The 144,179-nt window shown below is 44.4% G+C and overlaps 1 protein-coding gene across 1 annotated transcript; it reads left to right on the forward strand.

The window, feature by feature from the left end:
• Nucleotides 1-2,646: 2,646 nt before the first annotated feature.
• LOC149306226 (lipase maturation factor 1-like) lies at nucleotides 2,647-95,347 on the forward strand. The gene is made up of 9 exons (XM_089539995.1): nucleotides 2,647-2,731; nucleotides 31,521-31,669; nucleotides 39,666-39,731; nucleotides 64,508-64,675; nucleotides 78,539-78,722; nucleotides 82,655-82,808; nucleotides 85,642-85,825; nucleotides 89,717-89,829; nucleotides 95,048-95,347. The coding sequence occupies exons 1-9, from the start codon at nucleotides 2,716-2,718 to the stop codon at nucleotides 95,220-95,222; spliced, it is 1,209 nt and encodes a 402-aa protein (XP_089396121.1). The 5' UTR covers nucleotides 2,647-2,715; the 3' UTR covers nucleotides 95,223-95,347.
• Nucleotides 95,348-144,179: the final 48,832 nt, after the last annotated feature.

Here is a 144,179-nt window from a genome sequence, read left to right on the forward strand (position 1 = left end):
GCAAACTTGGATTCCTGATCCTGGGCAAGGAAGGGGTAATTTCCTGCACCCGTCACAAAAAACCTTGCAAATCCACCCTCCATTTTGCTAACTTGAGTTTCTAATCCTTGTTAAGGAAAGGGTAATTTCCTGCACCCATCCACACTCACACAAAACCCTTGCAAATGCAGGCCTCCTTTTGCTAACCTGGCCCAGGAATGGTCCATTTCCTTGCAAACATTATTTTGCAAAGGTGGCTGGTAGTGGGTGCATTGCCTTGCCAGCCTTGCCTGGTGGGCGTCACTGCCCTGCAAAGAGGAGGCAGAGGAGCCAATGCCTTTGCGCTCCGTGGCTTCTCCAAATCTTGCCATTCTGGGATGCGCGCAGGCGCAGTGCTCCAGCCAGCCCCTTCCTTGCTTCCTCCTCCCAAAGGCCAGGCAGGCATGGCTGCAAGCAGAGCAGGGCTGAGACGGAGACTGGAGGCTGCCAAGGAGGTTGCAAAGGAGGCTGGAGGAGATGGAGATGCCCCTGATCCTGGTGCGCAAAGCAGCCCTGCAAAGCCTCCTTCCTTCCGCCAAGGCAGCTTCTGGCTCACGCGCCTGGTCCTCCTGCGCACCACTGCTGGCCTCTACTGTGAGTCCCATGATAAGGATGGAAGGGGCGGAGCCTAGGGACCAGGCCCCGCCCCCATTGACACCCCCTTCCTCTTCCTCACCCCCCCCCCAACTCTCATCCCTCCCTTTGCATCAGAAGGGAAAGTTTTGGAAGAGGAGGAAAGAGGAGAGACACAATGTTTCCATTCTGCAAGGGGTTTTGTTTCTTTTTCCAGGGGAGGGGGGATGTGGGGTGGTTTTTGGACTGCACTTCCCACCATCCCCCAACTTGCATATCCCTTTTTGGACTCCACTTCCTACAACCCCCCAGCTTGCATGGCCCTTTTGGATTGCACCTCCCACCATCCCCCAGCCTGCATGGTCTTTTTGGACTGCAACTTCCATAATTCCCTCCACCCTGCATGGCCCCCTTTGGATTGCCACTCCCTCCATCCTTCAGACAGCAGAGATGAAAGTTTGGAGGAAGAAAGAGGAGAGACACAGTGTGTCCATTCTGCAATGGTTTTGCTATTTATTTTTCAGGGGAGGGGGTGGTTTTTGGACTGCACTTCTCACCAACCCCCCCCCCCCGCCCGCCACCAGCCTCCATGGCCCTTTTGGACTCCGTCTCTCATCACCATCCCACCCCAGCTTGCATCTTTATCTCTTTTGGCCTAAGTTCCTACAATCCTCCATATTGCATGGCCCTTTTGGATTGCAGCTCCCACCATCCCCCAGCCTTCATGGCCCTTTTGGACTCCAACTTCCATAACCCCCCTGGCCTGCATGGCATTTAAAATATAACTCGCCCAGGCCCCCAGACTGCATGGCCCTTTTGGATCATGACTCCCACAGTCTCCCAGTTTACTTGGCCCTTTTGGATTACAGTTCCCACAATCCCACAGCCTGCGTGGCTCTTTTGGACTACAACTTCCATAATTCCCCCACCTTGCATGACCCTTTCAACTGCAACTCCCACAATCCCCCAGTTGATTTGGCCCTTTGGCCTACAGCTCCCAGACCCTTCAGTCTCCTTCTCCACATTGCCTACAGTATCCAAACCATGCACCAGAAACAACTTGAAGGCACACAAGAACAACAAAATAAGACTTTCAGACTATCCTCTAGCCAGCATGGCTCTTTGGACTACAGCTCTCAGTGTTGTACATCTCAGGGATTCTGGGCATTGCAGTCCAAAAAACAGCTGCATGTTCCAAATCCCACGTCACATCATTTTCTCTCTCCTGCCTTTTTTCTGTGTTTTATAAATATAGAAGAGTCCTTTCATTTTCATTTCTCCTCCTTCCCCTTTTTACTTTTAAAGTCTTTTTCTTTTTAGACTTTCAACACTCAGACTTGGCTTATTAATTTTTAAAAAAGAAAAGAAAACATGTTTCAGTGTTACTACCAAATAGGTTTTAGGCTGCCTCCGCACTGTAGGAATAATTCAGTTTGACACCCCATTAATTGCCCAATGCTATGGAATTCTGGGCATTGTAGTTTTGTGAGAGATTTAGTCTACTGAGAGAGACTGGTGCCACAATAAACTACAATTCTTGCGATTCCATAGTATTCAGCCATGGGAGTTAAAATGTCAATCAAAATCCGTTTGGCAAAAGGGACGCTTTTACCACCGTCTCCTACACTTTCCCAACTGGAAGAGAATGAAAGTGCTTTGATGGCATGCGGAAAAAGAAAGACAAATGTGCTTTTTTCCATTACCCTACTAGGTTTGTTTTTAATGCAACAAGGCTCCAAATCTGCTTTCTCATCTTTTTCATGCTTTCTCCTTGGGTGGATCTACCAGAAATAATAGTTCTTCCTCACCTTTGTGTTGTTTCCCTTGCAGTTGTCGCTTTCTTGGTTGCCTATCATCAAAACAAGGCTCTCATCGGGGACCGGGGCCTTCTGCCTTGCAAGCTGTACTTGGAGAGCATTAAACGCTACTTCAAGGGCAAGATTGGTTTGGACGCCTTGAGTTATGCTCCGACTCTCATCTGGTTCTTGGACTGGTCAAGCATGGACACTGTCCTGGACGGCTTGGCTCTGACCGGTTTGGCCATTGCGGCCTTCGTGCTGCTCACTGGTTGTGCCAACATGATCCTCATGGCTGCTCTCTGGATGCTCTACCTCTCGCTGATTAATGTGGGGCAGATCTGGTAAGTTGTTGATTTTCTCTACTTTGGGGGAAACATCTGATTTAGCATTGTTCCTTGTGGAGATGGGAGAAAAGTGAGGGAAATTAATAGGTTCTGTGTTTTCTTCCTGCTCATTTTTCATGTCTGTTTGCAAAAACACAGGGCTGAATCCTTCTCTTACTATTACCTAGAGTAGACTCATTGTTTTACCATATATACTGAAGTGTAAGTTGAGTATAAGTTGATATAGCATGGTGTAATGGTTTGAGTGTTGGACTTCGATTTTGGAGACCAGGGTTCGATTCCCAGCTTGGCCATGAAACCCACATGCTCTCAGCCTCAGGGGAAGGCAATGGCAAACCTCCTCTGAACAAGTCTTGCTAAGAAAGCCCCATGATAGGGCTGCCATAAGTTGGAAATGACTTGAAGGCACATAGCAACAAACAAAATATCTTCACCACACATGGAGACTGTTGGTAGGGGATGCTGGGAGTTATAGTACAGAAAAGGGATGTGTTTGGCCCTACAGAAGATTCAGGGCTTGGTGCCCATATGGAGATCTGGCCTATGCTCCATTCAGCTGCCTTTTGCAGGAGAACTTGTGTCTTTCTCCTGTGACACCAATGGAAAGCTAAAGGAAACATCTACATGGAAGGACCTATGGAGGTTTTCCTTGGCACCCAATTGGCTGCACCTGGGCACCCTCTGGGTCTCTTGCCTTCTGGCATCTGGGGCCAGTTGTTGTCGGAGGCAAAATCTTGGGTTACACGAGGGAAATGGTGTGGGGTTACTGATGAGAAGCCAGTTCAAAGGTAGATAAGCATGAGAGATTCATTTTCCCCCCTGCTGAAGAGCAACGTCGCTTTCCTTCTCTTCTGCTTCTGCCAGCGAGCGCCAATTTATTCTTTTTAAGTCCCTTCTTATTTTAATTTTTGAAGCATTTTATCTATTTGTTTTGGGCCGGAGACTCTAGATACCAGACGCTGTTGACTGGAGAGGGACTCTTTTCAACTCGGGTCCAGCTGGCTGGAAGTCGGCGTGAGAAGGAAGTTTTAGCAAAGGGACTGTCCCTCCCTCAAGTTGGCTTTTGTAAAAATATTGTTTTTGTATGCCAGAGCAAGGGAAGGCTTTTGGGGAGGTTGCTTTCTTTGCATTTATGGACCACAAGGATCTGCCGTTCACTGATTCACTGGAGAGCGAGGAATTCGTGACAACGGTGTTGAGATTAGTCTACCTTCAGGGAACCATTGGCATATTGGTTTCTCTTGCTGGAGTGAAGAACTTTTGGAGGTGGGGGTCGTATTCCATTTTGGGTCTTGCAGGGACACAATCTAGCATTAGATATGGCCCAAGGTGCAAGCAGCCTGGAGATTCAAGAATAATAATCTAGGATCAGGCTAGATACCGTAAAGGTATCCCATTTGATCTTGGAAACTAAGCAGAGTCAGTCTTGGTTGGCTGGAATGTGTTTGCACATAGCTGCTTAGAATTCTTTGCTTGAAAATTTCAATTCGGAGGATGCTAGAACAGTGATGGCTAGGTGACTTCCATGTCAGTTGGGTGATGGTTCCACTCCAGATTTTAGAGGAGCTCTCCAAGGTGACAATCCACTTTCCTAAGTAAGTGTGCCATGTTGGATAGCTCTTGGATAGCCAAACAAAACCTGGAAAAGACTCACTGCCCCAGTGACCTGGGAGTAATCCGTTGTGACTGCACTAGAGGCTGGCCGCTGGGGTGAGAATCCCTCCATAGACAGTGCATGACCCCAGCGTAGGAAGTCTGTATCAAGCAAATGCAAAGGCGCATAACAACAAAACAACCAACCGTTTAGGGACAGTGGTTCACAAATGTTGATGCTTCAGATGTTTTGGACTTCCAGCTCCCAGGAGCCTCAGGCACTTTAACTAACAGTCAGGGGTTATGTGAGCTAAAGTCCAGAACGTCTGGAGGACCTAACTTTGGAAACTACTGTTTTAGGAGAGCAGAACATTTTGATCTCTCTTCTTTGGGGATTCTAACTGCCTTTAAGATTTTGGTCTTTGGATGTTCTGGTGCACTGGGCCATCTCACTTTGGAATGATGCTCTTCTTCCTCAAGATGGCCATTTATGTGGGAGAAATGCTATTTTTCCCCTTCTGAAAAACAACCCGTAATTGGATTAGGCTAGCTTTAATGAAGCTTGAGGGATTTAAAATCCCAGGGAGGGCATCAATTAAACAATTATCATCCAGAGAAGAGAACGATGTTGCTTATTGTATTGGTCACACAAACAGGGGGTTAAACCATGAGCAGATGTGTTTTTTAATTTTTTCCCCTAGCTGTTGTGAAGGTACTGTGTCTTGCAACTCCTAACAGACTGGAATGGGATGGTGTTACTTGGAGAACTTGCTCTGTATTCTGCCCCATTCTCGAATCATTGAGGATATTTCAGTGTTTTAAGAGTGAGCAAGGAAAACGTTCCTTTAACTTTTGTGTTTAGTCTATTTTTTTTAGTTGCGTCTCTTAAACTGTTGTAAGCCACCTTGAGTGAGAAAAAGTCATGGGAATAATAATACAGGTTGAATCCCCCTTACCCAAAATGCTTGAGACCAGAAGTGTTTTGAATTTTAGATTATTATTATTATTATTATTATTATTATTATTATTGTGGCTATGGAAATATTTACATATACATCACAAGATATCTTGGAGATGGGACCCAAGTCTAAACACAAAATTAATTTACGTTTCATATACGCCTGACATAAATAGCTTGAAGGTAATTTTGTACATCATAGGTATAACAATTATGAGCAGGAAACAAAAAGTCTGTGTCCACTGAACCATTAGAAAGCAAAGGAAGAGGACACCAGTAGAACTAGTGGCTTCCAGAAAATGCACATTACTGATCATGAATGACTGCATAATGCTCCTTCCTTAAAATTATATACTGTATACATTTAATTTGGCACTAAATGACATTGCATGCCCCTGTTTATCGTGTGCCGCTGTGTTGCATCCTTTGCAGTTCTGCCGTTGTGTTGCAGATGTGTTTCTTCTTCCACCTCTTTTCTTCTGAGCCGCCACCTCCTAATGGAAAAAGAATTATTTCTAGAAACTTGAACCAGAAATGAAGGGATCTCAGGGGGGTCATCCTTCCTGCAGAGGAAGCAACTTTTGGCACCTCTTTCTGATATTGTGATGGGGGTCTTGGGTTGGGAGGCAGGGAAGGACAGCAGGGTGGATTGCTTTCAAAGAAGGTTGTGTGCGGCTGATACGACATATTAATGAAGCAAAGATTAATACCATGTGACACTGTTGCAGCTTTGCCATGCAAGCTGGGCTGGCAACGCTAATTGGAAACATACCTTTGGGTTCCTGAAATTAGAACTTAGTGATGGCTTGTGTCAGAAAGGAATCATTTTCATCATCTCTTGGGCTGCCTTTGCAAAGATCCTCTGCCTTGGCCCAGATCCAGTATGGATCAAAGGCACGTCTTCGCCTGGAGAGATTGAATCAAATCTCTTTAAGTATTGGAGTAGCAAAGATGTCCGGCGGAATGAGAGAGAAAGGAGTCAATTGAAATGGAGAATAGGATTTCAGCACTTCTGTGATTTGCAATGTTTGAGTGAATCATAATGTGTTAGATTTCTCAGGGTTCAAAAGCATTTCAGCCAGGATGTCTTGCAACTGTGTTCGGAAATATTATTGAATTTATTGGTTGCATATCAGACTGTAAGGAGGAGAGAATGCAATCTTGGAGGGAATTGGAGGAATGTATGAAGCGATTTGAATAAGGTTGGTGAATGACAGCCGGGGTTCAGTTAGACAAGGGTTAGAGTAGGGTTGGAGGAAGAGGAGAGTGATTTGGTATGGTTAGTTTCCTCTTCCTCCAGCCCTACTCTAACCCTTGTCTAACTGAACTTAGGGCGGAAAAATTAAATGCACAGATATAAGATGGGGGACACCTGGCTGAATGAGAGACTTCTACGTGTGAAAGGGATCTGGGAGTCCAAGTAGACCAGAAGTTGAACATGAGTCAATAGTGCGATGTGGCAACTAACAAGGGCAATGCGATTTTAGGCTGCATCAATAGAAGTATAGTATCTAGATCAAGGGAAGTGATAATGCCACTCTATTCTGCTCTGGTCAGGCCCCACCTGGAATACTGTGTCCAGTTCTGGGCAAAACAATTCAAAAAGGTTGTGGAGAAACTGGAGCCATGTATCCAAAGGAGGGCGACTAAAATGGTGAAGGGTCTGGAAACCATGTCCTATGAGGAACGACTTAGGGAGCTGAGGATGTTTATCCTGGATAAGAGAAGGTTAAGAAGTGATATGATGGCCCTGTTTAAATATTTGAAGGGATGTCATATTGAGGAGGGAGTAAGCTTGTTTTCTGCTGCTCCAGAGAACAGGACCTGGAGCAATGGATGCAAGCTCCAGGAAAAGAGATTCCAGCTGAACATTAGGAGGAACTTCCTGAGAGTAAGGGCTGTTCGACAGAGGAACACACTCCCTCAGAGTGTAGTGGAGTCTCCTTCTTTGGAGGTCTTTAAACAGAGGCTGGATGGCTATCTGTCGGGGATGCTTTGATTGAGATTTCCTGCATGGCAGAATGGGGTTGTACTGGATGGCCCTTGCAGTCCCTTCCAACTCAGTGATTCTATGAACTCCTGGTTGTCGTTGGCCAATAAATAATTGTTGTTTTTATACACTTTGGGCCTCCTGTAAATCTTGGATTCAGACAAGGTGTCTGTGGTGGCAGCCTAGAATACAGAGGGATGGTCTCCATTTCAGACAGAGGTTGCCCAGACTCCTCATAGGTATGTTGGAGTGCGTTTAGAGGATCTACATAGTTGGGGTCATTCAAGCAGGACATGATAAAGTCCTTACGTTGTGGCAGAGGTGCGGGTCAGGGAAAGCCCTCATTTTTGGTTGTTGCGGTGGGCACCATGGATGTCTCCACATTTGGTGAGTTAAAAGGTAGAAACCCCACTTTTGACCACAATGGTCCTGTAGTCGGTTGATTTGCACTGAAAACAACCGTCTCTGTGCAGCAAACAGCTTTCTCTGCACAGAAGATAGTATTTCTTAGAACCCTAGATTTGGAAGAGATCCCCAAGGGCCATCCAGTCTAAACTCTTCTGTGCAAGAAGACACAATCCAAGCCCTCTTGAGAAGTGGACATCCAGCTTTCTGCTTAAAAACCTCCAAAGAAGGCGACCATCCTTTCAGGCGGGAGCATCTTCCGCTGTTGAACATCTCTTACCATCAGAAAGTTCTTCCTAACATTTAGGTGGACTCTCTTTTCCTGTCATTTGAATTCACAAATTGAAAATGAATCCAGAAATTGAAATTGAATCCAGAAACTGAATCCAGAAGTAGTTTGAATACAGAAATATTATTTCCTGCACTGAAAATGCCCTTCCCTGAGCAGAAAGGGCTGTTCTCTCTGTAAAGCAACCCAGTGTGAATTTTTCACACCTTAACTCCCAAATTGCAAATAAACCTTGAAACCTGCGTGGTTTTTGACGTCTTTCTCATAGCGGGAAGAAAATTGCTGAGGTTGTGAGGTTGGGGAGAAACTGATGTAAATAGCCCATGTAGACATGCCCCAAGATGACTCTGGTAGCGGACTGAAACTAAGACCCTGGCCCAAAACACACTGCACAAATAATCCAGTCTGAGACCACTTTAACTGCCCTGGCTCAATGCTAGAGAATTCTGGAAACTGTAGTTTTGTGAGACGTTTAGCCTTCTCTGTTGGAGAGCTCTGGTGCCACAATACACTACAATCCCCAGGATTCCCTAGCGCTGCCATGTGTTTTGGGCTGTTCTGCAGTCTTACCATAAGTGCTTAAGAAATGTCAACAACCTCTCTTAAAAATGTGTAAGTGCCCATAAATATCATTTAAAATAAAAATAAAACAAAACATGCATATTAACTTCTGCTCCCTCCCATTTCTTTTGCAGGTATTCCTTTGGTAAGTGAGCGTAGCGCAGAAAATTCACCACTATTTGTTTTGTTTCGGGGCATTTGTTGGGTAGGTAGGTAATATATATATATATATTTCACATTTCTGTCTTCCCGTTCTTTCTTCCCATCCATGGAACCAAACCAAGGGCCCACTGTAATATCCAGCAACCTATCTATATTATTAACTGGGGTTAATTCCAAAATCTGAAATATTCCAAAATTGTCCACTTGGATGGCTGAGATAAAGAGGAAGGGAGCGCATGTATGCAGCGTCATGCATGGATATATGTGCGTCTATGTGCATATACCAATTATCTTTCTATTATGAAGCCTCTGAGATCCTATTTGCAATAACGTTTATGGCTCGCAGTAAGAGCTGATCCTAGGATTTGTATGTGTGTGCATGGTTTAATAAAAGCAGAAGCCGTACTTCCTGCAAAGGGACAGGAAGCACCCAGCGTGCAGAAGGGGGAAAAAATCCCATTCTTTGAAGTTGGCGCTACCGAGCGCTAAAATGAGAGTTTTTTTCCAAAACTCAGCAATATTTAAATGCCTTTTGACCGACAACAACAAACAGCAGACAACAAAATGCCACTGTTCCCCAGTTATAATAGAACAAAAATATTGTGGGTTTCCTGCATTCCTCGCAAAAGAAGAAGAAGAAGGAGAAATTTTGAAAAGGAGAAGAAGGTAACTCTCTGGCATTTTCATTTTATTAATCCCAGTTCAGAATAAAGCATCTCATCGACAATCCAGAGGAAGAGAAAAGGAAGTTCGACTGTGTACAAAGGGGCTGCGGAGACTTGATCCCATCCTGGAAGTGGCCTAGATCCATCTGTTTGTCTAGATGGGAAGAGGTCTTCTGATGCTATAAAAATTATAACATTTACTTAAAACTACTTAAAGTGCCCATGATGAAATATAACCAATTAATTAGCAGTTTGGCTTATTGACCAATCTCCTTCCTTAGAGGTCTTTGAACAGAGGCCATCTGTCAGTGGGGATGCTTTGATTGAGAGTTCCTGCATGGCAGAATGGGGTTGGACTGGATGGCCCTTGGGATCCTTTCCAACTCTATGATTCTATGACCCTGCATATTCTCTGTACGTTTCTTATGGACTGTTCAGAGAACTAAATTGGTACCGGTATATTCTACACTTATTAATAAATTGATAAGTATATATATATATAGCTGGGAGGTTGTTGGGGGGGCTGTTGTGGAGGTTGTTGGGGGCTGCATGCGCCCCATTAGGCAGCGCTTAAGACATTTGGCATCCCCTCAAGTTCAAAACTCAAATTCAGCACTTAAACAACTTCACTATATAGTCTCTAAATATTGCTACTATTAAGACTACTTAATAGTCTTGGAGAGCCAACTGTACTTATGGGATTGAGCATTTCCTATTGAGTTGAACCTGCTGGTATGCTTTCTTTGGGCCCCATCAAGAGTGTGTTTCCATATTTGTGCATACCTTTATTTCTTACTGGCATAAAGCACTTCCGAATTCTTCGATCTAGGGCAGGGGTTCCCAACCTGGGGGTCGCGACCCCTTTGGGGGTCTCGCGACCCTTTCGCGGGGGTCGCCAGGTTGGGAATCCCCCTGCTTCCCCCTCACCTTTTCTCTGCGGGTGCCGGTGCTAGCGCAGGCACCGCACAGGGAAAAGGGGATGGGGCAGGGCCGCCTCCTCCTCCTTGCCTCCCTTCCCGCGGCTGCCAGACAGCCGCGGGGAGGAAGGGAAGGGGGTGGGGTCCTCCTCCTTTTTGCCTCCCTTCCCGCGGCTGCCAGACAGCCATGGGGAGGAAGGGATGGTCAGGGCTGCCTCCTCCTGTTCTCCCCGCGGCTGCCAGGCAATCACGGGGAGAAGGGGACGGGACTGCAAGCCCCAGAGGCCTTTGCGGCCCAAGTCCCGCCCCTTCTCCCGTGATGTCTTCCCTAATTGGTTGGGAGGCTGAGAAGGGGCAGACCTCTGGCCGCAAAGCCTGCTAGGGCTTGTAGGCAGCTGGAAGTCTCACCCCTTCCTGGCCTCCCAACCTATCAGGGGGGCCATGGGTGGGACTTTCCTCCCCAATGGGGGTCGTGGCTCAACAAAGGTTGGGAACCGCTGATCTAGGGGATATATATAGGTATTTGTACATAAACAATAGAGAATAAATAAGAATAAACAATAAATTTGGAAACACACTATTGATTCCAAATTGGGGCCCAATGAAAGCATACCAAGTTCGACTCAATAGGAAAGGCTCCATCAAGCAAGTACACTTGGCTCTCCACTTTTGTGGCTTTGGTTTTTTGATTATTCATGGATTTGATTCTCTCTAGGAATCTCTAGGTCCTCCAGCACTACTCTATGCCCAACATTTGCCAGAAGTTGCTCTGGAGGACCAGAAGATTCTTTGAGAGAATACTTCTCCAGGTATTTGAAGGTGATCTAGCACAGTTCTGTAGTCAACATCTATACAACGTGTAATGTGGCATGTCTCTTTTCCTGGCTGTTGTTGTGTGCCTTTAAGTTGTTCCTGATTTATGATCACCCTAGAGCACCACCATGGAGTAGTAGTTTCAGCGTTGGATAACGATGACTCTGGAGACTAGGGTTCAATTCCATGCTCAGCCATGGAAACTCATTGGGAGACATTGGGTGAATCACATGCTCTCAGCCCTTGAAAACCTTATGATAGGTCCACTTTAGGGTCGCCATATGTTGGAAACAACCTGAAGGCACTTAACAACAAGAAGAAAAGGAAGGGATTTAGAATACAACAACAACAACAACGGCAAACCTATCATGGGCTTTTCTTGGCACGATTTGTGCAGGAGAATTTCAAGGGGCACATACCTGTTTTCTGCAAGATACCTGTCAGCTCCCTTACATTTTGGACCAAAACTTAGAAAGGCTCCTCTACCTTACTGACATGGAAGCTGCCAATTGATGCTGGTTGACCAAATGCCCCTTTTTTAAAGCAGAAGTCCTTTTCTCTGCCTGGTCTGCTTTCTTCTGGGCTTAATTCTCAATAGCCTTCTGGGGCATCTTCAGACCAGAGGCCATGGCTTCAAAACGGCGTTGAGGATGGAGCATTGTTACCCAAGGATGAGTGATCTCTGGTTGCTGTGGGCCTGGAATTTCTTGGAAGCGGTGTCAACACCACCAAGCCAAAGGCACCCCTTACGCTTCCTCCGCTTGACCCTCTCCCGTGGCCCAGCTTCCGCTTTCCTTGGAGACGGAGACCGAGAAAGTGAGACCTTCTTCTAGCCCAGAGGTGGAATGTAATAAGGAGCACCTGTTTTGGAAGGCCTCTTTGGCAGCTGTTTGCAACCTTCAGCTATTTCCTGCCTGGTTTTTTGTGTATGTATGTGTCATGAGAATGTTTTTGCCCCCTAAGGAACCATTGCTTGGTGGATTTCTCTTCTCTTTCCACTTTTCCCGCCACGCCTCGACCTGTGGGTTTATCTTCCCAAATAAGATGTCCCTACAAGTTGCCTCAATTGCAGATGGAGACTGGGCTGGGGAGATCTTTCTTTTGTGGAAATGCGATTTCATTTTATTTATTAAAACACTTATCTCCTATCCTGCAACGTAAGTGTTGTAATAAATTAAAATTAGCCACTTTTCCACAGCAGAAAGAACACTGCCCCATTTAACCTGATCTTAGGGAAGCACTCAGTATGCAAGTTGAGTCTCTCTTACCTGAAATGCTTGGGACCAGAAGTATTTTGGATTTTTTAATGAATTTTGGAATATTTGCATAGACATCATGAGATATCTTGGAGATGGACCCAAGTCTAAAGATGAATTTGTACCCAAGGATTCTGTATCCAGATTCAACCTCCCATGGCTTGAAAAATTCCAAAAAGCAAACCTTGATCATGCCATTTTATATTCTTGTATGGCAGGCCGTTGGACTGGATGGCCCTTGTGGTCTCATCCAATTCTATGATTATATGAGTCTCTATTTAAGAGACACCATTTAGTTTTGTTGTTGTGTGCCTCCAAGTCATTTTTTGACTTATGGCAACTAAGGCAAACCTATCATGGAGACCTTTTGGCAGGTTTCTTCAGTGGGGTTTTGCCGTTGATATCCTCTGAGATTAAGTGAGTGTGACTTGCCCAAGGTTACCCAGTGGGTTTTTTTTATTACTCCATTGTGTATAATGGGACTTGAGCATCCACGGATTTTGGTATCCATGGTGGGTCCTGGAACAGTGGGTCCTGTCGGAAAGTGCCAGGTACACTAATAGTGCTATATAAATAAATGATGATGATAACAACCACAACAACAGCCAACTACCAGTGGATACCAAGGGTCCACTATATACATACCCTGAAGAAAATTTTGTACACAATACAGTCGCCACTCCTTCCTTGCGGACTTGAAATCCATGCTCTTGAATATTCACAGAGGGTCGACCTCCGTTATTTTCAATGGGGTGTGCCTCCGTGGAGCACACCTTGTGCGTGCTCACACACATGTGCCCCATTCAAGCCTATGGGGCTTGAATATGTGTGAGTCTCTGTTTTTGCGGGGGAGTCTGGAACAGATCCCCTGCAAAAGTGGAGGGCCAACTGTATTTTTAATCGTTTAATGCATGGAGCAAAGTTTTTGCATGCTGAAATATCAGAAAGCAAAGGTGTCACTCTCTCAGTCACCCATGTGGATAATTTTGGATCTATGTATCCTTGGATAATCCTTGGGGACCACATGTGGCCCATGGCCCATACAATCCCCACCCCTGTCTTTTACTTTGTGCATTTGCCATCCTTTTCTATGTCTCTCTATGTGCGTTTGATATTTTGTTTGTCATCCGCAGGACAAATGGGCTGTGGATGATTCCCTTGCATGCGCTTGTGGCTGGGAAACATTTTCATTCCCCCTGCCCCCTGCCTTATTAAATCTATTTTTCAAGCTGTCACTTAGCCCCGGCCCTTAGTGACGGAGTTGGATGTCTGCATGGCCCTCAGGATGGACAGAGGGACGGATGCTGGGATGCGTGTTCCCAACGGCCAGCGATCACCTCGGGCCAGCCGTTGTGAATTAACTACTCCTCACGACCCTTTGCCCTCTTGGCTCTTAAATTCATGCTTTAAAAACAGCTTAATGAGGGGTTTACTGGCCCAATTGAAAGTTTTTATTAAAACCTATTAGTGTTGCAGGAGGAGCCCGCATGAAGGAAACAATTAGCCTGGAGTGACTCCGCTCCTTTTGCTGGTTTTCAGCCATGCCAGGCTCCCACTAAACCGTTTCCAGATCTGCTTAAAACCCCCAGAACCGTTTGCATGGGATTCATATCCTCTGGCTTAATTTATAGCGCTGTCTCATTCGCTCTTCCCAAGCTTAGCTCCCCAAAGACCTTTGGGGTTTTAATTGAATTTGGAGGGGCGGCAAGAGGCTGGCCCTCATTATCTCAGGCTTACTGGCGGCTCTTGCATTGTCGCTCAGTTCCATTTATTTGTTGGTTGTTGTCGCTGAAAGCATTTTTTCCCTTTCTCAGCTAAAAAATGTGTCCAAGAATGCAGGCTTAGAATGCATTTGTTGGCGTTGGGTGCCTTTGAGCCATTTCTTGTTTATGGCGGCCCTAAGGCCAACCTTTTGCAAGATTTGTTTTGCAAGATTTGTTCAGAGGGGGGTTTCTCTTTGCTTTCCTCCGAGGCCGAGAAGATAATTCGCCTGGTGCCAGTGTGGCATAGTGGTTTGTATGTGGGGTTTATGACTCTAAGAGACCAGGGTTCGAATCCCCGCTGAGCATTGGAAACCCATTGGGTATCTTTGAGGAAGTCACGCTCTCTCAGCCTTAGAGGAAAAGAAATCCTCTTAACAAATCTTGCAAAACAAATAGGTTTGCCTTAGGGATGCCATAAGATGAAAAGATATGAAGGCACACAACAACAAATGACAACTTCTCCTAAATTCTGAAGCTCTTTTAAACTTTTGCAAGCTGGGTAGCTGTATATAATTGTGCGCTTTTTAAAAAAGCAGCATGAAGATTAACTTTAATGGTGCAACCAAGGAACTCACAAAACCAAAATGAAAATTTAACAATTGTTCAGTAGAAGCAAATCTCGCTTTCTTCTACCTCTTCTTCTATCTCAGGGCATATCAGTGAAACTGCAAGGAATTATTTAGTGGGGAAGTGTGGAAAGGGTTTTGGATAGGTTTGTTTGCACTCTCTTGGAAGCTATGGATATGCTTAGCCATCTGTGAGAACTGGCCTGGAGTGGATGATGGTTGTTGTTGTGTGCCTTCAAGTCATTTTCAATGCAGGGCAACCTTGAGTTTGGTTTTTTGTCTATCATTGGGTTTTCTGGGAAGATTTGTTCAGAGGAGGTTTGCCATTGCCTTCCTCTGAGGCTGAGAAAGTCTGGGTTTCATGGCTGAGCAGGAATTTGAACCTTGGACTCCAGAGTTATAGTCCAACACTCAAACCATGAAGCCATTTACAAAAGAGAGAGGAGACAGCAGAATTGTCTTCAAAGCCGATCTCAAATATGAAGTGAACTGGATCTTTTCATTCAAATCCTTGGAAAGATATTTGGAGCGTTCCTGATTATTCTGCAGACAGACTTAGAGTTTGCACCCTCCAGGGCTGAGCGCTAAGGGGAATGCATAGTTTAACATCCTCGAATTGCATATTCGGTTGCCATGGGTCATTTGTCTTGGGTCATATACTTGGTGGGAGCAAATGAGAGCAAGGCTAAAATATTTTCTCCCAGTTTAACCATTGCCTTCTCCTGCTCCCGTCTCCCTTTGCAATTCCTCTCCCAACCCATGCTGTGCTTTGCCCTCTTTCGATTATTAGCATAATTGCGGCAATCAGATCCTCTACTTTTGCAGTAATTGTTTTAATGGTAGGTTTCACTTCTAATATATGTGGGTTTTTTTTAACGAAAAAGTCTTTTAAACACATACTTGGCACCTCTCTTGCAAAATTAAGTGGCATTGCTGAATCTCACAAGCGGGGAGAATATTCTTGCCAACGTTGTATGGAGATCGGTGCGATCGATTTTGGCTGCATCTGCACTGCAGTCTTAATGCAGTCTAGCACCACTTTAACTGCCACGGCTCAGTGCTATGGAATTCTGGGATTTGTAGTTTTGTGAGACATTTAGTCTTCCCTACCAGAGAGCTCTGGTGTCACGATAATCTACAGTCCCCAGATTTCCATAGCAGTGAGCCATGACAGATAAAGCAGTGTCAACCTGGATTAATTCTCCAGTGCGGATGCAGTTTTTTACTCCACTGCACTGCAGAATTAATGCACTTTGACACCACATTAACTGTCATGGCTCAGTTCTATGGAATTCTGGGAACTGTGCTAGCTATTTTACCTTCTAGCATTACTGTTGGCCCTCAGCATCCACAGATTCTTTACGCATGGATTCAACCATCCACTGCTTGAAAATACTTTTAAAAATAGAGAAATTCCAAAAAGTAAACCTTGATTTTGCCATTTTATATAAGGGACACCATTTTGCTTTGCCATTGTATTTAATGGGACTTGAGCATCCATGGATTTTGGTTTCTATGGGGGGCCCTGGAACCAAACCCCAGTAGATACCAAGGGCTCACTGTATATTTTGATGCATCAATGATTAAAGGAATCAATATATAATATTAAGCTTTATTGCACTGCCCTTTTCTTATAGTCCAGGAAAGAGTTGCCTTATGTGTTGGTGTGACTTGTTGTTGTTGTGTGCCTCCAAGTCATTTCTGACTTATGGCAAACCTATCACAGGGGCTTCTTGGCAAGTTTCTTGGCAAGTTTGCCATGTCCATCTTCTGAAGCTGAGAGAGTGTGACCAGCATAAAACCACCCAGTGGGTTTCCATGGCATGGATGAAAACTGGGTGGGTGGGGGAAAAGACATACCCATCAAGTTTTTTTTAAATTCAATTTTTTAATGCTAAAAAAGGAAAGCAGCCTCCAAGTCCCAGCAAGGTGTGACTGTTTTTATATAACCTGTTACGCACGTGAACACGAAATGCATGATAATTTATTGTCCTCTTCACTCCTCCATATGTTAAATATTTGGGGTTTTATATATGGATGCTCGGGAGCTTCGGTTGCAAGGGCTAATTTCCGCCAAAGGGAAACCCGGCCGTATTTATTTTAAACCAGTAAAGCCATTCGAGGTCATTCTTGGGGGCTGTTTTTCCTCCGGATGGACCGCCAACACCTGTATGGTTTTAAGCAATGGGAGCCATCTGTGGGGAGGAAGCGGGGGTTGCTGTGGCGACCGAGGCCTAACAGGCACCGTGACAAAAGCCCATGAACCTGGGGGTCAACGGAGTGGGTGCGGGGGTCAGACCTCCCCCTTCCATCCATCTGTCCATCTGTCCGTCTTGCAAGGAGAAGTTTCCTTTTTTTTTTCTTGCAGAAAAATGTAGAAACTGTCTGCATATGGGTTTTGCTTTCTCCTCTTTGCAGCCCGTCCCCCAGACTTCCTCCATTTTCTTGAGCCCAAAAACCTACCATAAACATCCTCGATTGGGCGGGATGCAAATTTCTGCGCTTTTTATTCTGGAATGTAAGAATGCATGTGCAGGTTGGGTCATCCCCTTTATCTGGAAAGCTTTGGACCAGAATCATAGAATTATAGAGTTGGAAGAGATCCCAAGGGCCATCCAGTCCAACCCCATTCTGCCATGCAGGAACTCTCAATCAATGCATCCTGACAAATGGGCATCCAGCCTCTGCTTAAAAACCTCCAAAGAAGGAGACTCTACCACAATCCAAGGGAATGTGTTCCATCATCGTACAGCCCTTACTATCAGGAAGTTCCTCCTAATGTTGAGCTGGGATCTCGTTGCCTGGAGCTTGCATCCATTGCTGTGGGTCCTATTCTCTGGAGCATCAGAAAACAAGCTTGCTCCATCCTCAATGTGACACCCCTTTAAATACGTAAATAATTTTTTGGGGATATTTTTGATATTGGTTTTTGGAATATCTTGGATTTTGACATTTCTAATAAGGGAAGCTCAACTGATAAAAGGAAGGGGAAAAGAAAGGATGGAAGTGTCGTGTTTGGCACATAATTTTACTTCTTGGTCCTGTTTCCTTCACCCTGCAGTGGCTTCTCTAGGAAGCAATTGATTTTGGGTGCCATGGAAGTGGCGTATCATTGCCGGTTATTTCATTATATCCTATTTAACTTTGTCCAGACGTGATTTGGGGTTTCTGCCACAAGTGCTTGCAGAGTCTTGGGTTTGTCTAACCTAGCTCCCAAGTTTGGGGGGACTTCCATACAATCCCTCGATTGTGTGCCTCTTATCCCATCCGTGTTAGTGTTCTGTGCAATTGGGGTGCCCTTCCCGATAGATGAAATTTACCAGAAAACGGTATTATCTGGGACTGGGTTACATAATTGACTTCAAAGAGATCGGCGTGGGCAAGATAATTGGAAAGCAGAGCTCTTTCATGGTGTAATTGTTCATCCCCCCCCCCCCCAATAACCCTGCATGGCTTTCAGATTTGCTAATAATGAGTCTTCACTTCCTGCATCCCTTCCCGCCTCTGGGGATTTGTGGTTTCTTTCCCTAGCCAACTCTGTGCTGAGTTCCTTTTTTCCTCCTCCAACTCCTTCGCGTCTTCTGTGTGTACTACGCATGTGTCCGGAGTCCTTTCTTTAGTAGGGTAAAAATGGAGATTTGGAGGCGGCGGCAGAGGAGATCGGTCTGTTTTCTCCGACAGCTTTTGTTCGGAAAGTGGATTTGCAATGCAGCAGCTGTAGAAGAAACGATTAGAGATCCATGCAAATTACGTCCATTGGAGAGATCGGGCGCCATAATGTGCTGAAAGTCAATGTACTGTCACCCCTCCAGGTCCGCGGACTTGAGATCTGTGCACTTCAAAATCCGCAGAGGAGCAACCACCATTAACGTCAGTGGGGTGCTCCACATGCACACGCCCCATTCAAAGCCTGTAAAGCTTGAATATGCGCAAGTTTTGGAACTCGCAGGTGGGGTCCGGAATGGATCTCCCGCGAGTTCCAAGGGCCAACTGTATTTCCATCAAGGATGTATGTGTAGGAACCTGAGGTTGCATTGGTGGGTGACAATGAGGTCTTTCTTGCTTAGCAGCCACCTATTTCCATCTTAATAAAGTCAAACTGATCTGTCTGCCTCAAAGGGTTGTTGTGAGGATGGAGGGAAAGCAGAGATGGCCAAGAAGCTTTTGAACACTGAGTGACAGAAGTCAGATTTGCAATAAAATATAGCATTTTGTATTGTTCTTCTACAAGGGCCAGTGTGGTATAATTGTTTGAATGCTGGACTAGAGCATTGGGTTCAAATACCGGCTCAGCCATGGAAACCCACGGGGTGATTTTGGGTAACTACAGTTTCAAGAATCCTCCTGCCAGTATGGCCAGAGCTGGCTGGTGGATGTTGGGCAATGTAGACAAAAACTAACTTTTTCAAGCTCTGCTAATTTTATGTCCAGAAATATTCTCTGTCCATTTGTTTTGAACCCTCCTGCTGGTAAGTTTCACTCACTGGCCTGAATTCTAGTAGTATAAAAGGGGGAGAAAAGTTACTCGGTATCCTCCCCCTCTCTCTGTGCTGCTTGTAATTTATGGCATTTTAATTGTGAGTGATGCAGCTGTTCAAGCAAACTTGCACCGACTTGGAAACTTTTTGCAGCTGTGCCTGTGTGGGTTTGGACGGTCTCAGGAGGCAAGCATATGCTTTCTGCTTGCGCTCAGAGGCTTCTTGCGCGTTTTCAAGCTGACGTAGGTCTGGAGCCGAAAGCCTTCGTTTTCCGTCCCATTGCTGTACTCCTTGAACCAACGTTGGTTCCAAAAAAACGTGCAGTTTGTTGTGACAATAGATAATGGCTTAAATCTAAGTGAACCTGCAACCGACTTATTGGGAACTTGGTGGCTCAATATCAAAATTTCTTTCATTCAATATAAATTTTTTTAAATGGGGGTGCTGTGCTATGTTTTAAATGTTTTTCAATCGGTTTACAGTGAATTTTTCAATAGGATGGCATCTTTATTTTCTTAAAAAGCTATGTTTTGCCTTAATCTGTGATATGAACTGCCTTGGGTCCCCCATTGGAAGAAAGGCAGGATATGAATGAATGAATGAATGATTGAAATATATAGCTATTCTTCTTCTTGTTACATGAGTTCAAGTCAACTCTGACTTATGGTGACCCTGTCTTTGGGTTTTCTTGGCAAGGTTTGAACAGAGGGAGGTTGCCATTGCTTTCCTCTATGGCTGAGAGAGTATGACTTGCTAAACTTTACCCAGTGGGTTTCTAGGGCTGAGCAGAGACTTGAATCCAAGTCCCCATACGCCTTTGTCCCATACTCTCACCACTCTGGCCCTTATCTCTCTTTGTGAGTAATAGTTGGATTGAGGTCAGTTTTAGATAGAGGCCAAGTTCGAGGGTAACATTTCCGGTATGAGAAATGATATTTCTCAGCTGTGTTAGGAAACAGATGGGATAAAAATAAAGTGATTGAGTGAGCGATGTTTTGCAAGAAGATAAAATAATAAAGCCTTTTCCCTGTTGGTGTCTCTGATACTTCAGCTTCTCAGAACATTCCCTGGATAGTCCAAACACAGTTTCCAGTGATGTTTCAACTTTGGTTTAATTGCTCATCATAAACCAGGATTGTTAACCACAGTTTGGCCCTGGTTTGTAGCGAGCACTCAAGCCACAATTTCCCAATTACAGTTGGCTCTCTGTATCCACGGATTCAACCATAGAGTCATAGAGTTGGAAGGGACCACAAGGACTATCTCATCCATCCTAGGTGAGGCCAATGGAAGGTGGGTTCCCAAGGGTTCGATGGTGCAGATGCCAACAAGGGCTGCATCTGAACTGCAGAAATAATGCAGTTTGACGCCGCTTTAACTGCCATGGCTCCATCCTATGGAATCCAGGGGTTTGTAGTTTGTTTGGTCACCAGAGCTCTCTGACAGAGAAGTCTAAATATCCTCCAAAACTTCAAATCCTAGAATCCCATAGCACTGTGCCGTGGCCATTAAATTAGCATCAAGCCACATTATTGCTGTAGTGCAGATGCAGCCATTGTTGGTGCCTGCACTATAACCCTTGGAAGCCCACCTTCTGTCGGCCTCATCTTGGAGGAAGTTACCCCCCCATTCCCAGGGCTCTCTATATATCCAGTGTTGGGGATCTGAATTTGATCACCAGCCGAGGGATAAGCCTGGATAGGATTTGTTTCGCAGCCCAAAATCTGCAATGACTGCAAGGGGATGCTGGACTCCATCAAGGGAAGGACTAGGATACTTTTTTGGTGCGTAACAGCTACTGCATCTTCTACATTACAGGAAAAGAGATGCCACCTAAAAGTTAGGAAGAACTTTCTGGTGGTGAGAGCTGTTCAACAGTGGAAGACGCTGCTGCCTTGGAGGTTGGCGGAGTCTCCTTCTTTGGAGGTTTTTCAAAGAGAGGCTGGATGGCCATCCATCGGGAGTGCTATGATGGTGTCTTCCTGCATGGCAAAGGGTTGGACTGGATGACCCTTGGGATCCTTTCCAACTCTATGATTTTCCACCCATAAAACTCATGCTGTTGCAGTATGCACACATCCAGCGCTGCAAGAGCCCTTGGAGGAACTTGCAACCGCATCCATGAATGAACCAAGGGCCTGAGCATGGGATGCAGATAACTTGTTGAGCCCCAGGGATTTAACTAGAGCTTTGCCGCTCTCCTTCCTTGCCCCAAACTGTCAGAGCATGGATTGCTCTCCACCGTATAGATCAAAACCACTCCAGCGCCTTGAGATGGAAGTAATTAAACATAATATACAGTGATCTCTGAGAATGACAGCCACCTACAGAACGGGAAACAGGACATCCATTAACTTTAAACATTCCCAAAAAGAAATCTATTACACTCTTCCCAACTGATTTCTCTGTCACTTGCTGCTTTGCTCCAAAAAATCAGAGGAGGGAAAAAGGCGGGGAGGACGGATCGGGGAGGGTTTGGGGAGAAAGAGAGCTAATTTATTGCTGCATTAACTTAGATATCGCTTTCCTGTCACCTAAGTAGTTTCTAATGACTACCCTGGAGAGTAATTGGGAGCTTTTAAAAGTTTTGTGCTAAATTCTTTCTCTTTCCCCTTGTGCCATGTATACTTTTTAAGACCCTGAAGTTACTGAATATTTTTTTTAAATGCCGGATGCTTCTGAGAAAGAGAGTTGGTGCTTATTCTTCTCTTTGGGTACCAGAGACTGCTTTTGGATGAGGCCTTCTATAGTATATTCTTACCAACTCGACATCTCTCCATCCTCAAAGTGATGGGCAGTCTATCATCTTTTTCTTGTCTCAGAGACATTTTCTAATTCTGGGCTCAAACTGGTTTGAAATCTTGGTGCTTTTAGTAGGCCTGGACAAGGGAGAGCTGCTGTTTCCATCTCACATCTACACTTGTATAAATGTGATACTCACTCCTCCATAGTCTAGTGATGGCATTGGCTAAGTTGATGGCAGATGGGGGTATTGATGGCTATGTATCACCTCCATTATCGGAGTCAATATGTCTCTCTTTTTATTTGCAGTACGGTTGGCCCTCCTTATCCATGGATTTTTTTATCCACGGTTTCAAGCATCCACAGCTTGAAAATATTGCAGAAAAGTATGAATTCCAAACAGCAAACCTTGATTTTGCCATTGTATAGAAGGGACACTATTTTGCTATGCCATTGCATTTAATGGGACTTGAGCATCCACAGATTTTGTTATCCACAGGGGATCCTGGAAACAAACCCCAGTGGATACCAAGGTCCCACTGTATTTATGAGATTTTTCAGCTGGAACTTGTCGGAGCTGTATGTTAGAAGGAACTAGACATGATCCTCAAGTGTCAAATATATTGTTGAATACCAAAGTCAGGATTGTCCATGCCATCATGTTTCTGATTTCTGTGTATGGTTGTGAAAGCTGGACAGTGTAGGAACCTGATAGGAAAAGAAATATGATGCTGCAGGAGAACTTCATTTGTCAAAGTTCCCAAGAGGCCATCCAAGCCAAGCCCATTCTGCCATGTAGGAACACAGAATCAAGTCCTCCCTGGACAGATGGCCATCTGGACAGATGACCATCCATCCTCTGTTTGAAAACCTCTGAAGAAGGAGACTCCACCAATCTCCAAGGGAGCATCTTCCATTGTCAAGCGGCTCTTACTGCCAGGAAGTTCTTCCTAAAGACCCTCCCTAAACTACAGATCCTAGTATTCTGCAGAATGAAGATATCCTATAGATCCCTAGGATTTGTAGTCGGAGTTGGGATAGACTTAGCTAAGGTATCTCTGCTGCAGTTGGGAGGAATAGACCAGCATTCTCTAACTCCCTCCTTGAACTACAGATCCTAGGAATCCACAGGATGTCTCCATTCCTCTCAACTTATAACTTTCTGGTGGTATGCCCTAGTCTGCTTTCCTGAACTATCGTCCCCAAATTTACTTTAATTTGGTGAACACATCATTTCAAACTAGAAGGACAAAACTTGAGTAAAAGTCTTCCCCAACCAGAGCTTGGAAAAGTTGTTTTCCATAGCGGTTAAAGTGGAATCAAACTGCTCTACGTGTGGATACATGTACGGACGCCGGAACTGTGGATGATGGAGATACTTCCTCCAGAGTATTTGGTTAGAATAAGCAGAGCTTTTTTAAAAAATATTTTATCTTTGCATGTAAAAAATAGGCTAGATCTTCCCCTCTTGTTACACATCAACGGATCTTAGATTTTGGGGGTATAGCTCCAGAATATTCCCATCACGGCTGAAACCCAGCCATCGGGAACCCTAGAAACCCAGACGCAGAGCTGACACTATAACCTGAAAGTGTTAACCTTTTTTTCTTTCTTAAGCCTCTGGGCATGTGAGAAAATATATTTGGTGGTGGTTGACCGGCGTCTGAACAAAGTGATGAGTGATTGGACTTTTCAAAATCCTTCCCCTGTGAAGCTGGCAATATGGAAGAGGGGAGTGTGGCCTTTTTTTGGGGTGGAGGGGGACCCTATTCCTCAAACAATTGGAAGTGGGCAGGGGGAGTTGACATGCTTTGAGGGTGGCAAGAAGACCTTTGGAAAGCCCTGGCGCCAATTATTTGGGGGGACGACAATGAATTTGGAGCTCTTAACCACGTTCTCCGTTGGGAAATCTCTCTTTAGGTGTTACGCTTAAATGTTTCCCCGGCCACCTTCAACTCTTCAGCTATTTCCTTGTCAAGGGTCCGTGATGGATGGGCCTTTGATTCTCAAGTTTTCGGCTTTCATAAACGGAGTCGCGCCGTAAAAAATGAATGACCCTAGGTCCTGTTACAATTTGCAGCTCCCATCAGAATTGTGTCTTTTCCCCTTCTTCTCTGTTTTATGATGCATTTTCTTTCCTGTCCCTTTTACTACCCCATTCTTATTCTTTTTTCCTTTCTGGTTTCTGGGTGGAGTCCTCTTGGAGCAGAAATGGCCCTGAAATCAAACCAAAGTCAAACCGAATCCACCAAAGTTGCAAGACACAAGCGACGCATTGGTTTAAGTCTGGCCAAAAATGCAGACGTACCCAAGAAAACATTAAGGTGCCATAAAGATGCCTCATGGTGAGACCTCTGCTAAAGAAATACAAGTGTGAAGAAGGAGAAGGAGGTCATTTAGGTGCTTTAGAAAGAAATAGTTTTGTAAAATTACAAACAATGAACTCTTTTGTATTGTACATCCGCAGGAAGATGATTTTACCAAGGGTTGTAAATGCTGATCTGTAGATTGGGCATTTGATAAATTGATTTATGTCTGTATCTGAGAATTTTAATATTTTCCCCCTTAGTTTTGTTTCTTAAACTATGTCCTTGCCTTTAAAATAATGCCCCCACTGACTAATTTCTTGAAACCTACATCAGCTCCTTCGCTCTTGCTAATATTTAATGTATTTATGACACTTGCAAAAATTGCTTCTACACAGAAGACCTGGAAAGCACCTGGGATTTGTTAGCTGTCTCCCATCCAAGAACTAACCATGGCTGACCCTGCTCAGCTTCCACGATCGGTTTGAATCTGGTGCCTTTAGCATCTTTAGGCCCCGTATTTGAGATGGTATGGACAGATGACATTCAACACCTGCAAATGTGACCAAAACCAGAATGCGTTGAATAGCATTTTGTAACGCCTTGCAGGATTTCCCGAGAAAAATGTTCTTTGAGAAGGAAAAGAAGAAGGAGAGAAAATGAAGGAGAAAAGATAGTGGGGGGGGGGAGGCCAATTGGCTTATTTTCCTGCACCCAGCTAGACGCACGTCCCGAACATTCGGAGCACGTGTAGGGCGAGCGCAGCCGTTGAAATCTGTGCCATTTTTAATTTTATTCCCTCTTAAATGGCATCCATGCGCTCCCTCCCGCCCGGGTCCCCGAGATAACAGTAGCGCTCATTGTCCTTGCAGCTGCTGAAATTTGACGAAATGCAACCGAAGAGAAGGAGAGCAGGTGGGTCAACGGGTGACCCTTTCCTTCCCAGAAGTATCACTATGCAGCAGTGAGGAAGAAGAGCCGGAGGAGGAGGAGGAGGAGGAGGAGGAGGAGGAGGAGGAGGAGGAGGAGGAAGGACCATTGGCATGGAGTAGCGGGGACTGGTTCCAATGGAGGCAATTGGTAGCTGCTTGGAACAGGGCCCTTCAGCAGCTGGGATCCTTAGCAAGCCTACTTTTTGCATGCATTGTGCTTTTTCTTCTCCCAAAAAGGTGTCCCATGTTCACCTCTTCCCAGTTTCGTGGACTCTTAAGTGCTTCTCCCTCCTCTTTCCCTCCCTTATTGAAATGGCACAGTGTTGATTTTCATTTGCTGACAACCAGCTTCTCTGTCCTCTGTTGCTCCGCTTAGAATCATAGAGTTGGAAGAGACTGCAAAGGCCTCCAGTCCAACCCCATTCTGCCATGCAGGAAATCTCAATCAAAGCATCCCCAACTGCAAACCCATAAAATCCATAGTGACCTCCTTAATCGGTCTTCTTCTCTTTCTACTCCCCGCCACCTTTCCTAGCATTGTTGTCTTTTCCCAATGATTCATGTCTTCTCATGATGTGGCCAAAGTATGACAGACTCAGTTTATCATCTTGTCTTTTAGGGAGATTTCTGGCTTGATCTATTCAAGGACTCATTTGTTTGTCTTCGTGACTATCCATAAGATCCTCAGCACTCTTCTCCAGAACCACATCTCAAATGCATGGATTTTCTTCCTATCTTCTTTCTTAACTGTCCAGCTCATCCATCCATGGTAACAGGGAATACGATGGCTTGTATGATTCTAACTTTTGTGCTCAGTTTGTATATCTTTGCATTTTAGGATCTTTTCTACTTCTGTCATTACCACCCTCCCCATTCTTAATCTTCCAAGGTACGACTTAGGGTCCCCATATATTGGAAAGGACTTGGAGAACACAGCAACAAAAGCCATAGCTGGCGCAGGGGGTTGGACTGGATGGCCCTTGCAGTGTCTTCCAACTCTATGATTCTATGAGAAGAAACGCAACATCTGGACCAACATCTAGTCTTTTCCATTTCTTTCTGTTTTGACTACAAATCCCAGGATTCCATTGGAGGGAGCCATAGAATTAAAAGTGTTGGATTGAACAATTCCAGTGGTTCCATTCCTTCCTCTCGGGCAGATCCCAAAGAGTGGTGCTTGGGGACAATTGCTCAGCAAGGAAGGAGCTTAATTGCGGCGTCCCACAAGGCGCCATCATGTCCCCGATGCTTTTCAACATCTACATGAAGCTGCTGGGAGAGATCATCCGGAGGCATGGGGCGGGGTGTTATCAGTACGCTGATGACACCCAGATATACTTCTCCATGTCTCGGTCTTCAGCTTTGACTTCAGATGGCGTCTCGCCTCTCAATGACTGTCTTAAGGCAGTAATGCATTGGATGAGGGAAAACAAATTGAAACTGAATCCAACGGAGGTACTTACGATATCGGCTCCGAACCCAGGTATTGGGATACAACCTCCAGTCCTAGAAGGGGTCACACTCTCCTCAAAGGACTGTGTTCGCAGTCTGGGGGTGCTCCTAGATTCATCGCTTCACATGGCAAATCAGGTGAATGCGACGGTCAGGAGTGCCTGTTATCAGCTCCAGCTGATACGGCAGCTGCGCCCTTTCCTGGAAGTCAGGGACCTTGAGACCGTAGTTCATGCGCTGGTAACCTCACACCTTGATTTCTGTAATGCACTCTACATGGGGCTACCCTCATGCTTGGTCCGGAAACTTCAATTAGTTCAGAACATGGCAGCCAGATTGATCTCTGGTACATCCAGAAGAGACCATATAACACCGATCTTAAGATCACTCCACTGGCTGCCCATCAGTTTCTGGGCCCAGTAGAAGGTTTTGGTTATCCCCTTTAAAGCCCTAAATGGCTTGGGTCCAAATTATCTTCGGGACTGCCTCCTTCCCTATAATCCTTCCCGCACACTTGGATCCACAGGGAAAAATCTGTTGCAGCCTTGTAAAACAAGGCTGTCTCCGACCTCCCAGAGGACCTTCTCAGCTGTTGCTCCCAGATTGTGGAATGGCTGCCGGACGAGATCCGTCATATTACCACTCTGAACTGCTTTTTAAAAGCTATAAAGACGGAGCTCTTCCGGCAGGCCTTTCCGGAATAGTTCTCTGGCCATCAGAAGGAAAATCTAATTGCTGACCTCTGACTTCACCACAGTTATTGTATTGTTTTTAAGTATGTTTTATGTTTTAAATTCTACATTGTTTAATTGTATTTTAACGGGGGTGGGTGGGTTGAGGGTTAGGATTGTATATTTTTAATCTTGTAAGCTGCCCCGATTGCTTTTTGTAGAGAGGTGGGATATAAATAATAATAATAATAATAATAATAATAATAATTATTATTATTATTATTATTAACCCGCTAGGCTAGATACACTCTCAGCTGTTGCTGGCATCAATGGGTAATTCAATAGGCGCACAATGCGTATATTCACACTTCTTAAAAAACAGCTGGCAGACCTCTGTTTACTTCTCCCTGGCACATCAGGAGCATTTTTCTCTCCTCGAACCCAGTCTCTCTTTCCAGCTGCATGAAGGGATCATCTCTGTCCCCTGCCCCAACGTTTTAAAATAAATCCTGGCCTGGATTGAAATGAGACTGGGCTGTTGGAGGCAGCCCCCAAATTTGTTGGTGCCAGGAATTCAGGCAGGCAGGTGCGGTGGGGACCAGCCTGGAAAATGGCCTGGCCCCAAACAACAGAGAAATAGAGGCATTGTCAAGCCTGTTCCATGCCAACACAACATCCTGGCATGCTGGGTGAACTGGTAAAAAAATCCCCTCCATACTGGGTACCGCCATTGGTGTGTCTGTGTTGTGTGCCTTTCAGTCATTCCCAACTTATGGCAACCGTAAGGTGAAGCTATCCTGGGGTTTTCTTGGCAAGTTTCTTCAGAGGAGGTTTGCCATTGCCTTTCTCTGAGGCTGAGAGTGTGTGACTTGCCCAGGGTCATGGCCAAGCTGGGAATCAAATTGTGAATTCTACTCTAAGACTCAAACCACTGTGCCACGCTTTAACTGGCCACCACTATCACTGCCATATCCTTTGACTAATGGCAACCCTATCACAGGGGTTTCATGGCAAGATTGGTTCAGAGGGGGTTTGTGGTTGCTTTCTTCTGAGGCTGAGAGAGTGCCGCATGCTCAAAGATATGAAGTAGGCCTCCATGGCCGAGCGGGGATTTGAACCCTGGTCTCCAGAGTCATAGTCTGATGTGGAAACCGCTTCACCATCTGGCTGTCAAGGAGAATAATCCCAAGGAGGATCTGCTGTTTCATGTTTGTTGCATTAGGATTAAGGAAATGTGGGAGCTTCCAACATCTAACAAGGCTACAGGGACAGATGCATGAGCTGCAGCACCTTGTGTGGTCTTGTGGTTTTGGAAGCATTGGTGGGGTCATCCCATTCCTGAATTGGTTTCCAGAGCCAAACAATGCAAGATTACTCTTTTGGGAAGGATAGGAAACCCTTTCCAGTTAAAAAACAGGTTTTGTTTTATAATGATTGGACTACTGGACTATGACACTGGAGGCCAGGGTTCAGATATCCTCCTTGGCCATGAAAACCCACCAGTTGGCCTTGGCCAAGTCACACTGTCTCATCCTCAGAGGATAGCAAAGGCAAACCACCTCTGAAGAAATTGTGCCAAAAAGACCCCATGATAAGGCTCACCTTGGGGTTGCCATGACTTGGGAACGACTTGAAGGCACACAACAACGTTAGAGCCAGCAAGTTGTATTGCTTTGGACTAGGACTCTAAGAGACCAGGGTTGTACTCCTTGCTCAGCTTGGAAATTCATTGGGTGACCTTAAGCAAGTCACACTCTCTCAGCTTCAGGAGAGAGCAAAAGCAAACCGCCTCTGAAGAAATCTTGGCAAGAAAACCCTTGGGCTCACCATAAGTCAGAAACGACTTGAAGGCACGCAGCCACAACGGAGTGGTGGGTTCCTTCAGCTCAGTGGGCTGGAGAAAATGGCCTTTGCAGATATTTCCAACTCTTGGATTCTGTTTGAAGGTGGCTCAGGGACGTTATGATGTAAAAACGGATATCAATATGGGATATCAATGTTTTAGTCAATCACTGAATCAAATATTGATTGGTGGGAGAGGGGGGCCTAGAAGATAGTTTCAGATGTGGAGCTGATGGGACACCGGTTGAGGGATGATGGATAAAACCCTTGTGGCATCTGATCCGGCGTATAGGGTTGTGTTGCTGGAAGAGGGCTGTCTTCATTAGCATGTGAAAGGCCCTGTAACACTGGGATTTTTGTCGAGGCTGAATGGCGTGAGATATACTGCCTTTTGGGTGCCAGTTCAGGGCCCGCGACTGCTATTTCTTGGTAACAATTAACCTTTCAAAGTCTGCCATCTCCTTTGCTTTTTCATATATATATATTTTCCTGATGCAGCTGCGGATGGCGCGCGTCCCCCCTTTCCACCCCCAAAAATGTGCTGGCTTTTGGCAGTGAGTGCTATCTCCTAGAAACCACAGGATGTGTGCAGATAAAAAGGAGGATCCTTTCTCTTATTCTCTCTTTTTATAATCACAGCTCAATCATGAAGGGGAAAACAGTAATTATGTTTTAATTGAAGGGAATTGTTGGGTCTCCCATTATTAGAAGAAACGAAAGAACGGGAGGGGAGTTCCTCATTGATTTCCCCCCCTTTTCCTCGAATGCTTCGCTGGAAAATTCTTCTTGCTCACGAGTCTGAAATGTGTACCATCTTAGTTGTGCAGCTGCCATTTAATTTCATAAGTCCCCATTTGCATCCCAGCAGAAAGATGGCGCAAGGGACCTCCTGGCACTTTCAAAACTGCCCAGAAAGCAAAATTCAAAGATCCTGGAATCAAAAAAGTCAAACCAAATCAACCAAAGTTGCAAGACGCAAGCAATGTGTTGGTTTAAGTCTGGCCAAAAATGCAGAAAACATTGTGCACCAAGATGCAACATGGCAAGACCCCTGCTAAAGAAATGAAAGAGTGTGAAGAGGCAGAAGGAGGTGGTTTAGGTGCTTTAGAAATAAATAATGTTATAAAATTACAAAAAGTAAACCAGTTTGTATTGTACATCTGCAAGAAGATGATTTTACCTAGGATTGTAAATGCTGACCTGTAGATTGGGCAGCCAGAGTCGATCAATTGATTTATGTCTGCACCCCTCTTTTTCTGACTACTCATTTGGCTATTTTATGTTCTGTTATGTTTTGACCAACCTGGAAGGGAAATGGCATGGAAATTTTGCAATTTGCATGGAGTTGGAATGGATTCTGCCTCTCGTGTTTCAAGACGACTGGAACGTAGTTGGGATGATCCGTTGGATGGGTCAATTTAGAGATTGTGTTTTTCTCTGTGTGTACATGCTTCTACATTTATTAAAAAGTTTTCATATGTGTCTTTGCACCACTGTATGCATTGGAAGGACAGCAGTGAAGGAACTAGATAAGATTGCAAACCATTCACTGGATATCAAGTCAAGATTATCCATTTCCAATTTCTATGTACAGTTGAGAAAACTGGACAGTGAGGATGTCTGATAGGAAGAGCATCACGTTATTTGAAGTATGGTTCTGGAAAATAGTTCTACAGGTACCATGGACCACCATATATATATATATATATATATATATATATATATATATGGTGGTCCATGGTACCTGTAGTCAGGAGGTTCTCCCAAAGTTTGCTTGAAGTGAGAACTCAGGCTTATATATATGGGTTTTAGAGCAAATCAAGCCTGAGTTCTCATTACAAGCAAACTTCTGGAGAACCTCCTGACTACCTGACTTTTTGTATGAATAAAGAAGATTGCCTTTGGTTGCTCAAGCTTAATGGTCCAATTCCTTTGAAGGAGTCTTATACAACTCCATTCATTTCTATTTAAAGGAATGTATCTGCACTTTGATATGCAGAACCATCAAAGATACAACCATCAATGAAGAACCATCAGAGTATAGATGCATTCCTTTCTTCAGAAATTTCTGGCATTGCATGAGAAACTCTCCAAAGAATTGGAGCAAGGCGAACTAGAGTCTATCTTCATTAATTTTATATGTCTTTAACGCATCTAATTAATTTTGTGCTGTCCTTGATAATACAGTTAATGGAATTGTTTGTGTTTTTCAGTGTATCCCTGAAGAAGGCCAACTTTGATAGAGGCCGAAATGCACCGGGCTTTTTAAAACAATGATAAGAAATAAAACAATTGACCACCTATCAATATGGAGCTCTGTCTCCTGCTTTGCTTCCACTCCTGAAAAATTCAAAATGCACAAGACTGTTGAAGGTCTCCCTGGTTTGTAGCCAGCTAATCCATCCTCCGTTCTTTTCCCCTCTAGGATGGGAATCTCAGCTTCTGGAAACGGGTTTTTTAGGGATCTTCCTCTGCCCTTTATGGACGCTTTCCCCATTCCCGAAAAGCACCCCTCCATCCCGCATAGTCATCTGGGCTTATCGGTGGCTTATTTTCAGAATCATGCTTGGAGCGGTAAGTTGCATTTTGTATGTTATTGGTTAAATTTGGTACTTGTCAGCTGTAGATGTAAATCAGATTTTCAAGAAGCCCCTTTCCTGGTTGCTGGAGGTGAGTAAGAATTGCCTTGGGGTGACTTCTTGTTGTGTGCCCTCAAATGGTTTCCAACTTATGGCCCCATTATGGAGTTTCCTTGGCAGGATTTGTTTAGAGGTGGTTTGCCTTTGCTTTACTCTGAGGCTGAGAGTGTGCGACTTAGCCAAGTTCAACTAATGGGTTTTCCATTAATGGTGAGTCAACACATAAATAAATCTAGTGGATACAGTGGCTCTCATTTAGTTGCATTGAGGCCCCTGTGAAATGATTACATTGAACACATCCATTGCAAAACAACAACAACAAAAGTGCAGTTGCATGTGTAACGCTGCATCTGCATTGCAGAAATAATGCAGTTCGACATCGCTATGGAATTCTGGGATTTGTAGTTTGTTGTGGCACCAGAGCGCTCTGACAGAAATAGGTGATGAAACGAGAAATGCCAGGATGCCACAGCATAGAGCCATGGCAGACAAAGCAATGTCAAACTGGATTATTTCTGCAGTGCAGATGGAGCCTGAAGGAGCTTACACAGGTGTAGGATCCTTTCAGGATTCTGGCCACTGCCTTCCTTTTCTTGTCTGGAGGAAGCAACTTGCAAGAATATGAAGAGGAGGAATCCATTAGGCACGATTCACTGCTGTAACGTTAAAATTAGCGTCTCTTGATGGGGAAGAAGCTCTGGGACTCTTTCAAAGCTGACTCGCTTTGGCATCTTTGCTCTTCGTGGATCACGCAGCCCTTGCACCCAAGGGAAGCCTGCTCAAAGCATGTTCGCTGCGAGAGTGTGGCGGTGGTGTGGGAGGTGTAGAATTAAAAGCAAACGGCGATGTGGATTTGCATCTGGACATGGCAGTCGACTGCAGTTTATGTTGACCGCTTGACCATGAAGCCAAATGCAGTAGAGAGCTTCTTCTTTCTTCCTTCTGCTGCTAAATCAAACCCCCGTGAGTTTGTCTGAAGCCTGTTTTGCATCCTGTCAAGTTTGACAGCACTTCAACAACCATGGCTCAAAGCTATGAAATACTGGGATTTGTAGTTTGGTGAGCTGGTCAGCCTTTTTTGTCACAGAGCTCTGGTGCCACAACAAACTGCAAATCCCTGGTTCCATTGCATGGAGCCAAGACAGTTAAAGCCATGTCAAACTGCATTTATACATCGGGAATATACAGTACATGTGTGAACTGTTTTCAGTGTCCCACTCTGCAATGATGGAAATCTGGGGACTGAAGGAAACTTTTTGGAGAGGCAGACTTCTCACTTGTGGGGCAATATCTTCATTTAACAGACACACACCGAGAGCTACAGCCTTGGGTCTCCCTGAGATTATTCTGAATGAAGTTGGCTGCTCCGATCTAATCCTGTTAAGAGCTCATTTTGTAATAAACCACAAGGGAGTTGCACTCCTCTTTTTTAAAGAAAAGAAACCCAGTGGCTTGGAGCCAGCAACTTTAATGGGCAGCCACATCTTCCTCCTTTCTCCATTACGCCTTTGAAAGGGAGAGTAATGATCCCAATTGGTTTTATTGCATTAACATGGGCTGGGTTGGAACATAAAGGCCGCTTTCTTCTTCTTCCTCTTCTTCTTCTTCTCCTTTTTCTCCTTCTTTCCTTTCCTTCACCCCATCCGCCCCCCATGCATTAGAAGTCAGAAGGGACCGACTTCTGGAGCACAACTTCCTGGGAATTTTTGGGAAGCCGATGTTTGCAACCTCTGCACCTCTGACCTCCCAGCTGCAGGCTGCCTCTGCTCCGCATGGATCCCAGACTTGACTTCTGAGCAAACTCCTTTGTGCTTTCTTTCTCATCTCCCTTCATTGGTCCAAGGGAGAGCCCTTTGGCGAGAGGGTTTCTGTGGCTTTCCTTTCTCCCTCTCTCTTCCCCCGCATCCCTGAAAGCAATAGGGTAAAAGGCCACATTGCTAACACACTGAACTTCTTTGAGATGCCTCACGGACTTATTCCTACGCTTCAAAGTCAATCATGCTATGATCCTGTCTTGTTACTTTTCTCTCTGTCTTCTGGAGAAGGACGTTTTCTTGAAAGTATAGATTGGGGTGAGAGAGGGGGAAAGGAAGGGGTGGGAAGGATAACCGAGACACAGTTTTATATGCCTTGGTAACTTCCTGACTAGACTACTGTAAAGCACTGTACTTGGGGCTGCTCTTGAAGATGACTTGGAAACTACAGCTAGTGCAAAAAGTTACTATATACTGGGCCCTTGGTATCTTGCGGGTTTGGTTCCAGGACCCTACTATGGCTACCAAAATCTACGAATGCTCAAGTCCTGTTGTATACAATAGAGCCAGCGGGCATAATGGTTTGAGCATTGGGATACAACTCTGGAGATCAGGGTTCAATCCCCCATTTGGACACAGAAACCCACTGGGTGACTTTAGGTGAGTCACATACTCTCAACCCCAGAAAACCCTATGACAGGGTCGCCTTCGGGTGCTTACCAAGTCGGAAATGGCATGAAGGCACCCAACAACAACAAAGTAAAATGGTGTCCCTTCTATAAAATGGGAAAATCAAGGTTGGCTTTTTTGGAGTTTTTATTTGAATATTTTCAAGGCGTGGATGGTCAGATCTGTGGATGCAGAATCTGTGCATACAGAGGGACCATATCCTGGACACATAACACTGGGCTTAAGGAACTGTACTGGCTCCTGTTTCACTTCTAGGCGGAAATCAAGGTGTTGGCTATGGCATTCAAAGCTCTAAATGGCTTTGGACCTCGGTTCTTGAAGATGTGCCTCTCCCTATATGGACCTGTCCATAGATCTGTTGGAGGATATTCCTCCATGTCCCACCAGAAGGGGCAATATGATGGAGAAAGGACACACAAGAGGGTCATCTTGGCTATGGCATCCCACTTGGGACTCTATCTGCCATTGGTCTTGTCCTGTGGGCAGTGGCATCCCAGATTGGAGACCCTGTTAGCCAGTCACGAGAAGCTGCCATGTTGGCCACAGGATAGTCTGGAGTGGCGATGGTTAAATATTACAGAGGGCCCTTGGTATCTGCTGGGATTTGGTTCCAGGACCCCCCTCCCCGGTAGATACCAAAATCCATGGATGCTCAAGTCCTACTGTATGTAGTGGCCCTTCCACATTTGCTGGGGTTGGGGTGAAGGACCCCCGTGAACATGCAAATAAAAAAGACTACAGTTGGTCCTCTCTTTTCATGGGGATACTCACCACGAAACGGAGACTCTCATATATTCAAGTCTCATAGGCTTGAAAGGGACGCTTGCTCGAGGGCGCGCCCCATTAAAAATAATGGTGGTCACCCCATTATCTAGACCATGGCCCTAGAAATTTGGGAAATGTCGCTTCAAAGCCACTAGTTCTCCATTTTCTTTTCCTTTTCCTTTTAAGCCATTCCTGTTGTCGGTCTGTATCGTTTCTCCTCCCTTTCCGGCACCAACATTTTCGGAATTCCTATTGACCTGAAGGAGAAAAACAAATCTCAAAGATGGCTTTGTTCTTTTGGACACTTGGTGTTGGAGTGGACTCCAAAGCCTTTTCATCGGCATGGTTTAAAAAAGAGAGGGATATTCAACAGATAGAAATAAAGCTATTTATCCTCATGCCCTGTCTCCCCCACCCGACACACACACCTGCAACAATTTTTGTCGGGTACTTCCAAAAGAAAAGCAGCAGAAGGAAGGTATGAATGCGGATCACACCGGCTTAGAGTGTGAATGGCATTTTAATGATTTGGGATTTACCATTGCGAAGGGAGGCTGTTGAGGTGTGTGTGTGTGTGTTTTTGTAGGGGAAACAGGTCGTATAAGATAAAAAAGAAATGGGTTTTGCTTGACAGGAGGATATGAATTAAAATTTTATTTTGATGCTTGCTTGCCTGTTTTAGAAATGGCACCAAAGTATAGTGCGTCCACATCATATGCGGGTACATTATACGCTGTTTTCAGCATACACTGAAAGCAGCGCCGCTTCTTCCGGCACCGCGTGCTGGAAGAAACAATGGCGCCAGCGGAGTGCGTGCGCCGCCACCACCGTGTGCCACTGCGAGCATGAGCCCCATTTTTGTTTTATGTGGGGGGTCTGGAATGAATCCCCCAATAAAACAAGGGCGCACTGTATAACCGAGAAATGTTTTTTTTTTAATGGACTTGAAAGCAAGGGAGAAGGAATCCTACTGGTGTCACATCCTTTCCTTCCTCCTCTTTACTATTTTATTCATTTAAATCCCACTTTCCTCCTAATAACAGGACTCAAGGCAGCTATCAATGTATTGGAAACAATACAAATTTAAAAACGATACACAAAGCAATAGCAACAACAGCAACAATTAATTTGATTTCTTACCTGCCTCTCTCCAAGATTCAAGGCGGGGTGTGACATAGATTAAAATACCTAAAACCAGTTAAACACATTGGCATAGGACACATTAAAACCGCCCGGCACAAAATTAAAAATTAATACAAGTATAAGATTTAAAAAACAAGCAATTTATAAAGTTAAAACATTTATAAGTTCCTTTATGGATGTCCATTTTTGGCCATTGGATAGCAAATATATTCTGTTCATTATCATGTGTTTGGAGTCTTCCAAGGGTAACCTTTCATTCTTTTAAAATTTTCTTGGAAAACGTCACATCTTATGAAATTTTCACTTTAACCGTATGAAAGTGTGCATATGTGAACATATGTGCGTATGTAATTTAAAGGTCTAATTTTAATTTTGCTAGTTGCTTATGTCATGACCATTGCCTTCACATTCAGTGCTATACAGGAATTAGGATTTATGAATAACGTTAGTACAAAAAATATCCCTAAGGTTTCCTGTATCATTTGGTATGGGAGGAGATCAATGCAGAGGGGTGGCACCATGCGTTACCACATTGCGTGATGCCATCCCTAATGATGCCATTGAATACAAGTTTAATATATGCTAGGTATCTATTGTAGGTTTTATAACCTTCATTTCAATCTGTGTTGTCCAATATTTGCCAGTGCTTAGAGCCACTCGCAATAAATGTGGGACTTGCGCATTGTGCTCACCGCCCCTGAGAAAGCAGAAGGCCAGTCTTGAGTTTCCCATTGTGTAGTCTTTTCTCATGGTTTTTAAATGGCAGGTGTGTATGGACAGCTGGGTCTTTGAAAAATAACTTGGGAAGGTGATGCTGGCTGCAAAGTCGGTGCAGAAGGCCAGGATCCCAGGATCCCTTTGACCTTTGAGCCTTCATTCCCTTCTTTACTTCCTTTAAAAGAGCATGAAAAGAGCATGGCCCAAATCTTCCAGCTGGCCTTGGTCAGGTGTTTTGGGGAGGCGAAGGGTGAGCAAAATTTAAATCTAAATATTTTTGAGTACCCATAGCAGAAGATATACCAAGCTTGGAATTTACACGTCAACAAGAAATGTTGTTAGTGACATTCCACTGCTTTCATATATCTAAATGTGGTATTAATATTTCCAAATAAATAATGGTTTTTGTTTGGGTTGGGTCTCCATTCCCCGGATTTCCAAAATCTGAAATATTCCAAAAGCTGGCACTTTTTTCACGGGTGGCTGAGATAGTGACACTTTTGCTTCCTGGTGGTCTGGCATATACGAAATGGGTTTCATGCACAAGATTATGAAAAATGTTGTATAAAATTACCCCCAGGCTATTTGTATGAAGTGTATATGAACGTAAATGAATTTTGTGTTCAGACTTGGGTCACATCTCCAAGTCTGCAAATGCAAATACATTCGGCCCTCCATATCCACAGATTCCTTGTCCATGGATTCAAGCATCAACAGTTTAAAAATATTCAATATCTCTCTCTCTCTCTCTCTCTCTCTCTCTCTATATATATATATATATATATATATATATATATATAAAAATCAAACCTTGATTTTGCCATTTTATATAAGGGACACCATGCTACCACACCATTCTATCTAATAGTTCTTGACCATCCAACTGTACAAGTATTCTGAAATCCCAAAAATTAAAATCCAAATCCAACATTTGTGGTTCCAAGTATTTCAGATAAGGGAGATTCAACCTTTTGTTGAATGAGGGTTTCAACCTGGAGGAGCAGGGCTACCATGTCCCCCATCTCCAGGTGACATGTGAATGCTTGCATTTGACTACTACTTGTAGTAGTCCCTCTGCATTAGGATGGATTTAGGTTGGTTTAGGATTCTCCTTTGCATGGAGACATTCTCTGAATGGGGTGGGGATCATGCAATCCTCCAGATGCTGTTGGATTGCAGGTCCCAGCAGCTCCATGGCCACCATAGCCAGTAGTGATTGATGCTAGAAGTTATAGTCCATCAGTATCCAAGAAAATGCCCAGAAAACCCTGTGATAGGTTTGCCTTAGGGTCGCCATAAGTTGGAAACAACTTGAAGGTACACAACAACAACAACAACAACAACATGCATTTAAGGGGTATAAATGCTCTATGCATGTGTGTATATGTATGTGTATATGTTTAGCCTGGAGAAGATAGATAAATGTTTCTGATTGCTATTTTGAGATATCTGAAAAGCTGTAATCACATGGAAGATGGAAGAAGTCTCCTGGACCAGGAACCTTGGCTTCAGATTGCCAAACTGTAGATTGTGATTTTCGTCCTGATGGTGAAAGGTGTTTGATGGTGGAAGAATCTAGATTGTGGACTCTCAGTCTTTGGAGTTTTGAAAAGAGATTTTGGAGAGCTACCTTTGTAAGACGCTTTTACTGTGAATTTGTGCACTGACAAAGGGTTGGACTAGATGACCCTTGGGTTCCTTCCAACTCCATGATCCACTGCAAACAACACAATGACGCAGAACCACCAGTTTTTCACAGAGGAGCCCATTTCTTCCTTCTAAGGGACTTTGCCAGCAAGTTGCACACAACCTAACTGTCAAGTTGAACGGGGAACAGGATAATTTGCAAAATGTGTTTGCTTATCCAGAATCTATTTGAATCTGAGGCAAAGTAGCTCCCTGGTTTACAGTAAAGGAACTCTGTTGTTCCAATTTTTTTTTGCATACAGTCCTTGAACGAAGCTAAATGGTGCAGAGGAACAGAAAAGGCTTGGCCTTACAGTATTTTAAGAGACTCAACCATAACCAAGATATTGGAATATCAAAGTATATTAGCCTCTAGTTTTACAATGTGGAAGAGTGCACAGCTTTGTGCGTTTGTGGCTGCATCTGCACTGCAGAAATGATGCAGTTTCACACCACTTTAACCGCCATGGCTCAATGCTATGGAATCCTGGGATTTGTAGTTTGCTGTGGCACCAGAGCTGTCTGAGAGAGAAGGCTGATAACATTGCAGTATAGTAAATAAGAAGTATTGACTCTTATAGAGACACTGCAATAGACAGGCAGGGAATAAAGTATTGTGCGTTGTTTTGGGGTTTTCAAAGTATTCTGTCAGACTGGGCATTTGTGCAGTTGGAAAATCTGTTTTTTATATATATAGAAAAGCCTTCTTGCATAAAAGCAAATATATGATAACCATTAGGCAAAATGACCAAAGCAACCAAATGGAGACATATATTTTGCTGGAAGATGGAAAGGTCTCCTTTGCTGGAGGTATTTTAAGTCAGCTCTGAGCAGTTCTCTTGCAAAACTTCACTGAGCAGGAGTGGGGCTGTGGATGATGGGGATTGCAGTCGAACATATCTGGAAGGCACCAGGTTGCAGGGGGGGATCACTGGATTAACTTGCTTTGAATTTACAAGGCTTTTTATGGGGCAAATAGTGCAGTCAGGAGCCACAGGGAACACACCAAGGTTAGCAAACGGTGATGTGCCTCATACCCACAGAAGCAAGCCGAAAGGGTTGCAAATAGAAACAGTGAAGAGCTGAGAATGAAACAAAGGCCAGAAATGCATATTTGGCTGTGTGTAAAATTCTTGTCAGAGCTGTGATGGAAATTTTCATCTCATTCCTTGACAGGGCTTGATTAAAATCCGAGGCGATCGCTGCTGGAGAGATCTGACGTGCATGAACTACCATTATGAGGTGAGCCACCCAGGGAAGCCGTCTTCTGCTTTGTCTCTGCCTCGGTTTGTGATTGACGGGCTCATTACTGGCACTTGCTGAACCCCAGATCGATGCAGTGGGCACAGCCACCTGGCAAATGCCATTTACGTTTCCCCCTTGCGTTCTCTTCCGCGTGCGCAAGCCGTCTCTTCTTTCTTTCATTTCCACTGGGAGGTGACCCAGTGCATGCATTGACATTGCACAGTTAAAGCAGGCTGCATCCTACAGAAGCCTGGGATATGTCACCATCATCATCATTATCATTATTATGAAATCTGCTTCCCCCCCAAAAAAAATTGGGACCCCAAGCTGCTTACAGATTGTACACAATGCAATTAAAAGCATACAACAGTGGGCATTAAAATGGAATTAAACTAGTGCAGTGGGCCCTTCCCTTATGCGGGGGCATCTGTTCCGGACCCCTCCCCGCAGAAGGGAAACACCACATATGGTGGAGCCCCATTAAAAACAATGTGCCACGGCACACGCACCATTGCTATTTCCTGCGTGGCTTTCAGCGTATGCTGAAAGCTGCGTATGGTGTGCCCGCGTATAGTATGGACACATTGTATAGTATTTATAAATTAAATAATTATAGTATTTAAGATGCATCGCTCCTTCAAAGAAAAAAAATGCAATTTAAAAGATTTTTTTTTTTAAAAATAGATGGTTTGGTGAGGATCTTAGCAGTTACCTGTTCAATTGCTCAAATCCTACAGCATCCCGGGGATACGCAGTTTGGCGTGGGACTTGGAGTTGCATACTTGATTGCTTTAATCCAACAGCATCCTGGGTTGTGTAGTTTGCTATGGGACTTTTGAGTTACACACTCCAACTGATATAATCCTACAGAGTCTTGCAGTGTGTGGTTTGGTGAGGGAGTTGGAGTTACTTGCTGGATTGCTCTGATCCTGCACTGTCCTTGGACATCAGTATGCAGAGGGATCTTGTTGCACCTTTGAGACTCACCTGAGCAAAAGGGGTTGTAGCATAAGCTTTTGTAGATTTTGTCTGTTTCCTTAGATACTGTATACCAAGTCTACGAAAACTTGTGCTATAACATCATTTACACAAAGGGGCTACAAGAGCCCTTTGTGTACTGATATTTCAGACTAAAACAACTATGGTCATCTGTCGGGGGTGCTTTCATTGTGAGTTCCTGCATGGCAGAATGGGGTTGGACTGGATGGCCCTTTGGGGTATCTCCCAATTCTAGGATTCTGTGATTCTATGATTTCCTGGGATAGTGAGAGACTTTGAATTACTTGCTTGATTGCTATAACACTACAGATTGCTGAACACTCCTCCCTTGGAGGTTTTAAAACAAAGAATAGATGCCCAGGTCTTAAAGATGCAGATGCTTCAAGTGCTGCATTTCTGCACAGGCAGAAGCTTTGAGCTGGGATCTTTTCCAACAACTCTTCCAATGATTCTAGAAATATATTTGTTGTTATATGAAATATATATGCTGGCGAAACGTCAGGAATAAACTCTTCTAGAACATGGCCACGTAGCCCGAAAAACCCACAAAAAACTATGGATGCCAGCCACGAAAGCCTTCGACTTCATATTTGTTGTTTGTTGGTAACTGCCCTTGAGTTGATCTTGACTTATGGCGACCCTATGGATGAGACATCTCCAATACCCTCTGTCCTCCACTCTCTCTCTCTCTCTCTCTCTCTCTCTCTATATATATATATATATATACACTCTTACCCCGGGATACGAATGCGCCGCGATACGAAATTTCCGGGTTACGAAAAAAAAATAATAAAAAATATTTCCGGGTTACGAAGGTTATTCCGGGTTGCGAATAAAATTTTGGTGCTTTTCGGCGCTATTTTGCACGGAATCGCGGCTTTTCCCCATTAGCGCCTATGGCTTTTTCGGCTTACGAAGCCTTCCGGGTTACGAAAATGGCGGCGGAACGAATTAATTTCGTAACCCGGGGGCCGAGTGTATATGAAAATTTTCCTTCCACTTTCCCCCATGTCGCATTTTCAGGATGTGTTTTGGAACAAAAACCTGCTGAATAGCGTGGCCAAAACATAAATGAGTGGAAAGGGTTTGGTTTGGTTTGGTTCTAAGTCCAAGCGAGAGGCCAAGCCTCCAAGTAAACTGGGCAAGACACTGATATAGAGGAAACACAAGGCCTTTTTGCAGAATAGGCAGTGGAGGAAGCAGAATCTTTCAGTAGAGCTGGTTGTGTTTTGAGAAACAAATAGTGCAGGAAAAATTCACAGTACGTCAGAGGTGGGCAACTGCCCTGCTCTCAACCTTGAATCCGTACAACCAGGGGATCAGCCCCCAAATTATTTGCTGCTCCTAATGGTAGTAGTAATAATAATAGGCCTAAACCCAGTTGCTAGTCCAAAGGAGAATTGACCCGTGGAACGAACGGGATTTGCAGAGAGTGTTCAGTTACCGTTCAGCAATCAATTGCATGACTTGGTGAGGCTGGCCGTTGGATTTCGGCCATAATAATAATGCAGTAGCTGACAATTCACATCATCAGGGCTGTGTTAGGATAGAGGCAAGCAGGGCTAGGCAGACTGGGTTATTTTCCGAGGGCAGGGAATGTGATGGTCTGGTGATGATGTAGGATTTGCGTCTTAAGCCAGACTTTTGCAAAGAGGACGCGGAAGGAGGTGGGGTGGGTTGCAAACAGTGGATTGGTTGCAAAGTATTCCTTCATCCAACATACAGCTGTGCCAAGCTGGAAGGCAAGCGCCTCTTTTCGCCTCAAAATGGAACTATATATATATATATATATATATATATATATATATATATATATATTCCTCCCGGAGGAAAACCATGAGCCAAATATTTAATAGTATTTTGTGTGCATGTGTATAGATGGACACTGTAATCTAAGAGATTGTTTAATGGTGGGTTTTTTTTAGACATGGCATATTTGTCTGTCTGTAATCTTATCCTCACTGCAGAAATAATGCAGTTTGACCCCACATTAACTGTTATGGCTTAATGCTATGGAATTCTGGATTTTGTAGTTCGTAGAGTTGAGATATTCGTCCTTCTCTGACAGAGAGCTGTAATGCCACAACAAACGACACATCCCAGGATTTGATAGCATTGAGCCATGGCAGTTAAAGGGTGTCATACTGCATTATTTCTGCGGTGCAGACATAGCCCATGTTTCATGTGTGTGTCCAGGAGATCAAAATGATCCCTACATAAATATGGGGCTGCTGAAACATGGATGTCAGCAAACAGCTTTAGATCCCTCTGTATTCCCTCTCTCTATATGTATGTGTCTTCAAGTCACCCATGGACGTATGGCGACCCCATGAATTTCATAGGGTTTGCTTATGCAAGGAATACTCAGAGGTGGCTTTTTGCCAGTTCCTTCCTCTGAAATATAGCCTCCAACACCTGCAATTTGTTTGTGGCTTTCCATCCAAGTACTAACCAAGGCTGATCCTGCATCTGGTTATATAACCAGAGCCATGCGTTCCCAAAATATGCCCATTCAACCTGTGCTTAAAGACTGCCAAAGATGGGGAATTAACTCCAACCCTGTTCAAATCTCCCCTTTCCTCCCATTATATTTCACTTGTATTTCTTTGATATATATATATATATATATATATATATATATATATGGTAAAACCATAGCTGGAAGAATCCCGCAGGACATGTAACTCTCTGAGCCTGTCCCGGGAGTTTCCTTTGCACCCGTCGGGAAAGAGAACATTTCCCCCTCTCCTGCGCTTGACATCCCGAGGAGCGCATGTCAATCAGAAAGCCTTCATGCATTGGTAATGTGCCAGTTTGTATTTTCAGGGGTAACATGACTCTCCATTCTGGATTCTTTTCCATTTTTTAAAAAAGGGGGGATTTGTATTGAGTCTTGAAAAAGCTTCCTGTAAGGCGATCGGATTTCATCTCTCCATTGCTCCTGGACTCTCTCGCAGGAGACCACCCAGAGACCCTCCTCAACTCCCCTGAAACTATCCCCCTCCCTAGTTTTCGTCTACTTACTCTCTTTTTCCTCCCTGATCTCACTTCTAATCAGGTTAATCCTTCCAGCCATCTAACCAGCTCTCCACAGTGACCTGTTAAGAGGCTTTGAGCCCATTGACTAACATGCTAAACAGGTGTGGAATTGCAAGAACCACATCTTGTCTAGAGCCTCCGTGTCCATTTTGTGACCTTCCCCCCTTCTAAATATTGCATCTGATTTTGGCTTGTCAATGCAAACTCGACTGGGAAAGAACAGTTGGCTCCAGTCTCACCAGACCTTCATCCCAGTATGCAATGCTAGGTGTCCTCCAGTTCTTGCATTCTCACCAGTGATCCATTCCACTTCCAATCTCCCGTCCTGTCTGTATTGGCCAGGTTACTCCAGGGAATCCCCGCTGAGTCTTGGGTTAATCCCACACTCTCAGCTTCAGAGGATGGCCATGGTGAACCTCCACTGAAGAAACTTGCCCAAACCCCTTGTGATAGGTAGGCGTTAGGGTCACCATCAGTCGGAAACAACTTGAAGGCATACAACAACAACAAGAGGGTTTGGAGCTGAATGGCCCAAGCATAAACAGTTTGCTCCAGACTCAGAGATTGGGCCTTCCATCATTCGGTCTCTCTGACAATAGGATGGAAGAGGCCAACATCTTGGCATTGAGTCCTTTCCATGTCTGTACATGCCTTCAAGTTGTGACCCCATGAATTTTACAGGGTTTTCTTAGGCAAGGAATCCTCAAAGGTGGTTTTGCCAGTTCCTTCCTCGGATAGGAAATTGGCCCAAATAGGAAGTTGACAGCAATTTTACTCCATAGTGGATGTGCCACCTTCTTGATTTGGTCATGGCTAAAAGTTTGTTTTTTTTAACCCAAGGGAACCAGTTCAAGGTATTTGGTGGTTGAACTGGTGACAGATAGCACACCAATGTCAATCTGGTTGATTATTATTTTACTTGGACATCTTTTCTTTACCAAACCTAAGGAGACAGAAAAAGAGTGTGAACCTCCACACAGCCTCCTGTGTGAGAAGCTGGGCACGGTTGTTTGCCCGCCACACAGTCTTTCATACTTGGTGTCTGGCTTGCACTCAGAAGGGTGTGTCTACTAAACTGGTTCAACAGTGTACCCATACAGTCGCCCGTTTAACCACACAGTCTGATGCCCGTTGGCTCTTGGTGTGTGATACGATTCCATTTTCCACTTGCTATGAGTCAGACAAGACCAAACTACCCTGGGATGAGAGATCTTCCTTAAGAAGATGAAAGCTTTATGATGGCTAAAATGGCAGAAAGGTTCATCTGGTCTGAGGTGGCCATGGGCTTGCTAGCAGTCTCCAAGATGTATGGCTGTTTCTGGAGAGGATCCGTGGTTAACCCAACTTTTCTCCAAAGGGATCAAGTTGGGGACAATCCTGAGGTTTCCAGGAAATCCCAAACAGAGTCTGGGCAACCAGCCAAAGGGCGATTGCTACACAGTTGATAGAGACTATTGAGCAAGCCGATTCATAGAGCAGCTTACAGTTCAGCATTTAAACTAAAACCTTGAGTCCCAAATAGAGTTTATTCACAAGTGTCAGGTCCAGCAAGAGAGTTCCTCAATGTCCAAATCAGGTAAATGATACCCAGAGTCCACAAACACAATCCAGGTCAGAGACAGAGTTCAAGATCACAGTGAGGAGCCAGGTAGGTCAGATAATCTCCGCCAACTTCTGGAGGGCAGGGCTGGGAATTTATAGAGCAGAAGCTCAATGCAGCTGCTGCATAATGGATTGCTGCTTCCTATACATCCTCTGATACCTTCCCAATCCTTCCCTTTGTTGTCTCCCTTCAGCAAAGGTAGGTAGGTAGGTAGGGATAAGTTGCCTTTTGTATCTGAATGGGCAACAGGACTATCTGCCAGAGCTGGTCCTGCACTCTTGTCTGTCTCTGAGATGTGAGGCTCTGGAACTACCTTCTGCTCTGGTTCAGCAGCAGGTCCACCGCTTCCATCTCTGAGTCAGAGTCTGTGGCCATGTTTTGGAAGAGGACATGACACCAAGTGCCAGCAATTATTTTTGCTAGCTGGATCATGTCTAGTGTGGTGGATCTAGATGTCCACATGCCAAGAGCTTCAGACTCTGGGTCAAGAGTCCATGCCCAAGTTCTGGAAGTAGGGCATGACACTAAGTTGCATCAGTTCTTTTTGCCATGTGGACAGCTGGATCGTGTCCAGTTTGGTGGATCTAGTTGCCCACATGCCAAGAGCTTCAGTCTGTGAGTCAAGAGTCCATGTCCAGGTTCATGACACCAAGTGCCTGTAGTTATTTTTGCCATGTGGATAGCTGGATAGTGTCCAGTTTGGTTGATCTACTTGCCCACATGCCAAGACCCGTGCCATTCCTTTTACCCTGCTCTGAGCAAAACAAGGGAGGGGGAGGGATCCCCTTCGGGATCCACCACTGCCCCAACCATTATACCACGCTGCCCTAGGACCCATTTATTTGTCACTTTTTGGAAGTCCATGGTATCTGCAGAACTCTCCTCCAATACCACATTTCAAATGAAACTAAGTGTGCGCCTATCTGGATGCAACCTGCCAAGTTTCTTTCTTTCTTTCCCTCCCAAATGCGATATAAAAAAGGGACTCTGTCCTTTTAATTTTTCCTTATAGGATGGAGATTTTCAGGATTCTGGTGGCGCAGTTGGCAACCACAGTGGGAGATACAAGGGGGGGAAAGAGAGATATCTGTTAATTAATGTTCCGCAAAGAGGTCGATCCACGGGAGGGAGGACCTGGAGCTGGCAAAGGGGCAGAAGAAGGGTTGTCAGGTGTCGTGATTGGCACATCCATCAAAGAGATGGTAGGTGGCAGAATCGTCTTTTAACATATTGATGGGATGGAGTAGGAGAGAGGAGCTGTGGGTGGCAGAAAATCTGTTTGATTCTTGTGGGAGATATATATATATATATATATATATATATATTACAAATATGAACTCATGCTTAACTCTTTTTTGAAAGCACTTGTTCCTTCTTCTCAATAATAATAATAATAATAATAATAATAATAATAATTTCCTTCGCACTGCCCATAAACAATGCTTTATATTTTGACTGATCTTTCAATGCAGAGTTTTATGTTTTTGGCTAAACGTTTGGAAATTAACTCTTCTTCACATATGTTTGTTCTCCTTCCTCTCTTGGTGTAACGTCTGCGGCTTTTATCCTCCGCTTGTGCAGATTGTAACTGCTTTTTGCAAATGAGGATGATGATGATTTTAAAAAGAAGGCACTGCGAAGGTGGGTGATGTTAAAAGTTTCCACCCGAACGGGTTAAGTGAAGTTTTGTTCCCTTTAGAAGAGTCCTGCGTGCCAACCCAGCTTTTAATCTAGGAGTATAAATCACTTTCCAGTCTTATTATTGGTAAAATCCTCCAGGCTTTGGAAAGGCACAAAAGGAGCCTTTGTCCTTTTATTAATTTAATTTATAGGTTTGAGAAATTTCGAATCGGTGGTTAGCAAAAGCTGATTTGCGCTCTGCTCTGAGCGCGGTTGGTTTGGATGCGCAGCTTGGCCTGCGGAGTCTGATACGGAGTAAGGAAACGTCTGTTGGTTTATTATAAAATGCACATGCTCACACAGCCAGGGATTCCCAAACTTTTTACCAGGGCACGCCAGTGTTACAGTCAGCCCTCCTTATCCATGGATTGTGCATCTGCAGATTCAACCATCCACAGCTAGAAAATAGGTTTTGGTGTCAAATGCTAATGCACATTATTGCTATTAGATATAGTTTATTGGTGGTCAGTGATGCAGCAAGTGATCTTCCGCAGAGAAGTATCCCATTCAAACCTTTCATGAATGGCGTTCCGCAAGCCCTTAAAGCCAATGGCAGACCTGGGTACCTAAACAATTACTTCTACCCAGACTACCCCCAGCTGGCAACCTAATTCCCCATTGCTGATTCACCCTGTAAGACAAACTTAGAAATATCCATATGATCTGCTTATCTTGTGCCAAATGTGGAATAGCCAACATTACATCTACATCTTCTTAGGCTGCATCAACACTGTGGAGTTAATGCATTTTGGCACTGCTTTAACTGCCATGGCTCAATGCTATGGAATACCAGAATTTGTAGTTTTGTGGCATATTCAGCCTCCTCTGTTAGTGAGATCTGGTGCCACAACAAATGACACATCCCAGGATTGCGCGTCAGTTAAAGCAATATCAAAATGCATTAGTTCTACAGTGTGGATGTAGCCTGAGCGACTGAAATTAAACCAGAGTGTTTGTGTAGAGAGAAATGGCTGTGGAGAAGAAGAGGCCTTATAGTCCAGGGAAAAGTTGCCCTGTGTGTTCGTGTGATTGTTGTTGCTGTTGTTGCTGTTGTGTGCTTTCAAGTCATTTCCAACATATGGTGACCCTAAGCTGAACCTATCATAGAGTTTTCTTGGCATGTTTCTTCAGAGGGGGTTTGCCATTGCCATCCTCTGAGGCTGAGAGAATGTGACTTGCCCAAGGTCACGCGTGGGTTACCATGGCTTAGCGGGGATTCGAACCCAGATCTCCAGGGTCATAGTCCATTCAAACCACTGCACCATGCTGGCACCATTTATTCGTGTGTGCTACCATTGCCATTTCTCACAAGAGGTCTCCGTCTCTCAGTGCTGCAAACGGAGTTTCTCATCACGTGTGTTGCCTGAAGCGGATTTTTGGAAATCTCCTGCCAGGATTTTGAAGCATTATAGAAGCACACTTCCCTGGGAGACCCTTTTCTTGGGGGCATTTGTGGGCCCTTTTTATCAGGTCGCCTGACACAGGCGTATGGTATCGATTTGATTTACCAGTTCAAGATGTTTCTGCCTCTCTTTCTACGCTTCTTCCCCACCTCCTGAAATCGTATAGGTTGTCTCTTAGGATGTCAGTGGGCCTGGGGGGGATTCAAGGAGATGGTTCAGGAATGTCTTATTATTCCACCGGCATTTCTAAAACATTTCAGCCCATACTGTGAGGACTAAAGGTATGGATCCTGTTGGGTTTGGATGGCTTACACTCAATTCTGTCATAGAACAAAGGATTCCCCCCCACACACACTTCTTCATATTCTCTTTATGAGACTGTGGAGTAATAGAGTCCCATCAAATACAATGGAATAATAAAATGATGTCCCATATATAAAGTAGCTTGCTTTTTGGGATATATATACAGTGGGCTCTTGGTTATCTGCTGAGGTTTGGTTCAAAGACCCAAGATGTGTGGATGCTCAAGTCCCATGAAATACAGTGGCATAGTAAAATGGTGTCCCTTATATAAAATGGCAAAACCATGGTTTGCTTTTTGGAAATTATATCTTTTAGAAAGCATTTTCAAGCTATAGATGCTTGGATCTGCGGATAAAAATAATTCATGAATATTTTTTTGAATATTTTCAAGCTGTGGGTGGTTGACTCTGTGGATGAAGAATCTATAGATATGGAAGGCCAGCTGTACAAATGGATCAGCGTTGCTATCCGTATACTTCTGGTTTGCTGCTTCCTTGGGCCTGATGGGAAGGTGGAATATTAATATTTAATAATAAACGGCAAATACTTGGAGAACCTTGTAGACGCCTTGCTTTAATCGGAGCCAAACGGTGCTACTGTTTCTTCAGAGGGCAGCCACCAGGCTTGTTCTGTGATCTGTGGGTGCCCAGTTTGGGTGCCCTTTTGAGCGGAAGCTCTCTTCCTCTTGGGTCTTCTGCTGTTTTCTCTGGTGAAATGAAACAGTACCAGCCCTCGGATCTCTTCTGAGGCAGACGGAAAAGGCACGGCTCCAAATAAGCCAGTGTCACAAGATCTTTTTCTGATAATGGAGATGGCCAAGTGAATTCGTCACGGCGAGGGGTATGCACGGCTCTCTTGGTGCTAGAGAAGAAGGCTCCTTTTGTCCAAGGGAGCTGGAGGCAGTTGGCGCAGGAACCGCACATGACTTACCTAAGGGCAAGACGGAAAGGAGAAGAGGAGGACATTTGCCCCCATCCTTCCTGGCTTTCGCACACAGGCCTTTCCCTCCCCTTCGTCTGTCTTTGACTGTTGGAAAATTCAAGAAGACACATTTCTTTCTGCCCACATTTGTTATAAGCATTTCCTCCTTGCAAGGGCGTTTCTCTCCATCAGTGTTGGAGGAATAATCAAGTTATGTCCATACTGTTCTTTGGCCTAGTGGACCAAAGCAAGAACACCCCTCCTGAATGCAGAGGTTTTGTGTGTTGTAACTGGAAAGGCTGCCCCTTGTGTCTTTTTATAGGTGAGCAAGTGCGCATGCACAGAAAGTAAGGGGAAAACTTAATGACAGACATTGCTTGATTCTGTTTATTGTTCCTGTTGATGTTTATTAATGTGGTTTCTGGTTAGTTGGTGGTGCTTGTTTTTATTTGACTGGCATACAAGAAGGTACATTAATATACTGATTAAGGAATTCTTGAACTCCTTCCCACCGGTTTACTGCGCAAAGGCAGATGTCGAATGTCGAGAGCAGGCCTATAAACAACGTTGGCATCAGGATGAAAGATGTGGGGCTGGAACAAGCTACTCACTAATATCAGCCCCAATTAATCGCAAAATTGGAACCTGACGTGTCTGGATAGTTGGCGGTTTCTTTCCTGCATTGAGTCAGAGCGCATGATGAACATTTCATGGCAGGTGAAGGGTCCACCGATTTGGAGAGCCTTCCCTCTTGTGATCTGTGGTTGGCAACCAGTGGCAGATCTTGTGCCTGTGAGGTGGTGGGTCCATCCTGGGGTTTAATCCAAGCTTTAATCCAAGATGCTGAACCTGTTTTGGAAAAAAGCTTCCACAGTTTGGATTGCTTCCCTAAAGTTTGGGTGCCACATTGGGAGGCTGGGAAATATGGATCATAGAAGGATCATCCTTGGAGTGGTGCAGTCAATCCAATTCTAGGCTGCATCAACAATAGTGTCCGAAATGAGGGTAGCAATAGTACTACTTCATACTACATTGGTCAGATGTCATCTGGAATCCTGTGTCCAGTTCTGGGCACCACAATTCAGATGAGAGCAACCAATTGCGTAAAAGATTCAGAAACCAAGACCCATGAGGAATGTTTGAAGGAATTTGGTTTGTTTAGCCTGGAGAACAGAAAAGGAAGAGGTGAAAAGATATCCATCTTTACATAACCAAATGGCTGTCAAATGGAAGGTGGGTCAAGGTTGTTTTCTTCTGTTTTGGATCATAGGACCTGAAAAAAATGGTTGCAATGACAAGAAAGGAGATTCCAACTAAGCATAAGGAAGAACGTCTTGATGGTAAAAGCTGTTCAATAGGGGAATGGACTCCCTTGGATGGTTGTGGATTCTTCTTCTTTTTGAATAGAGGTTGAATGGATGTTTTAGCAGTGGATTCCTACATCTCAGGGGGTTGGGGAAGGCAGCCCTTGCAATCCCTTCCAACGCAATGATTCTTTGATTCTAATGGTACTTTACTTTTTCTCCTTCTGAAAGTCAGAATCCAAGTGTATAGGAAAAGTTGGCATAGGCCCTTGGTGTTTTAGGCACCCTGAGTTGTATTTGGGACTGAGGTTGATGTGATGTATCCCTCGACCACGCATGGTCACTGGGAAACATGCCTTGTTTTCCAATAGTTTACTTTGGAAGTGACACAACCAACATGTTGAGATTCATATCAAGAACGCTAGAGATATTGGCGTGTTTTGGCCACGATGTTTTAATACTGAATCCCATTGAGCTTCTGATGAAAACGCAATGATCGGGGGGGGGGGGGGTCGCTGTAGCTCCCAGACAAAAATGAAGGGCCTGGGACCCTGCTTTAATTAAATCTGAAGTGCTCATAAATTCCGCTCATTTTTCATTAGCACTCCGTATCAGGAAACCTGGCTTCTGGTATTTGGAATTTAATAAGGCAATCTCCATGGCCTGGATCCAATAACTTCTGGCTGGTTAAATCTATTAATGGGTGAGAAATTACTTAATTTGCCTCTCCTGTTTCGCCTGATGTTAACCAGATTCACAACCTGAGCTGCTCAGGTTGAGACAGTTGCAGCGCAAGAGCTTTGAATGCGCTTCTAGTAGTTCTTGGAGAGGTTTTCGCCTCCGACTTGGATACTGGCACGGTCACGGGTATTGTTTTCCAGGGGAACTAGATAAGGAACAGCGCCTGGATTTCTTTTATTTTTATTTTTATTTCCCCCCCTTTTAAGCAGGCTTGGTTTTTTTTGCTTTGGAGAAGTTGTCACTTAAATCCATGCTGGAGAAGCTCAGTCTTGCCTCCGGGGCCTGTTTGCAAAGAGGAAGCAGTTTAGAAATAATACACCACTTTTATTTTACATAAGAACTGCTTGGGGTTTCTAGCATCTGTTTTTCATTTAGGGAGAAGGAGAGGGAGAATTCCAAAAGACAAGAGGGCAAACATTTCTGTCCCCCTCCCCTCATTTTCCATGTATCATGTCTTCTTGGATATTCGTTTTAAGAAGCCGTGATACAAAAGCCTTTCTTAAGGGCTTCCCTTTCTTTGACATAATATTGCCTTTCATAACCGGAGATACCTGTTATTGTTGTTAATTCATTTCGAGTGCAATGGACAATGGTTCTTGGGACCCCAAAGTGTGGCCCATGAAGTCTTCTCAAGTCCCCAGACCAATGTGTCAGGAGGCATTACCATTTTTGTGCCGTACAGGTTTAATCTCTTATCTGGAATTCCAAAATCTGAACTAATCCAAAAAACAACATGGTTTTCCATGGGTAGCAGAGGTAGTGACACCTTTGTTTTCCGATGGTTCATTGTACACTGACTTTGTCTCGTGCACAAAATTGTTTGGAAATATTGTACAAAATTACTTTCCAGCTATGTGTATAAGGCGTATAAGAAACATAAATGACTTTTGTGTTAAGACTTGGATCCCATCTCCAAGATATCTCATTATGTACGTACAGTTTGCCCTCCTTATCCATGGATTCTTTATCCACGGTTTCAACCATCTGTGGCTGGTATGTTTTGCCTAGGGAAGAGAAGGTCAAGAGGGGGCATGATAGCCATGTTTCAATATTGGAAAGGATGCCATATTGTGGATGGAGAACACTTGTTTTCTGCAGCTGCGGAGACTAGGACATGGAACAATGGATGCAAACGACAGGAAAAGAGATTCCACCTAAACATTAGGAAGAACCTCCTGAGAGTAAGAGTTATTTGGTGGTAGAATATGTGGCTTCAGAGAGTGGTGGAGTCTCCTTTGTAAGTTTTTAAACAGAGGATGGGTGGACATCTGTCAGGATGATTTTGATGGTGTATTTCTGCGTAGCAGAATGGGGTTGGATTGGATAGCCTTTGGGGTCTTTTCCTCTTCCTCTATGATACTATAGGTGGAAAGAGTCCTTGTGGGATGAGAAATCTGGCGGAAAAAACAGTCAACTTGGTAATACACGAAACCAGTATTTCCATCTCGGTAAGAGCTTTGACCTCTTGGCGATGAGTCTTGGTATCAACCGGTCAAGTCCTTTCGGCCCAGAAAATAACCACAGGCTCGAGACGTTCTCCAAAGCCTGCCAGGATTGACGAAGCCGTGGTTTCAATTATTTCAAACGGAGGAGGGCCGAGCGGAGGGGGGTAGCGCTGGGAGGAGGCCTGTATTTATTGGAAACATCTGGGGCCAACTGGGACTCCTCTTATCAAAGTTTGCCTTAACCGCTTGTGAGTGAAGTGGTGGCATGTTTGGTTTTTGGCAAGGCTACGGGTTACGTCTCTCCCGCTCTTCTCTGCCCCCTTCATGATGAAATCCAGGGCTTACGGGGCTCTGCTGTTGTGACAGTAGCTTTAATTCTGCTGAAATTCCAGATGCTTAGAAAGACGTCCAAGCCAAAAGAAGCTCGACCTCAACTGCTCATTTGGTACCTTGTGGAAAATGAGGATTTCCTCCCATAGTGGTTGGAGTGTTGGACCATGACCCCATGGAGTTCAGAATTCGAATCCCAGCTCAGCCGTGTAAACCCACTGGATGCCCTTGGGCAAGTCACACTCTCTCAACCTCAGAGGTTGGTAAGGGCAAACCACCTCTGAAGAAACTTGCCAAGAAAAAACCTTGATAGGTTCGCTTCTTCCCAGGGTTTTCCTTTCAGGATATGTTCAGAGTGGTTTTATCATTGCCTTCCTCTGAGACTGAGAAAGTGTGACTTGCCCAGGGTGACCTAGTGGGTTTCCGTGACCAAGTGGGAATTCGAACCCTGATTCATGCCACTGATATTGAGACTTGGTTTCTCTTTTCTCTTCATTGTAATGCTCCTCAAACTCACTACTGATCATCTGAGCAGTTCAAGTCATTGGGAAGAAGATTTTAAAAATCTTCCCCTAAAATGGTCCTTTCACCTTAATAAATGCAAATAGTCATGTGTTGAGTTATTAAAAGGGGGAAGCATGGGTAATATGAGGATCACCTTTAACCTCCAGCTTCCTCCGACCTCCTGCCTCGCCATTGTTTGTCTCTGGCGTAAACTATTGCTTGGTTCATAAATTAAGAGCGACTCCCTGCTAGTGGCTTAATGCAGCCCAGGTTTCAGGTCCTTCCGTCTTGGAGTAGGAAGGGGATCCCAGCCGGGCTTGGTACTTCAGCTGATAGATTTTGCAGAAACGGACAATCTGTCCAGTTTGATTAGAGGAAGTTTCTGTGATTCTGCTGTCCCCCGTGATATTTGCCACATTGTCATCCACGTTTTCCTTTCTTCAGCCTCAAAACTATTATTTACGGTTGTTGCTGTTGTGTGCCTTCAAGTCATTTCTGTCATGGGCTTTTCTTGGAAAGATTTGTTCAGAGCGGGTTTGTTTTTGCAGGCTGAGAGTGTGTGACTTGTCCAAAGTCATGACGGGGTTTATGGTGACCCTAAGGCGAGTCTGTTATGGGGTTTTCTTGGCAAGATTTGTTCAGAGCGGGTTTGTCTTTGTAGGCTGAAAGTATGCGACTTGACCTAGTGGATTTCCATGGCCAAGCAGGGATTTGAACCCAGATCTCCAGAGTCATAGTCCAATGCTCAAACTGCAACACCATGTTGGCTCCATTATTATTACTACTACTACTACTACTACTACTTATCCTAGGACTTTTCTCCGAGGGTGGGAGACAAAGCGATAATAACAATGAACAAGTACCTACTTTGAGGTCATTATGGGAGTAGCATGTTTTGTTCACTGGGGAGAGTTCCAGGCTGAAATGAAGATACCCCAAGACAGTATTTGAATCAGGGATCTCAAAGTTCATATCCCTCCATGAGTTTCCAAACCTTGCGAAACCAAAAGGCCTCCCCATGCGGACACAACAGGGCACCTTCGTCCTCCTTTTAATTGCCTCCTTGCCTCTCCAAAGGTCCTGCCCAAGGGATGCATTAGCTGGCTTTGTTAAAAAAAATGGGTTTCTTTCTTTCTTTCTTTGCCCTTGGTTTAACTACAAGTGGGACGGTAGCGAAGGCGATATTTTTAATAAGGAGCCCTTCAGTGCGAGGAGGTGCGGAAAGTAATTTGTCCGGCTGCCAGACTCCAGAAAGAATGGCCATTTTGTTCTTGGCTTTACCTGCAAACGCCGGAGAAGACGGAGAGGGGCCATGGTCCGTGTTCCCCGGCTCGACATGCTGATTTATTGAAATTGGACCCTGAAAAATGTAACTCTGCTTGGTGCAGCATGACATGAAATTTCTAGGGGAAATATACAATTGGCATGGCGATTACCTTCTCCCCTCCCATCCAGCTGGACCGTCTTCCACATTTTACTGCGCAGAACAAACATTTAAATCAGGCCCAGATTATTCCCGTCTTGGCGCTCCTGTCCTTGGCTGCTCTTGTTCAGCATCTCTCTCCTCTCTGGGACTTCCATCTTTACTGGGTTTTCTGCCTTATCTCCACTTGTGATCCTTAAACTCTAAACCTAAAGGAAGGGCTTGTTTGCTAACCTTATTCTTTACAATCTCACTCTCTTGTGGCTTAGGAAGGTTGGCTTTATAGCTTGGTCAAGTTGCTTGCCTAATTCCCCGCCACAAGAGGGGCAGAAGCAGTACTTAGGATGGAAAAAGGAGGAGAGTAGGGGTGCATCTACACTGTAGAAATAACGCAGTTTGACACCACTTTGTGCTGCAGTTCCATCTATGGAATTCTGAGATTTGGGGTTTGACAAAGTCTTTACCATTCTCTATGCTGGTGCACCACTAAACTGTAAATCCCAGGATTCTGTCGGATGGAGCCATGGTGGTTAAATTGGGGTCAGACTTCATTATTGCATCTAATTTTTGCATCTACACTATAGATGCATCCTTGTTAGCAAAAATGTGATGCGGTCAGCCCCATCTTTGGTGGAACCCCCTTGGCTTCATTGGTCATGGCCCCATCAGCCCCAGTTGCTTAAGAAATACTGGACCGATTGCAGAAAATTACTTTTCATGTAATGTGAGTGATGCTGCCCTTGCTTTTACTCTGGCAATGAGGAAGTTTAGCAATTTTTTTCCTGCCGCGAGAAAGTGTGTAAAAACTTTCAAAGCCTATTCGCAATTCGGGACTTAGTGTGCGCAAAATTCACATGTGGCTGTTTTTGTGCAGAAAACAGGTTTCCTTCTGAGCAGGGAACGTCATTTTCTGTGCCACAATTAACACACGACAGGCAGACGGTTCAAAGGCATAGGAGTGAGCGCTGACTTAAAAGTTGGCCACTACACCCGAGGGCAGAAAGAGAGCATTGTTTATGTATCCCAAAAGGGTTAAACGTTTTGGAGAGAGTTGCTTCTCCGCACCACTCCTCTGAATTTAGCTCAGTTGTTTCCCATTAGAAAGGGGGGCATCCCTGAGCCTTGGAAACATGGGCCAAGTTCCTTTTCCCCCATCCACCCCCCCCCGTGTTAAATATGTTGCAACCAGCACCGCAGCACAACTGGCACCAGCCTTGACCACAAGTAGCCGTGAAAATAAACATTCTAGGTCTTAACTGACAGGCAGAGAGGCTGGGAGAAATGGGACGGCATGCCGGGGAATATTAAATCCTTTGCAAGTAGGGCCGGCCCTTGCAAGGCAAACATCCCTGTACCCTTCTTTTATGACCTTTTTAATTCTACTCTGGCTTGCTAGCCTCAATGAGGCCAGTGTTTGGGACAGGCAGGTTGGGAGGCTGGCATGCTGGGATGGAAGAAGACCTGGTGCCAGCGGTATGGATAGTTATGTTCGCAATGCAGCCCCTAAGTCTTCTCTTGGGTCAACAGGGAGCTGGGCAGTTTGGCGACGGTGACTTGAGACTGAAAGGAGAAGCTTGTCTCCTGGCCTTGCTTCTGGGCTTCCTAGAGGCACCTGGATGGCCACTGTAAGTAACAGGAGCCCAAACTAGGGAGCCTCTTCACTAGAGTTTGAGAAGGTTTCATGCTGGAACTACAAGTTCCTAGTACAGTGGGTGGGCAACTCCGGAAGACCAGGGAACCATATTAGCCATCCAGGAGACTTTGGAGGTCTGCACTACCCCACTGCACCTATTCCTTAATATATATATATATGTGTGTGTATGTGTGTGTGTGTGTGTGTGTGTGTGTGTACACAGTTGCCCCTCCATATCCACAAACTTGAGATGCATGGAGTTGAAAATTGCATAGGGGCGATCACCATTAACAGCAATGGGGCGTGTGCTCTGCATGCATGTGCCCCATTCAAGCCTATAGGGCTTGAATAGGTCTTGAAACTTGCAGGGGAGGTCTGGAATGGATCTCCCACGAGTCCCAAGGGCCAAGTGTGTGTGTGTGTGTGTGTGCCTTCTAGGGAACATGGAGGCTATTTTGGGGTGTTCCTGGATCCCCAGAACACACTCTGAGATAACCCCTCCCACATTTTTTTGGGAAAAAAAACATTTTGTTTTGATCTCTAGAGGTTTAGGAAGGCTCCAAACATGGTAGAAATGCCATCCACACCTCTAAAAATCTATTTATTTATTTATTTTGGAATTTGAGAACCTAAATGGGTTTGCAAAAATGGCCTGTGGGCCACATTTTGCCCACTCCCCGGACTCTCTAGCTAGATACATCCATCCAGACCATCAGGTTTAAGGCGGACAATGTATAGAAGGCCCTTGGTATCTTTTGGGGTTTGGTTCCAGGACCCACAGTGGATACCGAAATTGGTGGATGCTCAAGTCCTATTAAATATAATGACATAGTAAAATGGTGTCCCTTATATAAAATGGAAAATTCAAAGTTTGCTTTTTGGGAATATATATATGTGTATATATTTTTATACATATATTCAAGCCATGGATGGTTGCAACTGTGGATGAAGAATCCATGACCGCAGAGGGCTGACTGTATATTTCATTAATAAGCTTTTTAACTTCTTGATATGGCCAGAGCTCCACAAATAAGAAACAACTATACAAATCGCACAATGGATAGCAACTCCTTTGAGAAACCTGACTTACAGAAAACCAATTGCTGCAATGGCTTTATCAGCAAGAGAAGGTCTTTGGTTTTAAGACAACCTTGTATGAATCTGGACAGACTGCACTTTGGTATGGGCTCTCCCCAGCTGCCCTCGTCCCACCCCCAAACCCAGCATCTTTCATTTGAAAGTTGGTTTTTAAAACAGAGCAGTGTCCCAGTTGAGGGAATTCGCCGTTGAACAAGGTAGCAAGGGTTCCTTAACGGTACAATTTGCTCTTTGTGAAACACGCTTTATGAAAGCGCCTACTGTTCCCCCGTCACTTTATGGCACTCGAGGGTGAAAATTATCCAGACCCCCAAACGCCCAAATCTAAACACAGCCACGAGCCGTTAGACTTCCCTTAAGTAAACCTCCGTCCCCACCGCCCCGTCCCCCGATTTTTTTGGATGGGGGGCTGGTGATTTTGGCCGGCTCCTCCATGCGTCATATTTATGATGCTACAAAAATCATTCAGACGGAGTCGAGGGCTGCAAAACAGGGTTTTAAATGGGATTGGAAGGGGGGGGGGGAAGAGACGGCTTGTGAAAGAAGGTGGCCTGTTTCTCCCCCTCCCTATTTTCCCTATAGACTGGTAGCAATGTAATTAAAGCAAAATTTAAGTGTCATTATTTTGTGTAGGTAGGACAGAAGGCAATAAAGTTCCCCGTTATTTAGTAATTGGGGTAAGGGCAGGAAGGGAGGCATGTATGTGCCAGCAGAAAATACATGTCCCATGGACCATGTCTCCACATATGAGATTTCCCGCTTTCTGGGATCTGTAAGAGAGGTCCTTGTCTCAGTCCCACCACCTTCACAGTTACAGTTAGTGACGACATGAAATAGGGCCTTCTTGGTGGTTTCCCCTAGACTCTGGACCTCTTTCCTTAGGGAGGCTAGAATTGCCTCCTTCCCAGCTGTCCTTCTTATGTTACTAATGCCTATCAATTTTTGAACTGCACATTTTTTCCAACTGCGCATTTCCCCCCAGTTGAATCCTGGGATCTGTTGTTTGGTGAAGCACCCAAGCTCTCTGACAGAGAAGGCTAAACAGCTCACAAACCTAACATCCCAGAACTGTGTCAAACAACAAATCTTAGGATTCCTTAGGATGAAGCCTCGATACCATTAAGGTGGTATCCAACTTCTGCATTTATGTTGCATCCTTTTATTTTCATCAAAGAAAGGGGCAGTAGTTGATTTTCCAAAGAGATTTGTTTGGATTCCACCAATGGAAACGTTGAATCCACTGTAGGTTTGAAACTGAACTTCAAATCAGCTGTCCAAGGTGTCCAAAACCTAAAATAAGGTCAGGGGCTTCAACAGCTCCTTTGAAGTTCCAACTAGAATCAGGAATGGATATAGGGACCACCAGCTGCTGTTGGGCATAGAAGGGCTCCTTGTACCTTGCGGTCATTTTTATCTTTGGCCGAGCCGTGTTCTTGCGCAGCTAAGGATGACCACACTTTCCATGTGCCCCACACCAGCCCCTGACACAGCTTCTGTGGGGAAGAGGAAGGCCTTGCTCCAAACACAAACAGAAGCCTGCCTTACAAATATCACCTATTTATTCTAGGCATTCCTGGGGAAAGCACAGAGCTAAAATTACACCGCTGCGAACCATGGATTCATTCAGGCTATTTATTTGTTCAGGATCCCTGAAAAATATTTTAAGAGTCTGCAGCAGCTCTGGATGGGAGAACAGAGAATCTGCAACTATTGGCATTCAAGGGTCTTTGGTTTTCTGATTTTGGCACCCCATCTTGGTCGCCTCCTTTTCATTCCTCTCCCCCCAACATCCCAGATTGCAGGGATTGCTCTGTCTGTCTTGCAAAATGGAGGGGAGGGCAGGTCAAGAAATACTGATGTGAGACCATCGGCCATAATGGTTAAAAAGCCTTGGTGCAGGTGGGGATGCTTGGAGATGGATCTGGGCCATTGTCCTGCTTGCAAAGGTTGCTCATCAGATATCAATGGGCATTCTTCTTTTGATGCCACGGCTAAAAGACAGAGGCTGTGGATGCTGGTGTCTTCCATGAGAATGGGGCAGACCTTCTGCTCCACTATTCATCCATCTAATCTGACCTTCTTAAACCCGAAACCTGCTCGGCCTCTTAGCTCGAAAAAACCCACACAAAACCACGGATGCCGGCCGTGAAAGCCTTCGACTTCACAAACTTACTCCATCTTTGGTATGACATCCTTTCATATATTCAAACAGGGATATCATATCACCACTTAACCTTCTCTTCTCCAGCCTAAACATACCCAGTTCCTTAACCTTGTAGGACATGGTTTCCAGACCTTGCATCATTTTAGTTGCCGTCAGGAAATTCTTCCTAATGTTTAAGTGGAATCTCTTTTCCTCTAGTTTGAACCCGTTGCTCTGTGTCCTTGTCTCCGGAGCAGCAGAAAACAAGCTTGCTCCTTCGTCGATATGGCATCCTTCTAATATTTAAGCAGGGCTATTATGTCACCCCTTAGCCTTCCTTTCTGCAGACTAAATATACACAGCTCCCTACGATGCTCCTCTTAAAGGTTTCCAGACCTTTCACCATTTTGGTCTGAGTCATGAACAGGATGTCAGGCACTGTTTCGGCAGATGGCAGACAGCGAAGACAGCAAAGCAGGTCAGCTGGGAGTATACCTGAGATCCCATCATCATCCAATAAAGTCCCAAGCCCATCTTTGAGGCCTACACACTTATGTGTAAATTTACAGCGCTTTATAAATAAAGGTTAATAATAATAATAATAATAATAATAATAATAATAACGTGCATGGAAAGATGGACTCTTCTTGCCTGGCTTCGAAATCCAGGCTTTGGGTTGGTAAACAAGGTTGCGGGAATGGGTTAAAAATGAACCGACAGATTTTTACCCGCACAGAGTCCTGCTTTCTATACAAGTGTGTGTATATATGTAGTGTACATCTGAAGTTTATTTTGGTCCTTGGGGAAAGTGGCGCGGCAGTGCGTCTCTAGTAAATTGCTGGCATTTTACGGTCGCTCTTGCACCCCAGACCCACAGCCAGTGCCTTGGCTCATTCGTCTGTCTCCACTTGGGCAGGATCCTTGACTATTCCCATTGATGGCTCTGGGGAGCCCAGCCCTGCGAAAGCTCGCAGGGTAATATTTAAAAATAAATTAAGAAATTAAAATGAGGAAAGCCTCTCTGGAGACGTAATTATTTGGATGCTTCCTTCCCCGGGAACCGCCTCCTCCCACTCCTCTTTGCAAACAAATAAAAACAGCAGAGATCAGATCTCTTTCTATGTCTGCTTTCATGCAGGAGCCTGGCTGTTTCGGGGTTTTTTGAATTTTATTTTAAATAGCTTTTATTGGACTTCTGTTTGTTTACTGCAAACTTTTCAGAAGTTTGGGGTGGAAAGGGAGGTATATATATAGTTCTGGCTACTGTCTAGGAGCAGATACAGGCCAACGTTGCATTAGCTTAATGGATTAAAGGATGCTGGGTTTATATTTTTAATAGCTTCATTCTGTGAAACTTTAGCTGTTATCTGTTTCAGAGTTTGGTTAAGGCAGCATCTGCACTGCAGAATCATGCAGTTTCACAGCACTTTAACTGCCATGGGTCAATGCTATGGAATGCTGGGATTCGTGGTTTTGTAAGATATTTAGCCTCCCCTGTCAAAGAGCTCTGGTGTCACGACAAATTATGATTCCCAGATTTCCATAGCACTGAGTCATTGGAGTTAAAGTGGTGTCAAACTGGATTATTTCTGCAGTGCAGATGCAGCCTAAGGTACCTTGACTTCCAGACTGAATACCATCATCATCATCATCGTCGTCGTCGTCGTCATCCTGTAGATAGAAGCTGCAACAGCCACAACAATAACAATGGATATTAATAATTAATAATAATAATATTACAGGTTGAGTTGAGTCTCCCTTATCTGGAAATCTGAAACATTCCCCAAACCAACGCTTTTTTGATGGGTGGCAGAGGTAGGGACATCTTTGCTTTCAGTGTACACAAACTTGCCAAGAAAACCCCAAAATAGGTTCGCCTTAGGGTCATCATAAGTCGGAAACGACTTGAAGGTCTGCATCAACAACAACAACAACAAATTGGGAGAATTGTGGACAGACAAGACTCTTAGCAATTTGGGATTTATTCCACCTGGAAAATGCACATTGATTTAAAAAAATTGCATAGAAGAGATCTGAGCCTCATGCATGGAAAATGTAATTGATTAAATTCAGGGGGGTTTGGTTGTGGGATGTCCAATGTTTTGTAGTTATAGTGATTATTTGTGTGATGTCTAATGATGTTACGTTTATTAGTGCATTTGTTTTTTTATCTTTTAATGGAAAATAATAAAAAGCATTGGGGGGAAAAACTGGGCCGAGAGCAACATCCCTTTTCAGAAAAACCCATGTTTTCTGCAAAGACAGTTTTTCAATTTTGGTGCAAAAAGCCGAGTGTGGCGTTGGTGGTGCTTTTGCAGAAGAAGTCTCGCATTGCCAATGGCTGTTTTTCCTTACAATGGGGAGGAAGGAAAAATGCCAGATGATTCATTCTAGCCTTCGCGAGGAGGATTCAACATCCCCGAGGTAGAAAACGTCAGCTCCATCTTCTGCCGTTTGGACATCCAACCTAACTCAAACCGGTTCCCATCGGGGAGGTAGGATGGCGTCAGCCTCGAAGCAACCTATCTGGGGCTTTGACCCCCGGATGTAGGAATCCCCTGACCTCCTGCTCTCTTGGCGCAGGGCTTGGCAAAGCTCTGTGACCCCTTGGCCGGCTTCATCCTGTCCTAGTGTCAGCGGAAGGAAGGATGCTGCGGTCTGGTATCCCAAGGGAAATCCAAGCCCTAGAAAGCCCCAGTATGATTAATTCCAGCTTTGCAAGTCAGGAATTGCATTAGTTACAGTGTTTTTGTGCAGAGGGAGCCAAGGCAAGTCTTATTACGCGCAACGTAATCTTATTCCCCCCTCGCCCTGTTTGTTTGTATGTGTATGTGCGTTCTGGTTTGTTTTGATATATATATATATATATATATATATATATATATATATATATATATCCCTTAAAGATGCAAACCATTTAAAGATGTGTTGCGTCTCCTTCAATTATCGTCGGCCTTTCTGGCCATCTCTGTTTTTGCTGTCAGGGTTGTTATTGTTATTGTTATTGTTATTTCTAAACAAAGCAAAACAAAAACAAAAGGCTGTTAATGAATAGAGGCTGCGCTAAGTATGCTAAGCTGCGTCGCTCTCGACGTGGCTCTTGGAGTCGGGGAGCTCGCAATTGCGCTGATGTTTTCCAGCACCGCACGGTTCGTGATAAAGGTCTTGACTTTGCGCCAGATGACAGCTCTGGATCATTTAGTCACAGCGGCGCGAGGGAAACGCAGCCCGCAACCAGCTCTTGGAGAAGTTCCTGCCTTGGATCATAACTGAAACGTTCATTGTTCGATAAGCAGGAGATCTTTACTGCTTCCTCAGTGCATGACTTTAGACCTCAAAGATGCATTGCAGGGAGTAGTGTGGGGAGAAATGGAATATCTTGGAATATATATATTGGATGGGTTGGGGGAGAAATGGACATGTTGCATTGAGGGGAATAGAATACAGACATAGCTGTGTTAGTCTGAAAAATCAATCTGCAAAGGGATCTTGCAGCACTTTTGAAACTTCACGAAATGATAGAGTTGGAAGGGACCCCAAGGGCCATGCAGTCCAACCCCATTCTGTCATGCAGGAACTCACAATCAAAGCACCCCCAACAAATGGCCATAGTCGTTTCAGTCTAAAATATCAGTATGCAAAGGGCTCTTGTAGCACCTTTGTGTAAAAGACATTATAGCACAAGCTTTCATAGACTTGGTGTACAACATCTTAGGAAATAGACCAAATCTACAAAAGCTTATGCCCCAACGGCTTTTGCTCAGATAGTCTCAGAGGTGCTACAAGACTCCTCTGCATACTGATATCCCAGGACAGTACAGGATTAGAGCAATCTAGCAGGTAACTCCAAGTCCCTCACCAAACTACATATTGCAAGATTCTGCCAAGAAATCAGTTGAGTATGTAACTCAAAGTCCCATACTAAAGTGCATTCCCCAGGATGCTGTAGGATTAAAGCAATTGGGTATGTAACGCCAAGTCCCACACCAAACTACATTTAACTGAAAAAGAGAAGTTGGTAGCATGAGCTTTCATTGACTTGAGCCTACTTCTTCAGATGCATGGGTTATGATAGAGTTGCGCTTGAGCTGTGGCTTGTCCTGAACTTCTGCAGCAAGAATCATATCTCCTTTCATTCCCTTGGCTCCCTTGTTTCTAGTTCCCTTCCCAGCTGATGTTTGTTCTGGTTCTTCTTTTCTTCTAGACCCAGCCCGTACCCAACCCTATCGCCTACTACATGCACCGGTCTCCGGTGTGGTTCCACCAGTTTGAGACGCTCTTCAACCACTTCATTGAGCTGGTCGTGCCCTTCTTGCTGTTCTTGGGACGGCGCATGTGCATCGTTCATGGAGTCCTGCAGATTCTCTTCCAGGTGAGGATGAGCATGTTGGCTTCCCAGCCAAGTTTTCTTCCAGAATAAGTATGCGTATATGTATCTGTGGTCTAATCTGCACCACAGAATTAATGCATCTTGACCCTGCTTGAATGACTTCTTTGATCATAATCCTGCAACGTATATCTGCAGGCCATTTTCTGGATTCTCATAGTCCCCCCCTTGCCTCCCATTCCTCTACCTTGCCTTAATGGCTATTTCTTTTTTAATGTGTATATAAAGCTACCTCCGTAATGAAATAGGTTGGCCAGTCTCCCACTTTCTTTATGAGCTGCATGGCTTCGGTGACACCCGAGAGCTGGGCAGTAGCAGCTCTGGGCTTTTATAGGCAAGTACACATGGTATATAAACTAGAGAGCAACGCATGTGTAAATTCGGTTGGTACGCCATAAAAATGCTGATTGCATTTTTTGTGAGCCAGGAGCTGTGTTTGCTGAACCCATCATGAGCCCCCCCCCCCCCTTTGAAACATCCCGTTGTGTCTGGTGGGCTGCCATACGGGACTCATTTATTTGTCTTCCTTGCCTTTCCCATCCTAAGGCCCTCCAAGTTCCAGCTGCCATCCTAACCCAGTTTTTGAAACCCATTTGATTTTGGGATCAAAGCAAAAGCAACACCTTTCCTTCCTGTAGATTTGAGGTGAAGCATTGCACCCTCTAGGGGATCTGGGGTTGCAATTCTGACATTGTTCTGACATTTTTGGGTGACAGGGCTAGGGCCCCGCACTTTGGACCTTGGTGGGATGCATGTGACCCGTGAACCATTCAGTCCCCATCTTTGTTTTAAGCAGAAATTTATAGAGCTGAGATCGGGTGTGCATCTGCCCTGCAGAAATAATGGAGTTTTGACACCCCTATAAGTGCTGTAGCTCCATCCTATGGAATCCTGGGATTTGTAGTTGTGCCAGTCCATTTTACCACCATGGCATAATGGTTTGAGCACTGGACTGGAACACTGGGAGACCAAGGTTCGAATCTTGGCTTGGCCATGGAAACCCAGGGTGGTGTAATGGTTTGAGCATTGGACTGGGACACTGGGAGACCCGGGTTCATATCCCAGCTTGGCCATGGAAACCCAGGGTGGTGTAATGGTTTGAGCATTGGACTGCGACACTGGGAGACCTGGGTTCATATCCCAGCTTGGCCATGGAAACCCAGGGTGGTGTAATGGTTTGAGCATTGGACTGGGACACTGGGAGACCAGGGTTTGAATCCCAGCTTGGCCACTGAAACCCACTGTGTGACCTTGGACAAGTCACACTCTCTCAGCCTCAGAGGATGACAACTGCAGCCTCTCTCAGAAGAAACGTGCCAAGAAAACCATATGATAGGTTTTCCTTAGGGTCACTGTAAGTTGGAAATGACTTGAAGGCACACTACAACAGGAACAACAAGTTCTTTAGCTTTCTCTGCAAAGGAATGCCGGTCCCTCAACAAACTACAAATCCCAGTTATCTGTGACATGGAGCCATGACAGTTAAAGTGGTGTCAAACTGCATTATTGCTACAACATAGATGCACCCTGGGATTCACTGGCAGGCAGCTGTTCTCTGCCTGATGGCTACTTTTGGCAACCTGGACCAAAACGTGTGGACCTCCGCTGTCTATTCAGGGAGTGAAAATCTTTACATAAAATAAAAGAAACGAAAGCAAGCAAGTACAAATCCCTTAACTAGCAATGGAGTCATTTGTTTGCCACCATGGGGAGAAGGAAATTTCACAAGTCTTAACCAAGTAGCCAGTCGGCTCCCTAAAAGGAAACAGTGCGCAATGGCGGACGCATAATGGTCCATTGTTACAACACATTCATCTTATTGCCTTTTAATTGACATTTTATGGACAGTTTGCAATTACTGAGTGACTTTTGTTTCCCCAAGGAGTCTACCGAGGGAGAGCCGGGTCCCCATGTAGCTCCCTTGCAGCCAAAGGATTTTTAAAACAAGAGGCTTCTGTTTATTCCATATTTACCATTCGTTTCTTCATTCGAAATGACTTTTATTGATGGCACTTCTGCTCGGCAGGGGAAACAATAAAGTTTAATGTCAATATCCCACTTAATTCTGCTTTTCAAGATTTTAATTGACATTACATGCAAGGTTTTATTGGACATTTTTATAATTGTTATTGGAGTCATGGTGGCTAGGCTCGGTTAACTATATATTTTGTTCCAGGTGAGCCGGTGGGACCCATAGAAAAACTGCTGCGTTTGGAGTTCCCAAAGTCCCTGCCCTTGCCTCACACCAATTTAATGGGTGTACCTGCTCTCAAAGTCTCAGTATTACAAACACAAACACAACTGACACACACACACATAGGTTGGCTGCTGCAAGACAGGGATGAAGCTTTACCAGAAAAAGTAACAGTGCCCACCTTAGGGTGCTGCTATGTTGCAGAATTAATACAGTTTGACATCACTTTAATTGTCATGGTTCCATCCTAGGGAAGCTTGGGATTTGTAGTTTGCTGTGGCCCCAGAGCTCTCTGACAGAGAAGGCTAAAGGTCTCACCGAACAACAGATCCCAGAATCGTGTAGCGTTGAGCCACGTCGGTTAAAGTGGTGCCAAACTGCATTCATTCTGCAATGCACAATGCAGCCTTAGGGAGAAATTCTGCTGTCTTTTTTGTCCTCTGTTGGCAATATGGCGTTGCACAAATCTTGCTCCTTCAAAATGGGTGGAGTTGTGCAATCTTGTATGGTCGCCTTTTGGTGGTTTAGATTCCTGATGCGATGTGCATTTGCACTATGCCGTTGCAGCAGTTTGAAACCGCTCTAGCTGCCATGGCTCTATCTTGAGATTTGTCATTTGGGAAGGTACTTAGCATCCTCTGCGAGGAAACTCTGGCCCACTCCCCTGAATGAATGAAGAGTATCTTTGTGTGCTGCATATATTTAGCCAGGAGAAGAGAAGGTTAAAGGGGGGCATGAAAGCCGTGTTTAAATATTAGAAGGGATGTCCGATTGAAGATGGAGCAAACTTGTTTTCTGCTCCTCCAGAGAATAGAACATGGAGCAATGGATGCAAACTACAGGAAAAGAGATTCCACTTAAATATTAGGAAGAACTTCCAGATGGTAAGACTTCTTTAGCATTAGAGTTGTTTAGCAGAGAATTCTAAGTCCCTATCCAAATTACAGGACTCAAGATTCTGTAGAATCAAATCATAGGATCCTAGAATTGGAAGAGAACCCAAGGGTCATCCAGTCCAAATCCATTGTGCCATGCAGGAATACACAATCAAAGCCCTCCCGACAGATAGCCATCCATCCTCTGTTTGGAAACCTCCAAAGAAGGAGACTCCACCACTCTCCAAGGCAGACTCTTCCAGTGTCCAACAGCTCTTACCATCAAGATGTTCTTCCCAATGTTAGGTAAAATCTCTTTTCTTGTAGTTTGAATCCATTGCTCCATATCTTCGTCTCTGGAGCAACAAGTTTGCTCCATCCTCAATATGACATCCCTTCAAATATTGAAACACCGTTGTCATATCACCCCTTAACCTTTATGTCACCTGTCGACCTTCTCCAGGCTAAACATACCCAACTCCCTAAAGCACTCCTTATAGCGCTTGGTGGTTTCCAGACCCTTTACCATTTTGGTGTTCCTCCTCTGGACATGCTCCAGCTTCTCAACATCCTTCTTGAATTGTGGGGCCCAGAACTGGACACTGAATTCCAGGTGAGGTCTGACCAAAGCAGAATAGAGCGGTGCTACTACTTCCCTTGATCTAGACACTGTTGACTGGAGCCATAGCAGTTAAAATATATCAGCCTGCTAGAATGGTGTAGCATCATCCTTGGTTGTTGATTTTTGCCAACTGGGGATAATGGGAGATGTAGCCCAACTCATCTGAGAGAGGGCACCAAGTGGGTAATGGTCACTGTGCTGCTTTTAGACATTATCTGGACTCTTGGAGGGTGTATCAAAGTTCAGTGTTATGTTGGCAATACAATTCCTCCTTAACTCAATGCAGATATCTGGGCGAATGGAGGGGATATTATTGTATACCGAATATTATGTACAGAGATTGTTGTATATAGGGTTTCATTTGCATCACAAATTATTTTGCTTGGTCTTCAGAGAGTTTTCTGGATAAAATCTTGGTATAGACTTTGCTAGCAGTGCAAACAAACAAGAAAGGGGAAAAAACAACAACAATGGAGACACGAATACATTCCACAGCAAAAATAGTGGCAGACAAAGATTTGGAGTAGATCGTCTGTGCCCTCAAATTTAGACAAGCAGCAGGGAGAAATCCTGCAGAATCTTATGCAGATGTTCATTTTATTGCCAGACCCCTACACAGAATTGTCTTGTTTCCCCTTTTTTGGAGCAGTTGGTGGCATGAACTGGGGAACCAGAAACCAGTAATCTACCCCTATTCCATGATTCCGCTTTCTGCTTTACCCTAGTTCTTCAAAACAAAAGTACATCCCAAACCCAGCAACATTGAGCAGAAGTGGGATAGATGGGCTAGACTCAGCAGAGAGTATGGTGCATACCTTTCGTAATATAATTGACCCTTGATATCCGCTGGGACTTGGTTCCAAGTGGATACCAAAATCTATGGATGCTCAAGTCCCATTAAATGCAATGGCACAGTAAAATGGTGTGCCTTATATAAAATGGCAAAAAATAAGGTTTTTGTAATTTATATATTTCTTAATGTTTCCAAGCCATGGATGGTTGAATCGGTGGATAAAGAATCTGTAAATTTGGAGAGATGAGTGTATAGATCTGTCCTAGCGCAGGTGAAGACAGAAATGAGGAGGAAGGTGTGCCTCTGACTGACAGCCAGCCAGCCAGCCAGTAATCCTTCCAGAGCCACAGTAATGGTTCCCGATCCGGTAGCGCAGCTGCTCTCCTCGCTTGCCAAGAGACCAGGTGCCTTTGCAGGAACTCCTTGGCATGCCAAGCCAGCCATTAGCCAACTGCCTCTCATGTATTTCCTCAGTGCTGACAGCTCAAGGGAAGTGAAAGGAAGAGAGGCGCATCCTTGTGGTTCTCCTCATTTTTAAATTACCATAAGTGTCATCGCAGTGCAAGACTGCAACATTTTCAGAGTGGCGATGGAGAAGGAAGAGTAGGAAAGGTGTCCCTTGAACACTTGGATCGTGAAGCAGAAAACTTTTGCCAAGTTGTTGCAGTGGAAATGTTCCAAAACTGTAGCCCTGTTGCTGTGTTCTTTAAGATCTGCCTGTCTGTTGATCCTGCTGTCACACCTTAGGAGTTGGCAGATTTACGTTGCCATATGTTCTTCTAGCCTGGAATCTGGCAAAATGGGCTGCCGCCATGAAAGCTTGCTTGAAGGCCATGCAAAATGAGTTAGCATTGGAAATGTGAGCCAGCGCTTTTGGTCGGGTTTGCTGCCCCCGTGGAAGTTAATCCATTGCCTTGTTAAGGAATCTAGTTACTTTGTAACGTATGGAGACACCAGTGGGGTTCTCCAACACATGTGTGGAGCATGTTGTTTGACCTGAGGTTAGGTTTTCAAGTGGTTAGGTCACTAAAGTGGAAATGCAAGCCCAACATTGCAGGAGCAAGCTTCCACCTTGGTCCATGAAGTGGACTGGTTGTCACATGTCTTTCCTGTTTTTGCATTTGTGTCAAACATGGTTAGCAAATTCCATCAGAAATGTTCCATGTGCATGGCCCATTTTCCTCTCCTCCCCATAATGCGACTTTCCATTCTTAACAGTGCTGCTGCACCAGGCGTCAGGTTTGCAGCAGGATTTTGGGCACCACCCAAAGGCTCTGCTCCTCAGGCCATGCAACCTCATGCTATGCACATTGCTGCACCATGGCCAGGGCCTGAAGAAGCTGGAGAAAGTATTTTCATAGACTGAAAGCCTGAGAGATCTCATAGGGAGAACCAGTCAGGAAGCCAACAGGCACATGATGAACTCTTTCTCTTACTTTCTCCATCCTCCTTCTTGTGCATATGCCAACATGCCACTACCCCACCCCATGGCACATCCCACATCTACAGGATCCTGGGATTTGTACTTTGTGTGATATTTAGCCTTCTCTCTCAGAGAGTTCTGGTGCCATCACAAACTCCAAATCTCAGGATCCCATAGCATGGAGCCATAGCAGCTAAAGTGGTGCCAAGCTACATTAATGCTGCAATGTGGCAGCAGCCTGAGACTGTTTTATTTTCCAAGCCATTTTAAGATTCTTCATGTCAGCAATCTTTCTCTTTTGCAACTAGCATGGCTTGGCTTGGACTTTTGTTTTACATATGACAGTGTTTTTCATCTTTGTTGCTGATTTTTATCTTGGTTTTTTTTAATGCCTTGGCCCTTGTTGTTGCTTTATTGTTTGACTCCGGTCTTATGTTTGTGTTTTAGACACACATGCAGATATGTTCAGTGATCCAAAAGTACAATAAATAAATAAATTGTACTGCCAGGGATGGAGACAAGACCAAGAGGGATTTGCTCTTGTTGTTGCTGTTGTGTGCCTTCAAGTTGTTTCCGACTTATGGCGACCCTAAGGAGAACCTACCATGGGTTTCCTTGGCAAGATTTATTCAGAGAGGGTTTGCCTTTCATTCCAGTGAGGCTGAGAGGGTCGGACTTGCCTAAGGTTTCCATGGCTGAGTGGCGATTCGAACCCCTGTCTCCCCAAAATGGACTCAAAATGCCATACAATATAAGTTTAAGATACATACATTTGGCTTTTATGCATCATGAAAATGAAGCCCAAGAGGAGTTGGCCAGCAAACAAGTTAGATGTTGCAAAGGCATGAGCAACAGAGAGGGGGACTTCGGTTGGCGAAAGGAGTGCATTAAATTAACTCCTAGTTTGGCATTTTCTGCTCCCTCCATGCAGCGCCCCTAATTTATTTTTTTAATCATGGAAAAGCGTCTCCCCGAACCCGGTGCCGTAAACTCTTTATTTTGCTAGCGGCGGTGAGCAGCCCTATGGGCGTCATTGCAATTCAAGCAAACGTGAGTCCAGTTCCCCCCTCCGAACGTGGCTGGCTTCTCTCAAAATAAACCCGGCGCTGGCTTTTGACAAGCTCTAATGAAAAACAAATTGTTATATTACTTAGAAAAATAATTTGAAGGAAGCCTGAATTAGTTGCCGAGGTGGGAAAGTTTCGGCTACTTGAAAATAGGGGTTTGGGGAAGGTTATTTATTTTAAAACGTTGGGTTGGCCTGCTCTCTCGGTAAGAGACAGCCTTGTTTGTTTCAGGGCTCACCTCGCCGGAGACGTGAATCATACTTTTTTAATCATGATGTGAGCCTGACGGATTGGGAACAGTCACAGGAATAGGACTGTTAGCGGTCCCAGGATGGTGGCGAAGTGGCTCTTGGGCCGCGGATTGGTAGGGCATCCCATTAATCTAAGAGCATTTTTGCTTCGAAAAATGAAAAGGAACAACGTCATTTAAAAAGAAAAAGTCCAACAACTTTTGCGTGCCTTCAAGTCATTTCCATCTTATGGCGACCATAAGGTGAACCTGTTCATGGGGTTTCCTTGTCAAGATTTGCTCAGAGGAGGTTGCCATTGCCTTCCCCTGAGGCTGAGAGAGTCTTACTTGCCCAAGTGAACTTGCCCAAAGGGTTTCATGGAAATCAAGCCCTGGTCTCCAGAATTGTAGTCCAACACTCAAACCACTGCACCACATTACCAACTTAGAAATAAGAATGTAACTATTTGTCACTTTTCAAGAGGCCATTCCAGAACAAGACTTCAGAATCTGGGTATCTTTGCCCTGCAATCGAGGATACTCGGTCCAGACAGGATTCGCCAGGGATGCTTTTGCATGCACAAATATGGCACTGCGGTTCACCTTTAACTTCTATGCCTGCGTCCTATCGGTATTTGTAGGTGGGTGAGGAACTGGAGATCTTTGGCAGGCAATTCTAAACACCTTGTGAAAGTACAAGGTATTGTAGTAGTATTGCTGTGTGCTTTCAAGTCACACGACAACATCACAATATCTTGCTACAATATCTTGCAGTTTCACAAGGTATTTAGAATTGCCTGCTGAAGACCTCCAGTGCCTTCAAGTTGGTTTTGACTTATGGCGACCCTAAGGTGAGCCTATCGTGGGGTTTTCTTGGCAAGATTTGTTCAGAGGAGGTTTCCCCTTGCCTTCCCCTGAGGCTGAGAGAGTGTGACTTGACCAAGGTCACCCAATGGGTTGCGTGACCGAGCTGGGAACTGAACCCTGGTCTCCAGCGTCACAGTCCAACACTCAAACCACTATCCCACGCTGCCATAGAAGGCATAAAGGTGGTGGTGGTGATGATGATGATGATGATGATGATGATGATGGTCTTTGAAATGTTTGACCTGCCTGTCCCTAGCCCAGAATCTAACCCTACAACCCTGCGCCTGTCCTTGGTGGGTTCAGTTTCAGGTTGTGCATCTCAAGAGCAAATCCATGATCCAAGTCCTGCCAGAAGTGTGCATTGCAGACAGTTATTTCACCTGGGCCACTCTTGACTTCAGAGGAGAGGTGTTTATCCCCCTGCTTTGTTTTTATACCTCTATGGGGATCCCGGCCTTTGATGCCAGACCTCCTTAGGGGTATCATTTACTCTCTGCAGCCGGACGAAAGTGACTTTTCTGGCAGCTGTTTTTCCTGCAGTGTTTCAGCAACCAGACTTTTGATACTCTCTCACTCTCTCTGTCTCCAGTATCACTTTCTGCAAATGGAAAGGAGAGCAGAGCTAGCTAGACACAGCTCTTCCCCTTTCAGGGCAAATGGGATACCTCTTGACAAAATGTAAACCTCATTTGAAATCCAGCGCATGTGGCATCTTTCAAAGATTGGGATTTTCCAGGCATCAGCACCGCGCATGACAGTTTGCCAGTTTGCCCAATTGCTTATTAGTATTACTGAGCTAGCAAAATCATGGATCCAAGGCTAGCTGTGAGCGGGCTATAGGATTTCGGACGGAGCATCCCATGGAAACACAAGAGAGACAGGGAGAGATGTAACTCCAGTCTCAAAATTTATTGGGATAGGGCTTGGCACCTTTCACACCAAGCCCCCATGGAAATTAGAGGCTGTGGTCAGATTCGTGATTCTTTTCTGCTTGTCCCTGGGGGCGGTTTCCATCACAGCAGGAACATGGATGCCTTGTGGCTGAGATCCTGACCTCAAAATCTGTGCGGCACAGCTGGAAAGGGAGGCCCAGCTGAACCCAGGCCAGGTTGGACTTGCCTCCTGTCCCTTTGGCGCTTCGGCATAAACACGCTGGTTTTGCAGAACCCTTTGGGTTTCTTTGGAGCTGTCAGAACAATTTGTACCGCGCAACTGTAGGCAAACCGCAAGAAAACAATGCGTGTCCCATGTCCTTAATATGAAAAAGCAAAAGGCACAGAGAGCCAAGGTTTCCCGGCAGTCGATGTGTCCCCCCATCCATGTACTTTCCCCAAATCTGTCACACCTGGATGTAATTGTATGTCTTCTTTTAAAGGAAATGTTGCCGATGATACTTCAGAGTTAAAGGGCTGAATTTATTTCAGATATTTGTAGAGTCCAAGCTTTGCACAAAAGGCAGGTATACACCAGGGGTAGGCAAAGTGAGGCCTGTTGGCTGCCTGCGGCCACTTAGGACCCTTTTTTGCCCTCCCCCGGGTCAAATGCTTGCCGCATTATGCCTCCCAAAATACCTGTAGGGTATTTTCACAACAGTTTTTAGTTTTGATGGGCTATGTTAGGCACATGGGAGGCCTTGTTTAAAAATAGGAAGCAAACAAGAAGTGACTATTTGGATGAGTTGAAGGCAAATGCACACACATGGGTGTACCAACATTTGCATGTATGTCTGTGCAATGCAGGATTTCTAATGCTGTCCAACAGTGGTCGAGATCTTGCATCACTCGATCATAGCATAATATCCATGGGTGGACTTATGTTATGCTAGCACTAAGATGTCCCTACACAAGTCTGGCACATTCCTGAATGGCAGGAGCCTTATGGTCCCTTCCAACTCTATGATTCTAAGGAAGCTACGGTTGCCCTGAGCTATTAGGGCCTGAATTGGAATAAGCAATGCTTGTTGCTATTGTTATTTGCAATCTTGTTTGACTTTGACTTATGGTGACCCTATCCATGAGAGACCACCAACATTATCATGCTGATGATCGCAATTCTTGGAGATCTCTCATTGATAGGGTCACCATAGGTCAAAGCCAACTTGATGGCAAATAACACTAACAACAAACATTGCTTATTCCAAACAAGAGGACATAGTCCTGCAGAACAACTGACGCTGAATGTCTCTCTTTGTTCCTATGGCTTTTCTCCTCTGCATCAAGGAAGGAACTTCCTAGAGTTGCCGAATCCACTGTGAACACTTCTTGCAGTGACATGTGGCATGCTCTCCTCACCTCTCCAGGGCCTTCCATCTAGTTTTTATGGATGGACACCGTGACACCTTTGCTTAGGCTCCACCAGCAATACTTGGAGATATTTTGGCACTCGACCCTGGAGGGAGGCGGGCGGCTGTTGAAGGCAGAAACTTGACACTCAAGTGCTGAGTTTGGGTTAAGACCTGTAAGTCTGACAGGGCAATAAATTTCCTTCACTTCTTGTTTTTTAAAGGAGATGGAAAGGCCTCTCTCTCTCTCTCTCTCTCTCTCTCTCCTTCCCTCCACACACCTCTTTTCTTTCTTTGTCTCCCTTCTTAAAAAACCCAAATTCCTGGAAATGACTTGGCAGGACAACCACAGGGTTCTCCTCACTTGGGAGGTGTGTATGTGTGTAGCATGCACTTGTAAAATTTGGGAGGGTGCCTTGGCTCCCTGGCTTGCCCACGGCTTTCCGCAGTCTGCCACTGGTTTAGGTTACACCTTGAATTCCTTCGTCGTTCCACCTGCAACCGGGAAATCAATGCGTGATGTTTTTCCAAGATCCCCTTTGAGTTGCATGGAGCTCCCATTTGTATCTGGTCCTTGCTGAACCCTTTTGCTCAACCACAAGAAAGTTGCCAACTTCACACTGGTAGAGGCTGGTGGCTCCCATGTCAAAAGTTTCCCAAAGTTTGATAAACCTATTTTTCAATTGTCGTTCCCTGAACTTCGGGAACCCTGAAGATGGGAATATTGGAGGGATGAGTAGATTTGCAATTTGGGACTTATTCTGTGCAAAAATTGCAGAGGGTTGTTTTCTGCAGAAAACAGCATTTTCTGCACCGAAGACTTTCTGTGCAGAAAAGAGCATTGCTATGTAGGAAAAAAAGTCTGTGTAAAAATTCTGCACCAAAAACCTCATACTTCCCCCTTTTGTTTATTATTATTATTATTATGACACTTGAACGACAATGAATGACACCTGAACGACAAATCTTCTTCAAACTGACTTTCTAACACTGGGGAGAAAAATAGCAAAATGGCATATTGTCTACGAGAACAAAGTTTATGAAGACTTGCATCTCCAGTTCAGGGGCCACTGTGGATCCACCACCCCTAAAATGTTTGAATATTATGGAAGATGATAACCAGATGTAGATGGTTGATAATCGGGTATCAATTCCAAGTTGGCAGGAGCACTTTTCAAAGAGACCAGCACCTGATTTATGGGAAAACAGAAATCAGAAGGGGGGAGGATGTACTTTGCTTTCTGCTGAGGATGAGAGAGTGTGACTTGCCCAAAGTCACCCAGGGGGTTTCCACAGGCTGAGCGAGGATTTGAACCTGGTCTCCAGAGTCGTAGTCCAACACTCAAAGCACTATACCAAACTGGTTCCATAGCCTACTGGGAGACTGGCTGATTCCTGGACAGTCTTGTCCATGCAAATTCCTTTTGCCCTCACGCCAACAGACCATGTCTCGAACAGTTTGCAAACTGCGTCTTCCAGCTCCAACTTGACACAAATTTCGTCTGGCAGAGAATATGAGCTTCCAATGCCTACTGTATGCCTATAACAATCTGCGATTCAAACCCCACCACCTTGCATGCTTTTCTGGGGGTATCTCCCCATTTTTCTAGCACTGGGGGGGCTCTTTCACCAAGGGTGAGGGGAGCGAAACATGAGGAATAATTGTTACAGGTTTGGAGGGGGGGCTCAAGGAGCAGAGAAACAACTCTTTCTCCCCTGAAATTAATCCAGCGAGAGCCATGAATCCACAGTATTTCATATCACACTTCATAAAACTCCAGTCATAATCCATAAAACTGACATTATTAGATTAAAACAAAAACAAAAATGGGGGGCTCAGCTCCTCCTCTCGGGCCTGGGCTCATTAGACATTCTGTAGTTTTATAACCTTACAGTTCCTACCCAATTACCGTGATTAATACTGTGTCTTAATAAAAGAAATCCTTCGCCGACGCTGGGCTAGAATTGGCAGTCAAGGGTTGGGTTGGAAGAGGTCAGACCTTAATGCGATCCAGGTCTGGCCGGCCTTGTTCTGCTTTGCAACCTGTTTTCGAGACCAAGGGTCAGTCCTGGTAACATTGGGGGTGTTTTTGAGGGGGGGAAATCGGGGCAAGACGAAAGAAATCCAGCCACGCATCCTGTTTGCCTCGGGGACTCCCATCCTGGTGACAAGCTTCCCACGCTGTTAGCCATAATTTGGAATTATTGCATTTTGGAGTTATTGCAAATAATTATTTGGAATTACTGCGTTCTCCATTTCTATATTTCATTTCCCTGCCTCAGGAAGGAAAGCCTCTTGGGTTTTGGAGACACGGTGTGGCCAAGATTGGGATCCCACAGCAATGACTGGTGGCTTCCGTGTCAGTGGTGACATGACATCTGATCCATGCTTTTTAGGCTGAAATTTAAAGGTGTCCTGAACCCACTCCCCAAAACAGCTTCAGCACCTTGGATAGCATTTGGAAAGATCAGGATAAACCCCAGAGCGCATTCACCACCCTTCCGATGACGAAACCCTTCACCCCTAAAAGCCTTGTTTGGAAAGGCTTTGGCATGGCACTGTCTAACTTCTCCTGGTGCACCTGCCATCTCTGGACAAGGTTGAACAATGGCATGGAAATACCATGAAAACCCCAAAAGAGGACGGTGAAAAAAAATACGCTTCAAGCCGAAGAACATCTGCTCAGAGAGAATGTGTCAAGTTCATCAGTCCACCTTCATTTCAAACATTTTCAGAGGCCAGATTTGGATTAGGTTGGAATCCTATTTTCATTTCATTTCATTTCATTTTTGACAGCTGGTAGGAATAAGATTCTTGCCCTTCTGGTTTCCAAGCAATAAAGGGATGTGAATCATTACCCCCCCCCCCCCCAATTCAAAAATAAAAAACCTGAGAAAACAGAATGGACCACCCACTTTAACTCTGCATAAAGTGGTAAAGTGATCCTGTGTCAGAAGTGGCAAACCAGGGAACTGCTTTCCTAAAATTGCCTCAATATTATAAAGTGGAGTGCGGGGATCGAATTAAATAAGAGATGTGAGATTTCCTAGCAAAGTAGCTAATTGGGAAATATTAATAGCGTGGGTTGCTTAACCTTCACCTTGGCGGGTGAAAACCGCTTTCGTGAAATGTCTTAATCGGGGGGTATTTTCTGAACCCTGTGAAGATCTGAATGTATTGCAGGGAATAAAACTGCCCTGAATCTACATGATCCAAGGATTTACCCCCACAATGGGATTCATTGAGTAGTTGTTATTGTTGCCATCATCATCATCATCATCATCATCATCATCATCATCATCATCATGATGTCTTACCTGCTCCTCCCTATGGATTGTGGCAGGGAACAACAACAAATGAACATACAACGTACATCGGAGCTCTCTGACAGAGATCCCATAGTTATCCTGGATCCAAACCATGTATTTGAGCGCAACCAGACTTCCTTCTACTCGCCTCCCACAAACTCACTTTTCCCTTTCCTGGTTGCTCCTAGGTTCTCCTCATCATCAGTGGGAACCTGAGCTTCCTCAACTGGTTGACCATTGTGCCCAGCATCGCCTGTTTCGATGATGCCTCCTTGGCCTTCCTTTTCAGCTCCAAGAAAGGAGGCACAAAGGACCGAGTCCAGGAGATGCAAGTTGAAGAGGCAGCAGGGAAAACACCGACTTTGCAATACGGTAAGTCGTTTTTTCCTCTCTTGAAACTAAGCCATAAATTGCTTCTATTGGTTTCCGGTCTCATGGTGTCCATGTTAATGTGGCAGTGGATCCACTCCAGGTTTTAGACTGAACTTTAAAGGGGCAATGTGAGACCCCCCCCCCCCCCCCCCCACATACATAATATTCCTGGTTCGCAGCATTACTGGGGTAGCTTTGGGAAGCAGTGTTTCCCTAAAATTGCATCAGTAAGTTTTTAATTGATTGTAGCCTGCTCTCGTTATGCTAGTCTGAGGCTATATTTGCCCTAATAATCCAGTTTGGCACCATGTTAACTGCCATGGCTCCGTGCTATGGAATTCTGGGAACTGTAGTTTGGTGAGATATTTAGCCTTTCCTACAAATGCTGCCTCGTAGTGTGGTGGAATCTCCTTCTTTGGAGGTTTTTAAGCAGAGGCACACAATGTCATGTCCATCTTGCTGCTGCCTTGCATTCAATTCGTTACTATTTTGCACCTTTCTATTGATAGGCAAAACCCGTCAATGGGCTCCCTGTCTCACCATATCCCTTTACAATTTTCATTTGCGAATCTTGAGAGTTGGGAATTTAGCCTTCTTAAAATAAACAAAAGGATAAAACAGTCCAGAATTTCGAGACATCCTCCATTTAGCAATGTCCTATGGCTGTCTTGGCTACTGTTCCTCCTCTGCTACATTTTGTGAAAGCTGGATGATAACTCCTCTACTGCATGACCCTTTGGACACAATATATATATATGTATGTGTGTATATATATATATCTCAGTTATTTGAGTCTGGGAAGTAAAGATGTTCCTCTTGAAACATCCCGGTCTAAAACGTATGTCGATTTTTATATTAACTGAATTCCTCTCTCATTTGGTTTCCGTTCAATGTAATGCATCTGGCCCTTCGGAAATACCTCTCCGACTTTCCCAAATGTGTACAAGGGGACCTCATTTGGGAATCATCATCAGATGCTTCTCCCAAAATATTCTTAGACTAAACAGTTTATCGGGGCTTTGTAGTAGGTTTAAACAGCAGCCGTTCTCCTGCAGAGAGAGGAGATGAATTATTTGTATTGGTCTTTAATTTTTAAAAAAATAAAATCTCAGGACATAGGAAGGGTCACGCTTTGCTTATGTATCTGATGTCTGACAACATCCTTTCCTGTTTCCATTACTGTACGCAAAGCTGCTCATGTAAGCCCAAGATCTCAACAAACTGTGGCCTCCTGAGTCAGTTTGCATGCATGGGGAAACGTCAAAATCATCATCATCATCATCATCATCATCATCATCATCATCATCATCATCAAAAGCAATAAAAGAGAAAGTCCATTATTGTGCCCCGAGGGTCCTATAGGGTCACTTTTTTTGCTCTAAAATACCTCAGATATATATCTCGAGGGTGTGGGAGGCATTTCCAAATGTTTGGGTCAAAACAAAATTCTGTAAAAGAAGGTTTTTGGTCTCAAAAGGTCCTCTGCGGGTTCAGAAAGTTCCTCTAGCGGACATTTGGGAGGCGAATTAGTGGAGAAAAAAGGACCTTTTTCCTTTTGCAAGAGAAGGTCCGATGGATAAGGTTACAGTTCTCCAAGGTTTTCTGGAAGTCTAATGCAGGCCTTGAACCTTCTCCAGTTGCCCACCTCTGGTTTCGATGGATTTGAAAAGAATTGGCAAGTCATTCCTTGCGCAAAATGCAAACATCCTCATCTGCCCCAAGACTTTTTTACGCTGACACTTGAGAAGTCGGAGTGTTCATAAATATTCCATAACGCTAGTAGCAGCAGCTGTGCCAAAATGCATGTGAATGTGTTGAAGCCATCTATCTTAACAGCCAATAGCTCTTGGAGTTTCGAACAGGATAGCTGGTGCTGGCTCCCATTCCTTTGCCCATTTTATACGATCTGGTGGGAAAGTTTTCCTGCCATCCACTGTGTTCTTTGCTTTTATTGGATCGCTCGCACCACCTCTCATTCCAACAACATTAAGCGCACTAAAAATGGCCTCTACAGGTTGAGCCTCCCTTATTCGAAATGCTTGGGACCAGAAGTATTTTGGATTTTGGAATACCTGTATTTGCATATACGTAATGAGAGATCTTGGCGATAGGACCCAAGTCTAAACACAACATTCATTTATGTTTCATATGCACCTTATGCACATCGCTTGAAGGTAATTTTATACAATATTTTAAAATAATTTTGTGCATGAAACAAAATTTGTGTACGTTAAATCACCAGAAAGCAAAAGAGTCACTATCTCAGCCACCCATGTGGACAATTTTTGGAATTTGGAGTATTTTGGATTTCAGGTTTCTGGATAAGGGAGACTCAACTTGTATCTTGATGCCAAAATTTATGAACATGGGTTTTCTGGTGGCTTTGTTTCAAGGCTTTGTTTCGTGAACAACTTAATCATTTTGGGGGACATATAGGGAAAGAAGCAAGCAAGCAAGGGTATCCTTCCAAAGCTAGCCATGCTTTTCTTTTAACATGTGAAGACTTTGTTATTAATGGAGCTGCATTTTCAACATTCTTCTTTTTAGCCTCTTTCCAGACTATTTAGAGAGAAGTAGATTTTCAGAAAGATATGGCATAGCTCTTTGGCTGAAAAGGGTAACGTTGAGACTTTTCTCCCCCAAACTTTTCTTTTTAAAATAAGCAAATGTTTGTTTCCCTATTGGGCCAAGGGAGGAATCTGGGTCACCAAAGGACTCCTTAAAATGGTGGTCAAGAGGAAATGAGGATCTCTGCTCCACAAAATTCCTGGGCTGCCAAATACTAGTTATTCCGTTGTTACACAGATGTGTTGCGAGGTTGGCAACACTTTCCAGAAAAAGCTAATTTATTTTATTTTTTGCAGAAGCTGGGTGCAATGAAAAGTCCCTGCCCTCAGGAGTTTACAGTCTAAATTTCAAAAGCCAGTTAACAAAGCAGTTGGGAATGAGGAGCAGAAGACAAAAAGAGAGAGGAAATGTCGGATATGTCCACACTGCAGATATAAAGCAGTTTGGCCCCACTTTAACTGCTGTGACCCATACTGAGGAGGGATCTGACTTGTTTTTACTTGCTCCAGAGACTAGGACCCGGAGCAATGGATGCAAGCTACAAGAAAAGAGATTCCACCTCAACATTAGGAAGAACTTCCTGACAGTAAGGGCTGTCCGACAGTGGAACACACTTCCTAGGAGTGTAGTGCAGTCTCCTTCCTTGGAGGTCTTTAAACAGAGGCTACATGGCCATCTGTCGGGGATGTTTTGATCTGGATTTCCTGAATGGCAGGGGGTTGGACTGGATGGCCCTTGCAGTTTCTTCCAACTCTATTATTCTATTCTACAGGTTCCTCACCAAACTACAAATCCCTTATTCTGTAGGATATAGTCACGGCACTTAAAGTGGGATCAGACTGCTTTGTTTCTGCAATGAGGATTCACCTGTAACCTTGCAAGTGTTGTGATAAGTCACAGGGCTTTTGGTGTAGCATTCTTCCCTATTTCCATTGGGATAACTTCAGCATGGTTAGGGAGCCACACAGACTGTTATAAATGCCCCAGAATCCCCAAATATTCATTTCTGTTTTTGAAAAATAGCAGGTTTTGATGTTGCACAGTAGGAGGAAGAAGGGGCCGTTTTTGTTACTCCAGGGCTGCATCCGTGCTGCAGAAATAATCCAGTTTGACATGGCTTTAACTGCTCTGTCTCAATGCTATGGAATTATGAGAATTGTACTTTTGTGAGACATTTAGCCTTCCCTGTCAGAGGGCTCTGGTGACACAACAATTTCCAGAATTCCACAGCATTGAGCCACTGACAATGGTGGGACTGTGAGAAAGACTTCTTCCAAGGAACGTAAGATTTAGGCGAGCTTGTATAGGGAAATACTGTCTTTCAGAGTCCCAGGACCTCTGCTTTCCTCTTGCCTTTTCCACAGGCAGCTACATCCGCAAAGTCGTGAACATATCCTTTGGGCTCCTGATCACCTTCCTCAGCATCCCGGTGGTTGTCAATTTGCTGAGCTCCCAGCAAGTCATGAACACTTCCTTCAATCCTCTCAGGATAGTCAACACCTACGGAGCATTTGGAAGGTAAGACTCAGCCAGTGAAGGGGGGGACACCAAGCTGCCGTCTTTCCGACTCTCCCCATCTTTTGCTGTGTCCTTTCACTTGGTGCAGAGGGACATTTTTGAGCCAGGATGAGTTGGTTGGATAGACAGATTTCCCCCCAGCAAGGTTTAAGGTCTTGAGTATATTCAAGTTGTTGTTGTTGTTGTTGTTGTGTGTCATTTCCAACTCATGGAGACCCTCAGAAGGAGCTATCATGGGGTCTTCTTGGCATGATTTGTTCAGAGGAGGCTTGCCATTGCCTTCTCCTGAGGCTGAGAGCATGTGACTTGCCTAAGGTCACCCAGTGGGTTTCATGGCTGAACTGGGAATCAAATCCTGATCTCCAGGGTTGTAGTCCAGCACTCAAACCACTACATCACACTAGATTTCAGTATATTCAAGAGCGGTTGCTAAATAAATAAAGAAATCATGTTTTGGGGGCAATAATAACAACGGTTTAAACATTCTGAACCCCATGTTCTTCAGCAGGTGAGGTAGAGCTCCCCCTCCTCAGTCCAAGGGTGCATCTAGACGGTAGAAATAATGCATAGTTTTCCTACACAAAACATCCGCGCACAAATTTTGCATGGAATAATTCTCAAACTGAAAATTCTCACCAGTCCAGGGTTCTTCATGTCACAGTTTCTTGACACTTGAGAAACATTGGTTTTTCAACCATCTTTGAATCTTCTTTCCATCCTTAGTTTGCAAATTATTCAATGCCACTTTAACCGCCATGACTGCATCCTGCAGAATCCTGGGACTCATAGTTTTGCAAGGCACTAGCACTCATTTGGCAGCGAAGGCAAAAGACCTTGTGAAACCACAAAATCCTAGGATAAACCTAGGGCCGTTCCTATCTCCCCCCATTGAGCCTCACCCCATTCACACCATATCTTCAGTGATTTAAAGGGATGGAGGCAAACACCATAAGCCATTTCTGTCTAAAGGTAGATGTTTGGGATGCAATGATGTCACATGCACCTCTTAAGGTGTCACTTGGTGCATCTGTACCCCTCGCACACCCCTAGAGATTCCCCTGGTTGCTCCGTTTATGTATGAAGTAATTTTTCCAGCCATCCTTGATGGTTTTGTGTAGTCTTCACTGAGCATAACCTTGGTCTTTTTAAAGATGTTTTTGTACCATATTCAGACTGATAATGAGTTGGGGAGGCCCTTGGCTTACGCGGGGGATCCGTTCACCCCCCCGCGTAAGCCGAAAAACGTGTATGCTCGAGCCTCATTCACTTGAATGGGGCTCGTGCATGCAGTGGCATGGCGGTGTGGCGGTGCAGCGGCACAGCAGTGAACGTGCGCCATAGGCGCGCATCCCATTCAAGTGAATGGGATGCACAGCCCCTTGCACCCCGCGTGCTCCTGCGCAGCTCTCCACTGGTTTGAGCATATGCTCAAACCTGTGTATACCGTGCCCGCGTATGACGCAGGCACACTATATCTCCATTGAACCCTTTTTCACCCATAGACCTCTTGGATGATCTTGGCGTCTTTGGAACAGTGCTAGCTTGTTTTCCTTGGGTTGTTGTTTCTCAAATCTCTCCCCCAACCAAGGCACCCTTCCTGGTCCCCTCCTGCATTTTGTCTCTCTTCAAGTCTTGGAGGGTTTCTGTTTTGATGGTTGCCAGAACCCTGTGAATGTGTGACGGAGCGCTGCTATAATATGTTTGTAATTCCAGCCTATGTAAACCAATAAAAAGAGGATTGCAGCTCATAATGAATATATGATTATGTGAAGGTTGACATGTTTCAAATAGCACAGTAGGAGCGGGCTTTTTAGTAGTAATTTGGTGTCCCGGATTTACAGCGTGTTGGTAAGTGCCAGGCAATGGGCTGCTTCTCGAAACTCAGCCGGTTGAGCAACGGGAGTCCTGGCTGGAAACTATGAGAATATGTTGAGATTCAGGTAGGGATTTCTGCCTGTGGCATGTTTAACTGCCAACATCTAGCACCAGTTGGGAACTTGCTCTTAAACCAGGAGGCACTGGTCCAGTAAAAGGTGAGGATGACATTGTTGAATCAGGCCAAACTGCCACCTAATCCAAGAGTGGGAACGTAACCTCCAGCATTTCTCAGATGAAAACCAGGCCAACAAACACCAGAGTGTGGCCAAGACAGCAAAAGTTATGGATGAGGAAGAAGTTGCCAGTGCGCCGAGGGTGCAGCAGTTTGGCCTGAGCCTACTGGGAAGGACATAATCCGTAGCTACCTTGCAGAAATTCAAGAAAACCTTGTTAGTGAATTGCAAAGATGCACATCTGAACATTGGCAAGAGTGCTCAAATGCTCATTGTACATCAGGCACATTTGTGCTTTGGCACTTCGTATCCAGTGTCCATATTCACAATGGGAAGTGCCCCAATACACATTGGTGCCCATTAAGCATTGGGCCATGGTACATCAGTTGCACTACTGGCTACCATTGCTTAATGGACACCTGCACATTGTAGCATCCTAGCAGCCCTGCGCTGAATATGAACATTACGAAACTACTCAGCCCAATGTGAAGTCGAAGGCTTTCATGGCCGGCATCCATAGTTTTTTGTGGGTTTTTCGGGCTATGTGGCCATTTTGTAGAAGAGTTTATTCCTGACGTCTGAAGATGCCAGCCACAGATGTTGGCGAAACGTCAGGAATAAACTCTTCTAGAACGTGGCCACAGAGACTGAAAAACCCACAAACAACTACTCAGCCCAAATTTGTGCCCACATTTACAAAGCCCTAAGCCTGAAGCAGAATGCCAGCCATGATATTTAAACCACTGTTATATGGAAAAATAAGTTTGGACTCTTTTCTGCAGCATCACTAAAGAAAGGACAGAGGTTATAATCCAAGGGACATCTAGCGCGGATCCCAATGACCCTGCTGCAGTTTGGGAAGAGTACGAATTTAAGTGCAAACCTGGGGACCTGCGTCGGAGACCCTGCCTGATCAGTCCTTACCACTATCGCCTGGATTGGCTGATGTGGTTCGCTGCATTTCAGGTAAGTGAGTCCAGTTTTGCAGTGGGGTCTGTGAGTTGGAAATGCAAAGATGAAAAGTGAGGAGATACTGCAAAATAAGAGGAGAAAGCTAGCAGCTAGCTTCACTGCTGAAATAAACAGGACTCAAATTGTATGGATAGCCACACATTCCTGTGCCCAAATTCAAATCAGTCAAGAAGGCTTACAAGAAGAGAACTCTGCTGAAATGTGGTGCTAGCAGTTATACCAGGGACTAATGTAAAGACAAATTGAATCAGTCCAACAAGCCTGAACTCTCACTAGAAGCTAAAATGACTAGTCTGATGTATTTTGGACAAATCTTAAGATGATATGAGTTACTGGGGGGAAATGGTAATACTTCGTAAAGTAGGGAAAGACAGGTGGATTGCTTCAGGCAAGGAAAACATGGTTGACCTGAGTTTACAAGATCTGAACAGGGCTGTTAAGAGTCTTGGGGTCTTTCATTAATAGGGTTGCCATAAATTGTAGTCAACTTGAAAGCAGGTAGTAACAACACAGGAGAAAGTGGACAATGACTGACAATTCAACAGGCTCATCCACTGGAGAGTCAGGAGAAATAAAAGAAGTCGGTTACACAGTGCATTGTTAATGATACTTCATCCAAATGGATTATTCCTGCAGTGTGCATGCAGCCCAGGATACCTTTAACACTTCTACAAGTGTATCGCTCTCTTCCAAGCATCATCTACAATAATATTCAGGTTAGACAGGCATTGCTCCAGTGGGGCTGTTGAACGCAGCCATTTGAACACCAGAGGCAATCTGGGACCTGAAAAGCTGCCAAAACCCACACAAGGCCTGTGGGAGAAACCCTTCCTCATCTCTTTTGTGCTCCTCACGACAGGCTGGTTTTTGCACCTCATCACTGCTTGATACACGACACTTTTCTCCTGCTTCCTGAAATAGTTTCCCCAGTTTCGGAGGCCATCGGCAAGGCTTCCACCGGAGAAGTGCCGGGATCGTGTTGAAAGGAGCAAACCCAAGGCCTGTCATGGCCAAGGGAGCGGTCCTCAGGTCTCACGTGTTTGGATGGCTGGCACATCCGAAATTTTAGATGCTTGTGGACTCGTGCCGGATCTCCGAGCTCCAAAGAGTAATTTGTTAGTGGATTGCCACTTAATTGCTGCCCTAGATGTGCTTTTAATTGCTTTACATGCAACGGGACAGTGCTTTCCAAGAGAAGGGCTTGTATTACTGTAATTTTATTAGCTGGTATATAAATGTCTCTTTTCATCTCACCTTCTTCAGTTCCTATAAACAGGTCTGTATTTTGAATATCTTGGCATCCCATGGGAGGGTCAGATCTCAGTTGCTGTCTTTCTATTAAGTGTTGGTAAAGACATGATTGATCCAACTAGATGCCATTTCCTTGAGGAAACCGTGTTTTTCTACACAAAACAACTGCACACAAATTTTGAACAGAATAATTCCCAAACTGTGAAAATTCTCATCAGTCCAGGGTTCGCCTCGTCACAGTTTCGTGACACTTGAGAAACATTGGTTTTTCAACCACCTTTGGATCTTCTTTCCATATCTTGTTTGCAAACTGTCAAGCGGATAAATGAGAACGTATTGCTAACTACGCTGAATGTATTGTTAACTATGACCCATTTCAGAGGTGTATCTTGATCTTGGGCTTGCTAAAGTCAACTGCAAAGACAATGGCTCAAAGGCAAGGGAGTCTCATTTTAAATCATCAGCCTTTCTTGCCGAAGAGAAACTAATGCAGGAGAAGGCGCTTTTGAAGTACACAAGGTTGCAGGATAAAAATTTTCTTATCCTCTTCAGATTGCCTATCTTCCACAGCGGGCTCTGCCTTCACCTTTTTTGTTTTAGACAATAACTAAGCCCGCTCTAAGTGCTCGGACAATGCAGAAGGAGGGCCGCTGATATGGCAATGTTGGCGTTTAATAGCCCGGAATCTCATTGCATTAGTATTTCAAAGTTTCCTCCTTCCTTTCACTGAAATGATCAGCAGCCCCAGGACAATGTACAGGGCTCAGGATGTTGAAATACATTCTGCTGGCGGTTTCTGGAGTAAGCCACCTGTTGGAAACAAATTTAAGTAAATAGTAAAGTTATGGCTTTTTTAACATGCATAAAATCTAGGCATTTTATGCACTGGCCAGAATACTTCAGAAGCAGACTGGCGCATCCTGACCCTGAACAAGGTGCCTAGCATGTGTCCAATTTTCCACCCGTTACTTCTGACTTCAGTGGCTGTCCGCACGGGTGTCTCGTTGGGCTGCCCAACATATCCGCCACCCACCTTCGTTTGCTTCTGAGGTCAGAACAAGATGCCAACCGACGAGCACATACTTTGCACCTTGTTCTGACCTCAGAATGGCATCTTGCGGCAGCCTGCCATATAGCCCAGCAGGTCACCCATGCAGACAGCCATCGTGGCGTGGGACTGGAGGGCTCCACATCTTGATCCAGAGCAACAGGTATTTTATTTACCATATATACTTGAGGGAAAATTTTGGGACCAAAATTATGGATTTTGAGGTGACCCGCAGATACGTCGAGGATAAAACCTAGGCTAGGGGCATGTAACCAAGGATCTAAGATGAAGGAAAATGATGCCAAGGAACTTACAAAATGCCAGCCGATATAACTGTTTGTGCCAACCCTAAAGGCTGGCTGGATGAGAGAGTAGAGGGAGGGTCAGTGCTTCCAGGACATATTCCGCTCTTGCTTTTCACCAGGGGATGGTTCCTTTTTTAAAATAAGAGTTAAAGTATAGCTTACATTGATCTCTGGATAAGTCAGCTCAGTTTTTTGGGTCAATTTTTTGACTAACATTTCTAGACTTATTACATGAGTATATACAGTAAATCCATTTTAAGCATGTTATGCTGGTGCAGGATGTGGAGTCAAAGTGACCAGATGTTTTCCTTTTCCAGGACATGTCCCATATTTCATCCTTCTGTCCAGGAGGAATTCCAAAACGTCCTCTATTTTGAGCATGACTAAGAAGCATGCATTTATATTTCTGTGATATTTTTTTAAGCTTTTGTTTGGTCAAGTCCTACACTTTTCTTGTCATTTTTCCACACGCACAACAAGCATTTGACTATCTTAATACTGAATAGTTGTGTCACTTTCTTTGCCTTTAAACTGGGATCACAGCCTTGCAGGTCTATGGCTCTTGACTTTTGCTTTCCTATACTGGCCTCTGCTGCTAGTTTTGAAGAAAAACCCAGTCTTTTCCATGAAGTCCATTCTGTAGAGGTGCAGAGCAGATTCCACAGTAATGTGGTAGGACATTTTGCAAGTGAAGCACTCATTGTGACAATTCCCAAAGGCATGCTTCTCAAAGAGAATCCCCCCAAAATGCAGGCAGCTGTATTGCTCCAGAGTAGCATTCATCTCTATTGAAAGCAGGACTTTTGTAAAGCTAATCACTCTTAATGGTCCATTCAAGACCAAAAGAGTTGGCAGCACAAGGATGGCACACCTCAATATATTGTTGCTGGGAAATCAGTTTCCCATCCAACTGCTGAAAGGTTTGTAGATAAACGCAGGGGGGGGGGGGGTAGGAAGGCACCACTTTAAGTGCCATAGCTCCATCCTACAAAATCTTGGGATTTGCAGATTTGTGAGGCATCAGCACTCTTTGGCAGCGAAAGCAAAAGACCTTGTAAAACTAGAACTGGGATTCCATAGGATGAAGCTATAGCACTTAAAGTGGTATCAAGCTGCATTATTTCTACTGTGTAGATGCACCCATAGTTTTCTGGTTCCTTAATGTCAGTCTCCGTTTAATGACTGAGCCAAAATCCCATATTTTACCAATGCACTCAAAGCTGTTCTGCTTTTCCTGACTTTCAAACCTTTTTTCTCTTTCCCTCCATGCCCTTCCAAAAGACCTACGAACAGAACGAATGGATAATCCACTTAGCTGGGAAACTTTTGGCCAGCGATAAAGAAGTTCTGTCTCTAATGGCATCCAACCCCTTTGAGGGGAAGACACCACCAAGGTAAGCCCAAGTCAAAGAAAAACCCTGTATGTTCATTGCAGACAGGTCAGCAACATGTTGCCTGCATGAAGCAAGCTGTGCTCTTTGCTCGAATTGTGCATGCAGAAATGAAGGAAGGCTCTTGGTTGTTTTTTGTAAGCAGCATTGCAATATGCAAGGGTTTGTTTGGCCGGTGTGTCTGTGTGCTTTATGTAGAAGTTGGTCTAGATATATTAGGTAAAGCTTTTTGTTGTTGCTGCTGCTGCTGCTGCTGCTGCAAGTTTGATATATGTGAACTGAAAAGCAGGTGAGTGTTTTTGTGCGTGCTTTTATAAAATGAGGCCATTGTGGAGCCAAAAGCAACTGAGTGTGAAACTGGACTTCAAGCAAAGCAAGGTTTGCGAAATGTCTGCGCACAACATACGAGGCCCGTCCGATGGTTCATAAAGCATTTTGGTCACCATAAATCTGAAAACACTGGCAGTTTCAGCTAAGAGAATTAATAAGTGATTTAGCCTTGCCCTTGCGGCAGGCAGCTGAAGCCACAGTGGTATGGTTCTGCTTAAGTGAGAAAAGACAATTAAATTTCAATTAGGAAAGAGATCAATAGTGTTCCCTTTCAGCATTACGGGATACAAGCCAAGAGAGGGACACTTCTGTACTCCTTGTGCACTGATCCTGAATTGGCTTACTTAAAAGTAAATCTTGAAGGAACCCAAAAGAGGATGACATTGAGTTAGACATTTCCTCAAATGTCTAACTCAATGGGCCCATGGATTGCAAATGGCTGACAGTGGGTTTGCATGGCCAAGCCAGTATTTGAACCCAGATCTCCAGTAGAGAATCTACTTTGTCCATACAAGATTCCAGGTTTAGCCACTGGTGTGTCCTATCTAAAGTATCAGGCAGTAAGTGATGGGAAGAGACCCTGGGAGGCTACTACTAGCCAGAGTCAAGCGTATACAAGGGTGGTGTCTTCATGGGCCACAACATGTGGTTGTATCGTGTGCACAAACACATTATTCTTTGCATGGGAAACATCATATTCTGCACAGGCAATATGATATCTGTATAGATATACCACTTTCTGTGCAGGAAAAGCAGTTTCCTTTCCAGAAAATGTCGTTTGCTATACACACCAAGAATGTGCAAATTTTTGTACAACGTAAGTCCCATTTTCCAGACAGGAAACATCTTTACATGCTTACTTACGTGCAGAAATACTACATTCTGCACAGGAAAAATATAGTAGTACTGTAGGTTGAACCCCTTTTACCCAAAATGCTTGAGACCAGAGGTGTTTTGGATTTTGGATGTATATGGATTCTGGAATAATTGTATTTGCATATATGCAGATAATGAGATATCTTGGACATGGGACACAAGTCTAAACACAACATTCCTTTATGTTCCATTCATAGAAGATCATTTTATACAATACAGTCAGCCTTCCTTATCCACAGATTTTTTTTATCCACGGATTCATGCATCCACTGCTTGAAAATATTCCAAAACAAAAGTATAAATTCCAAAAAGCAAACCTTGATTTTGCCATTTTATATAAGGGACAACGTTTTGCTCTGCCATTATATTTAATAGGACCTGAGCATCTCCAGATTTTGTTATCCATAGGAGATCCTGGAACCAAACCCCAGCGGATAACAAGGTCCCACTGTATTTTAAATAATGTTGTGCCTGAAACAGGGTTTCTGTACATCAAACCATCAAAACCCAAAGGTGTCTCAGCCACCCATTTAAAAAATGTTTTGCTTTTTGGAATATTTTGGATTATGGAATTCCAGTTAAGGGGGACTCAGTGTTATTAATAATAGCAGCGTGAATGCTCCCCGATCATCCCGGCGTCCCTCAATTTTTAATATTCTGACAAACAGCCCTCGCATTCTGTGCAAGCGGCCATTTCAGCTGTTTTGCAGAGCAGCTCATTCCGCCGGTTGGGTGCCTGTAACGCTTCTGTGTTTGTCTTTTCCCTCCCAAAAAATAATAAGCCCCTCTCATCTGTTCCAGGGAGACAGCTGCACCCTCTGCAACTAATTACAGCTGTCTGGAAGATTTAGGCCCCGGCCATAACAGCTTCAAGATCGCTCCTAATTTTTAACACTTTCACAGTTGGGAGATGTCATTGGGGTCTGACGGGTGGTAGCACTCCAGCTTAGCCCTGCAGCTGCTCCTGGGCATAAGAAGGAAATTGCGGAATGTGGATATCAAAACAAACCCTTCTTAGGTTTTGGCCCGGAGGAGACCGCATCCCCGTCTGCCACTCTCACATGGGACCCTTTGGGCAGAAAGGGATTTGGGGCACAGCAGAAGTACTGCGGTGGGTTGTCGCGCTGACGAAGAAGGAAAATCAGGGGGCACCTGAATTGCTTTGGGATCCCCCCCCCAATAGGGTTTGTATCTCACCCTTTGTCCATAGAACTCAGGCAAGTTTGTTTCCTTTTCGTATGGTTCTGACATCAATCTGGGTCAGGATGAGAGAGATTGGTGTCAGATTTGAACACAACTCTCTCCGGTTCAGGTGCAGTACAGTTAGCCCTCCACATTTGCGGCTTTGACTTTTGAGGATTTGATTATTTGTAGTTTTGGTTAATATGTTCTCACTACTCTAGGTCTTCCAGCGCAACTCTACCAGACGCTTACCATAGAGTTGTTCTGGAGAATCTAGACGTTCCTAGAGAAAACACTCCTCTAGGTCCTCCAGCATGATTCGATGATCAACCTGTGGCAGATGTTGACCACAGAGTTGCACTGGAGGACCTGGAGATTCCTACAGAAGTGTTCTCTTAGGTAAAAAGGATAGTATTTTTTTAATTCGTGGTTTATTCACATTCATGGGGGTCCTTCACCCCTAACCCTAGCGAATGTGGAGGGACCACTTTACTCAGTCTTCTCCATCAGCGTTTGCAAAGACTTGACAATAGGGGTGTAGCCATACTATGGAACAGTTTGACACCATTTAATTGCTCTATCCTACAGAATCCTGGGATTTGTAGTTTGGCGAGGCATTCAGCCTGGCCTATCAGAGAGCTCCCAGGGTTTCGTAGGATAAGACATGGCAGAGTCGTGCCAGACTCCTTTAATTCTGTAGTGTGGCTGCACCCTATGTGAGCAGTTGCCAAGAATATTTTGGAATTATGGATAAGGGAGACTCAATCTGTATCAGTGATTCTTGCAGAATGACACACATGCATACTTCACCTGCTTCTTCACCTACTATACTTCACCCACTTAGTTGCACAACTGCCTTAGTTGCATGGCTAAGTAACATCTCCTGACCCAATCCCACCCAAATCCTGTCTTGCTGAGCATCTCCCTCTCAGTGCGACAGGGGCCTGTTCTCCTATTAACTGGGATGCAGCAGACTGGCATTTCCACTCCATTGCACCAGCAATCTCTGGTGCAAACATGAGAAGCAGGAGCCTTGTCACATTTCCTCTGCATGGCACGAATGAGCTGGAAACATCAGTTTGCTACATCCCAAGCAGCAGGAGAATAGACCTCCATTGCTCACCATGGCTGCTGCTTGGCAAGGCAGGATTGAGAGACATTTCCAATACCTACATATTTCCTCCACTACTGAAGATGTAAGGCTCATGAATATGAATTAGTTATGAGTGCGCAACTCCAGCTTACAGACTCTTAACTGTGACTGCAAACTGACAAGGAGAAATCCCATCGGGGAGCCAGTTATTTGAGACCCATCTTCCTGGGTTTCTGTGGGATACACAGGTTCCCGCGATAAATGCTCCGTCTGCCGTAACAAGCGGTATTCTGTTACAATTTTGTATTCGCACCCTCCCTCCCCAGATTCCATCTCGGCTGTGCAGATTAGCCTCTGTTTTGTCATCGCTGACAAATCGATGTTCCATCTTGCAACAGCAAAAAAAATACCCCCAAAACCATTAACAGCTGTTTTTTCCATCAACTTCACACGAAAACTAAGGGAAGTCTCCCCTTTCCCCTCTAAAAAGCAAGGACAGAGGAAGAGTTAACTCCCAGGGTGTTAATGTTTGTTTGGGACTGGAAAATATCTTCCTAATAGTGACCCTTTGCAGCCTTTCCCTACCCAGCCTTGCTCCAGGTGGTTTGGATTCCACCCTCCATCATCCCCAAATTAGCATGGTGGGGATGATGGTGAAGACAGCAACTGAGCTTGTCGTTGCATGTCTTCCAGTCGTTTCTGACTTTTGGTGACCCCAAGGCAAGCTATCATGTGGCTTTCTTGCCATGATTTGTTCCGCAGAGGTTTGCCATTGCTTTCTCATGAGGCTGAGAGCATGTGACTTGGCCAGCAGTTCTGGGCACCTCAGTTTAAAAAGGATGTGGCCGAAATAGAGCATACCCAGAATGAGGGCAACCAAAATAGTGGAAGATCTGGACACCAGCAGGCCCTCTGAGAAGTGTCTTAGGGAACTGAGTATGTTTAACCTGGAGAAGAGAAGGTTAAGAGGGGACGTGATAGCCATGTTTGAATATTTAGAATATTTATGGACATCCCGCGACATCCCAACATTGCTATCCAATGCCTAGCGAAGAGCTTCAGGGTAATGAACAACAGCAAGGTTTTTAGTGGTTGCCTGTCTAGCTTCTGAATAAAACTTTACTGAGTGCCGGGTTGTTGGATGCAAGGCTCTGGGGTCTCTTGCAAACATGTAAAGTCTCTCCTCGTTATTTTTGCCAGAGGGGCTCAACAGCTCCCGGCCCATAGCATCCCTCAGGGACCGACCCTTGGAGGAAGGGGTTGCAAAGGGGGGCAAACCCGCCCCCTCCGCCAGCCACTGCCAGACTCAATAGCCTTTTTTGTGTTCGACTAACCAAGCCTGGTGGCTCCCATTGAGCTCCTGATGGGACTCAGACATTTTTATATGATGGGTTATTTTATTAATTTCTCCAGCGAACGGCATGTGGGGCAGCCCCACAGAGCCTCCGGTCGGTCCTCCCCTTCCCTGTCAGCATGCTTTCCATTTGTCGGAGGGGGGCTGCATAAAGGAAAGTGTGCGTCAACCAAAACAGTGGTCTGTGCAACCTCCAAATGTGTTTTGTGGGATTGAGGAGTGCCTCTCTTGGCACTTTCTTGTTTTGAGAGAAGTAGACTAATAATACCAATAGCTTCCCAAGGGCTATTATTTCTTGATAATAAAAGTAAGTGTTAACATGGAATTGGGGTCCTGAAATTATACCCTGCTTTGGTTCTCACCTTTTTGCTCTCTGCTCCTTCCAGGTGGGTCCGAGGTGAGCATTTCAGGTACAAGTTTAGCCGGCCAGGAGGGAACCATGCAAAAGATGGGAAGTGGTGGATCCGGAAGAGCATTGGCCCCTATTTCCCACCAGTCAATCTGAAGGGATTGAAGAAGTTTTTTAAGGCTCGAAACTGGCCGCTCCCGACGCAGAATTGATGACGGGACAAAGGTCGACACAAATCGTGTCCAAGGATTGTTGACTGCCTTGCCTTGGACTATTTTCCCTTTTATATCCCTTCGTTGGTTCATAATTTTTACACTAAAGAGCACAAGATGGTTTACATGGAACGCATTGTTGCCCATTGTGTTGCATTGGATGTATGGGCTTGGATTTATAAGGTTTTGTTTATGAGTTCTAAGAAGAGGTTCACCTTGAAAATGGGTTTCACATGATCTAATAATGATGATAATACTTTATTACCCTTCTTGGTTAGGGATTAGAGAGGCGGAAAATATTTTCAAAATTGCCGCCCAGACAAAAAAGTGCTTCTTGAGTGTTGAGAAATCTTGATTGCAGTGCGGACATGTTCTATGCATAATTCCCACATGTTTGTTTTGTGCAGAAAACAGAAAAAATGTTCACCGAACAAAATTCTGTTAGAAAATGCGGACTCCTCTGCAGAAAGTGCTGTTTTTTGCACAAAAATTTGCACCCAATAAATCTCGAACTGCAAATACTCTTTAAAAATCAAAGAGTCTTTGAAACTTTCAAATAGCTTTATGTAAATAGTTTTCCAAAATTGTACCCTCTGTCTGCCAGAAATCCAAGGCAAAAACTAATAAAGTGGCATGACTGCCATGTTTAAATACTGAAAATATTCCCGGTGTTAAGAGCTGTTTGTCAGCGGAAGACACTGCCTCAGAGGCTGGTGGAGTCTCCTTCTATGGAGGTTTTTAAACAGAGGCTGGATGGCCATCTGTTGGGAGTGCATCAATTGTGTATTCCTGCATGGGAGAAGGGGGCTGGATTGGATGGCTCTAGGTGTATCTCCCAACTCTATGGTCCTGTGCTATTGCCAAAAATCACTCTATCTCAAGGATCCATCATGATGACAAAATAGATGGTATGCAAGGGATGGAAACAAGGTGGTGACCACTGCATCTCCTTTAGAATAGAAGTCACTGATGTGGAGCCCACAAGCGGTCACTGGGACACATTAGACTGAGTAAATGCATTTATGATTACGCCAGGTTTGACCATGTAGACCAGTGATGTCCAAACTCTGGCCCTCCAGGTGTTTTGGACTTCAGTTCCCAGCATCCCAGACCATTGGCCAAGGTGGCTGAGGCTTCTGGGAGCTGAAGTCCAAAACACCTGGAGGACCAGAGTTTGGACATTGCTGATGTAGACTGAGCAAATACATTTATGATTACGCCAGGTTTGACCAAACTTGTGCTGGTACTTTTTGGTCACAGTGTAATGTCTGCATTCAGTTCACAGTTATACAAACAGTTCTGCAATTGTAACCATTGCAAATGCCATTGCACATGTTTGGATGGTGTGCCGCAGTGCCTTTGATGGTGTGCTTGATTCATTGGGATTCCAGCAACAACCTCTGCATTGTCCATGGCACGATGGGGCAATACGCAAGCACATTACAGCCACACAATATGCGAAAGGTGGCAGGTACAACCACCACGTTAATGTTCAATATACAAGCATAATGCAGGATTTCAGCATTATGTGGAGTTCTCCAATGCACAGCCTCAGCATAGAATCTTGGCCTTGCTGTTATGTTCTAACAACACCACATGCGGCGATGTGAAGCTCCTTTCCATCTGAAGACACTCATTTGGACAGGTTCTGCAAAACCAATTAGCATCTCCGGTGAACTCAGGGTCCTGAAGGAAGGAGACGCATGGCTGGGAAATGTTGTGTTTTGTCCTGTCTTTGGTCCCTGCTGGCCCAGGACTGCGGAGCGAAAGCGGAGAGACTCCAGGCAGGCGGAATCTGGCAGAAAACCGGAAGCAGTCCAGACAAATGCTGATCATTCTCCAAACAGAAGCATTAGGGCTGGAAAAACACACCGGCTTCTCCTTTCCTCAGCTTTCTCTGGTTCACTAGAGAGGGTTTTTCATCTCTTCCCAAAAGCCCATCACTTCATTGGAGGAAATAATACAGCCTTCCCTTTCCTCCTCGCCATGGCACTGAATGTGCAGGCATGCGCTTGCGGGTGGACAGGGCAATGCAAACAGGAATTATTATTTACATTTTTAAATGGTTTTAAATTTTTTGAATCGTTTAATCACCTTTTAATTTTGATATTTTGTGGATGTTTAGCTGTAGGCAGAATCCTGTTGGGCAATTTTCTGTATTGCTTTCATGCATTCCAGATGCACAGTGGATTTAATAATAATAATCACAATAATAAGTTTAATTTATATCTCACCTCTCCGAAAGGATCGAGGCAGGTTATAACATAAGATGCATAAATAAAATACATAAATACATACATAAGTCATGTGCATCAACCAGTGATTCCCATTCTTTGCACTATATTGGGTATTTGGTATCAGGGTTGCACTATATAGCTTTGCTGAACTGATGTAGGATCACGGCGAGAGAATATCTGTACACTTCCAGAATTATTTAGCCATTGTGCAACACCCTCTTGCTACCAGAAGCATGTGCATCAACGTGAAATCATGCATGCTTAACTCATGTTTTAACAAACCAGAACTGAATACAGAATGTTTGTATGGGACGAAAAAGTTCCAGCCATTCCCATAGAGGATGAGATGTCACCAACAGGATTCCAGTCTCTCTCTCCTTCAGTGGCCATTTGGCAAAAGCCATTGCTAACTAATGAGATGCTGACTATATATTTCTTCGTCAATACACTTGTTTTTGGCCCGATCGTAGGTAATCTGGAAGGGAGGGTGGGAATGCTCCGAGACTTTGCACCAGACTAACACTTAATAAATGTTAACATGTATTAGAAAACCCTGACATCCCACCACGGGATTGTTGAGACAAACTAATTCTTGAAACAGTTACGGAGGAGCCCAGATGTATTTTTCAGGGAGAAAGGGAAGGCCAGATGGGAAATCCATCCAAGCCTTGTAATATATACACATACTTTGAATGCTTTTTTCCCCTCCCCACATCGACTAGTTTTTCCAAGGGCTATTGAAAATGTTTACGGTGGCCCTCAGCACATATATCATCGACATATATAAAATGTGTGCATTGAAAGCATGCACTTACGTGTGTGTGTGTGTGTGTGTATAGCAGGCCACAGTGCACTAATATGGTTGAAGAGAGCAGGCATAGTGTAGTTTTCCTTTTTATTAAGATAGCGTCGGCTGGAGAATTTCAGCAGAAGCCTGGGCTGGCATCCCGTCGGTGATTTACACACATGTAAGCTCCCAATTCCTTGATCATTCTGGCTACCTTTTCCACCTCTGGAATATCCTTTCATTTCCAGTTGCAGCGGGTAGAACAGAGCATGATATTCCAGATGCGGTTGGCATCATGGATTTGCATCAGGGCGACATGTCATTGCGCTAGTTTTAATTGTCATTCCCGTTCTAATTATGCCCAACGTGGAATTCGCAAATCTTGTCCAGAAGGACCTAGAAGAGGGTTGTCATGGGTCAGAGTCAACCTGAAGGCACATAACTACAAAAGGTAACTATTTCTTCCTTCTTTCACAAAGCGTGAAAGTAAACCATTCTATTTTTCAATAAGAGAAACAGTGCAGAATTACTTTTGATGCCATGGAACTATAACTATAATTAATTACTTTATGGGGGCGGGGGGCGGGGATGGCCTGCCTTTATTCATATGTGGGCCTCTCCTATTCATCCAGAGAGAAACCAATGCCTCTCAGGGTAAAACTTTTTAAAGATCCTTAAGTGTGAGTATGTGTGTATGTGTGTGGTGCCGTTCTCTGTTTGTAATCCTTTTGTCTGGCCCAGACACCCACGCAGTTCTATGTTTTTTGTCTGTTAATGAGACATTGTGCTGTCAAGGGGGAAATAGATATCTTTCCCCCATCCGCCGTTCCCCCTCCAACTCCATGCAAAACATACAGCTGGCCTCCGTTCCTTCGTCTAAAATTTATCACTTCCACAGATCTTCCTCCTTTCCCGTCCTTACTATCCAGAATTGCTTTGTATGTTGTCAAGTGGATTTCCTCAAATGTACATCCAGAAGAGCTTTAAAAAGACAGGCTGGGATATGTAGTACAGGTTGAGTCTCTCTTATCCATTATGCTTGGGACCCAAAGTGTACTGGATTTTGGAGTTTTTCAGATTTTGGGATATTTGCTGGTACGTAATGAGATACCTTGGCGATGGGACCATAATGCGACACCATGGCAATGTGTATACACCTTATGCACATAGCTTGGATTTGATGCGCAATGTTTGTAATAACTTTGTGCATCAAGATTTGCATTCACCGCACAATTGGAACACCGAACAATTGGAAAGCAAAGATTTCACTCCCTCAGCCAATTTTGGATTTTGGAATATTTTGAATTTTGCAGTTCCGAATAAGGGAGACTCAACCTTTGGAGCGTGTGTGTTTTCCAGATTTCAGATCAGAATCCTTTTGCATGATCTGAAACTATTCCTCTCTGGAACACCATTGCTAAGAAAGAAGTGGCCAGCTGGTGCCTCTCATGTTGATGGATTTGTAGTTTGGTGAGATATTTAGCCTTCCCTGTCAGAGAGCTCTGGAGCCTTGCAAAAGTGCAAATCCCAGGATTCCACAGCATGGAGCCATAGTAGTTAAAGCAGTGTCAAACTACATTCATTTTGCAGTGCAGGTAGACCTGAGCCAAAGTGTAAGAAATCTTTTAACTATTGTAGTGTCTTCCTCTCTACTTTAAAGTTAGGTAAACCACTTGAGGTCATTATTTTTGTTTTCCTACTGTATAGGTAAGAGGATTTCCTTGCGGATCGGATTCATGCTCCCCGAATGAGGTGCCTGTCTGCCTTTCTCTCATTCATCTGTCAGGTTTCTCATGCGCTGGCTGCTTGTGGATGAGCTGGAACGTCGCACAGCTGTGGCACTTCTTGATGGAGGAGCCATCTGCAGCCAGTCACTGTGCTTTCTTCGCCTTTTTAAAAATAATTGCAGCTGCCTTCCTTAGTCTTGGGGTGCCTGGGATGACATTATTCATCGCTGAAGAAATAATGCCGTGATTTAACTTCATCATCCCACCTTGCTTTGATAGAAGGCGAGAGACAGCATAGTGTAGTGGTCTGAGCATTGGACTACAACTCTGGAGATCAGGATTCAATTCCCCACTTGAGTATAAGAACCCACTTGGAAAGTCGCACTCTCTCAGCCTCAGAGGGTGGCAATGGCAAACCCTCTCTGAAGAAACATGCTGAGAAAACCCTATTATGGGTCCACCTTAGGGTTGCCATAAGTAAACAATGACGTGGAGGCACACAACAACAATAAGTAAATCCAAACCCAGCCATCATTGTGAATGACAGGAAAATGTCACTGCTCTAGCTAAGGTCAAGCTTCAGTGGTGAATGCCAACCAGTTGTTGTTGATGTTGTTGTGTGTCATCAAGTCATTTCCAACTTATGACAATCCTAAGAGGGCCCTAACACAGGGTTTCTTTGCAAGATTTGCACCAAGGAGGCTGAGAAAATAGGACTTGCCATGGATTCCTTGCTCGAGCATGGAAACCCACTGGGTGACCATGGGCAAGTCACTCACTTGGAGCTCCAGAAAACCCCATGGGATGTTCCCCTTAGGGTCGCCATAAGTCACAAACGACTTGAAGGCACACAACAACAACAAATTGTGAGAAAATCTCCTGTTCGTCAGCTATCATATCATTAACTGGACTCATGGAAGTCTAACTGTTGGAGATTCACATTGACAGACATGAATGACTGAATGTGACCCCTGAAATCTGTCTTCACAGCCTGGTGCAAGGAAAGTGTTTCTGGGGAGATGGAGATCAGGATGCTGGGAGATGGTGTCCACAGCATGCTCTTGGTCTTGGGGTTCCTTGTAACAAGCAGTTGCACCAAGAACCAAAGTGGTGTCCCCAGTTGCCTGGCACTTCACAACTAGGAATGCACTGCAAACATCATTTCCCAATGTTACGATTTCTAGTACCTTGGAAATGCTTTGGCCAAGGTGCTGCTAGATTCTGCAGGTAAATTTGAGGTGGGCATCATGAGCCATAACTTCATGAAAACTAGTGAAATGGGCACATATATATGTGGGGGGCAGAGTTGAGAATGGGTTGGGAGGGCAGAGAAGACTTTCACGAGCTGAGAAAACAAAACAAATAAATGGGCCGAAGAAGGATGGATTTCTGATCCGGCTTTGCCACAACGGGGCATGCAGTCTTTCCTGTTTACTTGTTATTTTGGCAACACAACAACTGATAATTGATGGTTGATCGGTCTGGCTGGTGTCCAAGGCGCTTTGAGGAGGAACAGGGTCCTGAATGATGGAGTCTCAGGGCAAGAAGCCAAAAGTGTTGGGTGGAGGGGACTGTCAACCCAGTAATTATGACATTAACCCCTTGTGCCAGGAATGAGACACTGTCAAGAGCGGGTAAAGAACCCCTGCACCCAAGTCCCCCCTCCTTCCCGCCAGCAAGCAACTGGGCATAAATCCCCTCCGTTGTGCTGTTGTCTTGTCTTCCTGCACCTGTATCCTCAGCTTTATTCATGCTGCAAAAACCCGCGGCTCTTCGTTTGCAGCTGCAGGGGCATTGTTAGGCATTAACATATTTGCATCTCAATAAGGCCCTGATGAGGATTTAAAGGAACAGCTGCCCGGCCCCTGTTTCGGGGAAGGAGGGGGTGGGTTGGTTGACTCCTAATTTTTTTTAAAAAAACAACACTTGTTGCCCTTTTTCAAAGAAGCTCCCATTACTCTCCTCCTGCCCCTTCTTTTTCTTTTACCAACACTGACCCCTTGCCAACTGGGAGGGAGAAAAGTTATGAAACTCCAAAAAACACACACAGAAGAAATCAGTGAGTTGGTTGTATCCTCTGTTCGCTTTTTCTTTTTTTGCAGCTGCACAGATGGGGGGCTTTGGAGGGAGCCAAGCAACAGTTGAACCAGCAACAAGCTGGTAGGAATCCAGTGACTGTTTCATCCAGGGGCAGCTGGGGATGGAGCTGGAAGGATGCCTCGAAGAACCATCGGCGATGAGACGAATACAAAAATATCCCAATCACTCTATCAAGCTCTTATGCAAGTCAACCCAGAGCCATGTCAACGGCCTGGGAACCTGTTCATGATCCCAACATTGAATTAATGGGATTTACCTGATGATCATTCAGTGAGTCTTCTCTAGTTGGGTGGAGATCCAACCATTATTGTCCAGTAGTGCAAAGAAAGGTGGCATTATTTCTGTCGCTTCTTCTTGGTACTCCATTTTAAAATGATGATCTAGACAAAATGGTGAATGGTCTGGAAACCAAGTCCTATGAGGAGCAGTTTAGGGAGCTGGGTATGTTTAGCCTCAGGAAGAGAAAGTTAGCCATGCTGAAATATTTGAAGGGATGGCATATTGAGGATGGAGTGGGCTTGTTTTCTGATGCTCCAGGGACTAGGACACGGAGCAATGGATTCAAATGACAGGGAAAGAGGTTCCACCTATAAACATTAGGAAGAACTTCCTAATGGTAACCTGGACCCAAGCTGTTTACTGTAGGGTTTTATAGGTCAAAAGCAGTACTGTGAATGATGAGGATGGTTGTGCTACACCATCCTTCCGAATACCTATGTTGCAGAACCAACTCTCTGTGTGCCAATGTGGCTGCTTAGAGCCTCCTAATGCAATGGGGAATGTGCAATGGCTGCTTCCACAAATCCAGTGAACCAAATGGGATGATGAAAGAATTCACAAAGAGTAAGGCACTACCCCAGAATTTGCAACTTCAGATGAACTGGTTACATTTGTGGAACTCAACCTATGCAGTCATGGAACAAGTATATCTATTGCACGACAGCCCAAAAACGTCAATTGCATCAATAAGGAAACTTTTGCCAGGCCACCAACAAGACTGAGGCCACTTTTCTTTTGGAATTGAAAGGCCTTCAGGAACGACTAAAGCAAAATGCCAGAGGCGAGCCCAGAACCTGGAGGTACCCTTTGATTTTGGAGACTGGCTAGGGTTGGAGGGAAGGAACTAGCAATTGAAATGCTCTCCTTGGGATAATCCAAGAATAGTTGATGCTTTTCCTGGGGAACAGGGACAGTTGACCTGGCCTAGAAATAGCCAGTCAAGGAGTCATCATGGCTCTGTAGACTCTGGAGGGTTAATGAGTGATGCGGCGAGGAAATAGGGAAAGCTCTCCTCTCTTGGAATGGCTCTTTCGAAAGGACAGCTGCGCCCGTCACCTGTTCTGGTTCAGACAGCCGCAGCTGTGCTCGGCGCAAGTCCCTCCACTTTGAACCCGGCTGGATTAGAAAAACAAAGTTGCGCATACACATACACTTGTGCTTAGAATTCCAATATCAACTCTCCCCCTGTCTCTTTCCCCTTGCAAATGGCCGTTGGGTTCTTGGCGTGCGCCAATGCCAGCCGTGCTGTGAATGCGTCCTTTGGGCTCCTAGGCGTGCATTTGCACATCCTCACTCCAGCCTGCCCCACAAAGACTGGCTCTGTGGAGCTGGGATCTATGGGTCGGCCAGGCAGAGGAGGTTGAGTTATGGACCTCATGTTTTCATGCTTCGGATGGTGAATCGGATGGCAGATTAATTGCAATGTAGGGATGTAATTCTTGGCTAAATTGGTTCTTGAATGGAAGCAAGGAACAATTTTAGCCATTACTTGCCCGCTGTCAGAAAGTCAGAGAGACTACTTGCAGTTTAGGACTTATGCACTGCAAAATTCAAAGGTGATTGTGAGTATGTCTGTGGGCAATTTTCTGCACAAAAAGTGCCTTTTCTATGCAGAAAATATTGTTATCTACCCCCCAAAAACCACACCTGAATGTACTGTGTTTTCCTCCAGAGACCCTTGGTCTTCTGGAGATGCTGAAGCCCATCAAGAAAAGGGCTGTTATACTCTCCTTTTCTCTAGATCAACTGTTGCATCCATATCCCACTAATAAAGTTTATCTTATAGCATCAGTATTAGCTTCCAGTACCAAATGAAATCTTGGGGAAGTCTGGAATAGCAGTGAAGTCCATCTCAAAACATGAATGGATCAGAGAAACAGGATGAGGGCCTCTATGGGACGAGGCAAGAGCATCCCAAGGAAGAAAATCCAAGAGATGCTACATAGTCACTCACTGTGGCTTCTTCTGTGTGCCCATGATAATTGAATCACAGAACCTTAGATAGAAAGAATTACAAGGGCCTTCTAGTTCCACCTAGATATACAGCCCCAAGAGATGGCATCCATCCATCCTCCACATCCATCATTGCAATGGGTCATGAAGCATCCTTGTGATACTCTCATAGGTCTTTGTCTGAAGAGAGGAGAACACCAGCAAGAGTAGATTCTCTTCTCTGAGGCCCATTGCCAGTCAGCTGTTCAATTCCACCCAAATCCACAGCCTGCCCCAATTAAAGCTTGAAATAGTTTCCTGGAGAGCTATAATCCCTGTGTCTTCCGAGGCTTGGGATTCTGTTTCATCCCCATGTCTCCACCTGTCTGAGCTTAACACATTATTTTTCTCTGGGAGCTCCAAGCTCTGAGAAATTCAAAGGAGAATGGGAAGCACTGGTCAGTCGCTGCTGAGGATGGACCTGGACCTGGGAGCCTAGTGGCACTACACACTTGTACCAGTCTGATAGCATTATAATTGCCATGGCTTCGGGGGAGTCACTTGGAAGCTGCAGGGATTGTGGACCACACCAAGTGACAACCTAATGGGGTGACAGCACTGCTCCCAACATGGGCTGTGGCCTTTTCCGGCATCCATTTAAAATGCTAGAGCTCAGCAGAGGAAATGGGACAAGGCTCAGCAGGAGGAGAAAGGAGAGGCCCCAGTTTCTTTTTTAAAAATTAAAATTTAATTGTTTTTTTTAAAATATTAATTTAAAAGTTTCTTTAAAAACATCACATCTTACCAAATTTTCACTTTAACCACCGTGAAACTGTACATGTAGATGCATATGATATTGGAATTTAAAGGCATCGTTTTAATTTTGCTAGCTGTTTATGTTGCAACTATTGCAGTTACATTCAGTGATATATGGGAATTATTACTTATGAGTCACATGGCTGCAAAAAAGCATTGTTAAGGATTTTGTACAGTGTTGTCTGGGAAGGTGACCCATGACACCCATGGATTACCACACCGGGTGACGCCAGTCCTAGTGATGCCACTGCATGGCTCCATCCTACTGAATCCTAGGATTTTTAGTTTGCAGAAGGATTTATAGTTCTCCGCTAAGAAGCTCTAGTGACGTCCCTTGAACTACTGTGTATGAGCTATCCTGATTTAATCCTTCATCCTACTAAATCCTGGGATTTTTAGTTTCCTGAGGGATTTAGAATGATCCGATAAGGCTCTTTTGTAACCTTCCTTGAACTGAACAGGGAACTTAGGAAACTAAGGAACTAGGAATGAAGGGAATGCAAATGCGTTAGGCAATGGGCTTGAGGAAGAAGAAGGATCTTTCCGCCTCAAGCCCATTGCCTAATGCATTTGCTGTTCACCTTCAAGACATGTTCCCCACCACTTTACACTATAGGAGCGAGTCTTGCCTTCTGGCTGCCCACCGTGTGGGACCTATTTTGGGCATAGCATCCACACCTTGGTAGCACCTGCAAAGTTCAGGCTGAACCCAGAAATGGATTCCTTGGACGCTGCCACTGGCGCGATGGTCTTTACTAATGGAAAAGTGACCACTTGCTTGAAGAGGTGTTTAAAAATGCTTTTCTACTCTTTTAACACAACCAGGGAAATATTTGTCTGTTCTTAGCATTACCGATGACCAAGAACAGTCTCTCTGGGGGGATTGCAGGGGGGAGGCTGGACGTTTCTCCGAGATTACATCAGTAGATATGCTGATGTTACTGTCTAGGAATCTAAAATACAAATGTTCTCCCACCTCCTTTTTAAACATATCTATCCAGCCCAATATGATTCTTGAAATCTAGCTTGCAAAGGAGAAGAGACCAGGTACTGCTGTAACCAAGTGTGCTCTAAGAACTAGAGGACAGCTCTCTTTGTCCACCTGAGAAGTGTTTGGATTTATTTATACAGTCCAGAGATGCTGGGAGCTGCAGTAGCCATCGGAGTGAGCCTCCTTCTGGCGCCGGCGCCTTTTTCGCTCCACTGTTTTTCATAAAACCTGGATCACCCATTCCACACTTGGCTTTGTTTGCTTGCCATCATGCAAGTTAGTTGGTTGCTCCCTCGTGGCCTGATCTAATTGCCATACGAATAAAGTTATTTTGAACAGTTGTCCATGAGTTCATCTCCTGGAAAGCTTTGGACACAGCTGTTACTGCCTCCTCCTTTTTTCAAAAAAAGTGTCCTTTTTCGATCCATATATATATATATATATATATAGAGAGAGAGAGAGAGAGAGAGAGTAACACCAAGATCTTGTTCACCAGTTGCATAGTGCACAAAATTATACCAGCATAGTTGTTATTGGTGCTCATTGTTGTACAATTGATTGTAAGGTACTATGAGTGTTACATCTATGCACACTCCTGGTGTGCCGAAATCCATCCGGTTCCTCACCAGCTGCAAAATATTGTCCTTACAGAGATTCCCAGGCAATTCAGCCAATTGCACAATGGTTGAGCAACCCTGAATAGGCTAGCATCCTTGTGCAACCTCCAAAGAAGTTCAACCACTGGTGCTATGGAATTTGCACCAGGGTAAAGATCTGGGGTCACCATAAGTCAGCTGGCAACCTGTTGTATACACATACAAAGGGAGTAAAGTAAGTTATTCCCTGGATTCAGATGCTCAGACTCTGTAATTTCTTCATTGCTTTTTGGCAGAGTTTGCAAGAGTTCTGGTGGAGCATCTGGCTAGTGCCAAAACAGGACCAGATTTCCAAAGGCCCCATTGCAACCATTGCTCCAGGCCCCTCGCAAGGTAAGAACCCAGTGTTGAAGGGAAGAAATGGGCTAAATCCTGTTGTTGGCCCTGACTGAAGTAGACTCAGTGGATCAGTTAGATTTACCTAGGTATTGACTTACCATTCAGCAATTGCTTGGTAACTTGGAGCTGGGAGTAACCATCAGAATGCCAACCATTATTTGATGCTGCCTCTTCTACCCCATTCACTCCCATGTTGCTGATATCACACTGTTTTTTGCTCATCGCAGGAGGTTCAGACAAGAGCTAACTGCTGCAGCATCTCAGAGTTTGTGTGTTCATCCTCAGTAATAACTTTTTGCCACCTTGATCACACTCTGATGTTGTTTGGTACTGGTTTTCACCTGTGAAATGTTGGAGGGCATGTGCTTCAGTGCAAGGCTTGCAGAAACAGAATGGATAATTCATGAAAAAAGAAATGTTTATGGATGGGTATGATTTGCATGATTTATTCAAAACGCAGCCTTGGGGTTCACTGGAGCGGAGATCCTAGTCTCCGTATCCTTCCCTCCCTGTCTTTCTTCTCAGCAAATATATGGCCCAGAGCACAACTAGAATGCCACCAAATGTGGTTAATAGTGTCTGCAAATCCCTGGAGGAGGGCAAGTCTGTTGGGGGCAACTGGCCACAAATGCTGAAGACAGCATTCCTGGACTACCAGATTCTGGGAACCCATCCTTGTGGTTGCCATTCCCCTTCACGCTCTGCTTGTGAGCTTCCAGACACAACCTTGTTTTTAGAAGCAACATCTTGGGTCGAACTTGGAGGGGTCCAGTAGAGTTGAGAAGTCCGTTGATCGCTGTGAGAGCTAAATCGAGCCTCCTTGTCCAGAGGCAGCACTCCTTGGTGTTATCGATCCTGGGATAAAGTGAAGATGAGGGTCATTGAGTCGGTGACCTCCTTGAGGGATTCTTGGATGGCCACCATTGCAGTAGGATACTGGATAAGACCAGAGCTTGATGCGAATCTCCTATAAAAGTGTATTGCAGCAGAAACAACAAGTCTTAATGACAAACTACTGTTAACTGGCACGCACTTTCATGGACTCAAGCCATGTTTTTCTGCAAGGAATAATTTCTCCACAATACTTCAAAAAATGGCAAGAATCCTGCAGAGAAGCAGGGAGACAAGTACAGTCAGCTCTCCACTTTTGTGGCTTTGACATTTGCAGATTTGGTCCCTTGCAGGTTCAATTATTGTGTTCTTTCTAGGACTCTCTAGGTCCTCCAGGGAAATCCTACTGGAAACTGACTGTAGAATTGCAGTGGAGGACCTAGAGATTGCTAGATAAAACTCTTCTTTAGGTCCTCCAGCATGATTCCTTTGGCAGATGTTGACCACAGAGTTGCATTGGAGGACCTAGAGATTCCTAGACAAGTGTTTGCTATAAAAATAGGTGTTTTTTTAAAAATGCGTTTCCTCCACTTCCATACAATATGGGTGCCCCTAACCCCAGAAAATGTGGAACGCTTACTGTACTACAATTATTTGTCCTTGTGTGTGAGAACAAACTGTCCAAGGCTTCATATCCCTATTGTGACCCTTGCCTCTTTGGCTGACGGTTCCTTGTCGTCCTGTTATGTTTGGTCCCCTTCCCATGGGAGAAAGCAGAGGAGCGTTTTCTCAGCGATCAGAAGAGACAGACATGTCATATGAACAGATAAAGAAAACCAGGAAGGACTGCAGCCTTGTCCATGACTTATGGAAAGGTTGCACCATCCAGCTTGTAATAGCCAAACATCAGCCACAAACCACAAGCCATGCATGTCATTGGTGCCCATCCTCTTCTGTTCCCACATGTTTCCAGGACTGAGAAGAGAGAAAGACCAGAACGTGACAAATCTTCAGAGGAAGTGTGGATGTTGAATTATGGCCAACCACAAACCTCACCCTTGCCCACATCCCATCCACTCCTCTCCTAATGCATACACATATACTACATATTGTAATACTTGTCCATCTGGTGCTATCCATCAAGGTCTAATGGACTGTTAACAGCAGAGCAGGTATGGCTTGATCTTAATTTTATACTGTTTTAACTAGTTCTGTGGGTTTGTCAAACATTTAGCACTGAAAGCCGCCTTTATTTCACCATCCATGATTTGAAAACACACACACACACACACACACACATATATATATATATTCCAAAAAACAAAGCTCGATTTTGCTATTTTATATAAGGGACACAATTTTAGTATGCCATTGTCTTTAATAGGTCCTAATCGGAGTAGGCGGGACATAAATAATAATAATAATAATAATAATAATAATAATAATAATAATAATTGAGCATCCACAGAATTTGGTATCCATGGAAGTCCTGGAACCAAATCCTAGTAGATAACAAGATCCCACTGTCACTTTTCCTTTCCCTCCTGCTTGCCTCTCTTCTGTTTAAGATCATGATGTTGATGATGATGATTTTGCATTCATTGCAAAGGGATTTGGTCTAGCATTAAAAACCAGCTTGCCCATTTTAAACAGAGCATTTCTCCAACATCCATCTATCCAGTTGCTTCCTTGCTTGCGGACAAGAGTGCCGCCTGATGGCCACCGCCAAGACCTGCATCTCCTTCCAGACCTCTCCTTGACCTGTGCCAATGCTTGGCCCATTCTCTGGAATGTCTCTGCTCTGTTCCAGGGTGTGTATGTGTGTGTATGTGTGTGTTTTCCAGCCTGGCCCTCTCACCATACGCACAAGAACCCGCCACCTGATATTTCCTGCCGGCTGTGTGCGTGTCAGACCCATTAGTGGCATGAAATTGGGATCATAACAGGCAGCGACATGTGCTTGGCCTGGATCGAAAGAAGTGGGTGGTGGTTCGCTTGGCGTCCCGAAAAAAAGCAGGAGCGTGGGCACAATCCAAGCCACTTAAGGAGGATGTACAATGGGACCAGGGAAGGCAGGGGAGAGAAAGTGGGTAGAGCGAGACAAAACCCACAAGCAGAAGCCAGGGAAGGATGCTTTTTGGAATTACAGCTCCCAAAATCCATAGCCAGAATGGCACATGGGCTTGTTGGGACGTTCAGGAAGGTGTAGTCCAATTTCTACTTTCTCTCAAGGTTTGTTCACAAAGGCCTCCTCATTTCGTCCTACATTTATGCGCGCTTTGAAGCAAGTGATGCCTGTTCTTAAAATCTGAAAGGGAAAAAAAAATGAATTGGTGTATTCCAGGAAACGATATCCCTGAGTTTGCATGACCTGAGCAAGATGTTGAGGGTGAGGGATCTCCACTTTAACTGCCATGGCTCAAAGCTATGGAAATCTGGGATTTGTAGTTTGGTGAGACATTTAGCCTTCTCTGTTGGAGAGCTCTGGCATCACAACAAACTGCCATTACCACAATTCCATAGCACTGAGCCATGGCAGTTAAAGTGGTGTCAAACTGCATTATTTCTGCAGTGCAGATGCAGCCTCGGTGGCACAAAGTGACTTAACTTGTAATGTCAGGACCAGTGTGCCAGCCGACATGTCACATTTCATAGCCACCCCATGAAGTCTGTGACCTTTGCTTCCTAAACTTAGGAGACACTCAGAGATTGTAACCAAGGACTTCAGTCTGGGGTTAAATTATTGCCGAAGTATAGCAAAGGTGAGTGAAGGATGGTCTCCAGCCATCTCTTATCTTTCAGAAACCATCATATTTATTTCTATTTCAGTCTGGAAGATGGCTTTTCAAACTTGGGCTTTACTATTTAATTTTATTTACTTAAAAGAAAAACGAGGTAGAGGCAGATATCAAGGTGCAGAGGGCTTTGCTTTCGGATGAAAAGAAGAAGCAGGATTGCATTACTTTCCACACAGTATGAGACTTGGCACCGCCAGATTTATGGGCCAGCTCTTGGAGAAGTGATGGATTGATGGTGGTGATTTTTATTAGAATGGGAGGGAAGGGCATTGGGCAAATGATAATAAAACAACCCCATAAATCAGGAATAAAAGGGGATGCTTAGAGAGCGCAAAGCATTTTGACTCCTCACTAGAGCAAATAAAACTCTGCGGAATGAAAATTAAGGGGGCATTCACACTCATTTTTCTGTCCCAAGGAGATGCAGATCACTGTGTTGGTGCATATTAGGTTTGTTGTTCCCGTTACATTTTTTGGTTCACGAATATCTTCGAGTCATTTTAACCCATGTGCTACTCACACGTACCATCATTTTGGGTTAAAATGGAGCCCCTCTTCCTTTAATGATACAGAGCAATCCAAATAAATTCCAAATCATATTCACACTGCAGATGATGCAGATCGATGTGGACCTTTCAGGAAAACTCAGAAAAAAACCCAGTATCAAATATCCCTGGTTAAGTGGGGGTTTTTTTCCAGTTCCCCCCACAAAAGTGCATCGAGTGCATTTGGGATGTGTGTGAACGCCAATTCTTCAACCAGGATTCATCCTGATTATTTTTATAGTGTGACTGGGGCCTAACATTAACAAAAAGAGAGAAGGGGAATTAGCAAGACATTGGTGTGATCCCAAAAGGTGGCTTTGTAGCCTGTGACACTGCAGCTGACTTCCCACACTGCCCCATTCCTGGGTAAGAGAAGAGGAAGAAGTAGGAGAACTAGTGTAAGGGAAGTGACGCATGCATAAGACGCTCACAGGTTTCTGGCCATGATCTTTCCCTTCATTCCAAACTGATGAGGTTCAAGTGCTGGTCGATCTTGGACAGCGTCTTTAAAGTTCAGTCTAAAACTCGGAGCAGATTCGCCATGGTTGCTGACACTGGAGCCACTCCTAAAAGGCAGTTTCGTTCCACAATGGTGCATGCAAGGAGAACTCTCTGGTGCTTGCTTGGGACAAATCGAAAGGGCTATATGAAATGCGGCGATGTAATAAATGGCGACGTGGACCCAAGATAGTAGACAGGGGAGCCCAAGGTTGTAAATCTGAAAAATTAACACGCAAGGAAAGGCAGAAAGGAGCAATATGTTTTGGTAATCATTTTGAACCGCTGACCCATCCTGCCGCAGTTCAGAAATCGCCGGCATTAGGCGCCTGTCATTCAAGCCATGATTAACACGTTACCGAATTTCTCTGGCCGTTTAATAAAAGCTGGATGGGACATGGCAGTAATTGCTTCCAAATGGCTGGGCTCAGTCTGGCAAGCCTAGGGATGGCAATGGATTTGGGGGAGAGGGAACGGGGGGCAAGACGCCATCCTCTTCACCCGACAAAGATCTCTCCGCAATCCTGGCTGCTGAGTCTGAAGGAACGTGCTGGAAAAACGCAGACATCGGAGCACTCCAGAAAGATTAGGGGCTTTAAGGCTGGTATGTTATCTCACCCCAAGATCTCCCCCCAAAAAACCCTCAAGGGCTCAGGCCACTCAGGATAGGCTTGACAGCTGAAAGCCCTTCCACAAAAATATACTTCTAGCTTCCTGGTTCAAAGCAAATGGTTGCAAAGACCATAGAGGAAGGCAGAGACCATAATGAGACTTCTTCATCATCTTCTTTTTTCGTATATATGTTTATTATCTAACAACATCAGTATTAAAAGCGATGTGTATCCGCACATTCTTCCCTACATCAACAATATTAGCAAAACAATCACCTTGACCAAAAGAAGACAACACTGAACGAAATAACATATTAACCAAAACATAGGTACCGTTTTTACTGAATTGAGTTGAACCATCTTTCCCTAGTCATGGGTCTTTGGTGCAAGGCCAGAAACGGGGCAATGGTACGTCTTCTTTTGGCAACTTTTGTGACTTTCCTAGCCTAAGAAGTAGCAATATTTTTAAAAAAGGTGTGTATGGTTCATCTGGGAAGATGGAGCTCCTATCGATTTCCTCTTCAACTCTTGACCTGACTGTGAACATCACTCTCCGGAGAGCCATCCCAGAACAGAGGAAACCTTGCTTCCTCTGGTTCATTTGTCTTTGATGCTCATGGGAAGCAAATGGGTTCCTCTCTTCCCTCCTCCTTCACTGCTGGGTTGTCTTGTTGTGCAGGGAAGGCAAAAATGGATCCTTTTGTGCCTTTTGTTGAATTAGCTGGAACGCTGCATCGTATTAACCAGGGAAACCATGGCTAGAATCTTGTTGGGAACCTGGCACAGGTGTAAGTTGTGTTCTGCATGTGCAGAAGGGTTGCTGGTTGTGGGTCATCCCAGATATTTCTGGCATTTCCAAAATGACAGTTTTGGCTTTCCCAGGCCAAAATTGGAGACTTAGGGCAACCCTTGATGTTGCATTGTGCATTCCTCGCTAAGGGATCCGGTGCCAAATGCACCCATTTAAATGGTCTTTTCCATGGCCTCCCTGCAAACTGAGCTGAGTATAGTCAGTGCAAGTCTGAACAACAGGGAAATAACCCTGTTTCCAAACCAGGTTACTTCGTAGTGTGAATGAGCCCTAAGCCACACTAAAACAACATGGGATCTCTCTCACTGGCTGCAACCCCAGATCTCCTCAAGGGAGCATAAATTTCTCATGTGACAATATGCCACACCAGCACAATGCAATCCCCAGGCAGAAAGCAACAATGCTAAACATGAGCCAACCTCTGGCCAACCTTCTTGTGACACTAATGACTTTCCGACCAGACTCTTCTTGATTTTTCTCCAACTTCAAAGCCATCTTCTGGAGAATGATCACCCGGGCTTAGCTATTAATCTTCATCTGCAACACCCACCTTCTCCCACCTGGACAGGAGATTGTTAAATGCTGGCTTGGGTGTGTTTTCAACATTATTCTGTAAGTCCAAGTGGATCTGGGAAATCTCCTCTCAAGTCTAAGAGAGACAGAGAGAGACAGAGAGAGACGGAGACAGGTGGAATGATGACCGTAAACCGGAAACTGCATCCCTTCCTCGGTGTGTGAGAGATGAGGTCCAGAAAACCTGCTATTGAACAATATTTCTTATTTATTTATGATATAATTAGTTTGCTCAATAAGAGAGATTCTCGGGGCACATTATAATAGATGCAAGTGCATGTTTGACTGGCCAATTCTGGGTGCCACTTTTTAAAGAAAAAATGATGATTTTGTTTTTGGGTTGCCCTCTTAGAGTTAGTGATCATGTGCAAAAGAAAACAAGCTAGCTGCATCTTCAGGTATTTAACGATGACTATCGGGGTTCGATTGACCGCTTGGCCATGGAAACCCACTGGGTGACCATGGTCAAGTCACACTTTCTCAGCTTTAGAGGAAGGCAAAGGCAAGCCACTTTTGAATGAATCTTGCTAAGAAAACCCCATGATAGGTTTGTCTATAGGTCGAAATGACTTCAAGACTCATGGCACCACAAGAAGAGCAATGTTTTATTTTGTAACCTGAGTTCAATTCCAAGTGTGCTCCTGCAGGATATAAATAAAGATGATGATTATTTTTTGTGGGTATTTGGGCTCTGTAGCCATGTTCTAGAAGAGTTTATTCCTGATGTTTTGTCTGCATCTGTGGCTGGCATTTTCAGAAATGCATTCTCTGAAAATGCTGGCGAAACGTCAGGAATAAACTCTTCTAGAACATGGCCATCTAGCCCCCCAAACCCACAAAAAACTATGGATGCTGGCCATAAAAACCTTTGACTTCACAAAGATGATGGTGATGATGATGATGATGGTTGATAGTCTATCGTTGTTTTTGTTGCTGTTGTCATCATCATCCTATGAGTTTTCTTGCACTTTTAATACCAATATGAGTAGCCAGAGGTGCACGCCTTGCCCAAGCCCATTGTCCTTTCCTTATCTTTCAAGATTTACAGGGCAGCAGTAAGCACTTTTCCAGCTCTTTATTAATAACGATGCCATAAAAAATGTCTCAGCATTCCTTCACCCGAGGCTAGCAAAATCTTTCCTAATCCAAAGGCGAATCCACCCCTGTCCACCCTTAGAGGTAGACTTTATATTAGTATTATTTCCCTCCACTGCAGTCCTTTTATCACTTTTCCTTTGTTACCTTGGTGCTAGCATTCTTCCTCCAAAGTGTGAACTGAAGCAAGGTGATGGAGCGGACCTATAAATCTCTCTGCTCTAATCCACCCTTTTCTCCTGTTTTGGGGGAATGAAAGGAAAGGAAGGGCTCAAGTTCTCGGTGGCCTGAATGGACCCTGTTTTCTCTGAATTTGGAACTGAGCACTTGGCGATCCCTTGGGGCGGGAATGGAGGGGTGATACTGACATGTTTGCTGGCACTTATGGAGCAGTCATGAATGTATAAACTAGACTTTCATAACATTTTGGTATTTATGCTTATGAGCGTGGCACCATAGCCATGGTTGCAATGCCTCCGTATCTACTTGAAAAGCCAAAAGCCACATCAAATGATGGCTGCTGCTGTTACTGATGATGATGATGATTGTATTATTTATATCTCATCTTATTTCCCCAAAACTGGGACTCAGAGCAGATTATTCTGCTAGTGACCATGATGCTCGGGATGTGAGAATTGGGATTACTCTGACCAAAAATCCACGACAAACTTCAGGTAGATCAGAAAGTTTATTGTAAGGACTAAGTAGAAGTATTCCTGGCCACGTCATTGTTGAATCTGAGGAACTCGAAATAGAGACAGCACTTTACAATTCCCCAAACCCCTCCCTTTGAGTTGGTTTCCCTTCGGTTCAGCCTTTGATGTAGAATTTCTCCCTTTGTTCTGAAGGGGGAAAGGAGGGTTTTTTTGCCCATTTGGATCCTAGTTCTTCCCTTTGTATATATGAAGGTGCTGTCCTGAATGGGATCACTGGTCCATCTAACCTAACCAAGTAGAGATCTAAGGCTGTATGCATCTTTGGTATCAGTTTCCCAACAACCCCTCATAAAACTGCCTAACTGCAATACATGACCATCCGGCCCATTCCTCATGGTGGCATGGCTATCTATATCTCTATTCCTCTCTCTATATGCGTATCTATCTCTTCCCTATTTGTGGGTGAGAACCTATTCCCTAATTCCCACTCTGCGGTTTATCTATCTATCCCTCTATCTATCTATCTATCTATCTATCTATCTATCTATCTATCTATCTATCATCTATCTATCTATCCATCTATCTCTACAAACCTCATGGCAGAATACACCCTGAATGACTGACTGAAGGTGGATTCTGACACGGGATGAGGTTTCCAACTTTCCCATCATTGAACTGGTTGCAACAGGAGTCCTGCTAGACCACAGATCACTGATGGAATTGGGCTGGAAATGTCATCTTGTCGCACCCAGATCACTTTCATTCAGACCTCCATCGACTGGTACACTTTCTGGCTGTTAAGGTAGCTTTGTGGAGTTGGGTTAGGATTCCTTACTATGAGTGCATCGGTATTGTAAAAATAAAGCAGTTTGACCCCATTTTAACAGCTATGGCTCCATCTTAATCCTGGTATTTGTAGTTTTGTGAGACTCCAACATCCCTTGGCAGAGAAGGCTAGAAACCTTGTGAAACCACAAATCCCAGGATTCCATAAGATGGAACAACATGATGGTGAATAACAATTGTTTCTGTTGTTGTGTGCCTTCAAGTCGTTTCCGAGTTATGGCAAGCCATCATGGGTTTTCTTGGCAAGATTGTTCAGAGGTGGTTTGCCATTGCTTGAGGCTGTGAGCATGTAACCTTCCCAAAGGTCACCCATCCGGGTTTCATGGCAGAGCAGGGAATCCAACCCTGGTCTACAGACTTGTAGTCCAACGCTCTAACCACTACACCATGTTGGCTCTACAACAACATTGCACTAGCCTTATAAGGATGATGATGATGATGATGATGATGATGATGATGATGATGATGATTTACCCTGCCTTCCTCCCAGTATAGGGACTCAAGGTGGCTAACATTTAAAAACCATACAAGGTTCAAACTTCTAGGGTTCCCTTCTCTCAGTCATCTCTGCTCCAAACATCTCCATCTCACAGTTTTGAAAAATGAACACTGCCTCCCTTTTATCATAAGGGATTGCCCAGCCCTTTAAAGCCGGGATTTATAAACCGCGGTGAAAGGCCTTGTGACGGGCAAGGGTCTGCTTCTGAAATTGAACAAATTGTCATTTTACGGCCGCTGAGTGCCCAGAGCACCATAAATCTCGCAGTGTTTAAAGCATCTGTTGTTTCCCCAACTCCTAGGGAAGGAGGAGAAGAAAATGCCTGACATTTCCTGACATTGGACTATAAGGGAGACCCGGGGGAGCTCCTTGGAGCAATTTTAAAAGCAATATTTATGGACCATCGCTGAGAATCAGGGCCCTAAAAGGGACAAGGAGGCCTGTTCTTCATTAAAGGTTTCGAAACTCTGCACTGAGGCTCTCCCTTGCGGAAAGTCAAAAGAAACTGAGTGAAAGAGAAATGGCTTAAGAGTTAAGCCAGCTCTCAGCCCCACCTTTTGCTTTTCCTTCTCTGTTTCTGTCTCCCATTCATTATTTCTCTCCCTGTGTTTCCTTCTCCTCTCCATGAATTTTCTCCTGCTTGGTATCTCTCTTATTATTCCTCCCTCTTTTCTAACTATGGGGTATACTGCCCCTAAATAAGGGAGTTCAATTGCTGCAGAGGGTTACCATATCTTCAGATAATCTCCAATTTCTTAGGAATGCTCATCTTGGAAAGTGATGGTGATTTTAAAACAGAGGTTAGGTGGCACTTCTTGGGAGTGTTGCATTGGTGAATTATTGCATTGGGGTTGGATTGGATGGCTTTTTTGGGGGAGGGTCTCTTCCCAGTTTATGATTCTATGGCCTCATTACCACTACATTTTAAACCGGTTCGCAAATCGGTTTGAACTGCTTTAAATGACCCTGGTTCACACTTGAACCGAATTGGAGAGTGGGTTGGGGGACCATGTGCTAGACCCATTTAACCCGCATCTTTTTGGTGCTGATTCTTTTCCGCGTCTTTTTGGATAAATCGATTCTGCACAAGTGTGAACCAGTTCCAGGTTGGAATCGATTTCTAGAGTTGAATTGAAGAATCAAATTCATGCATTGATTCAGTGTCAGTGTAAATGAGATGCAGATCGGAATCGATTTACTATGATGTAAAAAGGGGTCGCTGGGTGGGGAAGTGGGAATTAACAATCCTGTGCTGGGGAAAAGGATATTGACAAGCTGGAGAGCATCTAGAGGAAGGTGACCAAAATGTTGGATAGTCTGGAAACCATGAAGCCCTATGAGGAACGACTGAGGGAGCTGGGTAGGTTTAGTCTGGAGGAGAGAAGGTTAAGGGGTGATATGATAGCCCTGTTTAAATACTTGAAGGGATGTCATGTTGAGGAGGGAGCAAGCTTATTTTCTGCTGCTCCAGAGAATAGGACCCAATGGAGCAATGGATGCAAGCTCCAGGGAAAGAGATTCTACCTTAACATTATTAGGAATGACCTCCTGATGGTAAGAGCTGTTCGACAGTGGAATATGCTGCTTTGGCGAGTGGTTGAGTCTTTTCCTTTGGTCTTCTTGCTTGGCAGAATAGGGTTTGACAGGATGACCCTTGAGGTCTCTTCCATCTCTAGGATTCTATTAGATGATGATGATGATGATGATGATGATGATGATGATGATGATGGGAATAAGAATAAGGAGGAGGAGGAGGAGGAGGCAGAGGAGGAGGAGGAGGAGGAGAAGAAGTCATCACAAAGTAGGACCAGAAATGTTAGTGAGGATTTAATAATGTGTTTCTGGGGCTGCCAGGCTTGGTACAACTTTTCAGCAACACATTAATTTAAAACACTGCAATGCAAAAGCAAAAGCCAGGAGTCTGAAAGTTGTCCAGAGCCGTTACTGGATAAAATCCCCTTGGAATTTAATTTAATCGAGTTTACAAATCATGCCGATGTGACCAGCGCTGGACCGGCCCCATTCCTGGATCAGCCATCAGAGTGACACTCTAAAAGCATCTCAAATGGACCCCTTAAACCCTGTTCTGAGCCCTCCGTAATCTTTTCCTCGGACAGTTTCCTCGGCATTGTAAAAATAATAATAAAAAATAACATCTGTTAGAAAAATCTACCGGCCAATAGCTGCGATTGCGGATAAGAACTTATCGCCGAGAAATCAATTTTTTAAAAAATAAAGGACTTAAGAAATTGGCAATTTGAAAGAGGGACTTGTTCTGGGTCATGTGGGGCTCAGGAGTAACCCCCAAAGCATTGTCTCATCTGTCTACAATCTGGAGAGATTAAATGTGTTCAAAGCAACGTGCCAGTTATGGGGGAGGCAGGCAGAAGGAGTGAAGACAAAAGGGAAAAGAGGAGGAGGAGAAGGAGGAGAAGAAAGGGCCCAAAAATTGTGGGGGTGGGAATCCTAGGAGGAGGAGGAGAAGAATGCAAAAGAGTGAATGCAAGAAGAAAGGGAGAGGAGAAAAGAAAAGAAAGAGAGTGCAAGGGAAAAAGAGAAGGGAAAAGAAAGGATAAGAGGAAGGAGGCAAATGATGACTGGCGTCCCCCAATTTGGGCTGCATCTACACTGCAGAAATAATGCAGGCTCAATGCAATGTAAGTCTGGGGTTTATCATTTTAGGAGATGGTCAGCCTTTCCTTGTGAGAGAGCCCTGGTGCCACAACACGCTATGAATCCCAGGAGCCACGGGGATTAAAGCAGTGTCAAACTGGATCATTTCTGCAGTACGGATGGAGCCCAGGTCAGGACTGGGTTCTCAAGGGAGCCACCCAAGGTGCTGGACTCTTTGCACCCCAAAAATGGATGCCACAAGCAGGATAGCGCCTTTGGAGTTTAAAGTAACACCCGGAGCAGATTCACTGCCCCAGCAATGTGGAAGATGCTGACATGTTTTGACATGTTTTCAAATGCTTTTATCTTTGCATGGTTTTCATTGCTTTTATGGGTCCATCTCTCAGGAGCCTTTGTGGACTGGTAGGCGATATAGAAATATTGTAAATAAATAAATAGGTGCTCTTATAAACTATACCAGCGTGGCATGGTGGTTTCAGTGCTGGACTACAACTCTGGAGACCAGGGTTCGATTCCTACCTCTGCCATAAAACCCACTGGGTGACATTGAGCAAGCCACTCTCTCTCAGCCTCAGGCAAAGGCAATGGCAAACCTCCTGTGAACAAATCTTGCCACCCCCCCCCCAAAAAAAAAACCCTGATAGGTTCACATTAGGGTCTCCATAAGTCAGAAATGTCTCAAAGGCATTCAACAGCAACATCAGTGAATAAGAAGATGATGTTGATGCCATTTAGATTTTCTCCTCCAGGTGCTCAAAATACCTGTTCTAGTGGCCTTGGCTGGAAATGAAGCATGGCCAGGTTTACTTTTCTCATTTTTAAAAGGCAGACACTCACACGTGGATTTAGCTAAGTGCCCCTTAAGTGTCGCTGGCATGAAAAATGTTGCTTCGCCATTAACACTTATTTTTCTTCCAGCGTGTCTGGAGTGTGCCATCTTTCAAAAAGCAAGAAAACCAGCCAAGAGCCTGCAAGCAGGGAGGTTAGAAGATCAAATCTTATTCGATATTTTGCATGTAGGGTACCACGGGTTCCCCTTTTAAAAAGAAAAAAGAAAAGAAAAATCGGAGGTTGGAGAGAGCGATGAAGAAAGAAAGAAAGAAAGAAAGAAAGAAAGAAAGAAAGAAAGAAAGGTTTTAATTTTATCTGGAGTTTTTCCAACAATAAAATCTAATCCATCATCCTCTCTGCCCAACTTGGGCTTAATGAAAATTTAGAGGCTGTGACTGAAATGTAGAATTCAGTGGGGAGGCTATTAGGGAAGATATCTAGCAGCTCAGAGTAACCTGCTGGACCCACAGCTCCTTTCCAGAGAGAATGAGTGGGAAATGGACAGATTTCAATTTGGTACCTGAAGTCGCCGGATCACAGAAGGCAGAAACTGTAGGGCAGAATACGTCTCTGCTCCGCCACTAATAAAAGTCAGTGACTGGAATGATCAAGTATGGGATTTACATCTTTGTAAGTGGACTTACAGTCAAGAAATCAGAAAACTAAAAATGGGGAGGGCAGCCATGGACTTTATCACACGGGGAAAATTGGAAGGTTAACCAAATATTAATCCGGGGGTCATCCAAGGTAGTTCACATAATTTTGCAAAAGATTTTCAAATGATGCAAATGGAAGGCAATCCAAACGAAATCCTGAGACATCCCAGGAATAGCTGAATTCGGAAAAATATTGAATTTATAAATCCTTTTCCACTGTGAATTCGCAGTCAATTCACATTTGCGTTAGCATGAAATGCATCTTCAGTTCAGCCATGGGATTACCGTTGGCCGTGGGATCCTCCCTGCACATGCGCAAACACACTAGTCCGAAATCAAGAAAGCGTACATACTCATGTGGTGATTTCATTTGCATTTGCACTGCTTTCTTTTTCGGATGGACGCTGTGTTCGTCTGTGCGTGTGATAAGCTACTATGTAATTTCTTGCCTTTTTGGATTGCCTCCTCCTTTCTTCTTCTTTCAGGACAGTGATACATTCCTCCGTGTGAAAAAATCCTATGAAAGTACCAGAAAAGATCCTAAAATGCAAAGGTATACAACTGAGCACAAAAGTTAGAATCGCCCAAGCCGTTGTATTCCTCGTCACCATTGTATGGACGTGAAAGCTTGACAGTTAAGAAAGAAGATAGGAAGAAGATCAACTCATTTGAGATATGGCCCTGGAGGAGAGTGCTGAGGATCCCATGGATGGCCAAGAAGGCAAACAAATAAGTCCTTGAACAGATCAAGCCTGAACTCTCCCTGGAAGCCAAGATGACCAAACTGAGGCTATTGTATTTTGGCCACATCATGAGAAGGCACAGATCACTAGAAAAGACAATAATGCTAGGAAAGGTGGAAGGAAGAAAAAAGAGAGGAAGAATGCATGCTGGATGGATGGACTCTATTAAGGAGGTCACAGGTATGAATTTGCAGGAGCTCAGTGAGTCATTGTGCAAATGATTATCACACGCAATTGCTCAAATAAAGTGCTTTCAGAAATGCATTGTCAGTGAAATCGCAAAAGTAAAACGATGTGCGTTAATGCTTCTTTGTGACCAGTTTCATGGCGGGTTTTGTGCGAAGTCACGGGAAATTGTTTCGCATAATTACGCAATTTTCCCGGGACATTCACGGGATAAACTCCTGATCACCTTTGCGTGATAAACTCCATGGAGAAAAAGACACTCTAGGAAAGGGATCACAGATCACCCCAAGCATTTCCCATATGCGGCAATGAGTTACGTAAAACCCTAAAGTGTGTGTTAGACAACAAGGAAATATGGGAAACCTTCTTCAGACAATTCACAGAAAACCTTCTTGAAATGCCATCTCTAAACTCGCAGAGAGACATGATTTCTTAGGGCTGGGAGACTGAGGTGTGCATGCTTTGAATGTGTTTTATTTCCCCCTTTTAAGGCAAGAGGAAACGTCCTGGGTTTGGGAACAGAGAGCAAGGCGTGTGTTAGAAAGCACTGATAATATTTCAGCTCTTTGATTGGCTCTTGGATGTTAAAGGGGATTTTACTTTATTTTGCTTTCGGCGGGAGGAGAGAGTGTTAGCAGATTTTTGATGGCCTTCCAACTTGTCTGGCCTTCATCTGTTTCTTACATCAAGGATTTTCGGAGAGCGAATAACCAAGGTGAGGAAACATCTCCTCCACCACCCTGTCATCTCTCCTGTGCTAAGCTCCCAATTTCGTTCAGGAAAATACAGGGGACGGAAGAAGCCATCTTATTAGAGCTTGGATGTAACTTCTCAAAATTGTTATTTACCGTCCCGTTGGCTTTGAGTTATAGCATCATAGACTTGGGCCATTCAATCCAACCCATGGACCATCCAATGGGCCATCCAATCCAGCCCATGGAGCAACCAATGGGCATCCAATCCAACCCATGGACCAACCAATGGGCCATCCAATCCAACTCTTGGACCATCCAATGGGCCATCCAATCCAGCCCATGGACCATCCAATGGGCCATCCAATCCAACCCATGGACCATCCAATGGGCAACCAATCCAACCCATGGACCATCCAATGGGCCATCCAATCCAACTCCCATTCAATGGGAACTCCATCTAAAGAATCCCCATCAAATAGCTGCCTATTTTTTGGAGATGTCCAGAGAATACCCCACAATACTGTATCTCCAGGGAATAGGTTCCATTGACAAACCATTCTTACCATCAAGAAGTTCCTTCTAATGTCCAATCAAAATCTACCCTCCTGTAACAACTCCATTAAAATTGGCCCTACCTTCTGGAGTAGCAGAGAACAAACTCGTACCCTCCGTTCTGTGCCAGATATTTAGAGAGTGCAACCATGTCACCCCTCCTTCGTCTCCACCAAGATGAACATCTGCAGCTCCTTTAACCTTTCCTCCTATTTTTTCTTCTCCATGTAACTTATCGTCCTTGTTGCTCCTCTCTCAACCTGCTCCAACTTGTCTACATCCTTCTTTAAATGAGGCACCTGTTCTGGTGACCCTATGAATGAACAACCTCCAAGGAACCCTCTTATGAAAAGCCCTGCTCTGGTCTTGCCAACTCAAGCTTGTGACTTTCTTGGTTGAGTAACAGTTACTTATTAACTAGCTAGTTTTCTGGATAGCAAGAGGTAATTGAAGAGCTGTTATTGAAGGAGATGATCACTGGAGGAATCTGGAAAATTAGACTTTTTCCAACTTCTGACTTCAGCTTATAGAGTTCTGATACAAACTTTAATAAACCCTCCTGAATCTGAGCTGCAAGTGAATCGAAAATCTCAGATGTTGGTCTCAAATAAGGTTCTTGTTCTGCTATGATCAACTGAATGCCAATCACCCATTTTGAGCAACTTTACCCGATTGTCTCCATCAAATTGATCTCCACTTGGTAAAAGCAACAGTCCATTTTGGAAATACATCAATGGCAGACTGTGTCTTCAATTGGAGTGATGAATCTGCTATGGGTTTCATTTTGAGAAACTATGGCCCAGAACAGACGGGCCTTTGCGGCGCCCTCGTCATGTGCGAGGGTTGCCTGGTGGGTGGAGTCCCCACACACCTGGCAACCCTTGCGTGTCATGGATGCGCCGCAGCTACAGCGCATCCACCAGACGGGGCGCGTAATGGTGACATCACAGCTGTGCCGCTTCCAGACTGGCGCCACAAAAAGAAGCCGTTTCCGGGCGCAATTTGGTTGCTGCGGTGCTCCTGCGGAGCCAGGGAGGCGCCCCTTTTTGGCGCTCTGTACCGCGCCTATGAAAGGTGGAAAACTGTATACTGTACTCCAAAATATGTAAAGCACCTTAGATAGTTTCTTTAAACTTCAGATTAGAACGTGGAATGAATTCACTGCCTCCATGGCATGGAAACCACCAGATATGACTTGGAATAAGCATAAGTGGAGTTTGGCTTGGTGACCTCTGACATGTTGAGACAGGATCCTGGGAACTTGGGCAAAAGTTCTCCAGTTCTCAGAGAACTGTCTCAATTTTTTAGGGTTCTTGCATTGAGGATTCTGTCATTTGCTTTACCATGAAAAAAATTATCACAGGGTTATGCTACCATCTAGTGCTTGCATGGGAAATGAATACTTACATTTCCATACATAGACATCCAGGTTGACATCCAGGGCAGTTAACATTATGATAAGTTATTCAAAAAAACAATGCCCTTACTGGTGAACACAGCTTTAGAATTAATTTTTCGGTGAGTCCATTATTATTATTATTATTATTATTATTATTATTATTATTATATCCATAAAATTGCATATATAAAATGAAACAGACTATATACATTAAGTATACAATAAACACCATAAACAATATACAATAAAAACAATGAATACTTACTTACATTTCCATACATAGACATCCAGGTCGACATCCAGAGCAATTATTATTGTGATACATTATACTGGCGATCACAGCCTTGGAATTACTTTTTGGGTGACTTCTGATGTAGCTTGATGTTTCAGTTGCCAGCCACAAGATGGTACTAATGGGACACTGAAGCACCATTCCTTGCTCAGCTGCGCATGAGATCTGAATATGGGAAGCTCCTCTAGATCAAGCCAACCCCTTGACTCCATGCGTCTGAGCATTGCCTGCATTGACTGCCAGAGACTCTACTCAGCCGTCCCTGGGTGCAGAAATCAAAATAAGAGGTCATCTCAGGGCTATGGAAGAAAGAAATGGATGGTTATCCAAATGGTCTTAGAAGCTTTCTTTTTCAGCTTTGAGTATAATCCAATTGCGATTCCCTTTCATTAAACGTTCTGAAGTCAAATCCCTTTGACTCGTCTAAGCAAAGATGTATTCTTATTAACTCTGAGCCATCATTACTGTAATAAGTAAATGAGGCATTAATGGAAAAAAGGCAAGGAAGCAGGGAAACAGGTTTCCAGACTCATCAGAAATGATAGCAGGCTGTAATGATGTTGTCAAAGAGTAGGAGAAACAAATGAAAGAAATGCTTGAGTGGACCTCCATAACATAGAAGCCGCGATCCTTCATCCCCCCAATGTAGCATAAATGTTCAAATGTGAACCCATGTTATACTGAACTATGTACCATCCTCACCACAGTTACTGATAAGCCCCAGAAGTCACCCAATATGTCCATTACCTCGATCCGTAGGGAGAGGCGGGATATAAAATTATTATTATTATTATTATTATTATTATTCAATGGTTAGCAGCATGATGCTTAGAGAAGCGTCTGGTTAGGCCCCCAGAGCCAGATATGAAATGATGACATCAATGCTGAGTTCCCCCAGGCTGCTGTGATCATTTTATATCTGGCTATGGAGACAGTCATTCATCAAAATGGAGATTGCAGCCAAGGCCTGTTACAGACTGCCAAAATAAAGCTGCTTTGGGTCTCTTTGAAAGTATGCTATTTAAATGATGCATGGGTCCTAAGAGTCCGGAGTTCGTACCAAAGCCACACTCCATTCCTAAGCACTGGAGTGCAGCTTTGGTGCAGCTTCCAGATTCTTAGGGTGCACGCATCATTTAAACAGCATACCTCCAAAGAGACCCGAAGCAGCTTTATTTTGGAAGTCTGTAACAGGCCAAAGAAATCAGAAGACTAAGGAGTTTATCACATGAAGGAGATCAGGAGTTTATCCCATGAATATCCCAGAAAAATCGTGTAATTATGTGTAACGATTTCACATGACATTGCACAAAACCTGCCATTAAAGTGGTCACAAAGAAGCATCAACGCACATCTTTTTTACTTTCAGGATTTCAGAGACAATGCATTTTCGATATCACTTTATTTGCACAACTGAGTGTGATAATCATTCGTGCAGTTACTTGCCATTTTTGCTTTATTTGCTTTAACCTCTCTTTAATGCCAAAATTAGCCCTAGTGTGATAAACTCCTAAAACTTGGAAGGACAACTATGAAGAAACTAGACAAGTTCTAGTGTAAAGGTGTAGTCTTTGATACTAAAATGTCAGGATTGTCCATGCCACTCCATTTCCATTCCTAGGTATGGTTGGGAAAGTCAGACAGGGAAGAAATCAGATAGAAAGAGCATCAGCTCATTTGAAATGTGGTGCTGGTGGAGAGTCTTACAGATAACATGGACAGCCATAAATAGAATTCTAGTTTCATAGAATCATAGAGTTGGAAGAGACCACAAGGGCCATCCAGTTCAACCTCATTCTGCCATGCAGGAACCCTCCATCAAAGCAAAGGACTTCTCTGTAAGAGAACTCTAGATGGATCCAGACTCAAATCAAGACATTGTGGGAATCAGGGTATACAGCAGTCCCTCATAGGGCTTCATCTCTGGACCTTTTCCCATCTTGATCCCTGCTTTTCAATATCCTTCTTGAACTTTGGTGCCCAGAAATGGACACAGGATTCCAGGATTTGACGCTGGAGAAACGGAAACTGTGCTCATTCCACCTTCCCATTTGGCAAGCATTCAGATATTCAAAGGTGGTCATCAGATCACCTCTCAATCTTCTCCAGGCTAACCATATGCAGTCAACTAAACTATTCTTCATAGGACTTGGTTTCCGTACCACTCTCTTGGGGTCTCTTTCCCTGGCTGCATCTTGGTATATCGTCTTAGAAGTCTAAGGACCGCTCCTTTCCATTCTCCTCTCCGTCAGCCCTGCCTTCCTTTTTCTTCTTCCTTTTCGTGCACCTGTGGAAGAGATGAAAGGAGCGCTGCTCACTCCTCACCTGCTTCCCCAGCCAAGTCCCAGGTGTCTCCAGGTGCTCCATGAAAACTCTTAAATAAGGCTTGTCACTCAACACATTCGTCTCCATTCCTGGATTGCCAGGACTTGTTTGGAATTGGGCCTGGCACCGGGGAACATTTGCCAGTGTCATGAAGGGAAGCGAATAATGATTTATTCTGAAGCAAAGGACCCGGCTGGTTGCCAGCCAGTCGGGCATCCAAGCAAGCGTTATGAAAAGGGAGATTCTGGCAACGGCGTTCTGGCACGCTCCTCCGTCGGCCTGAAGTTAACTTGATGGTTTAAGAGACTTGCTTTGGAGGATCGACCCCACCTTGCAGAAAAACAAAACCTGGCGTGCCGTAGGCAGGGGAGCCCAAAGGGAAGCCGTTTTGTTTTTGGCAAGCGAGCCAACAGCAAAAAAAATCAGAGGCAAATAAAGCAAATTTGCACGCTGCTTTCGAGGCGGGGGAAAAGAATAATTCTACTTGGGGCGAAAAAGCAAGAAATCTGCACATGGCATGGGAACTCCACCAAGGCTGCTAGACGTTGCCCAAGTCCCCTCCATGGATTCTGGGATTTGACAGGTCCTATCTATGCTTTTGCAGGCTTTGGATGATTTACTAACCATTATGCATTTGATTTATGCTTGACTTTCCTTGCTGTCGCTCGGCGCACCTAACAAACTGGCATGAGCATGCACAACTAGAATCACAAAACAGAAATAACCAAGATCCCACATTAGAGTGCCAGGAATACAACCCTCTGTGCATCTAGTTTTGTGAAGCTCACCTCCTTCCCGAAAGAAGCTGTCAAGCCCCAGGGAGATATAATGCTCCCAGAGCCATGATCCATTCAGTTCCCAGGTCAACTCAGATTCAAGGGCCTGTCAAAATGAAATACAGTCAGACTTGGTTCCAAAGCAATGATATGGCAGTGAAGTGGGGTGGAGTAATAAAACCCAATGCAAAGCCAAAGTCAGTTCAAATTTTTCAGCTGATTGACGCAATGTCCTTCTGAGAAGGACGAAAATGATTATAAAACAGATGTCTGACATCCTGTTGGTGATATGCACCAGACCTTTCCAGACCTTGCGCCGTTTTGGTTGCCCTCCTCTGGACACGCTCCAGTTTGGTGAATCCAAGGATTTAGCATTAGAGCTATCCCAAGTATCCAGCCTTGTCTTCGGAGTAGGTTCAGCACCTATAAAGTCTGGATGAGAACCCCAAGCGGATTAACTCCCTCCCGCTGCTTCATCCAAGCATATTGTTAAGATAAAGAGATGAAGTTGTGATCCTCAGCTAACCAGTCATCTTGAGAATTTAAGTATGAGTAATTCAGATATACATTCTCATAGCAACTGCGAAAAGGCAGAGCTTAGCTGGAGGTTTTTTGGAGCGGAACCAGAACAAAATTCTGCTGCAATCTTATCCTCGAGCGAAACATTTCTCACCCTAACAGGCTCAAAATGGTGGCAGACGACACATAAATTCGCTACACGATTAATTAATAAAAACCAATTCCCTCCACAGTTATTTAATAAAAACCAACTTCAGATCTCCTGATGTGCTCAAGGCAGATTTTTCCCCCCTTCTCCCATCAAGCAGACATTCGTGAAACAAGTTGGCCAAACATTCCCATTTGGGAATCTGCTTGAACTTAGAATCAAGATGGATGGAGTTATTAGGAGAGAATAGAGGCAAATGAAGACTTTAATTTCATCCAGATGTTCAGGGCCTTTTCTTGACAGATGTCAGCTCTGGAGGATGGTGACTGGGAATGCTCTGATGGAATCGATGGCTTCCATTCCTTCAGTCTTTTTCGGAACAGAATGGAAGTATCAAAGGGTGCGACTTTACATCTGAAACTCAGGATCTGGGAAAAAGATGCCTTTAAAAATTTGCCCAAAATAATACATGTTGCTAGTGCAAGAAACCCTGATGGGAAGAACCCTGGACTGATGAGAAGCATCACGGATTGGGATTTGTTCTGTGCAGACTCTCCGCAGGGTTTTCGTTTCTTATTTTGTACAGAGAACAGCATTTGGTGAGGATCTTGTGCCGAATAGGTCCCAAATTGTGAATAGTCTTCAAAAACTGTAGACTTTCTCGAAGCTGGAAGAAAATTGATAAATTTACTGGTTGCCTTCCTCCAAGAAACTAATGAACAAAGAATGACATTCGTATTGTATGATAGACTTAGGTCTAATCTGCACTGTAGAATTAATGCAGTTTGACACAGCTTTAGCAACCAAATTCTGGGCTTTGCAGTTTTGGGAGATCTTGATCCTTTTCTGTCAGAGTGCTCTGGGGCCACAACAAACTACAAATCCCAGGATCCCATAGGATGGAGCCATGGTAGTTAAAGATATGTCAAACTGCATTAATTTTGCAGTGCAATCACAGCCTTTAAGTCACATAGCAGTAACATGAATGCAGCATTTGCTCACACAGGGCAGGCAATCCTTGGATGCATCCGCACTGCAGTAATAATCCAGTTTGACACCACTTTAACTGCCATGTCTCAATGCCATGGGATGCTGGGAACTGTAATTTTGGGGGACCTCTAACCTTCTCTGTCTGAGAACTCTGGTGCCACAACGAACTAACATTCCCAGATTTCCACAGCATTGAGCTGTGGCAGTTAAAGTGGTGTCAACCTGGATGATTTCGGCAGTGCAGACGCGACCCTTGTCTCTCCAAGAGGGATTTGCGGCTTCTCCTATGCTTTTCTAAACAAATCTTAGCTCAAAGATCTTCTCCTTTTGGGATGGACTGGCACAGAGGCGAAAGAGAAAGGTACTTTCTCCTCTTGTATGGAAACACTCTTTCAAGCTGTCCACTTTGGCTGCCGAAATCCATGATTTGTTGCCTGTAAAAAAACCGCAATGATTAACTGTGGCTCAGCCTCCTGGCTTCATGTCTTATCATGTTTCATCTCCCAACAAAAGAACATTTAAACTCTTTAAAAGAGAGAGAGAGAGAGAGGGAAAAAAAGACGAAGAAGACTTCAAAGCCATGAGATCTTGGGTGAGCGGCCCTAAAAGAAGACAAATATTTAAGCAGGGTCTGTGCAGCATTAAACTCCCTCCATGGGCGAGGATTGATAGTCCTACCTTTGAGAGAAAGAATAAGCCTTTGTGCCCCACTATATTGTTTTATATACAAGTGATTCGTCTTTTTTACTTTCTCCATGCTGTCTATCCCCCGGATAGAACTGGGGTATCGTCCTCAACTCCTCGTCCCTCCAAAATCTGGCTTTCATGTGTTTCAATATAGGAGGTGCGACTTTCAGCAAGAGGCGGCAAGCTTATTGGATATGGATGCTTTCGGTGGATTTCTCAGGACTGAGCTCATCTTGGCATTTGGATCTCTGAGCCAAATTGACCCACAGGCTAAGTCCACTGGGTCATGAAACCCAATGGGTGACTTTATTTATTATTTGAGCAAGTCACACTCTCTCGGCCTCTTTCGGCCATGGCAAACCCCTCTCTGAACAAATCTTGCCAACAAAACTCCATCCTTTTTTTTGCCCAAACCTTTCTGGCAAGTTATCCTGCAAGCGTTCCGTGCAATTCTCAGGTTGAAACATGTTGCACGTTTTCTTTTTGGCCATTATTATTGTTATTTTATTATAATAAACAATCACACAAACATCAAAACAACAATTCATACCTTTGTATCAGATGTTCTTCTTCTTTTCTTTCTTCCACCATCTCCTTCTTCCTTCATCCTTCTTCCCTCTTTAATCTTCCCTCTTCCCTTTTTCCTCCCATTCTTCTCCTCTCTCTTTTTAATAATCTTTGTTGCTGTTAAAAATAAATAAATAAAATATAATATCAATTCTACAATACAGTCTTGTCCATCATAAATCTTGCCATTTACATTTATTCTATTTTGCATCTGCTTATTGGATTACCCCAACACTAATGTAAAAATAAAAATATGTACATTTTTAATACATCCTTACAGTCAATTCTGTCATTTCCAGTGTTTTCTTAACCTGTTATATTTTTCCACTTCTGTCGTTTACTTTTCGTATTTCTGCAAATCGTCCAACTGAGTATTTGTTTTGCTATTTTCTTCCAATTCGTTGTCAATATCATTGAACTTTTATCATATATTAATATTCCAGATCTTATTCACACTCCTCCTCCTCCTCCTCCTCCTCTCTCTTTTATATTACTTTGTTTCGCCATTCTTTCCACTCCTCCATCTTCTCCTTCTCACCTACTCTGGACTTTTGAAAATTCACTGTTCCAAATTTTAATAATAATAATAATAATAATAATAATAATATTGGAGGATAATGTTAAATTTTAAATGTATAATGTATTTTACTGTTATTTTGCTTTTTTGTAACCCTCCTTGATCCGTAGGGAGAGGTGGGATATAAATAATAATAATAATAATAATAATAATAATAATAATAATAATATATTTAATTTGGCCGTCTGGATGGTCTCCAGAAGCCCTGAGACGCAGCAAAATGGCCCCTAGATGCACAACAGTTGCCCACCCTGGAATTCCCCAGAATGGATTGCAAAGCAATTCTTCCCGCAACGAGAGACAGCTTCGCAGCAGCCAAGCCAATGGGGATTGCGCTGGGCCCTCCACTCTGTGAGCCGAGCCAAGTGGAATGTTTTTGATCATCCCTGATGACATTACTACACATTTTGGGATTGCGCTTAATTAAAAAAGATCTTTCGGCCCGACAGCAATTAAAATTGGCAGAGAGGGGAGCAGCCCTCTCTTCCTCTCTGTCTCTCTCTTCCATCCTCCATCCGCACCCAGAGTTGAACAAGTAGTTGTAATAACTTCAGGCGCACATCTGCTCCTTCCACCGACTGGCACAGACTGCATGCTTTTCCCGTCTAGTGCGCAGGATGTGTTCACTGTGGGTGCCCGCTTCTGCTGCTGTTGTGCAAAACCATTGTGTGCACCAATGTCTCGGGGGGGGGGGGGCATTTGCACTCATTTTTCTGTCCCAAGGAGATGCAGAAATGCATATCCAGTGCATTATGTTTTGGGTTCCCGAATCTCTCTGAGCTATTTTAACCCTTGTGTTACACACACGTGCCGTCGTTTTGGGAGCCTCCTCCATTCCCTCGAATGACACAGAGTGATCCAAATCAATTCGGAACCTTATTCACTCTGCCAAAGATGGGGATCTTTCATGGAAAAAACCCGGTATTGAATATCCCGTGTTAAGTGGGGGTTTTGGTAGCAAAAAGAAGTGCACTGAGTGCATTCGGATGTGCATGAACACCAAGGATTTAACCCGAATTCATCCTGGGATTATTTTGGTAGTGTGAATGGGGAGCCACACAACGCATGGGCTGCAATAAAACAAGATGCCTAGCCTGAAAATCCATCTTCTCGGGATCTGAAGTGCGCAGGCTAATTACAAGTTAACATGCGCCTCCGGCGTCTGCCTGGTCGGCTTGTTTGTGTAACTTTCCTCCCTTTCATCCTCTGTCAAAGATTCTAGTAAAAAAAAAAAAAGAAGGAGTAATTACTTGGTGCTTTCTTGGATCGCTGGGGTGGGAATCGCACAGCCGTCCAGGTGGTGTTTGACTGCAACTCCCAGCAGCCCTAGCCAACCAAACCAATGGCAGGGAATGATGGGAGGAGCAGTACAACCAGGTCCTCACCTCTATTGTAAAGGATTCCCAGTTCCCACTAGGTGAGACTTCCCTTGCTGAGGCCTCATTGAACAGGGCTGGTTTTCTAGTGCAGAATGAAAGAGGGTTGACACCACTTCAGCTGCCATGACTCTATCCTACATAATACTGGGATTTTTAGTTTGGAGAGACACCTGGGAACCACCATAGGTCTCCAACAACCAACGGCCAAATGCCAAACCAAAGTGCAAATCCCAGGATTTCACTGCATGGAGCCATGACAGTTAAAGCAGTATCAAACTGCTTTATTTCTGCAGTGTGGAAGAGCAGCCAGTTGCCTGGAGAAAGGCCCAACTCCGATTGCAAATCTCAGCAAAATTCATCCTTGTTGAAGCATATTCAGCACCTACTCATGCTGCTCACATGCGCACACACATCAAAAGCCATTCCTTGGGACACATTTATGGTGGGAAAAGATCCTCCACATCTGCAGGGAGGAAGGATTGCAAAATAAATACAAACAGGTGAAAAACCCCATCATCGTCCGGGGCTTTTATGAGCCGTAAGAGAATAAATAATAAAAACGCTGCTCTGAACGACGTTCGGAGTCAGTTAATTGTTTTATATAGGCCATGAAAAGAACCACCTGGGAATCAAAGCCAAGGGCACCTCTTTTATCAATGCGCCTTTTACGTTTGTGGATATTTTTTCTTTCTTTCTCTTACTGCCACTCTCTATGGGAACTTTGTGTCCTTGGTTTCTGGCATCAAAGGGATGGAAACCTCGGTCCTGTTTGCGCAAGCAACCGTTGGCTCTGTCGGCGGTGGCACACTCCCAAAAACATCCATCCGGTGAGGATGGTATCCACAGCAAATGTGTTTCATTGTGTGCAGCGTTTGCAGGTGCATCCATATTTGAATGTGCATGTGCCTTCAAGTCCATTGTCACTTTGTGGCAAACCCATGTATTTCAGAAGGTTTTCTTAGTCAAGGAACACTCAGAGATGGTTTTTAATAAATAATAATAATAATAATAATAATAATAATAATAATAATTTATTTTTACACCATCATTCCATCTGGATCTAGGTGGCTTACAACCATGCTATTACATACAATACAAAATAAACCTCTACATCCCCTCCCTCCCTCTCCCACAACAAACAATACTGATATAATAATAATTAAAATACTATGCAGTCATTAGAACCAACATTAAAACACATTAATGACCGGAGAACAAGACAACAGGATTACCTAGGGGACCAATAAAATGGTCTTTTGCCCATGTTCATGTATTTCAGAAAAGCAAATGAAAGTCGTTGTAGTTATTGTGTACCTTCAGTCACATCAAGAGGATTCCTGCCTTATTTTTAATAACTGTTTTAATAATTGTTTAAGAGTTTAATTGTATTTTTAATTTGGATTTGGAGGGATTGGGAGGGTCTGGGACACAACAGTGATAAGTCGTTATCGTATTTTACCAATGCTTTTAAAGTTAGCCGCTTCGATCTGTTTGGAGAGGCAGGATATTATTATTATTATTATTATTATTATTATTATTATTATTATTATTCCCTATTAAATAATTGGGCTATAATTCTGTGATAATTGTACGATAACTGTGTAGTGTGAAGGGGTCCCCATTTTTTTCGGTCTGAACACTAAAGGAGTTATCCAAGGTGTTCATATGCACCAAAATCCAGAGCAGATTCACATGCACAAACAAAGCTTATAAGTCAAACACGAGACACTTTAAAAAAAGTATGTTACTATGGGCAATTTTTTAAAAAGAAAGAAAGAAAGATTAGCGACAGTCTCATAGATGCTAATAAATGTCAGAAATGAATTATCCCTTAATAGATGCAATATCTGCGCCATACAGTGCTGAAGCCCTTTTTCCAACGTCTGGAGCATAAAACAGGGAGAATATTGGCCGATATAACGCTCTGACAACCGATGGTGGCGATGCATTCTTAATGCTCCAATGAAGAAAAGGCTGCCGTTTGGGTTGGCCCACATTTTTCAGAAAAGTGATGGTTTTCAAACAATATTCCAGCCAAAATGGCTCTTAATGGACAAGGGTTCGAGATGCATTGGATTGCGCCAGCATTCAGCTGCATATATCCCATTCGAATGGTGCTTCCCGGTTCAGTAGGGCACTCATTCCACCCCATATTTTTGTTCATTTCATTTCAGGGATGAACTGCACACTATGCAATTCTGGGCATTTTGATACCCCCTTTAACTGCAATGGTGCTTTCCTACCCAATTCTGGGATCTGTAGTTTGACGGGGGTCCCAGGAGTGCCACAATTACAGACAATTACAGGTCGGCAAATCATCTTCGTAATCCAGCTACTTTTCTTCTTTCTTTCTCTCTCTTGTTTGCTACAAAATACCTGAGTGGCATTTGAGAAGGTCCATGCGCAGGCAAAGATGCAAGAGGTTGCCCAACAAGGAGGAAAGGGAAAGACGTTTGCTGGCAAACTTGAGCGAATGGCATCCAGCCAGTTTTTATATATATATATATATATATATATATTTCTTCCTTCTACCCCAAATGTTTCTTTAATGCTTTGATCTCACTCCTCTGGAATGTTTCTCAATGGGCTGGAAATTGTAGGAGTCAGATAATAATAGCCACTTAATGCTGTCTGATACACTACATAGGTCTCCACATTCTAGTTAGCAGAAAACATGCGCTCAGGCTCCTGTCCGTCTTTTCCGCAGGTTGCGCTCAACTTGCAAAGCACTCCACTCTTCCCTTCCAAACTTGTGCAGTGTATTCTCCAACTCCCCCAACTTGGCAGGAGCAATCCCAATGAAACCTCTGTTGCTCCACTTTTTAATATGCTTTTTCAGTGTCTCAGGCTGCATCTGCGCTGCAGAAATAATCTGGTTTGACGTCAGTTTAACCGCCACAGCTCAGTGCTATATAATTCTGGGATCTGTAGTTCTGTGAGACATTTAGTCTTCTTGATCAGAGAGCTCTGGTGTCACAACAAATTGCAATTCCCGGATTCCCTAGCACTGAGCCAGGGCAGTTAAAGCAGTGTCAACCTGGATTATTTCTCCAGTGCAGATGCAGCCTATGTTTAGCCTTGCTACACTTAACCTGATGCCCACCTGCCACTAAAGTGGAAATTATCTCTGAATATTTGCGGGGGAAGAGTGGTTGCATTCATGCATCTCTGTTGTGGGAGAGCGGGTGAGAACCAGAGAGGTAACTTTCATGGCTCAGGTCCCAGGAGTTGCAGAGACAAAATTAATCAAGAGAAGAAGAAGAAAAAAGCTTGGACCATTTCCAACTGCAAAAGAGCCGAGTACATTTCGGTTCCCTGAGCCCTGGAGCAACTAGAGCTTTTGCGCTGATGAAGTGCACCAGCAAAGTGCAGGTGTTGGATAGACTGGGATGCGGAGGGGAAAGACTGGGAAGGGTACCGTGCGGACAGCATTAGTAATTGTGGTCAATAAAGCCCAGAAGGCTTGAGGTGGCAATCCCCACGTGCTTGCCAACAATTTGGGTGAAGGAGAAGCATCCCTGTGCCATTCAGTGAAAGGCATATAGCCAAGGAATCCACTTGAAGATTTAATGCCTGGAGCAAAGCCACAGGGTTTTGAGATGTGTTCCAGCAAAGCAAAGCAGAAGTTCCCCTATGGTAGCACATGTTTTAATGGAAAAGGTCCCAGGTTCAATTCTTGGCAATTCCAGCTGAAGCTGGGGCAGATTTCTATCTGAAATCCTGGAGCATCCTTTGTCTCCTTTCTCCAACCCTTGGAATGCTTCTCTTGCTAAAACCAGAAGAATGGCCTAAAGGTTATCAGCAGTATCAATCTGAGTATAGTCTCTGAATCAAAGCTGAATGATGAGTCAACCTTTAGATCAATCCCACCGATTCAATGGGGCTGCTGGAGTTGGAACTATGAATAGCATTGCATGGCTGAAATAATGATAATAAATAATATTTTTGACCAAGTAATTTCTGACATGATCCAGGACATGTGTGACCAAGCACCATCGCAGTGTAGCCAAGATGGTGAAAATTATTAATGAAGGAAAATGCACAAGTTAGGAGAGGGCGCAGCAGTTTGCTTTTGCCGGAGCAAGTTTCTGCCCTTGCCTCTCCTAGCGCCACTACTGAGTTTATTGAGTGCAAACTACTCTTGTACTTCGCGCACTTTGTACTTTGGTTTTTTTCTCTCCTCCTGTTTGGTTTGTAACATCTTGCCTGATGAAGAAGCCCATGGAGCTTCGAAAGCTTGCAACGAGTATATTGTGCATTTCGGTTGGCCAATAAAGGTATCACTGGCGGGGTTTTGTATGGATTTGTTAAACGGCCAACACAGCTTTCCCAGCATGTTTTCTACTTTGAGCTCAGTTTGCAGCAAATGAAGTATGATGAGGACAAAAGGGGGGAATTGGGAGGAGGAGAGAAACTATGGGCTCAAACAGACAGGCCAAAATAAAGCTGCTTTGGGTCACTTTGGAGGTATGCTGTTTAAATGACATACACATCTTAAGTGGCCAGAAGCTGCGCCAGAGCTACGCTGCAGTCCTTACTACTGGAGCATGGCTTTGGTGCAGCTTCTGGACTCTTTGGACACATGCATCATTTAAACAGCATACCTCCATAGTGACCTGAAGCAGCTTTATTTTGGCCTGTCTGTTCGGGCCCTATATTGCCTTAATTTATCTAATAAATGAAACAACATTTTTTGGGGGGGATGATTCATAGCATTGCAGGCCAACCCCTAGTATAGATAAAATCTGATGGCAAGATGGAAGAATCACAAACCATCTCCATGTGTTTTGGACTTCAGTTCCCAGAAGCCCCAACCAGCTTGGCCAATTGTCGGGAATTCTGGAAGCAGAAGTCCAGAATCTCTGGAGGACCAGAGTTTGGCAACCACTGTTCCAAAGCATTTCTCCAATATTTCCTCGCGTGCCCAAATTCCTCCAGTCGTTCCACGGGGCTCCAAATTTATTTCATTTTAGGCGAGACGTTCAGCGTCGTCCCTCTCGTTGGCACCTTTCCAATCGGATCATTATTCCTCTTTTCGTTCCAGAAGTTTCTTTCGCCTCTCCCCCCGTTTAGGATTCCTGATCCCAAGCGATGCTATGCAACGACCCAAGTGCTGACAGATGCCTGCGGGGAAAGGAAAGATAAAGATTATCTCCTCGGCCCCAATGGATCTTGTCCACTTATCGGCTTCTCGGCTTTAATTACTCGATGGCGAGTCCGACAAGGTTGCGGCAAAAATGAAATAAGTCTCTTGGAACTGGCAACATAGTTGTGGGTTGGTTGGCTTTGTTAATGTTCGTTCTGCTGTTGCTTTTTCATAGCTTTTCCCCAACCCAAGCAAAGCCAAGAGGAAAATGCACACCCGAATACATCCAGATGTGTAGCGGAAGTGATTGTTAGAGTCATGTCAGTTTGGTTTAGGATCAGAAATGGGTCTTTCCTCCCCAAATAAAAACAATCTTGCTGCTCCGCCCCCCCCTGAAAGTTTCCTTCAGTTGCCAAAACTCAGGCTTCATATGTATGCTTAGTTACGTAAAACTTCAGCATGCAAACACAGAGTTGTGATCTCACTCCCACAAACTGTGCTTCAGTTCCTGCAACTTTCCATTGTGCAATGGAAAGTTGCACAAGTTGCACAAGTCCATGGGTGAGGACTTCGTTCATCTTATCTGTATTATGGGGGTGTTTAAAATAAGCAGATTGCACCCCGAAATAAAAATTCTGCCCCTGAAACGGACTTTCCTTTCAGTCCCCAGATTTCTATCATTGCAGGAACTTAAAATGTCAGTTGAGCATCAAGAAATAGAGTCTAGGCATCCAAAGGAAAGGGAATGAGAACAGTGCAGCAAATAGAAGAGTTATAGAGGTGACCAGTTTTCAGTGCCAAGTGTTGCAAGCTCTATTTCAGATGAAAGAACTGGCAAAATCACCTCTGTGTATTCCTCACCTAAGACTCTTAGACAATAGCCTAATCCACACTGCAGAAATAATCCAGTTTGACACCATTTTAACTGCCCTGGCTCAATGCTAGGCAATTCCAGGAATTGTAGTATTGCGAGGCATTTAGCCTTCTCCGTCAGACAGCTCTGGTGTCACAATCAATTGCAATTCCCAGGATGCCCTAGCACTGAGCCAGGGCAGTTAAAGGGATATCAAAGTGGATTATTTCTGCAATGCGGATTGGACCAGTCTGTTTTGTCTGAGAAGGCTCCTGCAAACTTGACTTTGGCCGGTAATGATAGGACCTGCTTCCATTGCCTACTCTCCAGGGCAAACCTCCACAATTGGGCACCCTCAAACTTCATTGGATCTTATATTTCCACAGTCCACATATCTGGAGTACATGAGACCCTCAAGACAAAGGTATGGCAAATACCAGGAGTCCAAGATGGGTGTTTGTACTGCAGTGAGACTTCAATCAAGTTACACCGAGTCCCCAAAGATAGATGGTTTATCACCTTCTTGTGTAGCTGAGCTGTGCCAGTCTTGAGAATCTAATTCCGGCGTACCGAGGGATCATTTTGCCAATAAGTTCTTCAGCTGTGATTTAAGGGCTTGCCACAAAGTACCTGACAATTCGGGGAAATTGGGATTTTTATCTCATTACATTCATTGCCTGCTTCATTATGTGTTCATTACCTGTTCTTAATGGCTTTTGGGTTTAAGCTGTTGTTGCAGTTAGCAAAATTGCAGGTGTTCCAAGATGAATAGGTGCAAATGTTCCTCCAAAAACTGCAGCTGTGCTCTATATCACTGTACAAACAATATGGAGGAGAGTTGCACCAAAGTGTGCAAAATGCAAAACTCAGGGGTTCCATATCACCATACAAATAACATGGTGGAGAGTTGAACCTTATGGAGGTCTGAATGTTGCACAACCCAAATATTATGCAACTGAATAAGAAACTCAGACTGAAGTGTGATCCTTTGCTGGTTTTAATGTTGCACCATGTTTTGATGCACAGTTTTCAGGGAAGGCTGCATAGTTCTCAGAAGAAGCTGCATGGTCTCCAAAAAACCATAGTTTCCAGAAAACTGACTACTTTTCCATGGCGCTTTTTCCATGCTTCAACCACTTATGTGCAACAGCTTTTTATTCCTTCATGCATTCTTTGCCCATCTGATAATGTCATTGTGGGCAAGTGAGGGCAATTTAAATGAAAGGCCAAATGTCTCCCCTTCTGTCCTCAAGAAGTGTTGAGAAAAAGCTGGGATGTGTTTGTGCAATGCCAAACGTATTTACAAAATATGAAGCCTCCGCGGACTCAATGAATCGTATTGTTCCTTCCCCAAAACAGACCAAATTTCTCCACTGCTTTGGAGAGGAGTCTTTTTAATGGTCTTTGGTGCCCTCGCTTGTTCCCGAGTTTCTCTGAATTCGAGAAAAAGAGCCTTTCTGAACTCTAGAAAGAGAAATCGGAGTTATGTTTTCTCGGGGGGAAAGACTCAAAGCCTTGAAACTCTCCGCGATTCCTTTCGATGCCAAAAGCGAGATGGATATTTTTTTTAACAAGAGGCAGCACTTGTCCTTTTATAAGGCTTGAACTTCTTGGCAAAACCTGCCTTTAAAACCTTTTCCCGACAGCTCATCGCCTTTTATGAATTAATTGCAGAGGATGGTTTTTTGGTTTGGCTCTCTGGGAGAGGATCCAGCCCACAATTCGCTCCAAAAGGAGACAGAAATGGAAGCGGAGGCCTTTGGGAGAGGGAAGGAGGTGAGGATGGGGAGGTTTTGGAGGGGGTTATGAAATTCAAATGTTGGCTCTGAGCCTGACATCCAAATACACACACACATATATTCCATGAATTTTTTGTGCCTTTCCAGCCTCTTGCCTGTAGAAAGAGAAAGGCCAAGTTCAAAGCATCTTCTGATGTCACTTAAAAGGCCCAGTTTCAAATTGTCAGTTTATTCTTGATTTACTGGGCCGTTTGGATGGAGAGAAAAATAGAGTAGAAAAGAAAGACGGTTGTCATTGGTTTAAGGGGGCTGTTGGCAGAAGGGAGAGAAATGGGGTAGAATAACCACAGGATTAAACATTAACGCTGGCAGACTCCTTTGCCCTCTTGCCATGCTAAACAAAAGCCCAGCACCCTTGCCACTCTGAGGCTTAGCAAAGTTTCATGTGTGAATCCGGCGGCCGTGTTTCTATGCGTCGGGCCCAAGATCGCTTTCAGTTGTGTCAACAGAAGCTTTGCTTCCAAGTCTTACAGAAACCCAGTTTCGCCCTGGGAAGACCACATGAAGGCATGGCTCCTCGGCCGTGCAGAAGGGAGGGCCTTCCTTATGATCTCCCCTCCCAGATTTTCAAATGGAAGTAATCCCAGTTAATCTTCCGCCCTGTTAAGGTTGCCGGTTCAAGAGCGACCCAGGATCTGAGGTTTCAGAGCCAAAATCTGGTCATGTCATCAAGCATTAGGCATTAATCAGGGGTAATTGCCATGTTTTGGGGGCACTTAGAAGATAACTGTGATTACTTTGTATAACTTTTCGAACTCTATAGAAACAGAGTGCCCTGCTTTGTCCTTGTGATGGATACCAGGGTACCATGCCACAGACTGTTCTTGCTTGATTTTTACTTTATAGCTGGAAGTGTGTTGGGATTGTTCTCCAGATCTCTCTCAGTTAACAGCGTTTCGGGTTTAAAATTAAAGACGAAAGCAACAGCGTCAGCACTGGAGGGCCTGAAAATGAGTAGCTGGCTCCCTACACATGTTCTGTGCTGATGGGGATTTATTCTTAATGATGGGGCATAAAGCCATTGTCAAAAATAATGGGCTGCATTTGGTAGAGCCAGTATTTTCAGGTTTACCAGTGGGTCTGGGGCAGACATCACCTTTCAAAGGCCACAGTTGAATGCAACGCTGTCTCCTGGGTAAGTTTCCAAAATTTCGGAGCCTGGCTTTAACTTTCTGCACCTTACTCCTCATCTCCAGTCCTGTGAATGAAGGGGGAAGAAACTCAGGGCAAGAGTACTGTCTTGAAAAGTATGCGTACTTTACAGTTTGGATTATAACATGGGGCAGATTGACTGCCCGATTGAGATGGAAAGTGGCATCTTGCTGATGGCTGTCCCATGTGCCTTTTAACCTCCAGTTCCGCATGGAAGTGAGCAAACGAAGCAGCACCATCTGTATCGCTTGCAACACAGTGAGATGCCCACCTCCCTGTCTTTGGCTTTCCTGCCTTTCTGCTCTTTCCTGCCTTTGGTTTTCCATTCTGTCCAGCGCTAGACCCCCTCCGTCCTGCAAACCCACCCACCGAGGCAGCTTTTGAAACGCCTCAGCTAAAAATGTCCAGGGCTTGGTGTGTCTGCAAGTCCAAGTCTCTCCTCTTTATTAGTTTTTGCGGTGCAGTAATATTTCACCCAGCAAGACAGTCTGGCTGCATTTTATTGCATAGATTTTCTTTGGGGAAGGATGTTTTCTCGGCTGGAAACCAAACCTCCATGCATCTTTGGAACCCAGTTATTGGGAACTGGAAAATACACACACACACAGCATTGGTGTGTTGTTTTTTTGTTGGGACGAGAAAAAAAATCCCACCTCTGAAATGGAAATTTGAAATGCTCCAGATGTCAAGGTAGTGTTGGAAAAATCCTATTTCCAGTCTTCATCAGTTTCATGTGGGTTCGGTCTTAACCTCAGCCCATCCTGTTCCCAGAAGAATCTGCAATTTTTTAAAATTTAAAAATACACACAAGAAGACATGAATTCACATTTTGTATTATCGTCGTTGTTGTTGTTTTCTATCAACCCCAAATGTACATTTTGTATATGGTTTCCCCCAAAGGGTGGTTACTGGGTTTTAACTCCAGAGACATGCAAAAACTATGGGGGAAACAAATGTCCTCAAATCCGAACATTACTCTGTAAAGTACAGCTTAAGTTCATTTGACTAAAAGTACAGATGGAACATTTTCTTGCCATCTCTGTATAAAATGTACAAAATTTCTAAGGAAGAATCCTTCTGTGCCAGCGAGCCAAAGTTCAAAATGTGTGCCAACTCCACTTCTGAAATCCTGAAATTATTACACGGTTCTGCTGTGTTGCTAGCATACTTCTTCCGATTGCTATCCCCTTTGACTCTGGAGAAGTTTCTCTTTTGGGATCTATGACTTGGAGGACTTCCCAAGAACTCTTAAACCAGTGATTCATAGAATCATAGAATCATAGAGTTGGAGGAGACCACAAGGGCCATCCAGTCCAACCCCCTGCCATGCAGGAAATCCAAATCAAAGCATCCCCGACAGATGGCCGTCCAGCCTCTGTTTGAAGACCTCCAAGGAGGGAGACTCCACTACACTCTGAGGAAGGAGTGTGTTCCACTGTCGAACAGCCCTTACTGTCCCAAACTCTGGTCTTCCAAGTGTTTGGGACTTCAGCTCCCAGAAGCTGAAGCCATCTTGGCCAACGGTGAAGGATTCTGGGAGCTGAAATTCAAAACACCTGGAAGACCAGAGTTTGGGGATCCCTGTCCTTTTGTTGTTATTAACTGCCCCCGGGTTGATCTCGATTCATTGCGACCCTATGGATCCTATGGATGAGACATCTTCAAGACAACATTTTCTTGCCATCTCTGTGTGAACGGTTCTGAAAACATTCCTCTGTAGGGAAGTAGGTGAAAGCCACAGTCTGTTTTTGCCAAAAGGTAGGTGTTTGGGGAGCATGGTGTCACCTTCCTTTTGGGGTGTCACTTGGTGCAGTCCGTACTTCCGAATCCCCCTTTTGATGCCTCTGCTCAAACAGAGTCTACTTATCTCCATCACCTCTCTTCCCCATGAGCAAAGGTCCTACCAGCAAAGAATTTGCACATTGCTCCTTTGGCACAACCCTTCCCGCTCTTGAGGATGGAAAAAGTAAAGAGTAGCAATTAGTGCCGAAATGCTCCAGGTAGCATCTTCTGTGGATAGCCGCTTCGGTTCCTGTTTTCAATGGCTTTCCTTGGAATTCTCCCCTTTCTCCGAAAGGGGAAAAAGTTACCAAATGGAAGAACGGAGGAGATGCCATAGGTAGAAATGTGGTTCTGATTAACAAGATGGCTTCCTTTGTGGGTGGCAGTCTGGAACTTTCCATCCGTCCAGAACAGAAACCTTCCATTTTCCCCGATGAAAACCACAGCAGCCGACATTGACTTAATAAGAGGGACGGCTTAATCTGTTTTGCGCTGTCCTTGTTTTTGTCAAAACCCCGAGTGTGAATTGAGATCAAAGAGGAAGAAATCACCTTCCAGACACAGACTGAGCTCTCTGATGAGAATGGACTGTTTCATATCATTTCCTTAGGTCCTTCCCCCTCCTCCTTCTTCTTTAAATGTAGTGTGACTCTGGAGATTTTTGGGACTCTGGAGAAGATCCCATTAAACCCAGAGGCAAAA

This window comes from Sceloporus occidentalis, unplaced genomic scaffold (assembly GCF_023333645.1).
Source record: "Sceloporus occidentalis isolate IW3139 unplaced genomic scaffold, rSceOcc1.0.p SCAF_10, whole genome shotgun sequence".
Lineage (NCBI taxonomy): Eukaryota > Metazoa > Chordata > Lepidosauria > Squamata > Phrynosomatidae > Sceloporus > Sceloporus occidentalis.

Excerpts from the sequence above, each read along its gene's own strand:
- LOC149306226 (XM_089539995.1), top strand. Across the intron at positions 64,676-78,538 it reads TCCTGCAGATTCTCTTCCAG|GTTCTCCTCATCATCAGTGG; the intron begins GTGAGGATGAGC and ends GGTTGCTCCTAG. Across the intron at positions 78,723-82,654 it reads AACACCGACTTTGCAATACG|GCAGCTACATCCGCAAAGTC; the intron begins GTAAGTCGTTTT and ends CCTTTTCCACAG.